This window comes from Mustelus asterias, chromosome 5, assembly GCF_964213995.1.
Source record: "Mustelus asterias chromosome 5, sMusAst1.hap1.1, whole genome shotgun sequence".
NCBI lineage: Eukaryota > Metazoa > Chordata > Chondrichthyes > Carcharhiniformes > Triakidae > Mustelus > Mustelus asterias.
In genome coordinates, this window is record NC_135805.1 from 42,658,083 (window position 1) to 42,802,261 (window position 144,179).

Here is a 144,179-nt window from a genome sequence, read left to right on the forward strand (position 1 = left end):
TTCTACTTTATCAGAGGACAATATTTTCTGTAACATGTATGTAGGATATTTCCTCTTTTTGATATAGTTTAATTCATACCCAAACTGGGGTTATGAGGATAGAGCAGGGGTTGGGGGTGGGCCTGGGTAAGATGCTCTTTCGGAGGAGCAGTGCAGACCCAATGGGCTGAACGGTCTCCTGCACTGTAGGGATTTTATCTGCGGTTCTACAAAAAGCAATGTAATAGTTTTCCACTAGAGGGTGCTTCAAAATGGATCCAAAGGGAAATTTTCTTAATCTCATAATGTGGCATTTTGAGTGTTGTGTTCTTTGTCATTTTAGATCATTTTAAGAAATAAAAATACCTAAAGAACTTGATTCAAAATTTTAGAGAGGTGATATTTTTCATAAGTTACATTAACTTGGTAAGGCTTATTTGTCATCTAGTTAATATCAATATGTAACTGTTTCAAACCTGTACCCTAGTCCGTAACATAGAGCTGATTGTTTTGTTGACCAGTTTTTCTGAAAAGATTTGTCAATAAACCTGGATAAAGGCATACTTTCTTTTAAAAATGTTTTAATGTATTTATTGGGCTGAAACTACTGGGTGAGTTTTAAAAGACTAGCAAAATTATGCAGCAAAATTTAATGTGACATCTTATTGAATACTTTTTGAAAATCTAAATATGGTTTCCTTTTATCTACCCCATTTCCCAAACACAATTTCCTCATCATAAAATCATGTTGATTCCGCATATTCATATTATGATTTTTGAAATGATGTGTTACCACTTCCTTAATAATGGATTCCAGTATATTCCTCAAATGATATCAGATTAATTATTTGTTGTTTTCTGTCTCTCTCTCTCTCTCTCTCTTCCTCCTTTTGTGAGCAAGAGTTATGATTTAAGATATAATTAAAACCCAGTTACACTTAATTAACAAAGTACAACTTTTCAGTATTTTTAATAGCCATATTAAAGCATAAAAGGGAATCTTCTCATCAGATCAGTGCTTTCTATTTATTTGTAGTCTGTGGGATTTCAACAGCATACACTGTGCAGAAGCATAGAACAATTGACGGTAACTTCTGAGTCTCCACATTCAACCGTGCACGTGTCGGCTGCAGCAGTTGCTTGTCAGTTCATAGAAGTGTATATGAGTGCTGGTGTACAGTAACACTACCACAAAATCTGGGCCAACAACATCTAAACTTGCAGTAAAGCCTCTGAGATCTGCTGCTTGAACTTAAATACTGATAAAGAACCATCCAGAGGCTAGCATACAGAACTGCACAAAGTCTCAACCACCAGATTAGCACTAGCTTTCAATCTATTATCTAACATGAAAATGGCCCATCACAGCACTGCCTACAGGCATCTAAAGATTAACACTTCTAAATTGGATTTGACACCACTTGAGCATGAGTTGGATTTTCAATGCATTTTGGAACAAAATGTTGCAGCCCACTCAGAATAATATAAAATTAGTATACCTTTGCTGTTATTTAAAGAGAAGTGCAAAGGATACATTTTGGTACGAGTTGGTACAAAGTTATTTAAAGAGAATGCAGGAAAAGAAAAAGGTGGAAGCATACCTTCACAAATCTTTGTAGATGACAAATTGAGAAGGCTGTTAAAATGATGGGATCCTTAATATAGGAAGACTGTATAAAGTAGGGATGTTAAGCCGAACTTTGATTAAACACTGGTTAGACCTCAGCTTGAGTACTATGTTTAATTCTGGGCACCACACTTGAGAAAGGACCAAGGTCAAGTCCTTGGAAAGGGTGCAGAAGAGATTTATTAAAATTATACCAGGACTTTGGGGAGACAGCGGCATATAATGTCACTGAACTAGTAATCCAGAGGCACAGGATGATGTCCTGGGCACAAGGGTTCAAATCTCAGCTTGGCAGCTGGTGGAATTCAAATTCAATTGATAATCTGGAATTTAAAGATAATGTCAGTAATGGTGACCATGAAACCATTGTCGATTGTCATAAAAACCTATCAGGTTAACTCATCCTTGAAGGAAGGAAATCTGCCGCCTGCCCTACATGTGACTCCAGACACACAGCAGTGCTGTTGACTCAGAAATGGTACAGCAAGCCACTCAGTTCAAGGGTAATTAGGGATGGTCAGCAAATGCTGTCCTTGTCAGAAAAGGTTTTGTAGAGAGATTGGAGAAGCTGGAGTTGCCCTCCTTGAAGCAGAGAAAGGTAAGAAGTGGTCTGAAAGAGGTGTTCAAATAGAGTGAATAAGAAGAAACTATTTCCAGTGATTAGAGGGTTGCTAACTAGAAGATACAGATTTAAGGCAATCGGGGGTAAATGTTCTTCTTCTGAGTCAGTCCTTCATGATCAAGGATAACTTATTCCACATTGTTTCGATAGGTTTTATGATGGCTGTTAAGTCCAATGTGCCATCTGCAGACTCTGCCACATGTGGGACAGGTGGTGCTTGACGGGTTGGGTAGATGGGTTGTATGAAGGTCTGTGCACGCCCTCTGACACCTTGACATTCCTGATAAAGTCTCTCCGTGTGTTTGGTGCCTTCATGTGTGAGCCTTCTCCATTTTGGTTGATCACAACCCAGGGTGTCCCATGAGTCAATGGATATGCTTGACCTCTTCAGGAATGCTTTGAGGACAAAGAATTATAGAATCCCTACAGTGCAGAAGGAGGACATTCGGTCCATCAAGTCTGCACTGACAACAATCCCACCCAGGCCCTATCCCGTAACCTCACATATTTACTTTGATAATCCTCCTGACACTAAGGGCCAATCAACCTAATCTGCAAATCTTTGGACTGTGGGAGGAAACCAGAGCACCCAGAGGAAACCCACGCAGACACAGGGAGAACGTGCAAACTCCGCACAGACAGTGACTCACGCCGGAACTGAACCCGGGCCCTTGGCGCTGTGAGGCAGCAGTGCTAACCATTGTGCCACTGTGCTGCCCATAAAACATTTCCACCATCCTCCTGGAAATGTCTTGGTGTCACCAAATTCCAAATAGATCAGTTGCTTTTGGGGGGTATGGTATCAGGCATATGAACAACATGTCCTAACCCATGCTGCCTCTAACAAATCCTTGACAACAGGTGGTAGGACCACATCTCCAACACAGAAGGTAGCTAATGTTCCCAGCATGTACACCATACTGAGCCAGTGGCACTTGAGATGGCTTGGACATGTGAGCCGCATGGAGAATGACAGGATCCCCAAGGATATATTGTACAGCCAGCTCACCATTGACACCAGACCCACTTGGCACCCGTCCCTTCACTTCAAAGATGTCTGCAAACATGACATTAAGTCTTGTGACATGGACGACATACTTTTGGAACAAATTGCAAGAGCTGGTGGACAGCAGTGAAGGAGGGAGTGAAAAGAAGCGATGCAGCAGCTGGCAAGGCATTAGATGGCACCACAAAGAGAGCTAGATGCTGCCAAACCTATCAGTGACCTATTGGTGCGCACCCGTCGTCTCTTCAGACAGGGAGGCCTAGAAGATCCAGCGACAGCCGTTTTTGGGTGATTTGTGCCTCGATGCTGGACAAGTTGGCTTGGGGGAGGATTCTACTGTTGGACCAGCTTTCTTGCCACTGGATTTTGAGGATCTTGCACCACTGGTGGTACTCTTCCAGTGCTTTGAGATTCCTGTAGTAGGTGTCCAAGTCTACAAAGCGTACAGGAGTTTTGGGATTACTGCTGCTTGGCAAACCATGACTTTAGTCTCTAGTTTGAGATCCTGGTACCCAAATATTATTTTCCTCAGTTGGCCAAAGGCTGAGTTGGCACATTGGAAGCAATGATGAATTTCATCCTCTGTGTCTGCCTTCATCAAGAGGAAGCTCTAAAGACATAGAAAATAATTTACATTTACCAGGATTTTGCCTTTGATCTTAATTGGCTGGGGGGTGGTGGGGGGAGGGGATGTTTTACTGTCAGAGCTGGTTGGAAGAGGACCTTAGTTTTCTGATGTGAAGCGAGATGAGGAAACAGTGATTTGTTGTGATCTGCCTGAATGTGCTGCCTGGAAGGGTGGTGGAAGCTGATTCATTAATAACTATTGAAGGGAAGGAATAAGTACCTAAAGGAAATGGAATTGCAGGGCTGTTGGAAAGAGCACGGAAATGAGATTCATTGGGTATCTTAGCCAAAGAGCCAGCTTTCTGTATCATTCTATAATCTTAGAATAATCTTTCCCTGATCTGTGTCTCTTTTTTTTTATACTTTTCCAATTCAATCAAATCAAATCCAATTTAGAGTCTCAACAAGTTGAGACATTTCAGATCCAGGCTGACAAGACAGGGCAAGCGACCAAACCACCCTGTCCTGGGCCTGATCTACATGAGCCAAGCTGATTGGAGAAGGGGGAGGTTCCTCCTCCAAGACTTGAGCTCATTTGCATCCCAGCCAAAAGGCCGAGATGCCGCTTTTAAAAATTGCTTCACATGAAACATATGAAGCTTCAGTGTAACCTAATGACCTCAACCAAGTGCAGCCGACCATACTACACTTGATCTTAGCCAAAAGGCTGAGAAGCGTCTCTTCTGCTACAAATAATTAAAGATTATGGAAAATCTCAGGTGGATGTCAAAAAATCCAAAGGCACCATTGGAAGAGCAGGAAAGTTCTCTTTAATGTCCTTGTCAAAATGTATCCCTCAGCCAATATCACTAAAACATTATCTGGTCATCATCTCATCATTGTCTGTGATTTTGCTGTGCATAAATTGTCTGCTGCATTTCCTATATCACGACAGTATCACATTTCAAAAAGTACTTAATTGGTTGTGAAACAGTTTTGAGGCCATGAAGGATGTAAAATAAAGGCAATTTTTTTGTGTCTTTAATAAACGTATGTGTCTGTATTGGGCCAAACCGGTGTTCATCTAGACTCCAGCCCAAGTCAAGGTGATGAAAACCTTGCCTCTGCTCAATGGTCCCACTCGGAGAAATTACTTTGATTTTTTTTGTGGGTTGACAGCAGATCCTGCCAGTAATTCCACCCAGACTAAAAACTAAACTGATAACCTCAGATGCCTTCCACACGTAAAGAGTGATATATAAAAATGTATGTTTGTCTCACTCTAAAAGGTCACAATAATGTGGGAAATGAATAAGTTAACACGACTTCAGGTTGCTCCCTTGAAGTTTGTTTTAAAGTACATTGTTGATGCTGAGAATGGGAAGTTTCACTTTATACAATATTTGACTCAGTGGCGCTTGATGCGGTTTCTGGTTGTTTTGAAACAAAGAAGTTTTCCAACAAAGAATCCTTCACCTAGATTAGTATAAAGATTTTTTTGATTAAAAGTAGACACATATACAGAGGAAAACCCAATAATGTGATTTGTAATATGAAGGGTGTTATCATTACTGCTACTAATGTTATTAAACTGTTACAACACTTCTAAAAGAATGAAAACATTTCTGCTGTAACAAACGTTTCATCTACTGAGGTGCAAACTCTCTACAGCAAAGCAATATGCTGGGGTGATCAGTAAGTTTGCGGACGTCACAAAATTGGCAGGACTTGCAGATAGTGAGGAGCATTGTCAGATGCTACAGAAGGATATAGATAGGCTGGAAATTTGGGCAAAGAAATGGCAGATGGAGTTCAATCCTGATAAATGCAAAGTGATGCATTTTGGTAGAAATAATGTAGGGAGGAGCTATACGATAAATGGCAGAACCATAAAGGATGTAGATACGCAGAGGGACCTGGGTGTGCAAGTCCACAGATCCTTGAAGGTGATGTCACAGGTGGAGAAGGTGGTGAAGAAGGCATATGGCATGCTTGCCTTTATAGGACGGGGCATAGAGTATAAAAGTTGGGGTCTGATGTTGCAGATGTATAGAACGTTGGTTCGGCCGCATTTGGAATACTACGTCCAGTTCTGGTCGCCACACTACCAGAATGACGTGGAGGCTTTGGAGAGAGTACAGAGGAGGTTTACCAGGATGTTGCCTGGTATGGAGGGGCTTAGTTATGAGGAGAGATTGGGTAAACTGGGGTTGTTCTCCCTGGAAAGACGGAGGATGAGGGGAGACTTAATAGAGGTGTATAAAATTATGAAAGGCATAGATAGGGTGGACGGTGGGAAGCTTTTCCCCAGGTCGGTGGTGACGTTCACGAGGGGTCATAGGTTCAAGGTGAAGGGGGGGAGGTTTAACACAGATATCAGAAGGACATATTTTACACAGAGGGTGGTGGGAGCCTGGAATGCGTTGCCGGGCAAGGTGGTGGAGGCGGACACACTGAGAACGTTTAAGACTTATCTAGATAACCATATGAACGGAGTGGGAATGGAGGGATACAAAAGAATGGTCTAGTTTGGACCAGGGAGCGGCACGGGCTTGGAGGGCCGAAGGGCCTGTTCCTGTGCTGTATTGTTCTTTGTTCTTTGTTCTTTCTTTGCTGATTGGTGTCGATCATTTTGGAATGTTCCAAGAGCTGGGCCTACTTGAGAACTTACTGTTCAGAGAGTGACACATCAAGAAGGCAAATGGTTAGTTGGCCTTCATAGCAAGAGGATTAGAGTATAGGAATAGGGATGTTTTGCTGCAATTGTATAGGGCGTTGGTGAGGCCACACCTGGAGTATTGTGTGTAGTTTCGGTGTCCTTATCTTAGGAAGGATGTCCTTGCTATAGAGGAAGTGCAGCAAAGGTTTACCAGGCTGATTCCTGGGATGGCAGGTCTGTCATGTGAGGAGAGATGGTTGGTTAGGATTATATTCATTGGAATTTAGAAGATTGAGAGGGGATCTCATAAAATGTTATAAAATTCTAACAGGATTAGACAGGGTAAATTCAGACAGAATGTTCCCGATGATGGGGGAGTTCAGAACTGGGGGTCATTGTTTGAGGATGAGGGGTAAACCTTTTAGGACTGAGGCGAGGAGAAATTCCTTCATCCAGAGAGTGGTGAATCTGTGGAATTCACTTCCACAGGAAGTAGTTGAGGCCAAAACGTGTGATTTCAAGAGGAAATTAAATGTAGCTCTTGGGGCTAAAGAGATCAAGAGATTTGGGGGGGAAGGCGGGATCAGGATATTGAATTTGATGATCAGCCACGATCAAAATAAATGGTGAAGCAGGCTCAAAGGGATGAATGGCCTATTCCTTCTACTTTCTATGTTTCTATGTTACTGTGGCTATCTACAATTATAAATCATCTAGGTATCAATATATCATCCAGTAAAATATTTAAATGCATCATGCACACCCTGTACATAACTGGCACATTTCTTGAGTAGCTTTTGCTATGGTAACATTTATAATGTATTAATAACTTGTGGCATTGCTAACTATTAGAATACTTAAATACCACATTTCTTTAAATTAAAAAATACAAGCTTCTAACACCAGGTGGGGGTGCTATCCCACTTGTCTGGTAGCTCTTCTTCTTTTGTTTCCCTCCCTCCTGGGCATGGGGGTGGAAGGTGCTTGGTAGGTTTGTTTTATGCATCCTGTACAGAAGTGAATACTGAGTCCAATCCGCCCCACAAGGCTGTGTCCTCAGCCCCTTACTATACTGCTTATACACCTATAACCATGCGGTCAAATTCCCCTCCAACTCGATTTTCAGGTTTGCTGATGACACCACTGTAGTGGGTCGGATCTCAAATAATGACGAGACAGAGTACAGGAATGAGATAGAGAATCTGATGAACTGGTGCAGCAACAATAATCTCTCCCTCAATGTCAGCAAAATGAAGGAGATTGTCATCGACTTCAGGAAGCATAGTGGAGAACATGCCCCTGTCTACATCAATGGGGACGAAATAGAAATAGTCAAGAGCTTCAAGTTTTTAGGTGTCCAGATTACCAACAACCTGCTGACACTATAGTTAAGAAAGCCCACCAACGCCTCCATTTTCTCAGAAGACTAAGGGAATTGGCATGTCAACAACGACTCTCACCAACTTTTACAGATGCACCATAAAAAGCATTCTTTCTGGTTGTATCACAGCTTGGTGTGGCTTGGGCCTGCTCTGGCCAAGACCATAAGAAACTACAAAAGGTCATGAATGCAGCCCCCCATCCATTAACTCTGTCTATACTTCCCACTGCCTCGATAAAGCAGCCAGCATAATTAAGGACGCCACACACCCCAGACATTCTCTCTTCCACCTTCTTCCGTCGGGAAAAAGATACAAAAGTCTGAGGTTACACACCAACCGACTTAAGAACAGCTTCTTCCCTGCTGCCATCAGATGTTTCAATGGACCTACCTCGCACTAAGTTGATCTTTCTCTACACTCTAGCTATGACTGTAACACTACATTCTGCACTCACTCCTTCTCTTTGAATGGTATACTTTGTCTATATAGCGCGCAAGAAATAATACTTTTCATTGTATACTAATACATGTGACAGTAATAAATCAAATCAAATCAAAATCAAGCAAATTACTCCATTTGGACACTTCTTGAGTGCTGTTCTAATCAAGTGATGAGTTTTGTAAATGGTAGAAAAGCTTTAAAGGGCAAGGAGATGAACCGCTCACTGCAGAATTCCCAACTTGTCTTGTAGCTATGATGTTGATATCCAGTTGAACTGGTCCAGCCTCTCAACAGCCGTGGTCCTTCAAGATGTTGAGGTCTTGGGAGAGACAGCAATGCTGGTGCCATTGAAGGTAAACGGGAGATGGCTGGGCTTTCCCTTTTTTTGGAGAAAGTCATTACCTGCCACTTATGTGGCATATGAATGTTACATGTCAATTTCAGCTTGTTTGGATATTATCCAGGTCCTGCTGTAGGCTTGCATGTGCTGCTTTATTATCAGATGAGTTATGAATGGAGCAGTGGATTCATCAGCTATTGGCCCAACTTCTGATTTTATGAATGGGGGTGGGGGTGGGGGTTGAAATTATAGATTAAGTAACTAAGAACATTTTCCTAGGAATACTTTCCTTATAATTCCAGAAAGTAGTCTCACAACACCAAGTTAAAGTCCAGCAGGTTTATTTGGTAGCACGAGCTTTCGGAGCATTGTCCCTTCATCAGGTGAGTGAAGAGTTCAGTTCACAAACAGGGCATATACAGACACAAACTCAATTACAAGATAATGGTTGGAATGCGAGTCTTAACAGGTAATCAAGTCTTTACAGGTACAGACAATGTGAGTGGAGAGAGGGTTAAGCACAGGTTAAAGAGCTGTGAATTGTCTCCAGCCAGGACAGTTAGTGAGATTTTGCAAACCCAGGCAAGTCGTGGGGGTGACAGGTAGTGTGACATGAACCCAAGATCCCGGTTGAGGCCATCCTCATCAGTGTGGAACTTGGCTATCAGTTTCTGCTCAGCGATTCTGCGTTGTCGTGTGTCGTGAAGGCTGCCTTGGAGGATGCTTACCCGAAGATCAGAAGCTGAATGCCATTGACTGCTGAAGCGTTCCCCGACAAGAAGGGAACACTCCTACCTGGTTATTGTTGAGCGGTGTCCATTCATCTGTTGCATGGCCATGCATTTCATCCTTCAACTATTGGAAAATCTGAACTGAATACAGACTGCTCAGCAGGTCTGGCAGCAGCTAGCCAATCCTCGGTGAATTTTATCCTGCTGAGGTGATAATTCTTATAATTCCAGCAGTGATGTCCTGGGGCTGTGATGAATTGACATTCAACATCTACAACCATTTTCCTTTGTGTCAGATTACTCCTCTGACCCCATTGCTATGGCTCCTTGGCACCGTATTTAATCAAATGTCTTTATCAGTGCTCTCTGCCCTGGCAGCCAGCTTTTGCATTCTCTGCATCAAAGCTGTGGTCAGATCAGAACTATGGTACAAAAATAGAGAATGCTAGAAAAACTCAGCAAATCTAGCAGCATCTGTAGGGAGAGAAAACAGAGTTAATGTTTTCTTCAGAACTAAAAGAGAAGGAAAATGTCTTGGATATTATATTGTACAAGAGGGGGTGGAACACTTATTAGTGAGAGCTGCGAGAGATTGCAACAAAGGCGTAGCAAACTTTAAAAACTTTTAAACTTTATTTATTGGTGTCACAAGTTGGCTTACATTAACACTGCAATGAAGTTAGAGAACAAGAGATAGATGGCCTGGAGGGGAAGAGGGGTGGTGGGGAGGGACGATTTTTGCATTGAGACAAAATATATATGAGATATTAAAAAAGGGATTAAGAGGGAGGAGAAAGGTCACAGTCTAAAACTTTTGAACTCAATATTGAATCCTGAGGGTTGTAATGTCCCGAATTGGAAGATAAGATGCTGCTCCTCCAGCCTGTGTTGGGCTTTACTGGAGCATTAGAACAGGCCAAGGACAGATGTATCGGCATGAGAGCAAAGTGCTGAGTTGAAATGGCAAGCAACAGGAGGTCACTTGCACCTCCTTCAGTTTGTTCTACTGTATTTGCTGTTCCCAATGCAACAGGGAGTTTAAGGCCATGCTTGCAGGCTGAGCAAAGGTGTTCCACACTTGAGTAAACTTCCATATTATGAGCCAGATGGCAAAATTATTGGATCGTTGGGCGGCACAGTGGTTAGCACTTTACCGCTTTACTGTGCCAGGGATCCAGGTTCAATTCCCAGCCTGGGCCACTGATTGTGCAGAGTTTGCACATTCTCCCCATGTCCACGTGTGTTTCCTCCGGGTGCTCCAGTTTCCTCCCACAGTCCAAAGATGTGTGGGTTAGGTGGATTGGCCATGCTAAATTGCCCCTTAGTGTCAGGGGGACTAGCTAGGGTAAAAGTATGGGATTATGGGAATAGGGTTCTGGGTGGGATTGTTGTCGGTGCAGACTGAATAGGCTGAATGGCCTCCTTCTGCACTGTAGGATTCTCTAATTCTCTATTGTTCTATGATCATTACTGCCAGTTCGAGCCACGAAATCCACAGGTTCTGGCACAAGGAAATCAAATAACCCAAAATGTCATTGTGATTTGTATTTCCTGAACCGTCTTTCCTTTTCTATAGGGATGGCCAACCTGGCAGCGTCTGTGGAGAGAGAAACAGAGTTAGCGTTTCAAGTCTATGAACTTTCGTCAGAACCTCCAGATTTCCAACACCTTTGGTATTAGGGCTTTATAAACTTTCTGGTTGGAAGCAGAGAAAGACTGCTGAAATGTAATAGTCTTGACTATAGGTGGCTCTTAGCTGCCCGCGCACCTTCGTAAGGAATTATTGAATGGGGCTAATCCCCCCTTGGATAGATTGACCCGTTCAACCTATGTCAGGTGCAGCCAGCCCTCCTGGTGAGTGCGTGGTACTACAGACAGACGATGGCCCGAGGTGAGCAGTGTGCGCCGCGCTGCCCGCCGGGAGATGTAGTCCGCCGCTCCCAACGCCCCCATTGTAAGGCGCGGGGGAAAGACTATATTACCCAGCGTCCCGCGCGGGGGCCAAGCTCGATCGCAGCAGCAGTGAATGGGCAAAGCGCTTGCAAATCCCAGGCGGGGTCCGCTTTGGCAATGAGATTGGGGAATGAGCGTTTATTTATTTACTACCTACCAGCATCGTGTCATGCATTCGTAGGCAGCATCCGGATAGCTCAGGCTGTCGGTTAGACTTCGGGCAGATTTTTATTCGCCTAATCCGCAGTTCTTTTCCCCCTCTCTCCCCGGCATTTGAGAAGATGGTTATTCGTGTGTTCATCGCCTCCTCTTCTGCCTCTGTTGCGGTAAGTAGGAAAGCAGCAGCAGGTTAGTGCTGCGGGAGGTTACCATCATGTTCGTGCTACATACAGCAGGACTTCGCTCCAGCAACCAGGATAAATTCAATAACCTTCCTTTTGACAGAGATCTGCAGACACAATTTATTTTAATGGAACTAGGGCTCAAACTTCAAACAAATATAACGTTTTCACGTTATCTTCTAATGCAAACGTTCAGCTGCGTGTGCAATATATATGGTGTGATATATAACATGATACATTTGACCCATTTCCTATAATAACCAACACAGATTTATGGATTTAGGATGAATTATTTTGTTTTTGCTGCTGTCACAGGTACAATGGAGTTCTGATTTGTTTTTCCCTACGTGACAAAACTTTGGAAATGCGTTGTCATCGGTGACATCTCCTAAAGTCTAGTCGATTTGCAGCTGTGTTCCTAGTAGGTTGAAGAATTTTCTTACTGACGGGAATTATTTGCTTTTTTCTAAAGGTGTACGGTGTGCTAATATAACATGCTTTCACCCCCTTCTTTTGATGCTACCTCCGTTAGCTGCGAAGGAGCTACACTGTGGGCACTGCACAGTTAACTCTGGCTTGCCACCGCAACCATGGGACGCATTGCCTCCGTTTGATACCTCCCAGTAGAGTTGGTGAAAAGAGTCTGTTTTTCTCCACTCCGCTCCATTCTATTTAACACAGGATGCTACTGAACCAATCCGTTATAATTTCACTCGAATCAAGCTAGGCTGAAGCAAAATTCTTATTCATGACTCAGATGATTTGTTCAATGTGCTTCTAGGATTTCAATATGTGCGGATTATTGATGCAGCGTTTAACTTCATTTAGGGAGGGCAGTACTCTCCCTTGCCTGAATTTCAAGATTTTGGGTTTAAGTCCCACCCCCAGAGTTTAGCACAAAGATCAAAGCTGATACTCCAGTCAGTGAGGGCTGCACTGTTGGGCAGGCACCATCTGCCTGCTCGGGGTGAATGTGAAAGATCCCATGGCACTATTTTATAGAAAAGCAGGATATCATCCCTGGTGTCCTGGCCAATTATTTCTCCCTCAATCAACGTCACCAGAAATACAGTTTTACCTGGTCATTATCACTGTGGGAGTCTGCTGTGCACAAATTGGCTGCCATGTTTCCAACATTACAACAGAGAGATAAAAGCAAAATACTCCGGATGCTGGAATCTGAAACAAAAACAGAAAATGCTAGAAAATCTCAGCGGGTCTGACCGCATCCGTGGGGAGAGAATAGAGCCACTGTTTCGAGTCAGAACTCTGACGAAGGGTCATTCAGACTCGCAACGTTGGCTCTATTCTCTCTCCTCAGATTCTGTCAGACCTGCTGAGATTTTCCAGCATGTTCTGTTATTACAACAGTGACCGCACTTCAAAAGTATTTAATTGGTTGTAAAGGGCTTTGAGATGTCTGGTGGTCATGAAAAGCGTTATATCAATGTAAGTCTTTTTTTTAAGTGAATGAAGCCATTAACTGTCTATCTCCTGGATAATTTATTTTTAATTTAAATGAATTTATCACTTGTTTGCATAATAGACAGTTTTTTTTATTCATTCGGGACATGTGTGTCGCTTGCTGGCCAGCATTGATTGCCCATCTCTAGTAAACATAATACTTGTAAGAATAAGCTCTATTTTATTAAAAGCCCTTCTGAACACTGCAACAGTTAGAGCTTAAAATATAAACGTACACTTCCTTTCAATGCCCTCATCAAAATCAATGATATACTGTCACTTTAGGGTCAGTCTAAATATGTCTGTGCAAGTTGATATGTGCTCAATAACTGCAGTTAGCTAACTCTGTGGGTTGAATGTTTTCTACAATCTCCTATTGCTTTTTGTATGCAGTAGTGACTTTGCTTTTCTAGGGAAGGAACTCCATGCACTTGAGAGACAAATAATGAAACATGTTTTCAAGTGCTGCCACCTTGCTTTATAATCTTGTTAAATTGCTACCTTTGTGTCAGATGCTTTCTGTATTTATTTTGTCACCCAGCTTTTTGGTCAAACTAGAAATACACTTTTTATAAATTAACATTAAAGGTATTTGTTTTAGGGAAAAATCAAAGTTTGCACCATTAATATCTGCTGTCATCAACAGTGCAAGGAAGTCAGGGCATGCTTTCTCAAACTTATCAGGTGCCTTTGGACTGTATCCTGGTAAACGCACCCAATGCTTATCAAAACAAAACAAAGATGTGCGGGTTAGGTTGATTGGTCATGGTAAATTGACCCTTCGTGTCAGGGGGATTAGCAGGGTAAATACGTGGGGCTATGGGGATAGGGGCTGGGTGGGATTGTGGTCGGTGCAGATTCAATGGGCCGAATGGCCCCCTTCTGCACTGTGGGGATTCTATGATTTAGTGTGGCCTGGTTAGAAATATAAGTGCTTTTCTTTAAGTATTTATATAAAAGCAATGTTCTTTGGATATTTCCAGGGTCACTGCATCCAACCCCTTACAATAGAGTCATAGAATCCCTGCAGTGCAGAAGGAGGCCATTTGGCCCATCGAGTCTGCACCAACTCTCTGACAGAGCATATTACCCACGTCCACCACCAGCCCGTAACTCCACAAATTTACCATGGCTAATCCATCTCAACTACACATCTTGGAAAACTAAGGGCCAATCCAGCACGGCCAATCCACCTAACCTGCACATCTTTGGACCGTGGGAGGAAACAGGAACATCTGGAGGAAACCCACGCAGACATGGGGAGAACATACAAAGTCCACAAACACTGTCACCCAAGGCTGTAATTGAACCCAGATCCCTGGCGCTGTGAGGCTGAAGTGCTAACCACTGTGTCACTGTGCTGCCCTATAGATGTCTATAATCTAATTTTTACTGAGATCAGGAGAAGTCTTGTTTTTGTACCAGGTTCAAAGCTAACAATATGCATGTATTGCTCTGGAACCATAGAAGATTGGTGAAGATAAGGAGGTATGATGTGGTATTTAGCTAAAGTGGAGCTTGGGAAGGCAGCCAAAAGAGAATTGGCGAAGTTGAGTTTGGAGATGAGTATATGGGTGAAGGTTTCAGCTTCAGTGAGGGTGAAGTAGGGACAAAGGTAAGTGGAGTTAGCTTTTTAATGAACCAGAAAACTGATCTTTCACCTTTTGACATGGTCTGTAATCAGAGAGAGAGAGAATCTTATTCCTTGGTTTTAAATCCTCTAAATTTAAACAATCTCTGGCTTGGTCTCAGTGTTTTCATGACCAAACGCCGGCAGTACAACACTGCCCCATAGCTTGACATCCATTGTAACTGCTTTGGCAATCTTATTCACAATACACAATGAGAACTGCTAATATAGCGGAACAATGGTTTTCAGATATTGGTTAAATTTAAGTTTGTCAAATAAAAAGGCAGAAGTGTATGATGTTTTCACTTCCTGCAAGAAAAGAAAATGTTTAATTACCCGGCTAAGTCATCCATTTGAGCACAAAATTCAGGTGCACATGTACAAAACAGAAAAAAAAATTAAAAGATGGTATAACCAATCTATAATTTGTCATTGCTGGGTAGGTGGTGGGTATAGCTTTCTCTGTAGTTATAGCTATGACTTCATGTCAACTTTACTGTTGCCATAGCATTCCTTTGATTAAAACAGCATGAACCTAACATAAAATTATTACCCGGAATACCATTCTTTTGTTTCAAATCTGTTTACTTTTTGCTTTGATGTAAGCACAGCTCCCTTGGCAGCTATATAACCAATGTGGAACTGAAATTGTAGTGTAAGTAATTACTGCAACAACATAGCTCCTCAAATGTAGGTGCATTTGACACTGAGCCACATAAGGAGACATTAGTATGTGTGACCAAAAGACTGGCTAAAGGAGTGACTTAAATAAGAAAAGAGGAGTGAAGTGGTTTAGAGAGGGAATGTCAGAGCAAAGGGCCCAGGCAACTGAAGGCACAGATGTCATTGATGGAGTGATTAAAACCAGGAGCTAAGCAGAAGAAGCAAGAATTGGAGGAGCACTGAAATCTTTGGCGCTGAAATGGTTGTAAGGCTGAAAAAGGGGTAGAGAATGACGAAGCCACGGTAGGATTGGAAAACCAGTGTGAGAATATTAATATCGCTGTTTTGTCTGACCAGAAGCCAGTGCAGGCCAGCGAGCATAGTGAGTGAACCACCAGACTTGGTGTGAGTTAGGATATGAGCGGCAGAGTTTTGGATGTCATGCCCATGGAGGGTAGAAGATAGGAGGTCGGCCAGGTCACAAGGGAACAAAAGCATGAGTGAGGGTTTCAGCAGCAGAGACAGACGACGTTATGGAGTTGGAAGTAAATGTTCTTGGTGATGGAGCAGATATAATACAAACCAAAGAAGAACGTACAGGGTAAATGGTAGGACTCTGAAGAGTGCAGTTGAACAGAGGGATCTGGGAATACAGGTACAGAATTCCCTAAAAGTGACGTCACAGGTGGATAGGGTCGTAAAGAGTGCCTTTGGTACATTGGCCTTTATAAATCGGAGTATCGAGTATAAAAGTTGGAGTGTTATGGTAAGGTTATATAAGGCATTGGTGAGGCCGAATTTGGAGTATTGTGTACAGTTTTGGTCACCTAGTTACAGGAAGGATGTAAATAAGATTGAAAGGGTGCAGAGAAGGTTCACAAGGATGTTGGCGGGACTTGAGAAGCTGAGTTACAGAGAGAGATTGAATAGGTTGGGACTTTATTCCCTGGAGCGTAGAAGATTGAGGGGAGATTTGACAGAGGTGTATAAGATTTTGATGGGTACAGATAGAGTGAATGCAAGCAGGCTTTTTCCGCTGAGGCTAGGGGAGAAAAAAACCAGAGGGCATGGGTTAAGGGTGAAAGGAGAAAAGTTTAAAGGGAATATTAGGGGGGGCTTCTTCACGCAGAGAGTGGTGGGAGTGTGGAATGAGCTGCCGGATAAAGTGGTAAATGCGGGGTCACTTTTAACATTTAAGAAAAACTTGGACGGGTTCATGGATGAGAGGGGTGTGGAGGGATATGGTCCAAGTGCAGGTCAGTGGGACTAGGCATAAAATGGTTCGGCACAGACAAGAAGGGCCAAAAGGCCTGTTTCTGAGCTGTAATTTTCTATGGTTCTACGTGGTCAGGAGTTTATTTTGGTGTTCAAAAGGATGCCAACATTGCAAACAATCTACGTAGCCTCAGACTGACTGGGGAAGGGATCGAATTGGTGACTAAGAAATTGAATTTTGTGGTGAGAACTGAGGACAGTGGCTTTGGTTTTCCCAATATTCAATTGGAGGAAATGTTTGCTCATCCAGGACTCGATATTGGATATGTGGCATGACAGTGGAGGGTTTGAGAGATGGCGGTGAAGTTGAGTTGGATGTCAGCAGCATTTATGCACAACTTGAGGTGTTTTGGATGATACTCAGCAACAGCATGTAGATGGGGTCCAAGGGTTGACCTTTGGTGGGGGATCCAGAGCTAACTGTCCAAGAGAGCCACGTGAGAGCCATTGCAGTTGATTTCCTGGCACTGCCTGGGAGGGTGGTGGAGGCAGGCTGCCTCACATCCTTCAAAAAGTACCCAAATGAGTACTTGGCATGCCATAACATTCAAGGCTATGGGCCAAGTGCTGACATTAGGTGGGCAGGTCAGGGCCTTTCATGCGTTGGTGCAGACCCAATGGGCCGAAGGGCCTCTTCTGCACTGAAGTATTCTGTAAAACTGGGTAAATAAAGATAATCAGAAGATGATAGTCCCACCCAATGAGGAGGCATTGGAGAAGGATAGTCAACACTGTCAATGGCTGTAGATAGATGGAGAAGGATAAGGAAATATAGTTTACTATGTGAAATAAGACAATTGTTTGTAATTTGAGTGGCATTCTGTTGTGCCAGGGTCATAAACCTGATTGGAGTGGTTCAAACATGGATTGCAGGAAAGATGGGCATGGATTTCAAAGGTTACAATATATTATAAGGCTTTGCAGAGAAAGGGGAAATTGAAGATGGGGCAGTTATTTGCGAGGATTGAGAGGTCAAGGGTAGGCCTTTTTGGTAAGGGGGCAATGACATATTTGAAGGAGGCTGTACCTGAGGAGAAGAACATTGTCATCAGCTAACATGGCTTTCTAGGAGGGGAAGTTGGATGGTCAGCAGTTTGGTAGAAAATTGGTTCAGAGAACAAGATGTATGTCTCATGGGCATAATTAACTTCCTTTATTCTTTCACGTGATATAGCTGTTGCGAGCAAGGCCAGCATTTGTTGCCCAACCCTATTGTCCTTGAACTGAGGGACTTGTTAGGCCATTTCAGAGGGCAGTCAGCTATGTTGCTGTGGGTCTGGAGTCATATGTAAGCCAGACCAGGTTAAGGTTGGCAGATTTCCTTCATAAAGGACGTTTGTGAGTCAGCTATTATTTTCAACAATCGATGATAGTCGGCATTGTCACCATTACCGAGACTAGCTTTCAATTCCATATTTATTGATTGAATTTAAATTCTACAAGCTGTTATGGTGAGTTGTAAACCCATGTCCCCAGAGCATTAGCCTGGGCTTTTGGATTACTAGTGCAGTGACATTACCACTACATACCATTTCTCTCAGAGAAGGCACAAGGTGAGATTGGAAATAAACTAGAGAAAGATATGTGTTCAAGAATAGGAGAGAGGGGGAGCTTAAGTTTAATGAATTAGTGTAACAGCTCCTCAGTGTTTAGATTAATAGGTGTATATAGACTTTTTGGTTTATCATAATTACCATTATTTGTACCTGTGGAGTTATGCAATTTAACTTGTGTCAGCTAGTCTTTATTACTCCACCATGAAGAAAACTTGCCTTCAACACTGAAACACAGTAAATTCATTAACCTTTTGTATTCTACTGATAATGTACTTTAAAGTATTGCCTTATAACAAATTCAAATGTTTGCATTTATTTTTGTTTACATTTTAGTTTTTGGCTCCCTGTCTACTCTATCAAAACCCCTCATAATTTTGAACATCTTAATTAAATCTCACATTAAACCTCCTGTACTAAGAATAACAAACCCATTTTATTTAATGTCTTACATAACTGAAGTCCCTCATCCATGGTACCATTCCAGCAAATCTTTTCAGCAGTCTCTCCTAGGCTACGTAGACTTGTCACATGCACACTCAAATTTTATTCACTTGCATGAAAAGGTACTTAATTTTGCGATCAGCTATGATTTTTGAAACAAAGGAAAAAATACCCTGGATACTGGCAATCTGAAATTTAAACATAAAATGCTGGAGATACTCAGAAGGTCAAGTTGCATCTGTGGAGAGAGAAACCACATGATTTCTGAAGTTTATAGCTCCTCTGTTGCTCCATTAAATGTGAGACTAAATGATTGTGTAAATTAAAATTCAGAGGGAGCTTTCCATGTACCATTTTATATGTACAGTAAGAAGTCTCTCAACACCAGGTTAAAGTCCAACAGGTTTATTTGGTAGCAAATACCATAAGCTTTCGGAGCAATGCTCCTTCGTCAGATGGAGTGGTCTCTGTTCTCAAACAGGGCACAGACACAGAAATCAAATTACAGAATACTGATTAGAATGCAAATCTCTACAGCCAGCCAGGTCTTAAATGTACAGACAATGTGGGTGGAGGGAGCATTCAACACAGGTTAAAGAGATGTGTATTGTCTCCAGACAGTACAGCTTGTGAAATTGTGCAAGTCCAGGAGGCAAGCTGTGGGGGTTACTGATAATGTGACATAAATCCAACATCCCGGTTTAGACCGTCCTCATGTGTGCGGAACTTGGCTATCAGTTTCTGCTCAGTGACTCTGCGCTGTCGTGTGTCGTGAAGGCCGCCTTGGAGAACGCTTACCTGAAGATCCAAGGCTGAATGCCCGTGACTGCTGAAGTGCTCCCCCACAGGAAGAGAACAGTCTTGCCTGGTGATTGTCGAGCGGTGTTCATTCATCCGTTGTCGTAGCGTCTGCATGGTTTCCCCAATGTACCATGCCTCGGGACAAAAGGATTGCTCCGAAAGCTTATGGTATTTGCTACCAAATAAACCTGTTGGACTTTAACCTGGTGTTGTGAGACTTCTTACTGTGCTTACCCCAGTCCAACGCCGGCATCTCCACATCATGACCATTTTATATGTCCCAGCTTTCATCCATATGCAAAGATTGAGCGCATTATCTTACAATGGATCCATTTTAATATGTGGGAAAAGTGAATTACAGTAATTAAATAAACACTCAATTGCTTCATTTTTTAAATAATCTGGCATTAGGACCAGGAATGCATTAGCACTATGTTTAGTAATGTATAATGGTGAGCATATGAAATTATTATTATTATTCAGTAAAGTGACTTTTTATGTCATATTTACTTGATCTATTGATGCACTGCAAAATGTTTTATCTCATATACTTGTCATCATCCTGAGCTCGAGTTGCATTTGGAAAGAGCGTTGTAATTTAGAGTGCAACCTTGATGTATCAAATGCTAATATATTGACAATCATGATGGATTGAAGCATTTCAAGTCCCTAGATGTGAAATGGGTGAAAATTAATAAGCGTACCAGAATGAATTTTCAATACTTTAATATGTCTCTCATCAGCTCCAACCCTTGTTTCACACCATACAATTGTTATTTCTGTGCATCGGTCACATTGTTGGGTGTGGAACTTTAGGAGCGTGGGTTTTTCAGTTAACAACACCAGTGGACATATTAGCATCAACCAATTCAAATTTCTCAGCCTGTAAGGTTTCATCCCATCAATCACAAAGTTCTCATTACCATCTTATGGGAAATGTGGAATCATCTGAGCGCACAATATTGATGATAGCTTCTTTTCTGGAATAGGACTCTTCAATAGGGCTGAACAATTTTGACTTGGATTCTATTGAACAATAGATAATTAAGGAACATTGACACACAGTGATGTCTTTAAGATTCTTTCTACAGCACTGGAAACATTCAGGTTAGACAGCATTTGTGGAAGGCGACTTAACATTTCAGGTTGGTCATTGTCACTGAACTTCTCTATATACATTGACGCATTTCATTTTTGTATACCTAAATTGGAATATAGAATATAAATTGCATTAAGTATGATAAGAAAATTGATAGTATTAATCTTAAAATAGTGCAAGTTGGTGAACTATGGGCTTGTTAAGAAACAAAGTAAGCAGTTCTATTTATATGGAATTTTTATGACTGTAGAATGCTCCACGGTTCTTCAAGTCAATGCTCGTCAAATCGTGCCATGAAATTTGTTTTTACATCTCAATTATCTATCTAAAAGTATGACTTGTATGTAATCACAACCTTAGGATCTGCTAAAGCACTCCATACTCTATTAGTACTTGAAGAGATATTATGATAAGATCATAAGATATAGGAGCAGAATTTGGCCATTCGGCCCATTAAGTCTGCTCTGCCATTCAATCATGGCTGATAGGTTTCTCAACCCCATTCTCTCGCCTTTTCCACGTAACCATTGATCCTCTTGCCAATCAAGAACCTATCTATCTCTGTCTTAAATACACTCAATGACCTGGCCTCCACAGCCTTCTGTGGCAATGAATTCCATACATTCACCACCCTCTGGCTGAAGAAATTTCTCCTCATCTTGGTTCGAAAGGGTCATCCTTTTACTCTGAGGCTGTGACCTTCGATCCCAGTCTTTCTTACTAACGGAAATATCTTCCCCACGTCCACTCTATCCAGGCCTTTCAGTATTCTGTAAATTTCAATGAGATTCCCCCCTCATCCTTCTAAACTCCATTGAGTTCAGACCCAGTGTCCTCAAACGCTCCTCGTACGTCAAACTTTTCATTTCTGGGATCATTCTCGTGAAACCCCTTAGATACGGGCCTCTCATGGGCAAGATGATAAGATGATTGAAAAGAACGGAGACGATTCTCCCAAAAAAATTCTAAGTGTCAAATGTGTGGGTAAACTGGAGTAATTCATGCTGGTTTTTTCAGTGGGAGTTCACGCTAGACTCTCCCACACTCTGTGCACTGCAGAGGCCATCAGCTTGAATCTCATTAGATTTCAGGGCTGGGGCCTATTCCTACCCGGCAGGCTAAAATCAGCGGGCCTCTATGCATGCTCAGTGGCCCCGAACTGACAGCCTCACTCTTTGCTGGCCAACTTGATCACTGGCCAGCCCCGATCGCTGACCTCCCTCCTACCCTTATCGATCCCCATGCAGAGTGACAGCAGAATCCCCCCCACCTCCACTGATTGCCCCCAATAGGCCCCACCTTTTGGCACTGCCCCCTGCTCGATGCACAGTGCCAAGGTGCCCCCGGGGCTGGACACTTTGCCCCTTGGGCAGTGCCAGGGCACAGGCTGGCACTGCCAGGGTGCCCATGCCCAGGGGGCACCTCCCCCCACCGCTTGACCTTCTGGGGGGCCCCAGTTGCCCCCCCTTCATTCCAGCGGCGTCGTCCCGATAGTTCCCCGAAAGTGGGGAGCTACTGTAAACCCCGTTAGAAACTGAAACTGAGTGAGAGAGAAGCTAGCAGGCCTGGAAAATTCAGTCCCGGGCCCACTAATCACATTGAAATAACATTAAAATTAGTTGCAAATAACTTACCTGGTCTTCCTGCTGGTTTCCAGCACGGAAAACTAGTGCAGCGTGGTGGGAGAATTGCCCCCAATGATCTTGCAGGTTATTTTGAAAGACGCAGAGATGCAGCAAGGCAAAGTGGTTTAGCAAGAGTTCAAAACTCAGGGAAAATGACAGGATATTCAAGTTAATTTTCTGAGACATACGGAGCTAATGGGGTTGGATGAGCATGAGGATATTGCACGGGATAGATTATGCTCAATTTTGATTTTGCTGAACTTGGTGAAGGGCGGAGGTGAGGAAGCCAATAAATGAAATGAGGATGAATATTGCAGGTCGAGGAAGAGGTGGGGTTAATAAGTAAGGAATGTTCTAGAGGTGGAAGGAAGTGATCTTGTTGATCTATTGGATATTCTGTGCCTCCATGACTTCTCAAGCATTTGATCCAGTTGACCATGCCACGCTGTTTGGATATCACTTAACTTGTCATCCAGCTCCTTGAGACTGCCCTTGTACAGTTTCATCCAACCTTGGTAAAATTATCCAGTGTAATCCAGCAACGATTTTTCCTGCCTCCCCCACAGAGTTACCCAGAGGATCCTTGAATGTCTCTCCATGGCCTGCTATTCGTCTCTAACTCTATGCTGTCCTGCCATGAAATTTGCAAGCATGGAGTCAGTTTCTACATATATGCTGATTCCACAATCAATTTAAAGATTTGCTCTAAGTCCTACTCTCTCAAATATTTTGTCACGTGCATGTCTATTATTTCCAGTGCAAGGAAAATTTTCAACTTGTCTCGAAAATGATGCCTCTTGCCATTGATTCCCTTTGTCAACCATTCTCTCAGATGAACCAGAATCTCCATTGTCTCAGCTTTCTGATTGACCTGAAGTTGAGCTTTAAACTCATCATTCAATCTTTCACCAAGGTCACTAACTCTGCAATATTGCCCACCTCCTGCCCCTACATTAGATGAGATCCTTATCCATGTCTTTTTCACCTCCAAAACTCTCCTTGTCTCCATCCTCCAATCCTTCTCAAAGTGCATCTTGGACAAAACGCTACTTCCTGTGTTCTATCCTGCTTGTCCACCATTCCCAATTTCACTCTCACTGATCTACATTGGCTCCTGTTGATCCATTATCGCATAAAATCTGTTAAAGATTTTTATTTGATTAAACTAAATTCTGGTTTAAAAGGCAGAATTAGTGCTTGACCGTTAATAATCAGGCTAGATGCAAATTGTTTCTGAAGTTTTGGGATTTAATGTATCAAAAATGCAATAAAAATCTTTATTGGATGCTGCTGAGGCCTCCATGGGTAGTTCTGTATCATGCAGAACAAAGATATCCAAGTGTCTTGTCTCTACTGAATTGGAGTATTGGGGAAGCTACTGGTGGTCTCAGGTTCTCGAACAAGGAAGGGGAACGATCATTTCAGTGTTGTTGCTGCTGACTGCTAATCACTGCTTAAGTTTGCTTGTGTGGATACTGATGAGGACAGCATCAGCTATGATGCTGACTGTGATTGAATAACATATTATTATCTCCCTGTAAGCTCACACATGAAGAATGATCTCTTGGGCATGGTATTGGAATGCTGACAGTGCTTGTGGAATATTCTCCAGTATGAATCACTGGTGTGAAATTCACTCATACTGTGCCTGTTTTTCTGTGGGCTTGCCTGTTTTCTGTGGGCTAGATGGCATGAAGGAAGTGTGTGCTCATTACAAGCCAGAAACCCATCACCCGACATTTGGCAAAGGCCAGAAAATTGTTCTGACATGACCAAATAACGGGCCTATGTAGATACAAGGCACTGGAGCCTGTTTGAGGCCCGCACCTCAAGACTGGCTTGTCCTGAGGCAGCTAGCACCCGATGGTTTCCAGAAAACATGCAGCCTTGAAAGGCCCATTCCACTCATTTAATTGCCATTGCTACCTCCCTCCTGGTCAATGCCAATCCATTCTCACACCCACCTACCCCATTCACTTATCTGTGGGTGTTGCCTGATCTTCAATCATGCTTCACTGATCTCCTTATTGCTACCTGCAGCTCACTAGCTTGAGGAGAGGCCTGGATAGAGTGGCTATGAAGAAGGTGGGGTTTCCATTAGTAGGAGAGACCAGGATCCAAGGGCACAGCCTCATAGCACCAAGATGAGGAGGAATTTTTTCAGCCAGAGGGTGGTGAACCTGTGGAATTCGTTGCCACAGAAGGCTGTGGAGGCCAGGTCATTGAGTTTATTTAAGACAGAAATAGATAGGCTCTTGATTGGTAAGTGGATCAATGGTTACGGGGAAAAGATGGGAGAATGGGGTTGAGAAACGTATCAACTATGATCGAATGGTGGATTAGACTCGATGGGCCGAATGATCAAATTCTACTCCTTCCTCTGATGGTCTAAATGAAGGCCAATATCAACTTCATCTCTGGAATTGTTCCCTGCAGCTGAATTGCTAGGCCATAGTCTGCAGGAAAGCTGAAATAAGGAGAGCAGTCTGCATAACATAATTCACAATATTTCGAGGTTATTTTCATTCTATTAATGATTCATAAAGTTGAAGATATATTTATCTTTTTATTTCTACTCTGGCTGCAGTTCAGCCTTGTTAGGAAAATATGAATCAGTTGGCATTCGATTCTTTCACATTGTTTCTGCAAAGTGCGCAGAGGTCAGGAATACACTTCAGTGTAAAATGTAGACTGATGGAAAATTAATTGAACTCAAAACTAACTTGTTAAAATTTTCACAATTTTATGCCCTGCTTCATGATTGAAGTCATGGTTTAATCAGTCAATGGTCTGCTGATTTCCGTTATTTTGGGATTGTGCTAGCAAAGTTGTCTTAATTTCATTTGGCTGCCCTTTTGGTTAATGGCGTATATAGAAGACATATTACTGCATAAATGAGAGTATCTTCCATTACCTCGAACTACCCTCCCACCCTTTGGCTCTGTTGCAAGATGAAAGACCGCAGTTCAGTCATTGCCAGGAAATTAAGTGTAAAATTACATGCATGATGAAACTCGTAACGAATGACAACTGTTAAGGATAAAGTACACATTTCTACTCTTTGGAATAGACGAGGTATAAAGAATGTTTTATTGGCAGTATGGATGCTGTGATCCACATCATGAATATCATCCAGGCAATTGTGATTAAGCAGTGTCGTTAAAAAATATTTTTCAAGAGAGTTGTGATATTTTTAACAACACCGTGTCTTCTGACTATTAACTGTGAAATTCTTTCCATCCACTGCAAATATCCCAGTCATTCTCATGCAAGATGACCAGTGCAGGTGATTTTATCCAGTGAATATCTAAGTCATACAAACCAGGGAGGAAGATTTCTCAATCTTCTGCAAGGTCAGCCCGTGCGGCAGTGTTCAAACTTGCCTGAGGACTCTGAGCTCGGAAGGAAAAAGGTCAGTTGGTGCTCCTGTTCATTCACTGAAGGCATTTGCCGAACAAAGAACAGTACAGCACAGGAAACAGGCCCTTCGGCCCTCCAAGCCTGTGCCGCTCCTTGGTCCAAGTAGACCAATCGTTTGTATCCCTCCATTCCCAGGCTGCTCATGTGACTATCCAGGTAAGTCTTAAACGATGTCAGCGTGCCTGCCTCCACCACCCTACTTGGCAGCGCATTCCAGGCCCCCACCACCCTCTGTGTAAAAAAACATCCCTCTGATATCTGAGTTATACTTCGCCCCTCTCACCTTGAGCCCGTGACCCCTCGTGATCGTCACCTCGGACCTGGGAAAAAGCTTCCCACTGTTCACCCTATCTATCCCCTTCATAATCTTGTACACCTCTATTAGATCTCCCCTCATTCTCCGTCTTTCCAGGGAGAACAACCCCAGTCTACCCAATCTCTCCTCATAGCTAAGACCCTCCATACCAGGCAACATCCTGGTAAACCTTCTCTGCACTCTCTCTAACGCCTCCACGTCCTTCTGGTAGTGGGGCGACCAGAACTGGACGCAGTACTCCAAATGTGGCCTAACCAGCGTTCTATACAGCTGCATCATCAGACTCCAGCTTTTATACTCTATACCCCGTCCTATAAAGGCAAGCATACCATATGCCTTCTTCACCACCTTCTCCACCTGTGTTGCCACCTTCAAGGATTTGTGGACTTGCACACCTAGGTCCCTCTGTGTTTCTATACTCTTGATGGCTCTGCCATTTATTGTACAACTCCTCCCTACATTATTTCTTCCAAAATGCATCACTTTGCATTTATCCGGATTAAACTCCATCTGCCACCTCTCCGCCCAATTTTCCAGCCTATCTATATCCTGCTGTATTGCCCGACAATGCTCTTTGCTATCCGCAAGTCCAGCCATCTTCGTGTCATCCGCAAACTTGCTGATTACACCAGTTACACCTTCTTCCAAATCATTTATATATATCACAAATAGCAGAGGTCCCAGTACAGAGCCCTGCGGAACACCACTGGTCACAGACCTCCAGCCGGAATAAGACCCTTCGACCACTACCCTCTGTCTCCTATGGCCAAGCCAGTTCTCCTTGTATCCCATGAGCCTTAACCTTCTTAACCAACCTGCCATGTGGGACTTTGTCAAATGCCTTACTGAAATCCATATAGACGACATCCACGGCCCTTTCTTCATCAACCGTTTTTGTCACTTCCTCAAAAAACTCCACCAAATTTCATAGAAACCCTACAGTGCAGAAGGAGGCCATTCGGCCCATCGAGTCTGCACCGACCACAATCCCACCCAGGCCCTACCCCCACATATTTACCCACTAATCCCTCCAACCTACACATCCCAGGACTCTAAGGGGCAATTTTTAACCTGGCCAATCAACCTAACCCGCACATCTTTGGACTGTGGGAGGAAACCGGAGCACCCGGAGGAAACCCACGCAGACACGAGGAGAATGTGCAAACTCCACACAGACAGTGACCTGAGCCGGGAATCAAACCCGGGACCCTGGAGCTGTGAAGCAGCAGTGCTAACCACTGTGCTACCGTGCCAAATTTGTAAGGCACGACCTCCCTCTTACAAAACCATGCTGTCTGTCACTAATGAGATTGTTCCGTTCTAAATGCACATACATCCTGTCTCTAAGAATCCTCTCCAACAACTTCCCTACCACGGACGTCAAGCTCACCGGCCTATAATTTCCTGGGTTATCCCTGCTACCCTTCTTAAACAACGGGACCACATTCGCTATCCTCCAATCCTCAGGGACCTCACCCGTGTCCAAAGAAGCGACAAAGATTTCCGTCAGAGGCCCAGCAATTTCATCTCTCGTCTCCCTGAGCAGTCGAGGATAGATGCCATCAGGCCCTGGGGCTTTGTCAGTTTTAATGTTCCCTAAAAAACCTAACACTTCCTCTCTTGTAATGGAGATTTTCTCTAACGGGTCAACACCTCCCTCCGAGACACTCCCGGTTAACACGCCCCTCTCCTTCGTGAATACCGATGCAAAGTATTCATTTAGGATCTCCCCTATTCCCTTGGGTTCTAAGCATAATTCCCCTCCTTTGTCCCTGAGAGGTCCGATTTTCTCCCTGACAACTCTTTTGTTCCTAACGTATGAATAGAATGCCTTAGGATTCTCCTTAATCCTGCCTGCCAAGAATATCTCGTGACCTCTTTTTGCCCTTCTAACTCCCCGATGGAGTTCTTTCCTACTCTCTCTGTATTCCTCCAGAGCTCCATCTGTTTTCAGTTGCCTGGACTTAACGTACGCCTCCCTTTTCATTTTAATCAGATCCTCAATTTCCCTGGTTATCCACGGCTCTCGAATCTTACCTTTCCTATCTTTCCTTTTTACAGGCACATGCCTATCCTGCAGCCTTATCAATAGTTCCTTAAAAGACTCCCACATGCCAGACGCGGACTTACCCTCGAACATCCTCTCCCAATCAACATCCACCAATTCCTGCCTAATCCGGCTATAGTCAGCCTTCCCCCAATTTAGCACCCTGCCCGTAGGACAGCACTCATCCTTGTCCATTACTATCCTAAAGTTAACAGAGTTGTGGTCACTATTTGCCACATGTTCCCCTACCGAAACTTTGACGACCTGACCAGGCTCATTTCCCAGAACTAGGTCCAGTATAGCCCCCTCTCTAGTCGGGCTATCTACAGACTGTTCCAAAGAACCTTCCAGTACGCATTTTACAAATTCCTCCCCGTCCGGACCCCCAGCTCTAAGCACTTTCCAGTCTGTGCCAGGGAAATTAAGGTCCCCCACTACAACAACCCTATTTTTTCTGCACCTATCCAGAATCTCCTGACATATCCTTTCCTCCACTTCCCGTGGGCTGTTGGGTGGTCTGTAGTACACCCCCAGCATAGTGACTGCACCCTTCCTGTTTCTGAGTTCCACCCACAGCGACTCAGTACATGACCCCTCTAAGTTGTCTACCCTCTGCACCGCGGTAATATGCTCCTTAACTAATATCGCTACTCCCCCACCTTTTTTAGCCCCTCCTCTGTCTCGCCTAAAACACTTATACCCCGGAATATTCAGCTGCCAGTCCTGTCCTTTTAACCAAGTTTCCGTCACTGCAACCACATCCAAATTCCACATAAGCATTAAGGCCCTAAGTTCGTCTGTTTTACCCGTTACGCTCCTCGCATTGAAGCAGATGCACTCCAGACCTCCAGGCCCACTCGGGTCATCCTCCTCCAGAGTGCTCCAACAGTCTTATGATTGCCCTGTTAAGGCTGATTCCAGGTATCTCCTTTATTAGTCATCCTCCAGGACATGGCATGTCTCTGTGACCTTAATCCAGCAAAGAATCATCATTTCAGCAGAGGAGGAGAGAAACTGGAGCGGAAAAAGCAATAAACTGGATCATTTATACAATTGATATGATTAAACTAATCAGTTGCGACGTCCAAAACCGAGAGAAAAATAAGTCTGTACATGATCTCCGGAATCCTGAAATTGTTATACCCTTCCTTCAACTCGCCAGTTATTGATGGTTAGAACATAGAACATAGAACAGTACAGCACAGAACAGGCCCTTCGGCCCACGATGTTGTGCCGAGCTTTATCTGAAACCAAGATCAAGCTATCCCACTCCCTATCATCCTGGTGTGCTCCATGTGCCTATCCAATAACCGCTTAAATGTTTCTAAAGTGTCTGACTCCACTATCACTGCAGGCAGTCCATTCCACACCCCAACCACTCTCTGCGTAAAGAACCTACCTCTGATATCCGTCCTGTATCTCCCACCACGAACCCTATAGTTATGCCCCCTTGTAATAGCTCCATCCACCCGAGGAAATAGTCTTTGAACGTTCACTCTATCTATCCCCTTCATCATTTTATACACCTCTATTAAGTCTCCCCTCAGCCTCCTCCGCTCCAGAGAGAACAGCCCTAGCTCCCTCAACCTTTCCTCATATGACCTACCCTCCAAACCAGGCAGCATCCTGGTAAATCTCCTCTGCACTCTTTCCAGCGCTTCCACATCCTTCTTATAGTGAGGTGACCAGAACTGCACACAATATTCCAAATGTGGTCTCACCAAGGTCCTGTACAGTTGCAGCATAACCCCACGGCTCTTAAACTCCAACCCCCTGTTAATAAAAGCTAACACACTATAGGCCTTCTTCACAGCTCTATCCACTTGACTGGCAACCTTTAGAGATCTGTGGATATGGACCCCAAGATCTCTCTGTTCCTCCACAGTCTTCAGAACCCTACCTTTGACCCTGTAATCCACATTTAAATTAGTCCTACCAAAATGAATCACCTCACATTTATCAGGGTTAAACTCCATTTGCCATTTTTCAGCCCAGCTTTGCATCCTATCTATGTCTCTTTGCAGCCTACAACAGCCCTCCACCTCATCCACTACTCCACCAATCTTGGTGTCATCAGCAAATTTACTGATCCACCCTTCAGCCCCCTCCTCTAAGTCATTAATAAAAATCACAAAGAGCAGAGGACCAAGCACTGATCCCTGCGGCACACCGCTAGCAACCTGCCTCCAATCCAAAAATTTTCCATCGACCACCACCCTCTGTCTTCGGTCAGACAGCCAGTTACCTATCCAATCGGCCAACTTTCCCTCTATCCCACACCTCCTCACTTTCATCATAAGCCGACCATGGGGGACCTTATCAAACGCCTTACTAAAATCCATGTATATGACATCAACTGCCCTACCTTCATCAACACACTTGGTTACCTCCTCAAAAAATTCTATCAAATTTGTGAGGCACGACTTGCCCTTCACGAATCCGTGCTGACTATCTCGGATTAATCCGCATCTTTCTAAATGGTCGTAAATCCCATCCCTAAGGACCCTTTCCATCAATTTACCAACCACCGAAGTAAGACTAACCGGTCTATAATTACCAGGGTCATTTCTATTCCCTTTCTTAAACAGAGGAACAACATTCGCCATTCTCCAGTCCTCTGGCACCATCCCCGTGGACAGCGAGGACCCAAAGATCAACGCCAAAGGCTCTGCAATCTCATCCCTTGCCTCCCACAGAATCCTAGGATACATTTCATCAGGCCCAGGGGACTTATCGACCTTCAGTTTATTCAAAACTGCCAAGACATCCTCCCTCCGAACATCTATTTCCTCCAGAGTATTAGCCTGTAACACCTTCTCTTCCTCAAAAACATGGCCCCTCTCCTTGGTGAACACTGAAGAAAAGTATTCATTCATCACCTCGCCTATCTCTACTGACTTCATACACAAGTTCCCACTACTGTCCTTGACCGGCCCTAACCTCACCCTGGTCATTCTTTTATTCCTCACATAAGAGTAAAAAGCCTTGGGGTTTTCCTTGATCCGACCCGCCAAGGACTTCTCATGTCCCCTCCTAGCTCTCCTAAGCCCCTTTTTCAGCTCATTCCTTGCTAACTTGTAACCCTCAATCGAGCCATCTGAACCTTGTTTCCTCATCCCTACATAAGCTTCCCTCTTCCTTTTCACAAGACATTCCACCTCTTTTGTGAACCATGGTTCCCTCACTCGGCCATTTCCTCCCTGCCTGACAGGAACATACCTATCAAGGACATCCAGTATTTGTTCCTTGAAAAAGTTCCACTTTTCATTAGTTCCTTTCTCTGACAGTTTCTGTTCCCAACTTATGCCCCCTAATTCTTGCCTAATCGCATCATAATTACCCCTCCCCCAATTGTAAACCTTGCCCTGCCGTACGGCCCTATCCCTCTCCATTGCAATTACAAAAGACACCGAATTGTGGTCACTATCTCCAAATTGCTCTCCCACAACCAAATCTAACACTTGGCCCGGTTCATTTCCCAGTACCAAATCCAATGTGGCCTCACCTCTAGTCGGCCCATCCACATATTGTGTCAGGAAACCCTCCCGCACACACTGCACAAAAACTGCCCCATCCAAACTATTTGACCTACAAAGGTTCCAATCAATATTTGGAAAGTTAAAGTCCCCCATGACAACTACCCTGTGACCCCCACACATATCCATAATCTGCTTAGCAATTTCTTCCTCCACATCTCTATTACTATTTGGGGGCCTATAGTAAACTCCTAGCAACGTGACCGCTCCTTTCCTATTTCTAACTTCAGCCCATATTACCTCAGTGTGCAGATCCCCCACGAAGTGCCTTTCCGCAGCCGTTAAACTATCCTTGATTAACAATGCCACTCCTCCACCTCTTTTACCAGCTTCCCTACACTTAGTGAAACATCTATACCCCGGAACGTCCAACAACCATTCCTGTCCTTGTTCTACCCACGTCTCCGTAATGGCCACAACATCGTAGTCCCAAGTACCAATCCACGCCCCAAGTTCATCTACCTTGTTCCGGATGCTCCTTGCATTGAAGTAGACACACTTCACCCCACCTTCCTGTCTACCAGTACCCACCCTTGACCCTGATACCTTCCCCAATACCTCACCACCCTCACTGACTTCTGGACTACAACTCCCTTTCCCACTCCCCTGACAAATTAGTTTAAACCCCCCTGAAGAGCCGTAACAAATTTCCCTCCGAGGATATTGGTGCCCCTCTGGTTCAGGTGCACCCCGTCCTGTCTGTACAGGTCCCACCTTCCCCAGAACGTGTTCCAATTATCCACGTATCTGAAACCCTCCCTCCTACACCATCCCTGCAACCACATATTTAACTGCACTCTCTCCCTGTTCCTCAACTCGCTATCACGTGGCACCGGCAACGTACCAGAGATGACCACATGTTTCGTCTTGGCTCTCAGCTTCCAGCCCAGCTCCAGAAATTCCTGCTTTAAATCCCCGTCCCTTCTCTTACCTATGTCATTGGTACCAATGTGCACCACGACTTGTGACTGTTTCCCCTCCCCCTTCAGAATCTGGAAAACACGGTCTGAGACATCACGGACCTTGGCATCCGGTAGGCAACATACCATCCGTGAGTCTCTTTTGCTGCCACAGAACCTCCTATCTATCCCTCTAACTAACGAGTCCCCAATAACTATCGCCCTCCCGCTCTCCCCCTTTCCCTCCCGAGCCACAGAGACGGACACAGTGCTGGAGATCCTCTCACTGCGGCTCCCCACTGGTATGTCATCCCCCTCAACCGTATCCAAAGCGGAATACTTGTTGCTAAGGGGAACGACCACCGGGGATCCCTGCACGGACTGCTTCCTCCCAGCCCCTCTCACCGTCACCCATCTGTTTTCAATCCTCGGAGTAACTGTATTCCTCAAGCTTGTGTCTATGGCCATCTCTGCGTCCCTGATGATCCTAAGTTCATCCAACTCCAGCTCCAGTTCCCTAACACGGTTTTGGAGGAGCTGCAGATGGGTGCACTTCCCACAGGTGTAATCAGTAGGGACACTGTCGTCGTCCCTCACCTCAAACATAGTGCAAGAGGAACATAGCACTGCCTGCACACCCATCCCCTCTAGATACCTTGCCAGTACCAGGTAGAAAGTGCAAAAATGAATTCAACTCACCCCTGCTCGCCCTTTCAGCCTAAGCCCTGTGAGCCAAAGTCTTATCGCTCACACTCTGCTTCCCACACACTCCACTGCCCGCTCCCGACGCTGCCCGCTGTATACTGCAGCTTTGTTTTGTATTTCACAAGGATATTGTGGCTAATATCAGAAGATATGTAGGCCTAAGTCCTCTGATTGTGATTCCAAAAATAAGCCAATTATTTGAGTATTAGAATCAGAACATTAGGCTATAAAGTGATGGGTGAGCGGTACAACAGCAGTTATGGTGTACAAACATTGCTGCCACTGTGTGCTGGTGATGGAAGAAATGGATGTTTAACATGGTGGAATAGGTATCAGGCAGGCAGGCTGTACCTTTCTGGATTGTGACAAGCTTTTTAAGTGTTGGATCTGTGCTCCCCTCGACAAGTGGAGGGTACTCAATTACGTTTCTGACCTGGGCTTACAGATGACAAGACAGGCTTTGAAGAGTCAGGAGGTGAGTCCCTTGCCAGACAATACACAGTCCCTTACCTGTTCATAGAATTCTGTTCGTCTGCCACACTGTTTTATGTGGCTGGTTTAGTCAGGTTTCTGGTCAATAGTGACCCCCTCCACCCCGCCCCGGAGTGTTGATGCAGCAATAGCAATGCCATTGAATGCTAAATTGTTTCACACTCTCTCGTTGAAGAATATCATGACCTGGTAATTGTGTGGCACTAATTTTATTAGCCATTTATCAACTCAAGCCTAACTGTTGTCCAGGTCTTGTGTACGGACATGGGCTGCTTTAGTATCTGAGAAGTTGCAAGTGAAACAGAACACTATGCAATCATCAGAGAATATCCCCACTTCTGACCTTATGATGGAGGGAAGGTCATTGATGAAGCAGCTGAAGATGGTTGGGCCTAGGACACCAACCTGAGAAACTACTGCAATGATATCCTGGGACTGAGATGATTGACCTCCAACAACCACAACTATCTTTCTTTGTCTAAGGTATGACTGAACCAGTGAAGCATTTCCCTTGATTCTCCTTGGGCTGAATCTTTCAGTTTTCAGCATGGCCCCACCACAGACCCCGTCTCCCCCACCACAGACCCCGTCTCCCCCACCACAGAACCCTCCATCACCACAGAACCCCTCCCACTACAGATTCCACCCCCATTCCCACCATCACAGAATCTTCTCCGCCCCATCCCCCAACACCACAGACGCCCCCGCCCCCCCTCTACAGATCTGTGCGTAAGCCCTGACACCTCCCCCACAGACCACCATGGCATGGCCCCAAGGCACTGTCAGAGTACTGCCCAGTCATGGTTCCCCCCTTCATCCCCTCCCCAACGTTGTACTTAGCTGTGCGTCCCTGAATGGCTCAGTTCACCAATTCCCTGTTTTTAAAAACCTGTAGTAAACCACGCTGGGATGGGGTGACCTCCTCAGAAGACAAACACGGGACACGGTGGACAGAGTACCCTTCATCGTCCAGTACTTCCCCGGAGCGGAGAAGCTACGGCATCTCCTCCGGAGCCTTCAACATGTCATTGATGAAGACGAACATCTCGCCAAGGCCATCCCCACATCCCCACTTCTTGCCTTCAAACAACCACGCAACCTCAAACAGACCATTGTCTGCAGCAAACTACCTAGCCTTCAGGAGAACAGTGACCACGACACCACACAACCCTGCCACAGCAACCTCTGCAAGACGTGCCGGATCATCGACACGGATGCCATCATCTCGCGTGAGAACACCATCTACCAGGTACACGGTACCTACTCTTGCAACTCGGCCAACGTTGTCTACCTGATACGCTGCAAGAAAGGATGTCCCGAGGCATGGTACATTGGGGAAACCGTGCAGACGCTACGACAACGGATGAATGAACACCGCTTGACAATCACCAGGCAAGACTGTTCTCTTCCTGTGGGGGAGCACTTCAGCAGTCACGGGCATTCAGCCTTGGATCTTCAGGTAAGCGTTCTCCAAGGCGGCCTTCACGACACACGACAGCGCAGAGTCACTGAGCAGAAACTGATAGCCAAGTTCCGCACACATGAGGACGGCCTAAACCGGGATGTTGGATTTATGTCACATTATCAGTAACCCCCACAGCTTGCTTCCTGGGCTTGCAGAATTTCACTAGCTGTTCTGTCTGGAGACAATACACATCTCTTTAACCTGTGTTGAATGCTCCCTCCACCCACATTGTCTGTACATTTAAGACCTGGCTGGCTGTAGAGATTTGCATTCTAATCAGTATTCTGTAATTTGATTTCTGTGTCTGTTTGCACTGTTTGAGACCAGATAACCACTCCATCTGACTAAGGAGCTGTGCTCCGAAAGCTTATGGTATTTGCTACCAAATAAACCTGTTGGACTTTAACCTGGTGTTGTGAGACTTCTTACTGTGCTTACCCCAGTCCAACGCCAGCATCTCCACATCATTATAAAACAGTACATCCTTCATCTTGCCATGAACAACCCCGCAGAAGATTTGCTAATTGTGTCGTTTTTTTTCTTCCCATTACTTACCCCACTGGGGCATCCTTTGATTTGATTTATTATTGTCACATGTATTAGTATACAGTGAAAAGTATTGTTTCTTGTGTGCTCTGCAGACAAAGCATACCGTTCATAGAGAAGGAAAGGAGAGGGTGCAGAATGTAGTGTTACAGTCATAGCTGGGGTGTAGAGAAAGATCAACTTAATGCAAGGTAGGTCCATTTAAAAGTCTGACAGCAGCAGGGAAGAAGCTGTTCTTGAGTCGGTTGATACGTGACCTCAGACTTTTGTATCTATTTCCCGACGGAAGAAGGTGGAAGAGAGAATGTCCGAGGTGCGTGGGATCCTTAATTATGCTGGCTGCTTTGCCGAGGCGGCCAGCGTCCGGTGGCAAAGCGATGAAGAGAGAAAGGAAGGGACATCTTGGCCAAGCTTGCCTTGTTTCTACCATTCATTTCCCAGCAGGAATCGTGGAATAATAATTAGGAGAAGGAATTGTGGCTGACTTGCCTCCACTCCCTGTCCTGGAACATTGAGGTCGACCTGTTGCAGCACCGTGCAGCTGCTCTGACAGCACAAACCTGGAGGGCAGTTAATATCACCCAAGCGTCAAAGCCAGCAGGGTACTGTTTGTTTGTGAACAAATGTATGTCAAGTCCCAATTCTTTTATGTAAGCACAATTTCAATTTTAAATAGGCTTACTGAGGTGAGAAGCAGCAGTAAGTTTCCCGGAAGGCCAATCCAGCGTGATGGGAGATCAGGGAAGGAAAGGTACATTTGCAAACTTAAAGTGCAGGAGAGCTCTTCTGAGTCTGGCAAGGAAAGCTGAAGCTTCCCTGATGCAAATTTGCTCCCCACCTTCCCCTGCATTGAGGGACCCCTCTGCTGGATGGCCCAGCAGCCAATCCCTCCATTTACTGACTGCTTACGTTTACCTGAACAGCTGGGAAGTCAGTCAGCAAGATTTAACTTTTAAGATTGACCACGTCTAAAACTGCATCTGTGGCAGAGCATCCACCCACTAAGGCAATGGGATTAAGACAATATTGGATTGCTATCTTGTATCACTATCTCTTCACAAGCCAATGGGATTTATTTTTATATAGCATTTCGAGGTAGTTCCTCACTTTCTGTTCTCTCTCTCTCTACAACTGCATTTCATTTTGAGCAAGGGGTGAGGCCAAGCTCCAGAATACTTTATTTTAAAATATTCTCAGTGCAGTGTTGCAGCTTCTTTTGTCTGACATGCATTTTTGAGCAATAACATGACAAATTGTTTCATTTACTGACAGCAATGCGCTCTCATCAACACTGGACCATATCATATCAGAGTTAATGACTCAATTTCTATTGCACTGATTAGATTTTCATCTGGGGAGTGAAACTAGCTGAAAGCTTCATCCTCCTTTGGGAAATGTTTAATTACCTTGTTTTCCTTGCAGCAGCATCGTGTCATCATTCGTTCTATCTTGAAATTTAAAAAAAGTTTTCCTTACTGATTTTCAGGAGTGACAACATAGAATTCCTTTCACGCCTGTTGAGATAGTTTGCAATCAAATTCATTCAAACCACTATTTATTTATTTTTTTAATGATAGGGTTTAGATATTTTTCAAGTTCTATTTCTTATTTTGGATTAGGTTTTAAAAAAAATCTGCTTGCCTCTGCCCCTCCAAAGAAATCTGGATAGATTGGATGGAAAATCTGTTTTTATTTAAAATAGTGATAAAAGTCAAGAAGGCAAACAATAGGATTAATGGATTTGATGATCACCAACAGTTCTGGCTAAAGTATGAAGACAAAATCAGGGTGAAACAATCTTAGTAAATCAGTTCCGAATGAAATTGTGGTCACAAGATCGGATTAGGGGCTGGGAATTCTGCAGTAAGTAACTCACCTCCTGACTCCCCAAAGCCTATCCGCTGTCTAAAAGGCACAAATCGGGGGCGAGATTGCCTGAATGAATGCAGCTCCAAGAATAGTCAAGAAACTCAACACCATCCAAAGCAAAGCAGTACATTTGGTCGGCATCCCATCCAACATTTTAAATGTTGAATCATAGAATCCCTACAGTGCAGAAGGAGGCCATTCAGCCCATCGAGTCTGCACTGACAACAATCCCACCCAGGCTCTATCCCTACAACCCCATGTATTTACCCTGCTAGTCCATCTGACACTATGGGGGAATTTAGCATGGCCAATCACACCTTTAGAGAGTGGGAAGAAACTGGAGCACCTAGAAGAAACCCACACAGACGCAAAAATTCACTTCCACCACCACCAGTGGCAGCCATATGTACAATGCTCCTTCGACAGCATCTACCAATTCCACAATCTCAACAAACTAGGACAAGGACAGCAGATACGTGGGAACTCCATCATCTGCAAGCTTCCCTTGAATCACTCACCATTCTAACTTGGAACTACATTCCCAATCCTCCATTGTCACTCTGCCAAAATCTTGATACTCCCTTCTTAAAAGCTTCGTGGTATGAAGGAATCTGTGTAAATAAACCCAGCCATAATAAGATTAAATGAGTCATATGAATTTAAATTAAAAAATTTTTTTTTTTGTAAAACAGGAAGCAATACAGTCTACACTGCATATACCCCTGAAGGGACATGCCTTTACCATAAGGAAGAGGGAATTCACACTCCCTGTCATTATTTTTCAGTCAGTAAAGCTAGCACAATGTAACATTTGATAAGATGAATTTATGCTGATAGTCCTCAATCATAATCAGCAGATTCTTTTGTGTAGCTAACCTGATCCAAGATTGCATAATAATCTTGAAACACCATAAGATGAGTAATAAAAAAAAATGACTATCATAAACCCTCACAATCTTCCTTGAAGTCAGACTTATTGAAGATTACTGGTTACATAACCCTTATTACAATTGACATATCACCGCTATACATAAGAAATTAGTTAAACAACCTCAAGAAACAAGAAAAATATTGGAAGCACACATTGGAATTTTATATTTGCTGAATTTACAATGGCATCTCTCATGGTAAAGATATAAATATTAGAGCTCAGTGAAGATACTTCTCCTACTTAGGACAAGTGTCATCTCACTAGCTCTAGTCTTCAGTCGGGGAATTCAAATAACTGATCGATGTCCTATGTAAATATTTGACTGTGATAATACTTGAATTTAAAATCTGGATTCTCCAACAAAAATCAGATTTTATTTTCTCTCTCTTTCTAAAAGTTGTAACATTGCGATTTAATGTCTCACCAAGCTATAAATTGCATGGTACGATTCTTTAATAAACTTCTACAATGTGGGATGATATAAATTCAAACTTAGTTCTGTATCACTAACCCATGAACTTGACTCTACACTTTTTGGAATGGAGATTAATTACTGAGGAAAGATTTCTGGATCCTCATAACATTCAAAATACCATAACATTTTTGGCTGAAACGTGTTTGAAAGTCGATCTGGAGGATGGTAATATTCTTAATAAAAGTAAGTTACTGCGGATACTGGAATCTGAAACCAAAAGAGAGAATGCTGGAAAATCTCAGCAAGTCTGGCAGCATCTGTAAAGAGAGAAAAGAGCTGAAGTTTCGAGTCCAGATGACCCTTTGTCAAAGCTAAAAGGCACAGAAATTAGGAGATATTTATACCGCAGGGTGAGGGGATGAAAGATGAATCATAGCCACAGAAAGTGTCTTCGCTTTGACAAAGGGTCATCTAGACTCGAAACGTCAGCTCCTTTCTCTCATTACAGATGCTGCCAGAACTGCTGAGATTTTCCAGCATTCTCCCTTTTGGTTATAGTAATGTTCTTAATGGCCTATCCTTTGGGGACAGGTAGATCAGTCTTTCAGATCTATTTGGCATCTTTTGCATCTGTTTTTTTCAACCTAAAATTAAGGGGGATCAGACGCACGGGGACTCCACCACCTGCAAGTTTCCCTCGAAGTCACTCACCATCCTAACTTGGAACTACATTGACATTCCTTCATTGTCACTATCTCAAAATCTTGATACTCCCTTCTTAAAAGCATTGTGATGTGGAGGAATCTGTGTAAATAAACCCATATTTATTTGACTTTAAATCCAAATAAACCCAAGCCTGATCAGGGAGTGTCCTAAAAAGGACAAAGGATTATAATCCACCACATTAGGTGTACCTACTCAAGATCCACATTAGGTGTACCTACTCAAGATGGCCAGTTCATAAAACTGAGGTGAAAACAGAAGCATAAATGGCTTTGGGCATAGCTCACGGTTAAAATTCTCCAATCTTTTGTCAGTTCATCCAATTCTGCCTGGATTACTTTCACAGCAGAATCTCGACACTGGCTTTCTCTTCTGGAAGCAAACAATACCAGTGACGTGCATTTTTATTTGCATCCGTAAGATCTCAGCACTACACGAAATGCGAATGCTGCAAATCGGATACTTCCACATCACTAGACCTGGCTTCAGGATGGAAAATAACTGAGGTTTTTAGATGATTTTTAAAAGCAAATTTTGGGAAGAAGTAACTTTACTGATCCATGGCCTTCTCCCAAATATAATAGAAATTACAGTGGAAATCGGTACAAAAAATTTGAGTGACCCTTCCGTATAAACAGCTGGAAGCCTGATTAATGGTTGCTGATATGACCACATAATTAAATTCTGTTGGACTGATTTGTTTTAGCTTCTGGCATACAGTTCCATATATAGCTATAATGTGAATTAAACCAGCTCATTGTATTACAGGAGTGTGACCAAGTTATAAATATGCCTCATACCACTTTGATAGTTTTAACATGGGATTTCACAATTGAATAACATATAACAATTTGTGTGTTTGTGCACTCATTTGTTAGTTTGGTGATTTGGTGGTCCACAGGGCTTCCTGGTTATCCAGTGAGTATCCAAGACATACAGGCTATGGGTGGACTTTTCCAGCCTTCTGCAGTGTGTTTTCTGGTGGTGGAGACGACTTGTCATTGGTTGCTAGCAGGATCTTCTGGTCCTGCTGATGTCTACTGCATTTTGCGTGGTTTGTCCATTACCGGGGGACCCACCACGGCAGGGTGAGTGGGATGGGTTCCCCCTGAAGTGGGACCAGAAGATCCCACTAGCGGGATGGACTGGAAAATCCCACCCATACATATTCAGTGTGAATCTCTTAACTGCACTGAGCTAGTTGACCTAGCTGTGGCAACAGTAGATTGACTGCAATACTGAACTTGGTCAAGGACATGTCCGAGGGACTTGGAGATTTTGTTACTAAAATTGACACCATCCCTTTCAGCTGCCTGTGCTGATTCTCTTCTTTCCCCTAGTTCACTGGGCCAAACTTCCTGTAAGATTCCCGCCTTGCCTTAGCATTGAATTCACCTCTGTTTCTAGTTTCTTTCTTATCTCCCTCTTGCCCCCCTCTCCAAGCCTTTTTTGTCCACGTGAGCAACGTCATGCTCCTGCTAACGACACAACTTCTCTTCTGGTGGCCTCAAATCTGCTGCTGATAAAAAGATTGGTAGGAAAGCAAATTGTGAGCAGGACACAAGTGTCTGCAGAGGGGTTAAGTGAGTGGGCAAAAAATTGGCAAATAGTCATACAGCGCAAAAAGGTCCCTTCGGCCCATCGATTCTGCGCCAACAATAACTACCACTAAAGTTACACTAATCCTATTTTCTGCAACTTCTCCCATATCCTTGAATGTTATGATGTTTCGAGTGCTCATCCAAATACTTTTTCAAGGTTGTAAGATTCCTGATTTCCACCATCTTCCCAGGCATGACATTCCAGATTCCCACCACCCTCTGGGTACAAAAATGTTTTCTCAAACCCCCTCTGAATCTCCTAATCCTTGGAGTACCATGTGGGAAAAGGTAAGGTTATCACTTTGTCAGGAAGAATAGAAGAGCAGAATGTTATTTAAACAGACGGAGAATGCTGCGTTACAGAGGGATCTGGGTGTCCTTGTAATCATAGAAACCCTACAGTACAGAAAGAGGCCATTCGACCCATCGAGTCTGCACCGACCACAATCCCACCCAGGCCCTACCCCCATATCCCTACATATTTTACCCACTAATCCCTGTAATTTACGCATCCCAGGACACTAAGGGGCAATTTTAGCATGGCCAATCAACATAACCCGCACATCTTTGGACTGTGGGAGGAAACCGGAGCACCCGGAGGAAACCCACGCAGACACGAGGAGAATGTGCAAACTCCACACAGACAGTGACCCAAGCCGGGAATCGAACCCAGGTCCCTGGAGCTGTGAAGCTGCAGTGCTAACCACTGTGCTACCGTGTCGCCTAATGTATCACAAGAAGTTAGTAAGTAATTAGGAAGGCAAATGGAATGTTGATCTTTATTGAAAGGGGAATTGAGTATAAAAGCAAGGATGCCTTGCTGCAATTGCAAGGAATTAGCCAGACCGCATCAACAGTTTTGGTTTCCATACTTAAGAAGGGATATACTTACATTGGAGGCAGTTCAGAGAAAGCTCACTTATCTGATTCCCAGGAAGGACGGGTTATTTCATGAGGAAAGATTTGGCTTGTAGTCATTGAAGTTTCGAAGAATGAGGGGTAATCTCATTGAAATGTACATAATTCTGGACTCTTTGACAGGATAAATGCTGGAAGGATTTTCCCCTCAAGGAGGGAATCTAGAACTAGGTGGGACTGTTTTAAAAAATAAGGGCTCTCCCATTTAAGTTAGAAATTAATTGGAATTTTTTTCTCTGAGATCATTAATTTGGAATTTTCGTCTCCAGAGGCAGTGGTGGCCGTATGGAGTTAGACAGATCTTTGACCTACAAGGGTTATGAGGGGAGGGAGGGCACAGTTAAGTGGAGTTAAGGCCATATTCATATCAGCTATGTCTTATTGAATGACAGAGCAGGCTTGAGGGGCCAAATGGCTTATTTCTACTCCTTTTTCTTATGTTCCTATGTGCACATGATTGGGTCTGCACTTAATTTGGTTCCATGCTTATCTGTTTAAACATAGCCAGAAAATCATCTGCTTCTTTTGCACTCTTGCACCATAATTCTGGATCTATTATTGCCCCTCCCTCTCTTATTTCTAATCAATGTGCTAAGTTCCTCATTCATGCTGATTACACACTCAAAATTGTCCCATTGCTTGTGTCCATCTATCCAGTAATACAGTCCCAACCACAAACTGGCCTTTGAGTTCATCCCTCTTTCTGGTAACGGTCTGAGGTTCAGCCAGACCTTTCACAACCTTGGAGTCATTATTGACTCAGAGATGACCTTTCAGACACACAATCTATCTGCCCTGCCTCAACCCGTCTGCTACTGAAACTGAGGTGACCAACTTTTGCGGAGAAAATTATGGGATCTCTGGCATAGAGGTACATTAGATTGGGGTTGGCCGGTGGTACCAATGGTGGGGGGAGGGCGTGGGGAGGCAGAGTTGTGAAGGGGGGTCTGGGGTGCAACCTGTGCTGTGAGAGGGGAAGAATCTGCAGGACAGGGGGTGTGGGCAGGCGTGAAATTTAAATGTCTGAATTACGGGCAAAACTGCACCTGGAGTGAATGCAACACAAGACATGGGATGGTGGACTCAAATACGGGACAGTCCTGTAAAATAAGGGATGATTGGTCACCCTCGCTGACCTTTGTCCTGCCCCTGTTGCTCCTAAACTTGACTATTCCAACATTCTGCTGGTCAGTCTCTCAACTTTCACCCTCCATAAACCTGAAGCCATCCAGAACTCTGCTACTTGTGTCCGAACTTGCCACAAGTCCAGTTCAATGATCACTCCTTTTCTGAGCCGCACTAAAAATTCTAATCCTTGTTTCCAAATCCTCCATGGCCTTGCCCCATCCTATCTCTAAAATGTCCTCTAACTCTACAACCCTCCGAGATGTCTGTGCTACTCCAATTCAAGCCTCGTGAGCATCTCCTATTTGAATTGGTTTAACATTGGCGGTTGTGTTTTCAGCTTCCCGGACCTATTTTCTGGCATTTTCTCCCTCTTTTTTGAAGTATCCCTTAAATCTTTGAACGTTGATCAAAATGTTGCTTGTCCACCCTAATATCTCCTTATGGGTACAGCAGGAATATCACCCACAGTAACACGGTCAGCAACTAAACCACATTCTAAATTAACCTCACACAAAGGAACGGGTATACAATTTCCATCAAGATCCCAAATCAATACCTATTTATTCAATGAACATTTCGGAGAGAGTGCCATGGCCCTGCCAACATCAGTAACTGCTGATCCTGTATCTTTTGAAGATAATTCATTTTCCTTCCCCACCAGATGAACATGGAGGGAATTTATCCTTGAGCAAAAAACCTCCATAGCTTTCCATTCTTCGATTCACCTTTGCAGTGAGTGTAGGGGAGATTCCCTGTTTGTCATGATGTTTACAGGTTAGGACGTAGGGAACACATTTTGACTGGGTAAAAGTGACACGCTTCGTTTTTATCTTCCAGCTTTCAATCTTCATGTACCTTTTCTTGTGATGATAGTAGCATGTTGGTCTCCTTAAACTAAACCTGTCCTCCAAACCTTCACTTCTGCTAACCTGAGAAGGGCCAAGGCCTTTACACTTCTTCCCTTTTATCAGGAGTACCTGACTGCTTCTCATCATTGCCCTTCCTCTTATTCCATTTTTTTCTGGAAAGTTCCTCAGTGAGACTTGTTACTAATCATTTTAGAACATAGAACATTACAGCGCAGTACAGGCCCTTCGGCCCTCGATGTTGCGCTGACCAGTGAAACCAATCTAAAGCCCATCTAACCTACACTATTCCAAATCATCCATATGTTTATCCAATAACCATTTGAATGCTCTTAATGTTGACGAGTCCACTACTGCTGCAGGCAGGGCATTCCACGCCCTTACTACTCTCTGAGTAAAGAACCTACCTCTAACATCTGTCTTATATCTATCACCCCTCAATTTAAAGCTATGTCCCCTCGTGTTAGCCATCACCATCCGAGGAAAAAGGCTCTCACTATCCACCCTATCTAATCCTCTGATCATTTTGTATGAGTCAATTCATAATCATGTGCAATTACCGAGGCTTCCATTATCTTACAAACTTTGTGATCCTCCAGGTGAGGAGTCTTTAGCCCAAAGGGACACTATTTTTGAATTCCTCCACTATCCTCATCATCCTAAGATTATCAAACTTCTTTTCCACTTCATTGACCTACACCACCTATGGAATGCCATTTCCCTTTCCCTGGCAAACTCTACATGGCTCTTTCTCAAATTTCTGCCTGGAGGCCTTTGGCATCAACTCTTAAGCATTGAGGACAGCAGTCCTTACCTCCTTATCCTTATAATACTGTACTGAAAGAGATGAGTACACCACTGAAGCCTTCCATTAGCAACAGCAGAGCCCACTGTCCTATTGGCCAATTCAGATTCGTGGTAGTTTTCTTGAAGGACTCAAAGGACACCTCCGCTCCCTCCTCACTAGGTTTAGGCACTAAATGAAAATTCCTCACCAAATTAAAATTAAGAGGAATTCTTTCTGAGTCACTCTCATTTCTCCTCATTGACTCAAGTTCACATAATCAGAACTCGCGCTTCATTTTGAGCTTTTTCACCTCGTTATCTCTTTCCTCTCTTTATCGCTTTCCCTCCCTCCTCCTCCTGTCGCTATTTTCTCTCTTTCTAAGTCGATCTTTCTTTGTTCTATTTATTTTTAAATTCTGGTCAGCTGTACTCAATCACTAATGGAACTGTCCTTTCATCCTTGAATCCCAGGTGCCTAGCCAATTCTTCAAGGAGACTGTCCCTCTTAGCTCCTGTCCAGTGAAATACAGAGCATAGGATGACAGTCTTGCTTTACTTGAACTCAAACCTCTATCAGTGGATAAATGGTTTGATTAATAACTTTGTATGTGCCACTGAGACAGAGGCAGTCCAGATCTGCAGTAGTTATGTTGTAACTGGTTTCTTGCTGAGATTGTGTTCCATCGACATTAGCACTTGTGACATGAAAAGGTTCTCTGAAATTTTTGATCATCATTTGAGTCCAGGTAACTGCAGACCATTTTCCTCCTTTACTGCCTGCTTTACCTGCACACTTACTTTGTGACTTGCGCATGAGGACCCCAAGGTCTTGTTGAAAAACAGAAAACCACTTGTATTAAAATTTAGGAATAAAAGACCACAAGTAAGCATTTCACAAACAATTTAATGGCAAAATTTAAGAAGCACTGGTGATATGGTGAACACTATCCAAATGTTACTTTTCATGATTAATAATGAGAAAATTTACAGCAGGCAATAAAGAAGGCAAACGGTAAGTTGGCCTTCATAGCGAGAGGATGTGAGTATAGGGATGTTGTGCTGCAATTGTATAGGGCGTTGATGAGGTCACACCTGTAGTATCGTGTGCAGTTCAGGTGTCTTTATCTGAGGAAGCGTGTCCTTGCTATCAAGGGAATATAGCAAAGGTTTACCAGGATTCCTGGGATGGCAGGTCTGTGATATGAGGAGAGACTAAGCCGGTTAGGATTATATTCATTGGAGTTTAGAAGAGTGAGGGGGGAATCACATCAACCTCTCTCAAATTATATCCATTCAAGTAATAATCTGTCTTCCTATTATTGCTACCAAAGTGCATAACCTCACATTGATCCACATTATACTACATCTGTCATGCAGATGCCCACACACTCAGTCTGTCCAAATCACGCTGAAGCATCTCTGCATCCTTCTCGCAGCTCACCCTCCCACCCAACTTTGTATCATCTGCAAATTTGGAAATAACACTTTCAGTTCCCTCTTCCAAATCATTAATAGATAATGTGAACAGTTGGGGTCCTAGCATAGATCCCACTAGTCACTGACTGCCAATCAGAAAAAGACCCATTTATGCCAACTCTTTGCTTCCTATCTGCTCACCAGCTTTCTATCCATCTCAGGACATTACCTGTAATCCCATGTGCTTTAATTTTACATAGCAGTCTGTTATGTGAGATCTTGTCGAAAGCCTTCTGAAAGTCTAAATAAACCACATCCATTGGTTCTCCTCAGTCAACTCTACTAGTTACATCCTCAGAAAATTCCAATAGATTCGTCAAGCATAATTTCCCTTTTGTAAATCCACGCTGATTTTGTCTGATTATATCACTGCCTTCCAAATGCCGAGTTATTTTGATAATAGACTCGAGCAACTTCCCCAGTCCACGTTAGGCTGACTGGTCTATAGTTCCCTGTTTTCTCTCTACCTCCCTCTTTGAATAGTGGGCTTACATTAACTACCCTCCAATCTGTAGGAACTATTCCAGAGTCCAAAGAATTTTGGAAAATAACCACCAATAGATCTACTATTTCCAGGGCCATTTCCTTAAGTACTCTGGGATGAAGATTATCAGGATCTGGAGATTTATCCACCTTCAATCCCGTCAATTTCCCCAAAACCATTTTTCTACTAATGCGGATTTCCTTCAGCTCCTCACTAAAACATGTTTCACTCAGCACTTCTGGTACATTATTCACATCTTCCTTTGTGAAGACTGAAGCAAAGTATGAATTTAATTCCTCAGCCATTTCTTTATTCCCTGTTATGAAGGTTTGTTTTCCTCTTTTTTTTAAACCACACTGTTTAGAAAACACTTGAGATGCATTAAACAGTGAAGGGAAACAAAAGCAAACAAAGCTCATGGGTAATTGATCCAACCTGCCAATCAAAGCACTTGAAAGGGACCAAACACCAGATGCTACACTTTGCATGTGAAAAGGTAAACTCCCCAGTGAAACTCAATCCATGCTGTCAATCAAAGCACTTCAAAGGGGCCAGGCATACAACTCTTTGTGTTAACAGAGGATCTCCCCAATGAATCTGACAGCCTGCTGCCAATCAAAGCACTTTAACGTGGTTTCAGAGCAACTGGGCCTTATGAGAGAAAGCAAGGGGATCTCCCTGGTAAAAGTGACAGGTCCTTCCTCTGAAAACACTTTCAAGAGATAATTTAACACCTGGAGCTCCTAACATTAACCAGGACCAATCCCTACTGTGGAATGGAGTGCTGTGGTGATTTTGAAGGCTTCCAGGTATTCAGGGGTCATGGTTTTTAATGTGACCAGCGCACTTCAAGAGTTTTAAAGAACAGAGACAATAATGAATAACGAAAATGTTTGAATCACCATCCTGAGAGAATGAAGAGTGTTTTTTTCCAGGCAACAAGGACAAATGCAGCCATTAGACCACCATCCTGGAGGAGATCCTCAAGGTCCAGCATCCCCCCCCCCCCTCAACCCCCATGTCCCTTTACCAACCAAAACCCGTCCTCCAACCTGGCAGAAACAGAGGAACACGGGCACAGTTGGAGGCTGCAGTTTCCTCCTTGTATCCCATAGGAGTCCACGGCATCAGGCCCACACTTCCATGGACCAGGAATAATTGGTGCCTGCAGAACCTCGGCTGGGGTGAGGGATGGGGGGGTGGAGGAGAAATGTGGGAGCCCGTTGAATCAGGCTCCAAGCCCACTGGTGTCATTAAAATTAATTTAAATGACCTGTGATCAGGTTCTTGCCTGCTTTGGGTGAGAACCTGATTTTTGGTGGCGAGGGTGCGGGGGGGGGGGGGGGGGGGGCGGGCGGAGAGAGAGAATGAGAGAGAAGAGATTCAGGACAGGATTTGGTCGTCTTGGTTGGGGTGTACGGACCCAGACAATCCTGGCCACAGTCTGCGATCAAATTGGAAGTCAATTGAATCAATGGGAGTGTTCATTCCTTGGTTGTTGCCCTCATTGTAAAAGCACTTGGAAAAGGTTCCACATTGCTGAATGAGGTGTAACTGGAATTTTCACAGCATACTAACTTCACAATTACTGAGCACTTTCACTTGCCCTGAAAAGTTAATTTCATATTTGTGGGATGTGAAATTTTTCCTCATTATAAATCCCACATTTTAAAAAAATTACATATATATTTTTCAAGTTTAAGCTTATTTTAACATATCTCGTAATCCAATCATAATCATTTATTTTGCCACCTGAAAAAGTAAATTAGAAGTGAAGAATGTTAGGTGTGCTAATTTTCTGGATGGAGTGTGCGTGAATACTTCATTCTTAATGGTTGCTTACCCATCTGCTGTACGTCAAAACAATCCATTGACTTGATGCAAGATTTAAAAACCCCACACCATCAAGATCTCTAGCTTAGGGCCATTAAGCTGTCTGCTCTTTCTAGCAGGGTAAATATGTGGGGTTACAGGGATAGGGCCTGGGTGAGATTGTTGTTGGTGCAGGCTTGATGGGCCGAATAGCCTCCTTCTGCACTAGGATTTTAAAAAGATGGTATTAAAGGTGAGCTTGTGTCCTGGCTAACATTTATTCCTCAAAACATCACTGAAACCAATTGAATTAGCTATTCGTTTCATCATTGTTTATCAGATCTTGTATGGTATTTGGGTGCTATGTTTCTCAATATTACATTTCAAGGGTACATCATCGACAGTGAAGTGACTTTTGGATATCTTGAGATGATGGAAGTGACATGCAAATGCAAGTCTATCTGCTGATATGCTTATAGCTTTGGCTGTTATTTTATAAAATCATTAGATTGGGGTGGCACAGTGGCACTGCTGCCTCACAGCACCAGGGACCCAGGTTCGATTCCCGGTTTGGGTCACTATCTGTGTGAAGTTTGCACATTCTCCCCGTGTCTGCGCGGGTTTTCTCTGGGCGCTCCGGTTTTCTCCCACAGTCCAAAGATGTGCGGGTTAGGTGGATTGACCATGCTAAATTGCTCCTTCGTGTCAGGGGGACTGTCTAGGGTAGATGCATGGGGTTGTGGGGATAGGGTCTGGGTGGGATTGTGGTCAGTGCAGACCCGATGGGCCGAATGGCCTCCTTCTGTACTGTTGGATTCTATGTAAGGAACAGGAGGAAGCCATTTGAGTCATTGACCCTGTTTCACTATTAAATAAAACCATGACTGATCTGACAGTGGCCTTAACGACACTTTCCTGCCTGCCGCCACAGCGCTTGATGCCCTTATTAATCAAAAGTCTGTCTAATTCAGCCTTGAATGTATTCAATGAACCAGACTCCACGCTTTTTTGTGGAAGAGAATTACCTTTTGAGAGAAGAAATTCCTCTTATCTCCATCTTAAATGGAATATCATTTATCTTTAAACGACGTCCCTTAGTTCTAGATTCACTCACAAGAGGGAACATCCCCATAGCATCTAATTTGTCACGCCCTTCAGAATCTTGGGTGTTTCAATAAGATCACCTCTCGTTCTTCTAAATTCCAATGATTATTTATTTATTAGTGGCACAAGTAGGCTTGTGTTAACACCACAAAGAATTTTACTGTGAAAATCCCCAGTGCCACACTGCAGCACCTATTCAGGAGAATTTTAGCATGGCACGTTTTTCGGACTGTGGGAGGAAACCGGAGCACCCGACAGGAACCCACACAGACTCAGAGAGAACATGCAGACTCCACACAACCAGTGACCCAAGCTGGGAATCGAACTCGGATCCCTGGCACTGTGAGCCAGCAGTGCTAACCACTGTGCCACAGTGTCACCCATAAGAGGCCCAAGCTGCTCAACCTTTCCTCTTAAGCCAGGAATCAACTCAGCGAACCTTCTCTGAACAGCTTCCAATGCAAATATATCTTTCCTTATGTAAGCAGACTAAAACTATACACTGCACTTCAGGTGCGGTCTCCTCTACAGTTGTAGCAATGCCCTGTACATTTCTAGCAAGACTTCCCTATTTTTCTCCTCCATCCCCCAATAAAGGCAATAAAGGCCAACATTTAATTTACCTTCCTAATTATTTGCTGTACCTGCATTCTGACTTCTTGTGATTCACGTACAAGGACACCCAGATTCTTCTGGCAGTAGCATTCTGCAATCCTTCTCAATTTAAATAATAGTTTGCTTTTCTGATCTTCCTGTCAAAGTGGATAAACTCATATTCACTCCATCTGCCAAATTAACCTAATTATATTCCTTCGCAGACTTAGTGTCCTCATAATTTGCTTTCCTACCCATCTTTGTATCATCTGCAAATTTTGTCACAATATAGAGGGTCCCTTCATCCAAATCATTAACATAGATCGTAAACAGTTGATTTAAGAGCCGGCAGCTGTGTTTAAATTTAATTCTTTTATCACCTGTATCAATCATTTATGTATTGAACAATAAAAGCAAGTAATTTGCACAACAGCTGCGTCACATAACCATAAATCCCGAGAAGCCATCCTGCCAGCTTGAAGATTACTTTTTTCCCCAGGAATAGCGGTAATACATTTCAGCTACAACACTACCTGTCATTCAGTTCATTTTTATTTATTCATGGGATGTGGCTATTGCTGCCAAGGCCAGCATTTATTACAGGTTCCTAATTGCCTTTAAGAAGGCAGTGGTGAGCAGCCTTCTTGACTATTAGTGAACGGCTAACTGGGCCATTTCAGAGAGCAAGAGTAAAACACATTGCAGTGGGTCTGGGTCACACATGGATATGGTAGGATTTGAACTCCTATCTCTGTATTAATAGTCCAGTAACATGACCACTATGCTACCATACAACTGCAGGAATTACATTTTATTATATTGCTTATTGATTGTTGTTTCAAAGTCTTGTATTGATTTCTCACTGTGCACGTCCTTTTCGAGTATAAGCTTATAATGTTTATCTTTCATTCTGTATACCGATAGCTTTGATGTAGGTTAAGTTGAAAGCCTTCATGTATTATTCAGAACAAAATGTCAGCAGCAGCCAAGGTCAATATGTTGTTTCATTTAAGATAACTGCAGAATGAAGCAGATGCAAATAAAGATAAAAATAGCTGACTTTTTTAATCCAACGGCCAATGAGCCTTTACTCCAGTCCTCCTGATGTTTAGTGGGATCTGCTTCACTGCACCAATAGATAAGGACTGAAAGAATTTGACTTCACAGCTGCATTGAGGGAATAGCTAAAGTATTATTATAAAGTCTGTGTTGGGCACTGACATTTAAGCAAATATGACTTTTTAAAAATAGGCATGTTTTCAGTAAACTAAATGAAACTGGTGTGGGGGTGGGGGTATGTGTTTGGCAATATATGCTTTAATAAAGTAGTTAAGTGAAGAATGGGATTTGGGTATCACTGGCAGGGTCATCATTTGTTGCCCATCCCTTGAATTGAGTGGTTTGCTCGGCCATTTCTGAGGATAGTTCAGAATCCACCTCATTGCTGTTGGGTGGGATTTTCTGGCCGTGCTCACCCCGAAACTGGAAAATCCTGCCCAAGGTCAACGGACCTTTCCATGGTCCGCCCCTCGCCCATTATGATTCCCGTGGCGGGCGGAATGGGAAAATTCGCCCTGTGGATCTAGAGTCACTAATAGGCCAAACCAGGTAAGGTTAGCAGATTTCCGTCACGAAAAGCCATTAGTTGACCTGATGGGTTTTTACAACAATGGTTTCATGGTCATCATTAGTGAGATTCGGGCCGAACATTTCCCATCCCACCTGCCGTGGGAATCATAGCGGGCGTGACAGAACATTCAGAGGGACCATTTAAGGGTCCGTTGAACTTGGGCAGGAATTTCCAGTCTTGGGGTGCCACATCCGGAAAATCCCTCCCTAGATTTATATTCCAGATTTATTAATTGAATTCAAATTCTACCAGCTGCCATGTGGGATTGAACCCATGGCTCCAAAGCATTAGCTTGGACCTCTGGATTACTAGTGCAGTGATGTACGTACAGAGTTAACAAGAAAAAACTAGAATAATTGCCCAGAAAAGAGCTGTTGCTGTTAAGTTTAAAAAAAGTGTTAAAACACGGTCCATGATTGCAGGGATCCCAAAAGAAAGCACGCCCACCAAAGCTCCCAAAACACAAACTCCAAGGTGGAGGTAAAAGGAAAGAGATCGCTGCCGGGGCTTTTCTCTTCATTAGAAAGGGCAAAGTTTAAAGGTTTTAAAACCTATTTTTTTAGAAAAAGAAAGTGGCCGATTGCCAAAGAGCGCCCCCCAAAACCTGAGAGAGAGTGGGAAAATCAAGGCCAAGAAACGGCCAGCCGCAGAGAGTGTGTGTGTGTGTGTTACTGCACTGACAGTCTCAAAAGGGCAACACTATTTAAAGCTGTGACTACAAAAAAAACAAATGGCCATGGACATAAAACTAGAAGTACCCCAAAGAGAGGCCAAGTCCCACTAAAACGCTCAGGGCAACAACAGACACCAGAGAAGGGGCACCTTCCAATAAAGCAGGGAGGGAAACAAGAGGTCCCATAGCGAGAGAGATAATATTTAAGCAAACCACAGGATGGTTGCCAGTGCAATGAAATGCATGAGCCAAAGTTTTTCAGCGCACAAGAAAGAAACGGCTGAGAAGCAACCACCTGGCTCAAAAACAGAGCTTCTTGAAAATGCTGACACAATACCCAAACTGCAACAGCAGATGGCAGTGCAGAGTGCGCAGGTGGCTGTGAATGAAGGAAAGCTATCAAATGAAGCAAAATGTGCACAAAGTAATTGTTATGTCATGGCACTTTAGTGTCATCAATATATTTCAGGCTTTGTTTAGAACAAAAGGTATTTATTGATAAGAGAAATTAGGTCCAGGAGTCGCAGATCTAGGCTGCCCTGGAGTAGCAGCTCTAGGCCTACTACTTGGCTGCTCGACGATTCGGCCCAAGTGAAGACAACACCCTTTGGGGTGATCACTCACTCTTGGATCCCATTGGTTCCTCAAGTCAGGTGACTCTCTTCTGCTGTGCTGTCTTAAAGAGACAGACACCACATATGCAACAGTAATGATTTGATTTGATTAATTATTATCACGTATTAATATACAGTGAAAAGTATTGTTTCTTGTGCGCTATACAGACAAAACATTTCATAGAGAAGGAAACGAGAGAGTGCAGCTGGTCTACAGGAAAATGTTCGTATCAGAGCTGCGCTGGAAGATTTGAAGTGCAAGATACAAGCTGAGTCAGTGAGATGAGGCACCAAAACTTTGGAGTGATAAGAGGTCAACAAAATGAACGGTTGATTGTCATTCAAGATCAAATGCTCAGGGGATGCATGACCATTCAGCAACACAAAATGTTTGAAGATAATTATGAGATGATTAAGCATATGCAGAAAAAGCAGAGGAATGGCATTAGTCACAATGATCATTTAGTGCATTGGTACAGACACAACGGCTGGAATAACTCCCTTCTGCGCCGTAACAATTCTGTGATTTTGTGAAGTCATGACAACTGTCATTAACAACAGAATAGCAGCACAGCAGAAGAAACTCCAGGAGACTTTGCTGAATTGCAGGCAAGCTCGTGATAAAGCAAGCAAGCTTCACAGTGAAAGCAAAAGCCGGTGAAAAATCTTCACACGCTACAAGAATCCCTCGGGTTCCATCAGGAAATTACAGGGAAAGCAAAATGAATTTAACATCACTGAAGAACCAGTTGGCAGAGAAGACGCAGCAATGTTCAATATTCCAGGAGGAAGCTGAAAGCTACAAGAAACTGAAGAGTTCAAGAAGCAGCCGAATGAAAATGAAGAGGCATTGAAAGGAAAAACTGTAACACTTTCCAAGCTGCAAGCAGATAACGAAGCCATGAGTAGCACAATTACAGAACGGAAACAAGACTTCATTAAAGACTGACCTGGCCAACAGGGAATCCAAAATACAGGACAAGGACAAAGTTCTATTGCGGACAGAGAAAGCACAGACAGGAATGAGATCGGAAAATGTAAATCTGGCACTTCAGAACAAGGAACTAGAAGAAGGAAAAGCTGAGTGAACGATTAGGATTCATAAGCTTGCAAAATGATTTGAAAATAAAACCACAAACAAATGTTTGGCTGAAATTGTGAATCATGTAGAAACGAAGGTTCCATTTGCAAAATGTATACGCCCAGCAAGAACATGGTGGACATCACAGAAAAAGAAAATTCGAATCCACTCTAGGAATGCACATTCCTCTCAGAATGGGATAAACCCCAGTGTCTGAAGAAGGAGACAAGTTATTAAGAAAGAGAAACGCAACTCAAATGGGGCCAAAAATTGAACCAAATGGAGTTGACCAAGTACCAGAAACACCAAGTACTACTACCATTCCACCAAACATGGTGGATTATGATGTGGAAGCGCTGTCAAGCCTCAAGACTGTCTGAATTCATAAAATCAGAAACTTGAGATGTGGAGAGAAGGGACAGCAGGTAAAGATTGTATTGTAATACTCTGTTGGAAGGAAGAAAAATTTTCTATAGAGCAGAAATGTCATTGCATGTCATTGTATTAAAAAGGTGCTCACCTAGGATGCGTTAAGTGGAGCTGAAATAGCACCACCCATTGTATGATATATAGAGCTCCAAGATAAGAGACTCAGAGAGAGAACACTCTGGTATCCTAGCTGCATGGAGAAGCAGCTCCACGCATGCCAGCAACTGGAAACCTATAAATAGTTGAAGACTGAACAGTTCATATTTACAAATACAAGTCTCAAGATCTCATCATTGAGATATCTAAAGAGTCCATATTACAACAACTATAACTTCATTCAAGGTAGAGATGTATTTTTATTTAAGATACATATTCCCCCCCTCTTTTTTATGCACACAACAAACTTGAGACGAGGGAATCGTGGCATCTGAACGCAACATGGTAGAATTTCCATGGGTTTTTCTTGATTTCTCGTCGTAACTTTGCTGGGAGATTGTGGAAAGGCTGGTCGGAATTTTACCGGCACGCCCGCCCCAGTTCCGGGGATTGGCGAGGCTCGCAAAACGGCATTCTCCGTTGGCCTCGTGCGGGATCGTACGAACCTCGGGTGGGCGTACTGGTAAAATTCCGCCTGCTGCTTCCATAGGGATTCCTCTGATCTGATCTTCCACCAATGTTATAGTGTGAGATTTGAAGAAGCAACTTGGATATTCCAGCTGAAAGTGGATATAATCGGATCAAATTAATTCAGTTTCAGTCAATCTTGTTTGGGTTGCTAATGGGGAAACTCCATAAAGCTGCAGCAGAGCAAAGGTGGTTCTAACGTTGAGGCTTTGAATTTCAAGTCGCGTTTTTTTTCCCTCCCCTCTTCCATCTCGCAAAGGCAGATGGTTCATTGTAGCAAACAAACCCTCCATCACAGTTCAGGTGAGTTATTGGCAACATTTCATAATTGAAGACAAATGAGCTCATGCTTTTGATATAAATCTTTTTGTTGATTTAGCTCATTACTGCAGTTCTGAGCCGTCAGATGAACAAACTTTAAACAAGGAATGAAAACAAAAACTACACCAATGTATGAAAAATGTCAGAAAGGGGTCAATTGAATTCTTTTGACTGAGGTTTGATTTAATTACAGATCAAGAAACGACAACAAGAGGTGGTGGGTTTCTTAGAGTCCAACAAGATTGAATTTGAAGAGATTGACATAACAATGTTGGAAGATCAGAGAAGGTGGATGTATCATAACATCCCACAGGAGAAGCAGCCTGCCCAAGGAAACCCCCTTCCACCCCAGATATTCAACAATGATGCATACTGTGGAGTAAGTTGACAGCTTTGCTCCTACCTCCTTGTCTTTTAGATAATACTACATAATCGCAGTTTTCAAAGTTGCAGACTCAGCAGTATTTTGCACAAACGTGTTGGCGAGGGCTGGGGGTTTCAAATTTGTCTTGCTCTCTTTTCACAAATTCTGAATGCTGTGGATTTGAGTGAATTGGAAATGAGAGTTTACTGTCCCACAGTATACTCTGACCATATTAACACTCGCAGAAGTAATTAAGCCCACTACCCTTAATTTTCATTGTCAGATCATTCAGCATTATGTTCCTTGGGGTACCGATTGGAAATTTGCAATTTGCTATCCACAATTGTCTGTCCTAGGGTAGCACGGTGGCACAGTGGTTAGCACTGCTGCCTCTCAGCACCAGCGACCTGGGTTCAATTCCGGCCTCAGGTCACTGTCTGTGTAGAGTTTGCACGTTCTCCTCGTGTCTGTGTGGGTTTCCTCCGGGTGCTCCGGTTTCCTCCCACACTCCAAAGATGTGTGTATTAGGCGCATTGGCCACACTAATATTCCCCCTTAGCGTCAGAGGGATTAGCAGGGTAAATACGTGGGGTTACAGGGATAGGGCCTGTGTGGGATTGTTGTTGATGCAGGCTTGATAGGCCGAATGGCCTCCTTCTCCACTATAGGGATTCTATGATTCTTTCAAGTTTTATTTATTATTAGTGCCACAAGTAGGCTCATATTAACACTGCAATTAAGTTACTGTGAAAATCCCTAGTTAGTAGATGAAGAAGCTGAGTAACAATGTCTGAAATTTGTTGGGTGTTCCTGGTGTTAAAAAAAGAACCTTCCACACAAAGATGCAAATGCAGTAGTGGTAATTTACCAAAATTCGCTGGGCTCTGGGATGGTTCCCGCAGATTGGAAAACAGCAAATGTGACGCCACTGTTTAAAAAAGGAGGTAGACAAAAGGCGGGTAACTATAGGCCGGTTAGCTTAACTTCTGTAGTAGGGAAAATGCTTGAATCGATCATCAAGGAAGAAATAGCAAGACATCTGGATATAAATTGTCCCATTGGTAAGACGCAGCATGGGTTCATGAAGGGCAGGTCATGTTTGACTAATTTGGTGGAATTCTTTGAGAACATTACATGTGCAGTGGACAATGGGGAACCTGTGGATGTGGTGTATTTGGATTTCCAGAAGGCATTTGACAAGGTGCCGCACCAAAGACTGCTACATAAGATAAAGGTGCATGGTGTTAAAAGTAATGTATTAGCATGGGTAGAGGATTGGTTAACTAACAGAAAGCAAAGAGTGGGGGTAAATGGATGTTTTTCTAGTTGGCGATCAGTGACTAGTGGTGTGCCTCAGGGATCAGTGTTGGGACCGCAATTGTTTACAATTTACATAGATGATTTGGAGTTGGAGACCAAGTGTAGTGTGTCAAAATTCGCAGATGACACTAAGATGGGTGGCAGAGCAAAGTGTGCAGAGGACGCTGAAAGTCTGCAAAGGGATATAGATAGTCTGAGTGGGCAAGGGTCTGGCAGATGGAGTAAATGTTGATAAATGTGAGGTGATCCATTTTGTTAGGAATAACAGCAAAATGGACTATTATTTAAGTGGTTAAAAAATTGCAGCATGCTGCTGTGCAGAGAGACCTGGGTGTCCTTGTGCAAGAATCACAAGGAGTTGATTTGCAGGTGCAGCAGATAATTAAGAAGGCAAATGGAATTTTGTTCCTCATTGCTAGAGGGATGGAATTTTAAAAACAGTGAGGCTATGTTGCAGGTATATAAGGTGCTGGTGAGGCCACACCTGGAGTACTGTGTACAGTTTTGGTCTCCTTACTTGAGAAAGGATATACTGGCACTGGAGGGGGTGCAGAGGAGATTCACTAGGTTGATTCCGGAGTTGAGAGGCTTATGAGGAGAGACTGAGTAGACTGGGGCTATATTCATTGGAATTCAGAAGAATGAAGGGAGATCTTATAGAAACATATAAGATTATGAAGGGAATAGATAAGAAGCAGGGAAGTTGTTTCCACTGGCAGGTGAAACTAGAACTAGGGAGCATGGCCTCAAAATAAGGGGGAGCAGATTTAGGACTGAGTTGAGGAGGAACTTCTTCACACAAGGGGTTGTGAATCTGTGGAATTCCCTGCCCAGTGAAGCAGTTGAGGCTACTCATTGCATGTTTTCAAGGCAAGGATAGATACATTTTTGAACAATAAAGAAATTAAGGGTTATGGTGAGTGGGCGGGTAAGTGGAGCTGAGTCCACAAAAAGATCAGCCATGATCTTATTGAATTGCGGAGCAGGCTCGAGGGCCAGATGGCCTACTCCTGCTCCTAGTTCTTATGGTCTTATGCTGAAGACAAAATTCATGACAATGTGCTTGAATAAATGTATCCTTTAAATAGTGTCTATTAATTGAGCTTCTTCTGTAGTGTAAGGAAATACAATTATTAGCCCTGAATAAATGGTTATATTATTTTGCTCATAAATTAACATAATCTTAAATTTGTATCCTGGAAAATTGATCAAGAGCCATGTTGCAACTGTGGTAAATTTATGTTTGTAGTTGCACAGAAGTGAAGTAATCTAAAATTGATCTTTGGCTTGATGTAGACACTTTGCTAACTCCCACACTTTCCTCAGACGCTAAAAGCAGATAATGCCTTTTAATAAGTCATAGTTTGATTGTTCAATGAGAAGGAGATTCACAATGTACATGACTCTTGTCCAATATTAGTGCTGGCTTCAGAGTTTAGCTCCCTAACAGCAATAACACTTACTTGAATGAATACCATAAGTTCCCAAATATAAAATAAATTCTAAAAATGGGAAATGGCTAAAAGAAAACCCCATGATGGGATTTGTGACCGTCTTATTCCTGAAGACTTTGAAGAATGTATATCAAACTAAATTTTAATGGGTTGCATTTTAAAAGAAACTAAATCTGCAAATATTCCGCTGTCTTAAAGGCTCAGCCTTAGGACATGGTTGTTCTGCTGATTTCACACAACTCCATACATGCAGCAAACTCTGGAAAGTGTGTGGAGCTGATGTCAGACAAAGAAATGTTACATTTCAGCACATTTACACATGATGACTAATCCAGTTAGGGTAGCTCCACTGTAAGTGTTTTTCTTTAAGATTCAGTAAAAATGTAAACATATACTCTATTTTCTTGACTACTGCGGATAAGATTATTGTAGCACGTTATCCTGAAATATTCTTTCTGACGTTAGCCTCCAGGTCAACAATTATCTATTTTGAAAAACAGAGGAAAAAAAAAATTTAAAATAGTTCAGCTGACCAAGATATATTTATATATTTCCCTGTCACAAAATCCAAAAACGTGAACACCATATCTTGGAACTCGAAGAGCTGTTGGTGTCACCAAGGCGCATTCGAAGGGTTGAGGGCTACTTGGATAGCATGTTTCAAGAGATGGTCAACCCTCAGCTTAATAATATGCATGCAGAGAGGGACTGGGTGGCTGCCAGACTGATGAGAAAGACAAGGCAGGGAGTAAAGTTTATTTATTAGTGCTAGAACTAGTTACTTGAATGAGGGGGCATGGCCTCAAAATAAGGGGGAGCAGATTTAGGACTGAGTTGAGGAGGAACTTCTTCACCCAAAGCGTTGTGAATCTGTGGAATTCCCTGCCCAGTGAAGCATTTGAGGCTACCTCGTTGAATGAGTTTGATGCAAGGATAGATAAATTTTTGAACAATAAAGGAATTAAGGGTTATGGTGAGTGGGCGGGTAAGTGGAGCTGAGTCCACGAAAAGATCAGCCATGATCTTATTGAATGGCAGAGCGGGGCCAGATGACCTACTCCTGCTCCTAGTTCTTACGTTCTTAGTGTCACAAGGAGGCTTACATTAACACTGCAATGAAGTTACTGTGAAAATCCCCTACTCGCCACACTCCAGCGCCTGTTCGGATACACTGAGGGAGAATTTTGCATGGCCAATGCATCTAACCAGCACGTAATTCGGTCTGTGGGAGGAAAGCAGAGAACCCAGAGGAAACCCACACAGACCCAGGGAGAACGTGCAGACTCTGCACAGACAGTGACCCAAGCCAGGAATCGAACCCAGGTCCCTGGCGCTGTGAGGCATCAGTGCTAACCACTGTGCCACCATGTCGAGAACATCCCACTTTTTAATTGGTAGTCAATTCTAAGTGCCAAGTAACCGAGATTGGCAGGGGAATGGAAACCTGCGGACAGATTCAGATAGGACAAATCCAGAGCAGAGTGGGAGACACAAAATTAGTGACTGACTCTGCAAGATAGAAAAAATGGAGTTTCCAAGACCTTTGAGACAAAATGTTAAAACAAGAGAGCCTGCATATACCTTCATACAATCTCTCAGTATGTGTGTTACATTGTAATCACATCATTTGCATGGGAGCAGGCTACGCAACTGATAGCTGTCTTGTTGTTGGCTTTCAATATTTTGGGCCGGTATGTAAATTCTGACATGAAAAATATTCCAGAAACATGTTTGATATTCACCTGGATTAACCGAAGAGACTGTGGTTAAATAGAGCATTCCCTGACTGAGTAAAGAAGGAGCTGATTTTTTGAAGAATGGCATGCCAATACAAAGCATAACCTACCTTTCATAATTCACAATAATGAACTTTAAATAATTGGTGGTTAAAAGAAAATGTAATTATTAATGACTCCACATTTTACTGGGGTTACAATTCCATAAGAATTCAGCTGACTGCTGCTGGAGTGGGGCAGGAGACTAGGAGAACCGAATACAAAGTTATCCTCAGTGGAACGCTGAACATGTCCTTTCCATATATTATACTTTGTGCAGTGTATTTTTAACATTCGTTTTTATGTACACCTCACGTATAGGGTTGTAGTGTTGTTTGCTACAATGGAAGGAAATATTGATAGTTGTACTCATATATAAAGGAATTTCAAAAGGGATAAGCTAGAAGAATATGTCAAAGATGAGCATTTTACAGGGGAAACAGAACAGGCATCTGAACTATCCCACGTCAATGTGACTGTTGCAAGCTAGTCCAGAGCACCATTGATAACAGTTGTGGAGATGTCCACAGCCCAGCTTTACTTGCCTAACGAAGAGGTAGGAGGCAATCAAAGGCAGGGTTCTATGGGCACACTGTAGACATGCCCCTACAAATAAGAAAATTTGTAGTGCCAAATCTAGAGCCCCCCCCCCCCCCCCCCCCAGCCAGGATAAGATAAAAAGAAATTTCATGACAATCACAAACAAATGATTACATTAGAGAACCTGGAGGAGTATAGAAAATACAATTTCTCTTCCCACACCTAATTGTGCACAAGGCAGACTTTCTTCTGACTCCACAGCTGTTTTTTTCTGGAACAGGTCCCTAGCCTATGGCCAGAGGCCTATAGCTTAAGGGATGCCACTCCCATCAAGCATGGCTGACCAGAAGTCTCTCCTGCTCTTACCGCTAGCCATTGGCATGTGTTGGGAGGATTTTACATGTTCATACTGTTAGCTTTAATTTAAACACCTTCCAAGCATTCCAGTTTAATGAGACAAACAAGGACAATAATTCAATTATTTCTTTATTTAACACTTCTAGTACCAACTCAAACATAAACAGTTGCAACTCATTAACTCTTTGCTGAACTTTAACTCTAACTGAACATCAACTTTCCACTGAACTTTAACTCTTAAACTGCACTTTAACTTTAACTGAACATTAACTTTAACTATTTAACTGAAAATAGATACTACCGGGTTTAGGAAAACTTTGGCCAAGAAATATCCTCGATGTAGAATCTATCTTCTCCTTCTCTGAAGCATCCCTCAGGGCACAAGTCTTCTTGTGATGGTTCTCCACTTGCTTCCAGAAGATTCTCTGTCATCCAGCCAACTATGTAACCAGAAACCAATCACATGGCTTGAGCATCCAATGAAATTACTTTTGAACGATGTCAGTTCATTTGACATGTCCCATACAAAGCAGCCATATAAATCAGAGACCACAGTCTCGGTTAATGTAAACAACTTCCCTTATCTGGGAAGCTTCAGATCACAGCTCCCAGACCAGAGGAACTTTACATCTGGTTTTAATTTATAAGTTGACCAAAAATCCCAGCATACTTGGCTCTCAGCCAGAAAGCCATTTTAAAGCCACTATTGCCATTACTGTTGGTACATTATTGTTGCAGCCATTCTTTCTCCGTACACAATAATCAACCAATTTGGCTGCATGAGGAAGGTACCTTCTTTGGCCATTAAGCTAATGGGGAGGAGTGTGAAATATTAGATATAATGGACAGGATTTTCCAGCCGGGCTCGCCTCAAAACCGGAAAATCCCGCCTGAGGTCAACGGACCTTGGCATGGTCCATGCCCCGGCCGCTACGATTCCCGTGGTGGGCGGGATGCAAAAATTCCCCCCAATAAGCATAACAAGAGAGGAAATGCTGGAGGGACTGACATCTTTGAAGGTGGATAAATCACTCAGGCGGACGGATTGGATCCCAGGCTGTTGAAGAATGGCAGGGAGGAAATAGTGGATGCTCTGAGGGCCATTTTTCAATCTTCACTAGATACAGACATGGTACCAGAGGACTAGAGGTCTGTGGACATTGTGCCATTGTTTAAAAAGGGTGCGAGGAATAGGCAAACTACTTATAGACCAGTCAGTCTGAATTCGATGGTGGGCAAAATATGCGCGTCAATTCTGAAAACCGGGATAAATTGTCACTTAGGCACGGATTGATCAGGGATTGTCAGCATGGGAATGTCATGTCTTAGAATTTTTTGAGCAAGTAATAAGTAGGATTGATAAGGCTAGTGCAATGCATGTAATCTCCATGGATTTCAGTAAGGCATTTCACAAAGTCCCATATGGCAGACTGGTCAGCAAAGTGAGATCTCATGGGATACAGGGGAAGGTGGCAGATTGGATCCAAAATTGGCTCAGTGACAGGAAACAAAGGGTAATAGTCACTAGACGTTTTTGCGAATGAAAAGCAGTTTCCGGTGGCGTTCCACAGGGCTCGGTGTTGAGGCCTTTGCTGTTTGTTGTATATATTAATGATTTGGACTTAAATGTGGGTAACATGAATGGGAAATTTGCAGATGACACAAAAATCAGCCATGTAGATAGTGAAAAAGATATCTGTGGACTCCACAATGATATCAATGTTTTGGTTGAGTGGCAGATAAGAGGCAAATGGAATTCAATCTGGAAAAGTGTGAAATTAGGCATTTTGGGAGGGCCATACTTTTATCACCACTTGGTCAAAATCCTGGAACTCCCTCCCAATGTGGATGTACACACACCACATGCACTGCAGGGGTTCAAGAAGGCAGCTAAGGACAGTTAGGAATGGGCAATAAGTGTTGCCCTTGCCTGCGATGCTCACATCCCCTGATTGAATAAATTAAACCGACTTAACTGGGAATAGAACGTGGAGCCCTGTGGTCGGGGTGTCTTATTAGGTGGTTGGATGGTGTTTTTGCCCAGTTGACTATCTGAGGAGCCAATATTTGTCTGTCCGTCCTATCTATTCAAATCACTGTTAATACTCAGGCTCATGCACACCTTGTGATCTCGGGTTTTTACCCCATTTTTCTTAGCAGTGAAAACAGCCCAGATTGACTGTCCTTATTGTTTTTATTCCCTTTACGATACTTGATGCTTTCCCGTAACAGAATCTAAAATTGAGAATTAATTGGTATGATAGTACCTTTGTTCACGGCTCCCCCACATATTAAGTGTGTTGTGCCACAGTGTAAACCAGTTTTCTCATTAATACTTGCACAGTGAGACGTCGTCTTTAAGAAATCTTTGCACCTCCTTGCTTCTCTCACATTAGCACACTCAGGATCTTGGCAAGTTCTGAAATGTGTTGCCACAAAATCACCAATTTTTGTTGCATTTGTTACCGCACGTCATTTTGTCAATAGATTAGTTTTGCAACTTTGGTAACGAGCAAATTGATTCCCTTGTACTGTTAAAATTGAACGTTCTGTTCAAAGAAGGGGAAGACATTCCCGACGTTACATTTTAACTACTTTTCCTATCTTGTATGTTGTGAAATTCCCTGGCAAAGCCTGTAATGGATTCCTAGTAGGATTAGCTGTGAACCAGCTAATAGTATTGTTTCAGGATAGCCCATGCATTATAACCAAAGCAATGTCACAAAGGTTGGCAGACTAATGGAGAAATATGTCCTCCCTTTTGCTCTAGTTGGTAGATCACTCAGCTGATCAGCAAAGTAATTGAACTCCATGTTGATGGATAAAATATTCATTTCTTTAACATTGTCAATGTGATGTACCTCCCAGGTCATGGTACAACCTGGTAGCGATGTTTTATGATGGGCCAATATTGCTGCTGATCATCAAAAATATCTGGAGATTCAGAAATGTATCCTGATTTTCTGATAGGAGAAACTTTTCCTATCATTAACTCTGCTGCCTCACTGCACCAGGGACCCAGGTTCAATTCTACCTTGGGTGACTGTGTGGACTTTGCACGTTCTCCCTGCCTCTGGGTGGATTTCCTCTGGGTGCTCCGGTTCCCTCCCACACTCCAAAGATGTGCAAGTTAGGTGGATTGGCCATGCTAAAGTGTCCCAAGATGTGCAGGCTAGGGGGATTAGCGGGGTAAATACGTGAGGTTACTGGAATAGGGTCTGGGTAAAATGTTCTGTCGGTGAGTCGGTGCAGACTCGATGGGCCAAATGGCCTCCTTCTGCACTGTGTTCTATGATATCTGTAGTGATGTGAAATGGGTAACCTCTGTAGTACAGTGAAGAAACAGACGGTATTTAGCTTCAAGTCTACTAATGGGGATTCTGCTTGGCGACCCTATGAAGTGATCTGGATTTTAACTATGATAATTAGGGTAGGGAATCTCCACCGTACAGTACTCCCTCAATTCAGAAAGATAATCCTTCTTTAGAATTTTAATCACGAGTCTCTACTGTAAGTTTGAAGGGAAACATAGCCCTGCTTAGCCACTCACCACTCCTATTCCAAGAGTACCCTAGCCCAGAAGTCAAGGTTGGAAGTTTCCTCCTAACTTGGCGATCTCCATGCACACCCACCTCCCTGGCTGACAGATGACCCATGTTTGGGATGAGCAGATGATCTGTCCCAACCCCACACGACTGGCAGTGAAGGTAGGAATTAGTGGTGTCTGAATCTCCAATAATTTCTCACTGGATCTGATGGTGAGAGTGTGCAGCAAAGCTTATGTAAATTTGGGGCAATTCTGTGCAGCCGCTCTAAAACAGCAGGTAGAAATTCTTAAATAAAAACAGAAAATGCTGGATAGACCCAGGAGGTCTGGCAGCATCTATGGACAAAAACAGAGTTAGCGTTTTGGATCTTAAATGATCCTTCCACAGAACTGAAATTCTGATTGGTTAAAGGTACTCATTCGCTATTCTTGCCTGTCCCCTTTTTACACACCTGTTTGGTTAATATCTTCCCTGAATTCTTTTTTTAACTCACAGCTTTGGTGAGTTAACTGAATCTGTTATTGGAGTCAAGCAATTACGTAAAAAGGGAAACCAAAATGGGTCCCTACTTTCCTTGAGGTCCATTGGTTTTGGTTTTCACTTTCAGATTTACATATGCTTTCTCTCCCATGTCCCATTTTGCTCTGTTCTCTGGTTCAAAAAGGAACCAAATTAAACAGCAAAACTGTTCATGTGTTAAAATACCTGTGACCAGCTAGTGTCACAGGAGATAGTCCAGGCTCTTGCAGAAAATAAATCACAACCGTAGATAGAAATATTTTAAAGGCAAAATACCGCGGATGCTGGAATCTGAAACAAAATAGAACATGCTGGAAAATCTCATCAGGTCTGGCAGCATCTGCGGAGAGAGGATAGAGCCAATGTTTGGGAGCTGTGAGGGGTAGACCTCGTACTGGTGATGTTTAATTGCATTTTGGATGAGATGGAGACCATGTATCATCAGGATTATTTTCTGGACAGGGATACAACATAAATGTAATTGCGAAGGAACGCCTGGCCGGATTGTACATTTCAGCAAAATTGCTGCTCCCTGTTGCCAAGGAAAATGGGTGACAATGTTCATTGTTACCTGATTTTTAGTATGAAAATTTGAACTACTTTATTTTCAGAGCTGACGAAGGATCATCCAGACTGGAAACGCTGGCTCTATTCTCTCTCTGCAGATGCTGTCAGACCTGCTGAGATTTTCCAGCTTTTTCTGTTTTTGATAAAACTATTGAGTTTATTTTGTGGTGCTGGTAAAGCTTACTACTTACAAAATTAATTTGATCCACCCGTGTCAAAAAGCCTAAGCATATATTAGCTGAAATATAGTTAAACCGTGTAATGCTTGTGTTGCAACGGAGTTTTACTTTGGTAGGTATTCTGTTTCTGCACCTGGTGGCTGGTTCTCTCTTTGTCATTTGTGAGTTTACCTGGCTGAAGGACATAATAAATTATTTTCCAGTCGGATGCTGTTGGACGTAAATTATAATTATTTGCTCTGGAAATAGAGAACCAGATACCATCCACTCCGAACTGATGACAATTCTGATTAAGAATCACAACCCCTGTGGCCTCTGCCCCTGCCAGATGTGTGGGGCAGACCTTGTACTGGTGATGTTTAATTGCATTTTGGATGAGATGGAGACCATGTATCATCAGGATTATTTTCTGGACAGGGATACAACATAAATGTAATTGCTAAGGAATGCCTGGCCGGATTGCACATTTCAGCAAAATTGCTGCTCCCTCTTGCCAAGGAAAACAAGTCTTGTCTGCTTTTTTTATTTTGAAAATTTGAACTACTTTATTATTTGTGAAATCTTTTCATGACATGTACAGTAAATTTATTTTACTTTGCCACCTTGGTATGCTTACATTTGAGTCATCTTGTAAGCACCAATGGTCTATGATGTTTTATGCAACTTTTTTCATCCGAAGCCTTTTATCATCGAGACTGCTGTGAATTATGGATGCCAACAAGTCACAATACTTGATGGGGCACTGACCATTGACACAGCATTGCCTCAGTCTAATTCAAACAGGAGGTCGGGAAGGGAGGATCGCCAGCCCATAATGGAGCTCCACTCGCTTTTCCTTTCCTTTAGGCTCTGTATATTGCCCATGTTAAAAAGACCATTTGGGGGTTGAAATTCCATAGGGTTTTTCCTGCTTGTCCAACAAACAATCAGTGGGAAAAAATGCATGGAAACCTCAGGAAAACCATGTTCCTGCTGCTCGACAAAGAACGAAGAATAGTACAACACAGGAACAGGCCTTTCGGCCCACCAAGCCTGTGCCGACACATGACGCTTTTTTAAACTAAAGACATTTTGTCTCTACACAGGGTCCATATCACTCTATTCCCTGCCTATTCATGTATCTGTCAAGATGCCTCTTAAACGTTGCTATTGTATCTGCTTTTGCCGCCACCTGTGGAGGTGCATTCCAGGCATGTACCACCCTGTGTGTAAAAAAAAAAACTTGTCTCTCACATCTTTAAACATTCCCCCTTTTACCTTTAGACCTATGTCCCCTAATAATTGGCGTTTCTAACCTGGCAAAAAGACTACAACTCGCCATTCTATCCATGTCTCTCGTAATTTTGTAAACTTCCACCAGTTACTCCTCAGCCTCGAACGTTCAAGTGAAAATGAACCAAGTTTGTCCAATCTCTCCTCAGCTAATACCCTTTCTGGATTTTCTGCAGCTCTTCCCACAAACCTATTAGACAAGCAGGTGTTAGTTTAGAGAAATTCACCCCGTCAGATTTGGTTTTTTAAAAAAAAAATCAAAGCTCCTTTGTAGGTCCTACCTTACTCTCTGGCACAGTTGAGTGACAACACCAGGTTAAAGTCCAACAGGTTTATTTGGCAGCACTAGCTTTCGGAGCCCCAAGCCCCAGAAGGGGCTTGGGGCTCCGAAAGCTAGTGCTGCCAAATAAACCTGTTTGACTTTAACCTGGTGTTGTGAGACTTCTTACTGTGCCCACCCCAGTCCAACGCCGGCATCTCCACATCACAGTTGACTGCCCAATGGAGCCAACCCCAACATGATCAAGGGAACCTCCAACAATAGTGGCTAGGAGCAACACACACAGATGGAAGGGGCAGATATTCTGAAGTGAGTCGGAAATAGCAGGACAGTTACAGACAGATGGAGACAGATGCTATTACTCTTCTCTTTGTCTGCGAGTGAAGTCACAGAGATCTATTGGAGTTGTACCAGTTGTTGTTTCCTCCGATTCTCTCTTTATTGTGCTCTTTGTGGTGCGCTAGAACTGCCAAAGGGGTGAGCATAGACATTTCTTGCAGAGCTGTCTCTGATGTGATGATATAAATGAGAGCAGTTTGCTATGGGCAACAATTTCCATTCATACCCAGCTTTAAATGTGCTTTTTTAAAAAAAAAACAGAATCCCAAGGCGCCTCAGAGAAGGTCATCGGAATTGGCTGATGAGCCAGAAAGGAGAGTTTAGACAATACTGTCAGTTTGTGGTGTCACAGCATGTCAGGATCTATATCTAACCAGCAGTTTGGAAGCATAGAAAGGGATAACTAAGATGTATTGATAAACTCTTGGATGTCTCTGGTGTATTATATTTTCGGATTGTAAAAGAATTCAATCATATACGCTTTTCCTTTTAAGGTTAAGAGTAAACCTAATATGCACTGCGATTCTGTCGAAATTGCAGAAATTGAGGGGAAGTGTTGGCAAGAAAGCACTTGGCTTCTCTGTATCATTATCGGGCTCTTTTTTTTAAAATGCAACTTGGATGATATTTTTAATTTATTCTAAACCAGCACTAAAATGACCTGGCAGATTCTGCAGCAGTGTCCACACAACATTAAGATAGGAGCGATTAGCTGCTCGAACGTCATTTCTTTTCAACCACAGTGAATCTGGAATCATTTCAAATTTCAATGACTGAGCTTAAAGCTCGCTATAAATCTGGTCCTAAACCTCTCACTCTGAATTAATTCAGATCCACAATAGGCTGACGTTAGCAGAGTAATTTTCCAAATTTGTGCATCTGGTGGTGGATATTGCAAATGCCAGAATGTTGTACATGAGTTTCATAGAAACATAGAAGATAGGAGCAGGAGGAGGCCATTTGGCCCATCGAGCCTGCTCCGCCATTCATCACGATCATGGCTGATCGTCCAACTCAATAGCCTATCCTGCTTTTTCCCCATAACCTTTGATCCCATTTGCCCCAAGTGTTATATCTGGCCGCCTCTTGAATACATTCAATGTTTTGGCATCAACTACTTCCTGTGGTAACGAATTCCACAGGCTCACCACTCTTTGGGTGAAGAAATGTCTCCTCACCTCCGTGCTAAATGGTTTACCCTGAATTCTCAGACTCTGACCCCTGGTTTTGGACTCCCCCATCGGGAACATCCTCCCTGCATCTACCCTGTCTAGTCCTGTTAGAATTTTATAAGTCTCTATGAGATCCCCCTCATTCATCTGAACTCCAGCAAAAACAATCCTAACCTAGTCAATCTCTCTTCCTACATCAGTCCCGCCATCCCCGGAATCAGCCTGGTAAACCTTCACTGCACTCCCTCAAAAGCAAGAACATCCTTCCTCAGAAAAGGAGACCAAAACTGCACACAATATTCTAGGTGTGGCCTCAACAAGGCCCTGTATAATTGCAACAACACATCCCTGCTCCTGTACTCGAAACCTCTCGCAATGAAGGCCAACGTACAATTTGCCGCCTTTATCACCTGCATGCTTACCTTCAGTGACTGGTGCACAAGGACACCCAGGTCCCGCTGCACACTCCCCTCTCCCAATTTACAGCCATTCGGGTAGTAATTTTCCACCTTGTCTTTGCTTCCAAAGTGAATAACTTCACATTTATCCAAATTATACTCTATCTGCCATTGATTTGCCCACTCATCCAACATGTCCAGATCATTCTGAAGGAATGCCCACCCCAGTCCAGCGCCAGCATCTCCACAAATTAGGTGGTGCAACTGGTATAGATAGAGTGAATGCAAGCAGGCTTTTTCCGCTGAGGCTAGGGGAGAAAAAAACCAGAGGGCATGGGTTAAGGGTGAAAGGAGAAAAGTTTAAAGGGAATATTAGGGGGGGCTTCTTCACGCAGAGAGTGGTGGGAGTGTGGAATGAGCTGCCGGATAAAGTGGTAAATGCGGGGTCACTTTTAACATTTAAGAAAAACTTGGACGGGTTCATGGATGAGAGGGGTGTGGAGGGATATGGTCCAAGTGCAGGTCAGTGGGACTAGGCAAAAAATGGTTCGGCACAGACAAGAAGGGCCAAAAGGCCTGTTTCTGAGTTGTAATTTTCTATGGTTCTATGGATTTTGAGAGAATCCTATCATCATCCTCGTCACAGTTCACCCTCCACCCAACTTGTTATCATCTGCAAACTGGAGATGTTACATTTTGTTCCCTCATCTTAATCATTAATATATACTGTGAATAGTTGGGGTCCCAGCACCGACCCCTGTGATACTCCACTCATTACTACCTGCCAATTTGAAAAGCACCCATTAATTCCTACTCTTTGTTTCCTCTCTGCCAACCTGTTTTCTATCCATCTTAATACACTTCCCCCAAACCAATGCGCTTTAATCTTGCATGATAATCTCTTATGCGGGACTTTGTCAAATGCTTTCTGAAAGTCCAAATATACCACATCGACTGGGTCCCCCTTGTCAACTCTACTAGTTATATCTTCAAAGAATTCCAACAGATTTGTCAAGCATGATTTCCCCTTCATAAATCCATGTTGACTCTGTCTGACCCTGCCACTGCTTTCTAAATGCTCTGCTATAAAGTCCTTGATAATGGATTTGAGAATTTTCCCCACTACCGAGGTTAAGCTTACTGGTCTATAATTCCCTGTTTTTTCTCTACTTCCCTTTTTGAATATTGGAGTGATATTAGCTACCCTCCAATCTGCAGGGACTGTTCCAAGGTCTATAGAATCCTGGAAGATGACCACCAATGCATCCACTAGAGCCACTTCCTTAAGTACTCTGGGATGTAGATTATTAGGCCCTGGGGTTTTATCCACCTTCAATGCCATTAACTTTCCCAGCACCATTTCTCTACTAATATTAATCTCCCTCAGTTTTTCCCTCTCACTAAATCTTGCATTCTCCAACATTTCTGATATCTGATTTGTGTCCTCTTTTGTGCAGACAGACCCAAGCATGTATTCAGTTGCTCAGTCATTTCTTTGTCCTGATAAAGGAGCAGCACTCTGAAAGCTCGTGATTACAAATAAAAACCTGTTGGATTTTAACCTGGTTCATAGATTCCCTACAGTGCAGAAGGAGGCCATTCAGCCCATCGAGTCTGCACCGAACACAATCCCACCCAAGCCCTATTCCCGTAACCCCACATATTTACCTTGCTAATCCCTCTGACACTAGGTCAACTTATCATGGCCAATCAACCTAACCTGCACATCTTTGGACTGTGGGAGGAAACCGGAGCACCTGGAGGAAACCCACGCAGACACGAAGAGAATGTACAAACTCCACGCAGACAGTGACCCAAGGCCGGAATTGAACCAGGGTCCCTGGCGTTATGACCCAGGGAGGCATCAGTGCTAACCAATGTTGTGAGACTTCTTACCGTGCCCACCCCAGTCCAACGCCAGCATCTCCACAAATTAGGTGGTGCAACTGGATTTTGAGAGAATCCTATCATCATCATCTTCAGTCCAAAGACAGGTCCAGCTCTCAACACCACGACCCCCGTTATGGATAGGGCAAGGAGACAGGTCCTGAATTCACCCCAGCCAGAATGGAGTGATGGTGGATGGGGTGCCAATCAAGCAGCTGCTTCGTTCTGGATGGTGTTGAGCTTCTTGAGTATTATTGCAGCTCCATTGCTCCAGGTAAGTGGTGAACATTCCATCACACTTGTGCCTTGTAAATGACGGACAGGCTTTAAGGCGGTGGAGGTGAGTTACTCATTGCACAATTCCCAGCCTCTGACTTGCTCTTGTAGCCACAGTATGCATTTAACTTCTCCAGTTAAGTTTCTTGTCAGTGGCAAGCATGAGGATGTTGATGGTGGGGGATTGGATGATGGTAATGCCATTGAACGTCAAGAGGGGATGGACTCTCTCTTGTTAGAGATGGCCATTGCCTGGAACCTATGTGGAGCAAATATTACATGCCACTTATCAGCCGAAGACGGAATACTTTTCAGGTCTTGCTGCATGTGTGCACAGACTGTTTCAGTATTTTGGGGGTTATGAATGGGATTAAACATTATGCATTCATCAGCGAAGGTCCCCTCTTCTGGCCTTGTGATGAATGGAAGGTAATTGATTAGCAGATTAAAATAGTTGGGCCGAGGACACTACCCTGAGTCCCAGTGATGTCCTGGGATGAAGATGATTAACCTCAACAACCACAGCCATCTTTCCTCGTGCTAAGTATGAGTTAGAGATCCCCCCTGTTTTCTGTTGACTTCAATTTTGTTAGAGCTCCTTAATGCCGTACTCAGTTAAATCCTGCCTTGAGGTCAAGGACAGTCACCCTTGCATCAGCTCACATCTGTAATGTTTCTAATATGTTGCGGAGCATATTAATCAATTACATAATAACCTAAGTTAATTGAAAAAAAAATTCATAATGTAGTTACTGCAATTCAGTCTTTTGAATACATCCTCTGTATTAAAGCAAACATTGTTCTCTGTATGTGGACAGCACCATCAAGGCCACATTCATTCCCCATTTTTAGTTGCCCAAAGATGGTACAAAGTGTTTTTTTCTGATTGGGGCACTTCAGAGGGCATTGCGTCATTTACATAACATGGGCTAGAGAAAATACATGACTGCACCAGTTTGGTTTTTAACAGCAGTTTGGCAGCTTTCATGTCTGAAATCCGAATCCCCATTCCTGACACCAGTGCATACTCGGGGGCGGCAGCAACACCAGTGCCACCTGAAAGTCGGCCGGGTCCCCCCCCCAGGTCCAAACCCTCGAGAGGATGCCTGCCAAGGGCACTGCCAGCTACAGGGCATGCAGAAGGCAGCAGGCCACCTCCATTTCTGCTGTGCATCCTCAGGAGACACCGAGATGTAGCAGTTGGCCGCACAAGATTAAGAAGTTTTAGGAGCACAGAGAGGGCATGGATGAAGGTAGACAATGTCAGTAGGGGATTTGATAACGTAGCACAGTAACGATTCGCCATATTAAAGAATTTCACATCTCAAAGTCACAACACCCCTGTCTTAACCCCTCCCTGTGGGATAGGGGTCAGTCTCCCCATCTGAACTCCTATCTTCTTTCAGGCCCTTCAAGCAATCCAATAGTGACAGCTTCAGTGACAGATATCCTGGAATGACTGCTTCATCACTCACTGAATCCTTGTGATCTCTTGATCTTGCCCCTTTTTTCATTCATTTGTGGGACATGGGCGTCGCTGGCTGGCCAGCATTTATCGCCCATCCTTGGTTGCCCGAGGGCAGTTGAGAGTCAAACACATTGCTGTGGCTCTGGAGTCACATGTAGGCCAGACCAGGTAAGGACGGCAGATTTCCTTCCTTAAAGGACATTAGTGAACCAAATGGGTTTTTTCGACAATGGTTGCACAGTCATCGGTAGATTCTTCATTCCAGACATTTATTTTTTATTGAATTCAAATTCCACCAGAACATTAGCTGAGTCTCTGAATTAACAGTCTAGTGACAATACCACTAGGCCATGGCTCCCCCCTTGAAACAGTAAGACAAAGGAATGTGCCCCCAACCCTCATTCAGAGCCCGGGAGTCAGTGTGCAATCAGGAGACAGATCGGAGTCAGACATAAGCAGAAGCTGAGGGGCATCACAGTTTTCCTCAGTGAGTCATCATCACCTTCCTGTCTAAGCAACCAACCCAGGCCCATCACCTTGGTGAGATGTCAAAGAGAGGGATTGTGGGGGTGGGGAGTGGTTAAAGGTTGGGGGGAGTACCAGACACCAAGCCTCCCAATCCATGAATCTGAATGCTATCAGGTGCTCCCTGGTCTTGGCCTGGTGCACCCTGGCCACCGTCTGTCCTCCATCCTACGGGTCCTCCTCAGGCTCATTCCCCATTATCTCCTAGCCTTGCTCTTCTTCTTCCTCCTCCAGCATGTTGCCCTGTTGCTGTACCAGATTGTGAAGGGCACAGCAGACGACAGCAATGTGGGACACGCACTGGGGGCTGTACTGAAGAGCATTGGTGGAGCGGTCAAGGCAACAGAAACACATCTTCAGCAGGCCCTATGCACCGTTTGATTACTGTCCAGGTAGCACTATGAGCCTCATTATAATGGGACTCCATCTCGGCACTGGCATCATCACCCATGACTTCAAAAGGTAGCCCATGTCTGTCTCCAACCAATCCAGCAGCCTGGATGAGTGTCTTTGAAGACCCTGGGATCGTGAGTTCCCCAAGATGTAGCTATCATGTATGCTTCCTGGGAGGCATGTACACACGATGTTTAGGCTGTAGTCACCCATGAAGTGCACGTTCAAAGAGTGGAAGCCCTTTTGGTTGATGAAAGGCACTCGCTGATGCCACGGTGCACTCGAGACAACATGTGCTCTGTTGATGGCCCCCTGGATCTGAGGCATCCCAGCAATGGCAGCAAATTCTGCAGCCCAGGTATTTTGGTGGGCCTAGTCTAGGTCGAAGTGGATGTACTCAGAGCCCTGAGCATATGGAGCATCCCTCACTTCTCGGACGCACTTGTGCACTGATGATTGAGAGATGCCACGCAAGTCGCCGGTCGAGCTCTGGAATTACCTGGTTGCGTAAAAGTTCAGAGCTGTCTTCAGCTTCACAGTCACCGGGAGAGGGTGTCTTCCTCCTCCACAAGGGGCCAGGTCCATAAGGAACACTGCCCCGTCATTCAGAGAGAGTCTTCGGCAGCACATGGTGTCTGATAGCTCATTGAAGGACATGCGGGTCCTGTACCAGAGGTCTCCTTCTATGGTGTCTTCTGCAAGTCCAGGAGGCAAGCTGTGGGGGTTGCTGATAGTGCGACATAAACCCAACATCCTGGTTTAGGCCGTCCTCATGTGTGCGGAACTTGGCTATCTGTAGCCAACTTGGATAGCCAAGTTCCGCACACATGAGGACGGTCTAAACCGGGATGTTGGGTTTATGTCACACTATCAGTAACCCCCACAGCTTGCCTCCTGGACTTGCATAATCTCACTGGTTGTCCTGTCTGGAGACAATACACATCTCTTTAACCTGTGCTTAATGCTCCCTCCACTCACATTGTCTGTATCTTTAAGACCTGGTTGGCTGTAGAGATTCGCATTCTAATCAGTATTCTGTAACTTGATATTGTGTCTCTGCCTGTTTGAGAGCAGATTTCCACTCCATCTGACGAAGGAGCAGTGCTCCGAAAGCTCGTGGCGTTTGCTACCAAATAAACCTGTTGGACTTCAACCTGGTGTTGTTAGACTCCTTACTGAACTTCCCTGTAGCCAGTGAGGATACAAAGATTTCTCTCAAGGCCCCAGCAATTTCCTACCTTGCCTCTCTCGGTATTCTGGGGTATATCCCATCAGGCCCTTAATGTTTCTCAAGAACCTCAATACCACCTCCTTTTTGACCTCAACATGACTCAAACTATCTACACTCCCTCATCCTCATGCAACCAATTGCCTTCACCAATCGCAACTGCCCTCATTTTCCAAGTCGGGGATAGGGATTGAATCCTTAAGTGTCAAGGGTTGAAGGTTGGGTGCCGGGCATCAGGAAGGCTAGACTAGCGACTCTCAGCAATGACCACCTGACTGTACTGGGGGGTACAGGAGACCTCAAAGTTCACATGGATATCCATGTGCCCAAAGTGGTGACTGGCCTGTGATCTGTTTTAAATTTATATGTTAAATAAAATGGAAGACGAATATCTCCATTAGGAATAGCTCTCTCCCTTACTTATCTTCCATCGCAGCCCGCTGCCCATTTCAAGCTAGAAGGACTCTGGCTCTTCAGTTTCGGAGGCCCACCCACCGATCTTAATCGGATGGTGGGCACACGCCCTCTGGCCATTAATTGTCCCCCCTTCTAAAAATCAAGGCCTGTGTTTGCTGTCATATCTGCACTGACCTCTGTTTCCGGCCCCAAGGGAAAATCCTTCCTTGTTTGTTTTGGTGCAAGCTCAAGAGTTTATCTGACAAACACTAGTTGTCAATATTTAATTTTAATCCAGGTTAAAGCCTTTATCCTAATGAAAAAGCTGTCTGCACACGTGGCTGTGTGTATAATATATACACACAACTTCTCATTAAGGATTAGATAGGGTGGACAGTGAGAGCCTTTTTCCTCGGATGGTGATGGCTAGCACGAGGGGACATAGCTTTAAATTGAGGGGTGATAGATATAGGACAGATGTCAGAGGTAGGTTCTTTACTCAGAGAGTAGTAAGGACGTGGAATGCCCTGCCTGCAACAGTAGTGGACTCGCCAACATTAAGGGCATTTAAATGGTTATTGGATAAACATATGGATGATATTGGAATAGTGAAGGTGAGATGGGCTTTAGATTGGTTTCACAGGTTGGCGCAACATCGAGGGCCGAAGGGCCTGTACTGCGCTGTAATGTTCTAATCCGTGACATACTTATTGCAACCGTTAATACATCTCCTTTCATTATAATCCAACTGTTGTTCACACATAGTTAATGTGTATAATTGTGTGACATCTTCTCACTATTGCAACAACATTTGACACTCAGTTCTCAAATGACTTTCATTTGACGTATTGTTTTCTAAACGCTTAACATAGTTCTTGTGAGATAAAAGAAATGGTGATGTGTTGGATGCTTTCTGCAGTAACTAGATCTGTCTGAATTGAGGAATTTCACACCATTGCAGCAATGGCCTGAATCGGGAAGTTTAGAACAGTGTGCAACATTCACAAACATTGGAAACTCAAAGGTGAATTAGCAAATGTGAAAATGGCCATGTTGCCAGAGGTGGGAAGCATTGAATGCAGACTGTGTAGAACAAAGAACAGCACAGGAACAGGCCCTTCGGCCCACCAAGCCTGTGCCCGCCGATATCCCTGTATTCCCTGCCTGTTCATGTATCTACCCAGGGAAGTCTTAAACGTCGCTAATGTGTCTGCCACCTCACTTGGCAGTGCATTCCAGGCCCCCACCACCCTCTGTGTAAAAAGACTTCCACCGCACTTCTCTGCTGAACCTTTCCCCCCTTACCTTGAACTTGTGCCCCCTTGTAATTGTCATTTCTGCCCTGGGAAAAAGCTTCCAACTGTTCACCTTATCTATATCCCTCATAATTTTAGAAACATCTATCAGGTCGCCTCTCAGCCTCTGTCTTTCCGGGGAGAACAATCCCAGTTTATTCAATCTCTCCTCATAGCCAATACCCTCCATACCCCAACATTAGGATTGAAGTCCAAAATTGGATAATCGTGGACTGATCTTCCTCACAAGTCTGGAAACATGAGGGAGTGCTGCACTGTTAGAGGTGCCGCCACTCAGATGGGATGTTGAACCAAGGCCCTTTCTGCCCTCTGATGGATCCGTGGCACAATTTTGCAGAAGAGCAGTGGAGCTATCTGCGATGTCCTGTTCAAAATATTTTCCTCAATCCTACAGCACTAGGGAGGTCATCTGCTGTTCCGTGGAGTTTGTTCTGAATCGATGGGCAGGCATGTCCCCGACATTGCAACAGTGAGCACACTTCAGCAGTACTTAACAGTACAGGGATCTGGGTGTACAGGTACACAGGTCACTGAAAGTGGCAATGCAGGTGGAGAAGGTAGTCAAGAAGGCATACAGCATGCTTGCCTTCAACGGCCCGGGCATTGAGTTTAAAAACTGGCAAGTCATGTTGCAGCTTTATAGAACCTTAGCTAGGCTGCACTTGGAATATCGTGTTCAATTCTGGTCGCCACACTACCAAAAGGATGTGGAGGCTTTGGAGAGGGTACTGAAAGGATGTTGCCTGGTATGGAGGGCATTAGCTATGAGGAGAGGTTGGAGAAACTTGTTTTGTTCTCACTGGGACAACGGAGGTTGAGGGGCAACCTGATAGAAGTCTACAAGATTATGAGAGGCATGGACAGAGTGGATCGTCAGAAGCTTTTTCCCAGGGTGGAAGAGTCAATTACTAGGGGGCATAGGTTTAAGATGCAAGGGGCAAGGTTTAAAGGAGATGTACGAGGCAGATGTTTTACACAGAGGGTGGTGGATGCCTGGAACTCGCTGCCGGGGGAGGTAGTGGAAGCAAATATTGTAGTGAGTTTTAAGGGGCGTCTTGACAAATACATGAATAGGATGGGATTAGAGGGATATGGTCCCCGGAAGGGTAGGGGGTTTTAGTTAAGTCGGGCAGCATGGTCGGTGGAGGCTTGGAGGGCTGAAGGGCCTGTTCCTGTGCTGTAATTTTCTTTGTTCTTTGTTCTTATTGGCTGCAACAAGCTTTGAAATGCCCAGAGATTATGATACATTCCATATAAATGCAAGTCTATTTTTTCTAACCCCTGAAAGGTAAACCTCCCCAGCAATTGGATCCACCATCCCCAGCAATCATCAACTCTTCCCTGACCCAACATCACTCCCTCCAATCTTTTTATGAATCTCTGCAATCACAAACTCTGCCCCACCTCCTGACAATGATCTTTACCCCAAGCACAGCTTGAAACCTATCTAGTCTTCAACTGCAACCTCTTCTGAAACATTCCTCCCACTACCTGAAGGGATGCCAAGCCAGTCAACCGGGCTGGCTTCTGGGTGGAGAATCTGTTTTAAAATAAAAATAAAATATATAGGCTATAGGATTGAAACTGCACCAAGTTCAGAACAAGCCCTCTCCTCCTCCACACCCCAGGCTTGGAAATCCAGTCCCAGTAAGTATCTGGAACCTGGTGTCCGGAAAGGCTGTTGGGAACTGAAATGAGACAAGATATTAAAATGTTACGGCAAGAGACTGAGTCTGTGGGGAAGTAAAAGAACCATCGCAACACATGAATAGTTGCTTTGTACCTAAACCGAAGTTCTCGGGGGCTGCTTGGCACTTCAGGGCACTTTCCCCAGAGGGCCGTCAGCAAGCTTTTCAAGAGGTGGCAGCTGGGCTCCTTTGCAGCAGTGGCATTGAAATGGCACGTTCAGCTAAGTTTCTGACCTTTGGTAACTCCGAGGATGGTGATGGTGAGGGACTTGGCGACGGTGGTAAAGTTTAAGGTCAAGGGTTTGAATGCATCTGACAGCGCACTTGCTGATACTGCAAATGCTGCCTGTGCAGACATGCTGTAGATCGAGAAGCAAAAGCTGAGGAAGGAGGTGACCTTGGCTGCTACTGACGAACTGCCCTTATAATGCAAGTTGGCGGCCGGTACCTTTTAAGCAGATGGCACAACTCTGTAACTGGCTCCTTGCTGCTCAGGAATCTGGGAAGGTTTTTGTCATTGATCGTTGCCAGGTAGGTTTTAACTTGATCCTCATCATATATCCGTCCACCTTTTGGATATTGCGGTTTCTTTTAAATGTAACTTTCAGATTCTGAAATTTATAGGAGCAATTGTACATTAACTGGCTGCCTGTGATGTCAGTTACATCAAACCATAAAAGACGTGGGAGCAGAAGTAGACCATTTGGCCCAATGAGTCTGCTCTGCAATTCAATGAGATCATGTTTGATCTGGTTTGATAATGTTCAACTCCCCTTCCCCACTTCATCTCCATAACCCCTGATTCCCTCACTGAACATATTTAACAACTCAGCCATTACAGCTTCTCTGCAGTAAAGAATTCCACTGATTCACTACCCTCTGAAAGAAGACCCTCGTCAGACCCCACTTGGAGTACTGTGCTCAGTTCTGGTCGCCTCATTACAGGAGGGATGTGGAAATGATTGAAAGGGTGCAGAGAAGATTTACAAGGATGTTGCCTGGATTGGTTGGCATGCCTTATGAGGATAGGCTCGGTCTTTTCTCCTTGGAGAGGCGAAGGATGAGAGGTGACCTGACAGAGGTGTACAAGATGTTGAGAGGTATAGATCGGGTGGATTCTCGGAGGCTTTTTCCCAGGGCTGAAATGGCTGCTACAAGAGGACACAGGTTTAAAGTGCTGGGGAGTAGGTACAGAGGAGATGTCAGGGGTAAGTTTTTCACTCAGAGGGTGGTGGGTGAGTGGAATCGGCTGCCGTCAGTGGTAATGGAGGCAAACTGGATAGGGTCTTTTAAGAGACTTCTGGATGAGTACATGGGACTTAATAGGATTGAGGGTTATAGGTAAGCCTATATATAAGCCTAGGTAGGTAGGGACATGACCGGCGCAACTTGTGGGCCGAAGGGCCTGTTTGTGCTGTAGTTTTTCTATGTTCTATGTCCTAAGAAATTCCTCATCGTCTTTGTCTCAAATGGGTGACCGCTTACTCTGAAATGATGCCTTCTGCTCAGAGTCTCTCCCACAAGGGGAAACAACTTTTCAGTATCTCAGCTGCAGTCTGCCATCGATACCAGATTTCTGGAGACAGAAAACCCAACAGCTGCCCAGAGACAACAGCAGGGGGGCCTTTCGTGAGGCTTCCAACCAGTCGCGAGTCTCCCAGGTGCATTTTTTCAGTGCAATCAGCTCTGTGCCAGATTAGTGTGGAACGTTTATCATATGGAAATGTCATGGAAATTAATATTTCCATATGATTAGCGGGCCCAGGCTGGTATTCCCTGGCTCTCTAGCATCTCCACCCCCACCCACGTCGGGAGTGGTTCCCGCCAATGGGGTTTACAACTGCTCCCCAATAATAGAGAACTGGCATCCTCACCCCACTGGTGGGACAGAGGCCACTGAGGCATCCCCCCCTCCCCTTGGGAGGTGGTGACCCTTGGGCACTGCCAGCCTGGTACCTTGGCACTGCCCACTGGGCACAGGGCAGTGCCAAGGAGACAGGGGCAGGGCATACTGAGAGCAGGGCTTATTTGGGAGGGCGATCGGAGAGAACTTCTGCCACTCTGCATTGGGGTCAGTGGGAGAGGGAGGGAGGAGGGTGATTGGGACTGGTCATCGGGGAGAGAATTCGAGCCTGGTCATCGGGGTGGGGGAATTGTCGGGGCAGGTCGTGTGGTTGTCGGGGCTGGCCATTGGAGGGTGGGGGGGTCGAGGCTGGCCATCGGATGGGGGTACATCAGGGGGGGGTTCCAGTAGACCAGCAATCGGGGAGGAGGGTCGAGAAGGCCAAAGATGGAGGGGTGTCAGCAGGCTAGCAATCGGGGGGTTGCGGGGCTGGCCAGTGATCGGAGGCCAGCGATGGGTGCACTCAAAACTGGGCGGCAACTTCTCCCGTTTTCCCACCCATTGGGCGCTTAGTTTTGTTTTGGGAGAATCCCAGCCCTATTGCATTCGGGTGTTCGGGATTGTAAAGGTTAATGTGTGACTGGGAAAATAGCACCACCGACATTATGATATAGAGAGTCAGTTGTGAGTGTATATATATTTTATATAGTTGTATGTTATTAATAAACAGTTATTGTTCAACCATACAAGCTGCTAGACCTCTTCATGAGGCAACAACCATATAACAACACCTTTCTGCTGCCAAGGGATATTGTGAAAGGCAGGAATGGCAGCAGCTTGGTCATCCACTCACCGGAGGTGAGCAACCAATTAATCCAATTGATTGGTCTTTAACATCCATTTTATGCTGCCTTCGGCATTTTACCAGCACGGAACAGCCTTCCATCATCTACAAGACCACCAGATCCCATCCCATCCTAAGTTTCCCCCCTCATCACTGCAGCCTGCCTATCAGGACCAGGTACAAAAATCACAGAATTCCCCATACCCTTGCACGTTGTTTTTATTCAAGTAATCATCTAATGCCCACTTGTAATCTTTGATTTTATCTGCCTCCACCACACTTCCAGGCAGCCCATTCCAGACCTGAACCACTCATTGTGTGAAAGAGATTTTTCTCAGATGGCATTTGTATCTTTTGCAAATAATTTTAAATCTGTGCCCTCTCGTTCTTGATCCTTATTCAAGGGAAACTGTTTTTCCCTGTCTACTCTGTCCAAATTAAATCTCCTCTTACTTTTTATTCTCCAAGGAGGACTGTCCCAAGCTCTCCAATTTGCCCTCATAACTGAAGTTTCTCATCACTGGAACCATCCTTGAAAACCTCTTCTGCGCTCTCTTCAATGTGTTCACATCCTTCCTATAGTATAGTACCTAGAACTGTCCACAATATTCCAGCTGAGGTCTAACTACTGTCTTGTTTAATGGCACCTATCCTCCCTGCAGCCTCAATAGTAGGCACCTCCTAGCAGTGGTGCTGCACAGGAGGGGCAGGTTGCCATCCTTAATTGGACAGCAGTCCCAGTGGCAACTTCTCAACTGGCCGCCACTGGTAAAACCTGCTGTTCGCCAGTGTGGGCTCAGGACCTGTATTTAGTCCCAGTGACCAACTGACCTGCCGTGAAAATTCTCATAGAATCTTAGAATCCCTACAGTACAGGAGGAGGAGGCTGTTTGGCCCATCGAGTCTGCACTGACAACAATCTCACCCAGGCCCTATCTCCGTAACCCCACTTATCTACCCTGCTAATCAAGGGTCAATTTAGCATGGCCAATCCACTTAACCAGCACATCTTTCGGACTGTGGGAGGAAACCGGAGCACCCGGAGGAAATCCACACAGACGCGGGGAGAATGCGCAAACTCCACACACAGTGACCTGAGGCTGGAATCGAACCCGGGTCCCTGGCGCTGTGAGGCAGCAGTGCTAACCGCTGTGAGGCAGCAGTGCTAACCGCTGTGAGGCAGCAGTGCTAACCGCTGTGCCACTGTGCCGCCCATGTGTCTGATGTGCTCTATTTGCTCAACGCTGATTTATATGAAATCCTTCCCGTAATTAGTTACAGGATATTTGCACTTAATTTTATCATTTAGAATTATGTTCTCTCTGCATTTCATCCCAAATCCATTTGAGGCACAACATTGCAAAGTGTTTTCTTTAATTAAAAACTATTTAGGAAGCATCTTTTCATGGAGCAATGCATATTCAATAGGCATAAATTTAGTCAGTACACATTACACCACCTGCCACCTTTTCCACCTTTCCCTCCATATACTCCAGCCTATTAAAGATACTAGGCTATTATATTAATGAGTTTATTCTTTTGGTTCTAGGATTATGATGCTTTCTTTGAATCAAAGGAAAACAACACAGTTTCCACATTTTTTGGTTTAAAACCAAAATCAACATCACGGGTAAGTATAACTTTTTATTTTATGGCCAGATGGCTCTATTTTCATTCATGGTGAGGTCTTGGTGTTTTATTCGGTGTTGGCATTGATAGTGCATCTCAGCAACTGATGAAGTGGAGCAGGGTTCTAAACATTGGTACATTGCAATGATAACTTATCAGCATACGGAGTGGCACGGTGGTACAATGATTAGCACTGCTGCCTCACAGCGCCAGGGACCTGGGTTCGATTCTCTGCTTGGGTCACTGTCTGTGTGGAGTTTGCACATTCTCCCCGTGTCTGCGTGGGTTTCCTCCTGGTGCTCCGGTCTCCTCCCACAGTCCAAAGATGTGCAAGTTAGGTGGATTAGTCATGCTCAATTGCCCCTTAGTGTCAGGGGGACTAGCTAGGGTAAATGTATGGGGTTATGGGGATAGGGCCTGGCAGGAATTGTGGTTGGTGCAGACTTGATGAGCCAAATGACTTCCTTCTGTACCGTAGGGATTCTATGATTCATACAGAATTGACGTGCAAGAACACAGGCCAGAACATCCTTACTAGACAGTTGAATAGCATTTGGAAAATCATGGGCTAATAAATGAAATAAGCCCAGATTTGTTAAAGGGAAATTGTGCTCGACTAACTTGAATGGAGATTTTTGATAGTGTAATGGAAGGGATTGGTGAGGGTAACACAGTTGTTGTTCCATATATGGGCATCTGAAAGGTATTTGACAAAGGGCCACGTAACAGACTGGTCAACAAAATTAAACGCCACAGGATTAAAGGGACAGTTGCAGCATGGATTCAAAATTGGCTAAAGGACAGAAAGCAGAGGATAGGGGTGAAGAGTTATTTTTCAGACTGGAAAGAAGTATACAATAGTTTTTCACATGGGTTGTTTATTAAGACTATAAGTATTTTAATAACCTGGACTTGGATATATAGCACATAATTTCAAAGCTGATATGATAATCTAGAACTTCAAAGGGACATAGCCAAGTTGTTGGATTGGGCGGACAGGTGGCAGATGAAGTTCAATGCAAAGAAGTGATTCATTTTGGTGGGAAGAATATGGAGAAACAATATCAAGTAAAGGATTCAACTCTAAAGGGGATGCAGGAGCAGAGTGACCAGGGTGTGTATGTACATAAAACATTGAAGGCTGGACAAGTTGAGATAGTAGTTAATAAAGCACATAGTATCCTGGGCTTTATTTATAGGAAGAAGTTTAACAACACCAGATTAAAGTCCAACAGGTTTATTTGGTAGCAAAAGCCACACAAGCTTTCGGAGCTGCAAGCCCCTTCTTCAGGTGAATGTGACCAAGGAATCGGATAGAATAGTAATGATATAAAGGCCATTAGATAAATACTTGCAAGGAAAATACAGAGGTACTGGGGGAAAAACAAAGTTAAAGTTTATTTATTAGTCACAAGTAAGGCTTACATTAACACTGCAATGAAGTTACTGTGAAATTCCCCTAGTCGCCACATTATGGCACCTGTTCGGGTCAATGCACCTAACCAGCTTGTCTTTCAGACTGTGGGAGGGAACCGGAGCACCTGGAGGAAACCCATGCAGACACGGGGAGAATGTGCAAACTTCACACAGACAGTGACCCAAGCTGGGAATGGAACCTGGGTCCCTGATGCTGTGAGCTATAAGTCAATAGATGTACATAGAAACATAGAAAATAGAGGCAGGAGTAGGTCATTTGATCCGTCGAGCCTGCGCTGCCATTCAATGTGATCATGGCTGATCCTCTATCTCCTTACTCCCACTCTCTCCCCATACCCCTTGAACCCTTTAGTGTCTAGAAATCTATTTATTTCCACAAGGATGTTGGGCCAGGAGGCCTTTTAAAAATGTGTTCATGAGATGTGGGTATCGCTTGCAAGGACAGCATTTGTTGCCCGCCTCTAATTCCCTTGAGACCAGTGAAGAGTAATAGAATCCCTACAATGCAAAAGAGGCCATTTGGCCCATCAAGTATGCATCAATTCTCTGAAAGAGTATCTTACCCAGGCTCCCCTCCGCCCTATCCCTGTAACCCCACACATTTTAGCATGGCTAACCCCCCTAACCTACACATCTTGGGATACTAAGGGGCAATTTACCATGGCCAATCGACGCAACCTGCACATCTTTGGACAGAGGGAGGAAACCGGAGCACCCGGGGGAAACCCATGCAGACATGAGAAGAATGTGCAAACTCCACATAGACAGTCATCCAAGGCCAGAATTGAACATGCGTCTCTGGAGCTTGAGGCAGCAGTGCTAACCACTGTGCCACCATGCTGCCCCTATTGTAGGTTAGGCCAGGTAAGGACAGAAGATTACCTTTCCTGAGGGGCTTTAATGAGTCTCACAACACAGGTGTTGTGACACTTCTTGCTGTGTTCACCCTAGTCCAACGCCGGTATCTCCACATCAGGGCTTTAATGAACCAGATGGGTTTGTACAATTAATAGCTTCATGGCACCATTATTGAGACTTAAATTTCACCAGCTGCCGTGGTGAGATTTGAACCCATGTCCCCTGAGCAATAGCCTGGGCCTCTAGATTACTAGCCCAGTGACATTACCACGATGCCACCATCTCCCCATTCTATGGTGTAAAGTCTATAATTCTATGATTCTACACCCTTGGTTTAAATTCATGCCCACTGACCCTCCCCAAGTAATCAAAATGGACCTGTCTTATCAATAGGGATGCTATCTGGCCCTTTCATTATTTCACAGACCTATATCAGGTCACCCGTATATCTGTGCTACTCTAAAGCAAATAGACCAATAGCCTTGAGCCTATCTGAGTCATTGAGTTCTAATAGATTTTCTCTATATCTTTTCCGGGGCTGCTATATCGCCACCATGTGGAGGAACCAAAACAGTGCAAGACTCGAGATGCAGTTTGATCAGCGACACGAATAGTGTCAAAATGATGTCCTTTGATACTGAATGATTCTATTAATATAGCTCAATACCTTTACCTCTGGCTACAATTTTTCAACAGTGGTCATGAACTTTATGATCTGTATACAGTAACAGCATGATCTTTTTGTCTTTCAACCTCTTTCAATATTATTACCTGCAAGTGAAACATGCATTCTGGATTAACCTTACTGACATGCATAATATCACATTTATCCAAATTAAACACCGTTTTTCATTGTGTAGCTCATTCTCCTAATGTATCTAAATATTTTAAAATTTGACTGCACTCCTCTACCATCTTAACCCTTGCATGGATTTTGGTATCATCTGTAAACTTGCAAACTCTCAACACGACAGTTCAGTTGATAAATAAGAACATAAGAACTAGAAGCAGGAGGAGGCCATCTGGCCCCTCGAGCCTGCTCTGCCATTCAATAAGATCATGGCTGATCGTTTCATGGACTCAGCTCCACTTACCCGCCCGCTCACCATAACCCTTAATTCCTTTACTGTGCAAAAATAGTTTGACTCCAGAAATTGGGGCAGAGGCGTTGGGGGAGATGAGATGGAGGGGCTGAGTCGGAGGGATGGAGAGGATGGGATGGATGAATAGAGGGGATGGGGAGAATTGTGGTGGATGAGATTGTGAAGACATTGTGAAGCCAACACTGGTAATATGTCTCCGAGCTGGACCACATCCCTATCCCTTAACTAAACTGTTTGAGTGCAAGAGGGGAGCAAAATCCTAATTCAACATTTCAAATTGCGCTGATTTGTGAGGTATCTTACCAAAGATGTTTTGCAAGTCTAGGTTGCCAAATGTCTGCAAGATTTCCCTCATCCACTACCCTAAGTACTTCCTCAAAAAAACTCCATCAAATATGTTAGGCACAAACTATTTGTGCAGAGCCATGTTATGAATTTTTAACGACCCCCTTTTCATGACCATTGATCATAAAGGGGTTTCAGGCTGACAGAGTTGTCATTACCTGATTCTGATTTGTGCCTTTTTTGAAAATTGGAAGTGCATTAGTTTGCTTCTAATCTAAGGGGACTATCCCTTGACTCTATTGAACTATTAAAGATACACCCTGTTATAAATCCAGTTTGAGCTGGGTGTAAAACCTCACTTATTATTCTATTTACTCTATGAGGTAGTATTGATGTTAGAACGTTCAACTCACAATTAAGTAATGACCGAGGGTGATATGATGCACACTCTGTTGGGTCCCTCCTCTCCTTACGAATGACACTTATGATTACATCTCTCCACGAAGGAGCTAATAATCTAGTTTCTAGTAGGCCTATTGAAGTAAAGGTCTAAATATGTCTTTAAAGATTTTGTAAAATTCATTTATATAACAGTTAGGGCCGGGACTTCTATTATATTTAAGTGCATCGCTGGTTTTATCATTTTCCAAATCAATGATTGATTTATCTAATTCCTTAGTGCTACTTTCTGACAGCTTTGTCACATTGATGTTTGTAGACAATCATTAAGTTTCCCCCCTCACAATCCCTACAGGTATCAGATTCCTGGTACCATTTCCTATAGAAATCAGCAAAAGCAGAAGAGATTTGCTCTCGTTTGGACAAGAAGTGATGGGGTGTCTGTGACTTAAGTTTTGGAATGATATTGCTTGATTGCTGCTTTCTTAATTGAAATGCCAACAAACAGCTTGTTCTATTGCTATGTTCACATGTTCATATCTCTGTTTTGCAAATCATAAACGCCCTTCAGTTCTTTCTGAAAGCAAAGTATCAAGAGCTCTGTGAACCTTTGTGAGGCCGTTATCAAAGCTGATGAGTGCTGCTATTTGTATTGCTGTTCTAAATGTTCAATTTCCTGTTCTAATCCAATCCGTTTTAATTCATTTTTCTTTTTTTTGGCACAACCAAATGAAATGATGTAACTTTTCAAATGCTCAGTCCCATAGGGTCAGGGGTGAGGGATCGGGTGCTGTGTTGAGTTCTACACATAGAGTCATAGAGGTTTACAGCATGGAAACAGGCCTTTCAGCCCAACTTGTCCATGCCGCCCTTTTTCTTAAACCCCTCAGCTAGTCTCAATAGCCCGCATTTGGCCCATATCCCTCTATACCCATCTTACCCATGTAACTGACTAAACGCCTTTTAAAAGACAAAATTGTACCCGCCTCTACTACTACCTCTGGCAGCTTATTCCAGACACTCACCGCCCTCTGTGTGAAAAAATTGCCCCTCTGGTCCCTTTTGTATCTCTCCCCTCACAGAGTTGTAATTCTTACCTCACACATTCAACAACCTCTTTATCATTTGAGAGAGATGTTTTCAAGTGTCACCTCTTTGAATTAGATTTGTCTTGGATACTAAGTCACAGTTAGAGGCCCATGATCAGAGAGATATTGGTAGGAAGTCACTGTTAATTATCTCTGTCTTTGTTGTAAAGAAATTGTCAATGTGGGAGTAAGAGCAGTGCCTGTTGGAACAAAATGTAAACATTTTGCTACTCGGGTATTGGTGCCGCCATGTATCTACTAGCTCAACTTCCATAGCACAACTTCTCAATGGTTTGCCCATCTTAGAGTTGGGGTTTGACAAATTTGAGAGTCTTTCTGCCATTTGGGATGTAAATAATTAAAATCCACCCACTAAGAGCAATCCTGTGCCCTTATCTAAGATAAGACTGAAGATCTTTTCAATAAGTTGAGGGCCATCCTCATTGTGGGCATATGCTTTTAACAATGAGACCTCTGTCCCATTAAGCAATATGAACCTGTCTTCATTGTCCTTATGTTGTGAGTGGACACTGATCTGTGGAATAAGATTGCTACACCCCCCTTTCTCTCTCTGATGCATGAGAGGAAAAGAACACCTGGTTTGCCCAAAATCTACCCATCTTACTATGTTCTATGTCTGGCAGGTATGTTTCTTGTAGAAATGCAATTTTGCAGTTCAGATGTTTCAATTGACAGAGTATCTTTTTCCTCTTAATAGGGCTATGTAATCCTTTCACATTATAGGCAATTACTTGACACTCCTCTGTTGCAATGTTTTTTCAGGGACTGAGTATTTGCCAAAACTTCAGTTAATACAAAGACTCGCAAAGTCAGTATCCTTGTTAAAGACGTATCTTTATTTGACCAACGATGGCTGGGAAAGATAACATTGGGCTGTCCAACACCTCTTTGACGGGAAGGCCCTGAGGATTCCAATACCACTCTGAAGTTACAATACATCAGACGGGACAATTATACATTTTCATGTTTGCTTTACCCGCCTTCCTTTAGTTATGAACCAGTCATCGTTAGTACAAATCAATCATTGTTAACAGTTGTCCTACACCTTAGCCAATTCCATGCTACCCGTTGACATCATGGGATTTCAGATTTCATAGAATCCAGATGCTTCTTCCCCCTGTCGCTTTGCAACCTCTGACACTGAGCTATAGAGTTCAAAGGTACTGTTCTCACCAACTCTCAATTATATCAATGGTCAAGTCAGACAGTTGATATTCCCATATCTGAGAAGCATTGTCTCATCAGTTCAAATTGAACAGCTCTATTCATACTATGGCTTTGGGAACCCATACTTTCCATAACCTATGCTGATAAAAATATACACATTCTGTGGCTTAATTGTTCCAAAGTGATTTTCCTTTATTTGATTTATTATTGTCACGTGTATTAGTATACAGTGAAAAGTATGCTCTGCATACTTGCTCTGCCCAAGACCACAAGGAACTACAAAAGTTCGTTAATTTAGCCCAATCCATCACGCAAACTGGCCTCCCATCCATTGACTCTGTCTACACTTTCCGCTGCCTCGGCAAAGCAGCCAGCATAATTAAGGATCCCACACACCCCGGACATTCTCTCTTCCACCTTCTTCCATCAGGAAAAAGATACAAAAGTCTGAGGTCACGTATCAACCGACTCAAGAACAGCTTCTTCCCTGCTGCTGTCAGACTTTTGAATGGACCTACCTTGCGCTAAGTTGATCTTTCTCTACACCCGAGCTATGACTGTAACACTACATTCTGCACTCTCTCGTTTCCTTCTCTATGAATGGTATGTTTTGTCTGTATGGCGCGCAAGAAACAATACTTTTCACTGTATGTTAATACATGTGACAATAATAAATCAAATCAGCATTGTTCCTTGCACGCTATACAGATAAAGCGTACCCTTGAAGATGCTGTGAGATAAAAACTATGTACAGGAGAGATTAACCGCAAACTTGACCCACCTCCAGGTGGAGCTAGGTTGAAGACAAAGTCGTTTGAAACAACAAAACTGAGACTTAACATTACACTACTCTGTTAAAAGTTTTGTATAATAACAAGGAATCACCAGAGCAATCCTTCCGGTTCTCCGGCCTTCAGCTGTATTGGTGCTATGGCAGCTGAGCAAACTCGCCTGTCAACCTGGGCACAATCATCTGCGCTTAGCTACTGTCCCCTAAGACTGCTCCCCATCCCTGCCAACTACCCATTGCAGGAACTGACTAAAATTTTCTTGAACATTTCTGAATCATAGAATCCATAGAATCCCGACAGTGCAGAAGGAAGCCATTTGGTCCATTGAGTCTGCACCGACCACAATCCCACCCAGGTCCTATCCCCATAACACCACTTATTTACCCTTTTAATCCCCCTGACACTGAGGCAAAATTTACTATGGCCAATCCACCTAATCTGCACATCTTTGGACTGTGGGAGGAAACCAGAGTACCCGACGGAAACCCACGTAGACACGGGGAGAACATGCAAATTACGCACAGACAGTGACCCGGGGCCGGAATTGAACCCGGGTCCTGGCGCTATGAGGCAGCAGTGCTAACCACTGTGCCACCGTGCCATGAATTATTTTTTATTTTATTTTCCTTTCACTGCCATCTCTCCTTTTTCTTTTTTATCCACTTGCAAAATAATATCCCCAAAGATCAATCATTGGATTACTTGAGTCTTTTTTCCCTCCTCCCTCTCTCTCTCAGTGCTCTCATCCGTGATGTTAGACTATTTACCAGGCTGGGTACACCAGCCATGTCAATTGAATACAGATTATTATGGATGTGTTAAAGGTAATTAGCTATAATGTGAAAGGATTACATAGCCCTATTAAGAGGATATCTGTCAGGGGTGAAACCATGCTCAGGCAGGGGACGAGGCTAGCCCATTGCACTAGGGGTGTCCTGGCGCCTGCGATCATGGTTAAGCCAGGGTAACGAATCAGGGTGGCCAATGAGGTAAAACCAAGGCTTTACCTGCTGCAATTTTTCAAAGCTATCTCAGCCTTTTGGCTAATATGAAGCGTTGGAGCAAGCCCGAGAGGGGCAGCCTTGAAACATTGGCTCTATTCTCTCTCCACAGATGCTGTCAGACCTGCTGAGATTTTCCAGCATTTTCAGTTTTTGTTTCAGATTCCAGCATCTGCAGTGTTTTACTTTTATCTTGATGTCTATTCTGCAGAATCACTAGCTTTCCCAGACTCCAGTAAGTGATTTACTGCACCCCTGTTGCCATTTGAGCTCCTGGCACAATGCCACATTTTATATTACCCAAGAAGGACTTTCCTTAATCTCGTTGTGGATATGGTCTATGACCAGCAGCTCAGCAATGTTCAGGTCAATGCCTGAATCCTGGCTTCGTTTTAGCATGACTATCTATGCCATCCTTACTGGGAGGGTAATGAGTGCAGTCATGGCTTATGAAGATATCAAAATGAACCTGTGTGACCAAGGTTCACGACACTCACGTGCCAACAATGGATAGAAGCATAGAACTTATTTTCTCATTCTAATTGTAGCATATCACTGGAATCTTAAAGCAGGCTTTCATATGTCTGAACAAACTGGGACAGGCTTCTGCTACCCCCTTCACTTTTTTCAGAATAATTGTTGTATGCTCCGTAAGTCTTTGATCAAAAAGGCAAGGGAATGCTAATAAGGAATTAGTGATGGTGCCAACAATACATTGAAAAAGATTGAGCCAGGCACTAATGTCAAGGAGAGTGGAAGCAACCCCAGTTTTAACATCTGCAAAGTGACAATGGCCAAATTGCCCTATTCCACACTTTACTCCTTGAATATCATCTTGTACTGAACTCCTGATTATTTGGAAAACCTCAGCAGGTCTGGCAGCATCTGTAATGAGAGGAAAGAGCTGATGTTTCGAGTCCAGATGATCCTTTGTCAAAGCATCTGGACTTGAAATGTCAACTCTTTTCTCTCCTTAAAGATGCTGCCAGACCCACTGAGATTTTCCAGCATTTTCTCTTTTGGTTTCAGTTTCCAGCATCCACAATAATTTGCTTTTATCCTGATTATTTGGAACTGGTGGCAAAATAAATATTCAGCATAATACCACAAATAAGATAAACATTTATATAGTTTTCTTTTCATCACTAAGAGAAGATAAAATACAAATAACAAAGGAACATGTAGTTTGACTTCTCATGCTCAGCTTTGCTGTAATATGATAGGAAAGGTTGTGGTTACATGATAGATAACTCAATAGCAGGATTACATTGGGGAAAGAATTTTGGTCTCTGGCTCTGCAGATTGTTTGCTGACACAATCCATATATGAAACCTTAAATGAATTAAGCTATAATAATAAAACTTACAGCCGACTTAGCTGAGGAATTGGACCTTGTAGCTTTGTTATTTTTCCATTAAATGAGCATTAATGATGCAAGAAGATGGATTAAACTGTTTCAGAAATAGATCAGGCGAGGCTGATGTCTAACTAATGTTACGATCCCAGCTGATGTTAGAACTGGATGGGAAGATTCTAGAATGGAACCCTGGCTCAAAACACCGTAACTTTTATTTTTTTAAAAATAGCACATGGGGGAACAAAGTCACAAGACCGCTAGTTAGTTTATTACTAAGAAAAAACATTTACTAAACATGAAAAAAGTGGATTATAATACAATACTCCTTTTACTCCCCATAACAAACATATACAGATTTTAAGATTAACACGGATTAACACAAAGTCCCTTTTAAACACCCAGATTGACTGTGGTCAAATACACACACTCTGCTCCAAACCCAAGTTAGTGTCTGTGGTTTTCTGCTCAGAATCCCTCCCAGATGATTCTTATATCATGAGCCACCTTGTTTCACTGAACTCTGACTTCCACAAAAGTGATTTCAAATTCCACTTTCAAAAATGATTTCTTTCCATGGTTTTAAAAAGTCACACTTTCAAATGTTCTTTAAAATTATGCTTTTCCTCCACTGCTTCCATCAAGATTTCACTTTCAGATTTTACACCTCTCCCTCCAGATTTCCTTTGTCTTAAAGGCTTTTTCACAAACCAGCAATTTCCAATTATTTCAAACAATGTCTCCCAAACTTTCTCACAAACCTTAGCACCACTACAGATATCATATTGGCCTCTCATGATCCAAATTTTTTTCAACTTTCTGTGACCAGTAACCTGTTCTGGTTCCCAGTTTCGTTTGTTCCATTAACTCAAGACGTCTTGGAAACTTCTCTTCATTTCTCTAGTTTCCTTAACTAACAGGACTTTAGCATGTTTTCATAACCATTACTCCATTTTCTTCTAGCAAGGCTGAGAGAGATGTTCCCTCCTTAGCTTTCTAAAAACAACTGCTTCTAGCAGAGCTGTGGGAGAGAGCTGCCTTCTCTCACACAGCCAATCTCCAAATACAATCAAATTAGTTAATCTAAAGTTTCTAAACTTCTCTAATTTATAAGGCTGCAGTTGCTAAGCAACCATGCCTGGTTTATTTACTCCTCACGCTGTAACCCCCTCTAAGCACAGTAGAATTACAGTTGGAATTGAAGCCAACCCCCAGACATACAAACACCTTTGTCCAGCATGAATCTAACTACAGGTATTACCCTTCCAGGCACAGAAAAAATAAAATAAACCCACCTAAAACTATCCCTTATTTCTAATGTTTACCAATACAAATATAAAAAATGATCTCTTAAAACTATCTTTATTTTCCTAACACTGAGTCATCTGATGACTGAGAGGGGATTAGTTGCTTCACTGCACAGTTACATGAGTCAGTCCTCTCCCAATGAATAGTAGCAGAATTCTTATCTTTAAGGGCTTAAACTTTAATTTATGCAATGATAGATTTAAGTACTAAAAATAGTCTAACTTTAAAATTTTATATTATATTTTGTTTCTCCCCTGTATTTTGTTTTCCAGAAAACAATGAAATGTTTCTTGGCAAAGGCAAAATACTGTCGGTGCTGGAAATCTGAAATTAAAACCGAAAATGCAGGAAATATTCAATAGGTTAGGTGGCCTCTGGAGAGAGAAACAGAGTTAACAATTCAGGATGACCTTCCACCAGAACCCATTGTAAATCCTGGGTTTTGATGAAAGGTCAATGACCTGGAACTTTAATTGTGTTTCTCTCCAGAGATGTTGACCTCCTGAGCATCTTCAGCACTTGTTACTTTTGTGCTTCTTGGGGCTGTGTTGTGTTCACAGGGAAGATGCAGAACCTGTTAGACTGTTAGTTAATGTGTGTGTGATGCGAGCAAGCACATGGTTAATTTCAGATTCAGGGACTGGAAGTCTCTGGTCTTGTACACCCCACTGCCGCTGCCAGTGAGAACGATGAATTTGGTGCTCAGCCAAATCGCCACTCACTGCAGCGGGACCGGAAAATCCCAGCTGCAGGTGAGGTTGGAGAATACCGGCCAGGGTCTCTACAATTCAGGGATGCAGTTCTCCTAAAAGATTTCTCAGTATGGGAAACGCAGTGTGATGCCCGCCAGGTAGGTCAACGCAATCCCAATCACCGTGCACTTAAATACACTTAAGCAAGGTCAGCTTTTCAGAGATCGAGCTGCCTTTAAAAGGGTCTCCGAATAATGCTCCAGCCCTCCCCTTCTCACCGACAAAGACCCCTGTCTCCCAGTCGCCAGCATCAGGCACCCTCGGGGCACCCTCACACCCCTTCTCTCCCCCCCCCCCCCCCCCCCCCCCCCCCCCCCCCCCCCCCCCCCCCCCCCCCACCCCCCCCCCCCCACCACACCAACTCTGGAGTTGTCAAAGACTACACCCCTTCCGGCCTCCCCTTTAGAGCCCCCAGCATCGTCTCATGTGTGGTCTCAGATTTTGGAGACCTATAGTGATTCCACCAGCTTCACATTGCATCGGCAAGTGGGAGAATTACAGGGGCCAGCGGAATTTGGCTTAAAGCCGATTCTGAATATTTAAATTAGAATTTATATATGCTAATCTGGTTCACGTCCAGCCCTGTTCCCCCCCTCCCCATCTCCCCGATCTCCTAAACTGAAGTCACAACTAAAGGTCAGTCAGTAAGTGAGATGTTTTTATAGTTAGGCTTATCCATTTTCCCCAGAACTCCGATTACTCTGGTTTGCAGCAAAGCAAGGCAGCTGCTCGTTAGTATACCCACCTGTCACGCGGGAGACCGGGGTTCGGTTCCCTGACGGCACGTCGATATGGTGTCTTTGGGTGGCACGGTGGCACAGTGGTTAGCACTGCTGCCTCACAGTGCCAGGGACCCGGGTTCAAATCTGGCTGTCTGTCTGTATGGAGTTTGCACGTTCTCCTCATGTCTGCGTGGGTTTCTTCCGAGTGGTCCGGTTTTCTCCCACAGTCCAAAGATGTGAGGGTAAGGTTAATTGGACATATTAAATTGCCCCTTCATGTCGGGGGATTAGCAGGGTAAATATGTGGGGTTAAGGGGATAGGGCCTGGTTGTGATTGTTGTTGGTGCAGGCACGATGGGCCAAATGGCCTCCTTGTGCACTGTAGGGATTCTATGATTCTATCTATTTCCCCATTCTAGATTCACATTAGTGGTATTTAGAACATTTGTGACATTTCCAGCTATTTGGATCCCCCATCGATATACCACTATAGTAACAGCACAATATCTTCGAGAAAGAGGTGCTATTGCTCCCCAGTGATTCAGACACAATCAGCTCCATTTTGGTAATTCAATAATTACAGGAAATTCTGAATCCAGAAAGTCAGAACTAACCAATATGAGATTTCCCTGAACAAATCAAGATTAATGCAATTTTGGCTCTGAGTTTAGTGCCTATTTCTAGTGGCCATTCTGGAATTCGTAACAATAGCTCAAAATTAAAACATTTAAAGTTGAGTTTAATGTGCATTGCAATGGATAGTTCACTTTTTTTTAATCCCTGTTCTTAAATTTCCTTTTGGTCCAATGCTTGTTAAGATGGAGACAAGATGAGAATCATTCTCTGGCTAATTAAGTTAGCTAATGGTGAAGAAGCAACATGACTCATCCTTGCTTTCCAAGCCCCTGTGATAACATCTACCCTGATGACAGAAAGCCTTAAGATTCACTAATATTTTGGTTGTCCTTTTTCTGAACCTTCTCCATGGCCTTGATGTTAAATGCCTTGTCAGTGGACCAAAATTGACACGGTGGGCGGAACTTACTGCAGCCTGCCCCCCTCACTCCCCACTGGCAAGTTCAGAGGTGTATCATCAGATGATGCCACCGGCATCTCACCTCCATTTGTTTAAGAAGTCCGGATCATGAAGGCTTCTGGGCAGCCGGTCCACCGGAGGATAATCGAGGTTCTTAAATGATCACTTAAGAACCACTTAAAGGCCTCATCCCACCACTGCGGGTATTCAATCACTGGGGCTGGGAGACACATCATGTGGTGAGACTGTCCAGCAAGCATTGCTGGGTTTGGCACAGCATACCAGTGGGAATTGTGCGGGGTGGGGGGTTTGGTGTTCCCTTGGCCACAAGCATTCTGTGCTTGATTGAGGAACCCAGCTTCAGGGAGTCGGTGGATGGTGAGTTAGTTTCCTTCCCGAGTCAATTGACACCCATTATCCGTGGGCCATTGCAACTTAACGGTGCCTCAGGGATTCAACAAGAGGCACACACTTTCCCCATACCTTCAGAAGGTTGCCCTCAGGGTGGAAGGCAGCCTTGTTATCACAGGCCCTGGCATCAGGAAAGGGAGGTACATGCTGCTTAAGCCACACCCTCCAATACCCATCCCAGCCCCTCAAACCCCCATCCCACCCTCACTCACCTTCGGTCCGGGGTCCTACACCATTCCTGCACTCTGGTGGGTACACTTGGCGATGGCAAGCACTTTCCAGCCTCGGGCTGGCGGGCAGGTCTTCCACTGTTTCGGGACCTTAATCGCGGGGAAAGCCCGTCTGTAGTCACTTAAGTGCCTGAGGGACACTTGGTTCTGTTGGCCACCTGCACATAACTGATGGTGATGGTTTCCTGACATCAACCCCATAAACTCCAGCCCAGGAGTTCAAATTCCAGCATAGCAGCTGACTGCAATTAATTAATTAAATCTGGAATAAAAAGTTATTCTGAGTAATGGTGACCATGAAACTACCAGATTGTCGTTAAAAACACATCTGGTTCACCCATTTAGGGAAAGGAATCTTTACTTGATCTGGTCTGTATTGCTGGACCAGAGTCACAGCAATATAGTTAACTGCTAACTGCTCTCTGAAATGGCCAGGCAAGCCACTTCATGGTTTACAAGAGGGTGGTTCACCACCTCCTGAAGGTAGTTAGGCTTGGAAAATAAATGTTGGACTACTTAGCAACCTCCACACCCTGTAACTCGGGGGTGTCTAAGATAGGCCGGGTAATGTTGCTATGCTGCCCACCAAACAAATGTGAGGTAATGCATTTTGGAAGGTCTAATACAGATGGAAAATACAGTAAATGGCAGAACCTTAAGAGTATTGATAGAACATAGAACATAGAACATTACAGCGCAGAACAGGCCCTTCGGCCCACGATGTTGCACCGACCAGTTAAAAAAAAAAACTGTGACCCTCCAACCTAAACCAATTTCTTTTCGTCCATGAACCTATCTACGGATCTCTTAAACGCCCCCAAACTAGGCGCATTTACTACTGATGCTGGCAGGGCATTCCAATCCCTCACCACCCTCTGGGTAAAGAACCTACCCCTGACATCGGTTCTATAACTACCCCCCCTCAATTTAAAGCCATGCCCCCTCGTGCTGGATTTCTCCATCAGAGGAAAAAGGCTATCACTATCCACCCTATCTAAACCTCTAATCATCTTATATGTTTCAATAAGATCCCCTCTTAGCCGCCGCCTTTCCAGCGAAAACAATCCCAAATCCCTCAGCCTCAGGCAGAGGGATCTAGATATACAGGTCCATAGGTCACTGGAAGTGGCAATGCAGTTAGTCAAGAAGGCATACGGCATGTTTGCCTTCATCAGCCAGGGCATTGAGTTTAAAAATTGGCAAGTCATGTTGTAGCTTTTTAGAACCTTAGTTAGGCCGCACTTGGAATATAGTGTTTAATTCTGGTTGCCACACTACCAGATGGATGTGGAGGCTTTGGAGAGGGTACAGAAAAGATTTACCAGGATGTTGCCTGATCTGGAGGGCGTTAGCTATGAGGAGAGCTTGGACAAACCTGGTTTGTTCTCATTAGAACAACGGCGGTTGAGGGGCGACCTGATAGAAGCTTTTTCCCAGGTTGGAAGAGTTAATTACTAGAGGGCATAAGTTTAAGGTGCGAGGGGCAAGGTTTAAAGGAGATGTACGAGGCAAGTTTCTTTTACACAGAGGGTGGTGGGTGCCTGGAACTCGCTGCCGGGGGAGGTAGTGGAAGCAGATACGATAGTGACTTTTAAGGGGCATCTTGACAAATACAGCACGGCTGGTGCAGGCTTGGAGGGCCAAAGGGCCTGTTCCCGTGTTGTAATTTTCTTTGTTCAAACATTTCTAAAATTGCACCAAATTTTTCAGTTAAAAAAATATAAAGGTTGGGGAGAGCTTAATGGTGGCGAGGCAGCATGTGGGACATCGACAAGTACACTAACTGCGTAGGTGCACACACACCTGGGTTGCATTGCCACGACATATTGTGAGCAGAAGCCAACAGTTTCTCTTGGGTGCGCAATTTAGGCCTATCTCGCTTCTAACTGGTAATTATTCAACAAGTGTATTTGTGCACATGCTGTTAGCAGCAAAATTACTTGTAATAAAAAAATACTTAACCATGTCTATGAAGAGAAAAGTAGATAAAGAATGCTGTGCATTTTTAAGCAAATGGAAACATTTGTACGTTTTACCGAAGTGGAAAGTCTTTATGCTTAATTTGTTTGCAAACAGTATCAGTTGCCAGAGAATGCAACATTAAAAGACATGATGAGACATGCCACGTTGATGCATACGGCAAGTAGACAGGCAAGCTATGAGGACAAGTTGGCAAAATTGGAACAGTCATTGAAAAAGCAACAATGTGCATCTACAAACGTGCATAATAGAAGTGACAATGCATTAAAAGCAAGTTTTGTAATCGCTCAAGAAATTGGAGCTTTCTCAAAGCCATCTTCGGAAGGAAAGTTTGTTTTTAAAAAAATGCATGATGTAAACTGTGAACATTGTACATCCAGACAAGCAACAGTGTTATCAAAATATTAGTCTTTTGAGAAACACAATTGTCGACAGAATTTATGAATTATCAGAAAATTTGACAGGTCGGCTCCAGGATAAGGTGAAAGCTTTCACAGCTTTTTCAGTGATTGGTGAGAGCACAGACACATGTGACGTAGCACAGTTAGCTGCGTTTATTCACAGTGCTGATGGAAATATAAATGTGACGGACGACTCCCTCCCCGATCATTCCTGGCTTCTCCATCGGCCTCAGTGTATGTTCCCCCACCTTCCCCCCCACAACCCAACCATGTGAGGCTCCCTCGGGGATCATTGCCAGGGGGCATTGTCACGCCACTTCCTGCCGATGTTGCTGTACCCCCGGTGGCTATACTGACCTTTGCAGCCCCTGAGAGACCCCCTTGCCTGGGTAAACCTGTTGATAACTTTGCCGACGCGACATCATAACGGCAAGCTATGAAAATCTTATTTGATTTGATTTATTATTGTCACATGTATTAACATACAGTGAAAAGTATTGTTTCTTGCGCGCTATGCAGACAAAGCATACCGTTCATAGAGAAGGAAAGGGGAGAATGCAGAATGTAGTGTTACAGTCATAGCTAGGGTGTAGCGAAAGCTCAACTTAATACGAGGTAGGTCCATTCAAAAGTTTGATGGCAGCAGGGAAGAAGCTGTTCTTGAGTCAGACTTTTGTATCTTTTTCCCGACGGAAGAAAGTGGAAGGGAGAATGTCCAGGGTGCGTGGGGTCCTTAATTATGCTGGTTGCTTTGCCGAGGCAGCGGGAAGTGTAGACAGAGTCAATGGATGGGAGGCTGGTTTGCGTGATGGATATGTGGGGGCAATATCTGACAGGGGTGGTGTTTAATTATATTTAACTTTATTAAAATATATTGAACTCCGGTTTACCCCTCGATTACGTTGCTAGCGAGGATCGGTGAAAATCGGATATCACTATCTCGCTGGCAAGACTTGCTTTTTCCAGGTTTTGCCAGATTTTGAGACCCCTCCAGTGATCTCGTGCATGGAGAGCGTTGGCTCAGGATCTCGCCCTAAGGGAAGGATTTTATGGCCTCGCTCGGGTGAGATGGTAAAATCCTGTCCAAGGCCACTGGAGATTTCCATTCTCGGAACCTCGCCCCGCCCCAGAATCGAGGCAGGTGAGATGGTAGAGTTTTGGCCTAAGGATCTGGCGCAACCAGATCAACTTAATACGTCATATGTTACATTTATCATCGATTCTTTCTTTGATGATTAAATATTTCTTTAATTTTACTTGCTATTGAAATGCGCAGCTCTTTAAAGTTCTTATAACTGGAATATCTGGATCTTGTTAGGTACATCTTTAAGGATATATCTTTCGGAAAACAAGATTGGTCTGGCCTGCCACTATTTACATAAGGAGAAATTTGACCTTTTGAAACATTTGAGTTTACCACCCCTGCTGCAACTGAATAAACAATGTGTACGTAACCTGCTGTGTTGCAGCCTGTTCCTCTTGTACTGAATGTAATGATGTGTTACTTTTCTATTGCATTACTCATTGGAATTGAGGGTTGTTGAAGAACTCTGATTATAACATACCTTATCTTGCTGGAGACTAAGGGGGCGGGCGATCTTACCATTGCGCCAGCCAATGGGTGGGGCTAGCTGGTAAGATTGCGCGAGAGCTGAGAAATCAGGTTAGCGCCCAATTTTACGCCTCTTACCGGCACCGGTTATCTGGCGAGATCAGCCTCGTGCCCATTTCTGGCGCGAGGCTGAATGAATTATTGAAATCTGAATTTAATATAATTTAAATGAAATTAGCATGCCTGGGACATCATCGTCCGGGCTCACTTGCCTCTGTGGCCTCACCAGGAGAGGTTTTCTCTTGCAAAAATCACAGCTGGTCTCCAGCAACAGAAACCAGACATGGTGGCCTCACCGGTAGAACCGAAAGCTATTTGAGCCCCCCCTCCCGCCCACCGGGAGATCAAGGCAAGAGAAGATGTCCTTTGGGTGACACTGCCAGCCTGGCACCCTGACACTGCCCCTGGGCACTGGGCATTGCCATGGGGGCAGCAACTGAGGGGAAAGGGCCTACTGGGTACACAGGGCCAGACTATAGTGGGTGGGGGTCAATTGGTCCTTGGGAGTTGCAGGGGTTGGTCAGTCCGGGTGGGTGGGAGGGGATCGCAGGGTTTAATCGCTCTGGCCGGGATGGGAAGGTCGTGATAGGCTGCAGGCCCCCGCAGTAGCTAGGGGATGAGGCCTGCTTTGGACCATGGAGGCCTGGTGAAAGCAGCAGAGGCTGCTGTCAGAGCTGAGGGACCTGTGCATGTGTAATTGTGCTCTGTGCTGCTCTCAGTCAGCGTTCAGGAGGTTTAAGCCCTACCCCCTCCCCCTACAGGCGAGAAACGGTTTTATGCTTTCGTGCACTGGCTGCATAAGATTGCCGATTTGGACTCGCCCAAAAACTCTCCTGTTTTCACTCTTGTCTTGGACTTGGGGGGCGATCTTACGAAAAAATTCTAAGACAATCCTATCTTTGTGCCAAGAATAACCTGCATGGGGCTACTGTCTTTGCAGGGGTATCTCAGTTACTTATCCAGAGGCAGATGGACGTTAGAACTTGATGGCAGCAATCTTTTTCCTGTGCCACTATTGCAGCTGAATCTTTTCACTGACTACTGACTTGCTCAAACACATTCATTGCATTGAGGTCTCCAAATCTTTACATAAGAACATAAGAAATAGAAGCAGGAGTAGGCCATCTGGCCCTTCAAGCCTGCTCCGCCATTCAATAAGATCATGGCTGATCTGATAGTGGGTTCAGTTCCACCTACCCGCCCGCTCCCCATAACCCTTAATTCCCTTATTGGCTAAAAACCTATCTATCTGTGACTTAAACACATTTAATGAGGTAGCCTCTACCGCTTCATTGGGCAGAGAATTCCAAAGATTCACTACCCTCTGGGAGAAGAAGTTCCTCCTCAACTCTGTTCTAAATTGACTCCCCTGTATTTTGAGGCTATGCCCCCTAGTTCTTGTTTCCAATGTAAGTGGAAACAATCTCGATGTTTCTACCCTGTCTAGCCCCTTCATTATCTTATATGTCTCTATAAGATCTCCCCTCAACCTTCTAAACTCCAAAGAGTACAGGCCCAGTCTGCTCAATCTCTCCTCATAAGCCAACCCCCTCATCTCCGGAATCAACCTAGTGAACCTTCTCTGCACCCCTCCCAAAGCCAATATATCCTTTCTTAAATAAGGGGACCAAAATTGTACACAGTACTCTAGGTGCGGCCTCACCAGCACCTTGTACAGTTGCAGCATGACCTCCCTGCTTCTCGCGCGATCCCTCTCGCGATAAAGGCCAACATTCCATTTGCCTTCTTGATTACCTGCTGCACCTGCAAACTGTGTTTTTGTGATTCATGCACAAGGACCCCCAGGTCCCTCGGCACAGTAGCATGTTGTAATTTTTCATCGTTTAAATAATAGTTCCTTTTCCTATTATTCCTTCCAAAGTGGATAACCTCACACTTAACAACATTATACTCCATCTGCCAGATCCTCGCCCACTCACTTAACCTATCCAAATCTCTCTGCAGACTCTGTGTCTTCCACGCAATTTGCTTTCCCACCCATCTTAGTGTCATCCGCAAACTTTGTTACCCTACACTCGGTCCCCTCCTCCAAATCATTTATGTATATGGTAAATAGTTGAGGCCCCAGCACAGATCCCTGCGGCACGCCACTAGTCACGGATTGCCAACTAGAAAAGCACCCATTTATACCTACTCTCTGTTTTCTGTTAGATAGCCAATCTTTAATCCATGCTTCTATTTCTTATGTTCTTATGTAAAGATTTGGAGACCTCAATGCAATGATTTAACTCCGTGCACCTTTATCTTTTGCAGTAACCTTTTGTGAGGCACCTTATCGAAAGCCTTCTGGAAATCCAAATACAATACATCCACCGGTTCCCTCCTGTCAACCGCACTCGTCACCTCCTCAAAAAACGCCAGTAAATTAGTCAAACATGACTTTCCCTTCCTGAATCCATGCTGCGTCTGCTTGATTGAACCATTCTTATCCTGGTGTCCTGCTATTTCTTCCTTTATGATAGATTCCAGCATTTTCCCAACTACAGATGTTAAGCTAACCGGCCTGTGATTACCTGCCTTTTATCTGCCTCCTTTTTTAAACAGTGGCGTTACATTAGCTGTTTTCCAATCCGCTGGCACCTCCCCAGAGTCCAGTGAATTTTGATAGATTACAACTAATGCATTTGCTATTGCCTCTGCCATTTCTTTTAGTACCCTGGGATGCATTCCATCCGGACCAGGGGACTTGTCTACCTTTAGTCCCATTAGCCTACCCAGCACTATCCCTTTAGTAATAGTGATCATTTTAAGGTCCTCACCCCCTACAGTCCCATGACCGTCTATTTTTGGTATGCTATTTGTGTCCTCCACTGTGAAGACCGACACAAAAAACTTGTTTAAGGCCTCAGCCATTTCCTCGTTTCCCATTATTAAATCCCCCTTCTCATCTTCTAAGGGACCAACATTTACTTTAGCCAATCTTTTCCTTTTTATATATTTGTAAAAACTCTTACTATCAGTTTTTATATTTTGTGCTAATTTACTTTCATACTCTATCTTTCCTTTCTTTATTGCTTTCTTAGTAGTTCTTTGTTGCTTTTTAAAGCCTTCCCAATCCTCTAATTCCCCACTAATCTTGGCTACTCTGTATGCATTGGTTTTTAATTTGATACTCTCCTTTATCTCCTTAGTTATCCATGGCTGGTTATCCCTTTTCTTACATCCCTTCTTTTTCACTGGAATATATTTTTCCTGAGTACTGAGAAAAATCTCCTTAAAAATCCTCCACTGTTCCTCAACTGTCCCACCAATTAGTCGGTGTTCCCAGTCTACATTAGCTAACTCCGCCCTCATCCTATTGTAATCCCCCTTGTTCAAGCGGAGGACACTGGTTTGGGATCCTACTTTCTCACCCTCCATCTGTATTAGAAATTCAACCATATTGTGATCACTCATTCCAAGAGGATCCCTCACAAGGAGATCATTTATTTTACCTGCCTCATTACACAGGACCAGATCCAGGATAGCTTGCTCCCCCTCGTAGGTTCTGTAACATACTGTTCGAGGAAACTATCGCAACAGCATTCTAAGAACTCTTCCTCAAGTGCACCGTGTCCGACTTGAGTTGACCAATCAATGTGGAGGTTAAAATCCCCCATGATTATTGCTGTTCCATTTCTACATGCATCTGTTATTTGTTTGTTTATGGCCCGCCCCACCTCAAAGTTATTATTTGGGGGCCGATAGACTACGTCCACCAGTGACTTTTTCCCCTTACTATTCCTTATCTCCACCCACATTGATTCCACATTTTGCTCCTTCGAGCCTATATCGTCTCTCACTACCGCCCTTTATGCACTAGAATACCTCACCAATCTTCAGTTAATATTCTCAAGAAATGTTGCAACTGTGCCCACCACCCTACTGAAACCGCTCAAGCTAGTAATGTTTTGTTGCACTTGACAGAGTTTCGTAACAATGCACAACTCTTTGGTGGAGTAGCTAATCTAGTTTGACCTTTGGTCTGTACCTGTGCAAATGACTCTAATGCAACCATTGGACCATGTCATGCTGAAGCGGTAAGCAAGGTTGCCCGCTAAATTTTATTGAACGGCACACACTGAAAGCTCATGCCACTGGTGAGACTTCAGAAAGTCAGGGCTATTGTGCCTGGTTTAAAAGCAAATGTAATTTTGCACAGAAATAAATATTCTGAAGACTGCATCAGTTCTTGGTTCACTTGGTCAATATTTAAAATCCAACAGGTATTGGCTTCGGAACATAGGACTTGGAGCAGGAGTAGACGACCATTCTGCCCTTCAAACTTGTCCTGCTATTCAATAAGATCATGGCTGATCTGGCATGCACTCTATTCAGTCCTTTGCTGGGCAAACAAACTCCCCCACCCTCCGCTGGGAGCTTATGCAATTTCATAAGAAATGAATGAAGATCAGATTGGCTAAATACTGACACACTGGGTGATTAGTCGTACCTGTTCAATTTGTTGCAGATAGCATATCAGCTTCACTAACTGTGCTGTTCATCGGCTGGGTGCATCAGCAACGGGGCCCCAAAATCGTAACTTGCTAGCACCGCTTAAAGCTAACCTGCACTGCTTAAATTTAGCCAACATCTCTTAAAGGGGAGGGGCACTGTGACTGGAACTGGTGCTGCCAATTGTGCTGCAGGAGAATCTGACCAAGGAAACAGTGAAAAAAGGCGCTGCTCGGCCTTTTGGCTAAGATCAAGTGTAGTATGGATTGGATGCTGCACTTGGTTGAGGTCATTAGGTTACATTGAAGCTTCATATGTTTCATATGAAGCAATTTTTAAAAGCGGCATCTCGGCCTTTTGGCTAAGATGCAAATGAGCCCAAGTCTTGGAGGAGGAACCTCCCCCTTCTCCAATCAGCTTGGCTCATGTAGATCAGGCCCAGGACAGGGTGGTTTGGTCGCTCGCCCTGTCTTGTCAGCCTGGATCTGAAATGTCTCAACTTGTTGAGACTCTGAATTGGATTTGATTTGATTGAATTGGAAAAGTATTTTAAAAAAACTTCTCGGCCTTTTGGCTAAGATCAAGTGTAGTATGGATTGGATGCTGTGCTTGGTCGAGGTCATTCGGTTACATTTAAGCTTCATATTCATATGAAGCAATTTTTAAAAGTGGCATCTTGACCTTTTGGCTAAGATGCAAATGAGATCAAGCCTTGGAGGAGGGAACCTCCCCCTCCTCCAATCAGCTTGGCTCATGTAGAACAGGCCCAAGACAGGTGTGAAGGGTCGCATACTCTGTCTTGTCAGCTTGGATCGGAAATGCCTCAACTTGTTGAGACTCTGAATTGGACTTGATTTGATTGAATTGGAAAAGTATAAAAAAAAGGTAGAGGGTGCGCTCCAAGGTTTGCAGATGCTCCACTGCAGTAGAGGAGCAGTTGGAAAGTAGGGAGGAATCCTGACACATGTTCAAGATCCAGACACATGTTCAAAAGTTAGGGGGAGCAGATAGCCGTGGAGGTCAGTGTCAGGGGTCGAACCCTGAGCACACGGATTCAGTGCTGCAGAAATGTACTGACCTCACAAGTAAATGCATCTTCAAATACCAGATCCGACCAATTCTACTACTAACCTCCTACGCTGCTCAATTCACCACACCCTCATCACTCACCTACTAACACTCTCTATCAATCAGGACTCATTACTGACAATTATTTGTTTCATCCCACTCTCACACACTTTGCAATGCTGCAAGCCTCATACCTAACCTTGTATACACTACCAGCTATTCAAACATGATAGCCACATCAGCCAAACAGATCTCACCCACACTCACTGACACACCTTCCTCTGTCTTGCAGGGTGTACAATAGGAAGCAGAAGGAGTTGACTGATGGGACAGGTGGGACCTGCATGTCCCAGTCCGCCTGGAGTAGATAGTACTGGCTGTTATTGAGGGGGGAAGGGGAGGGGGCTAGGGGCATTGCTGAAGGCATGATCAGCAGTGAGGCTAACAGCATCAAACATACTCTCCTTGTTCTTAATCTCCCTCACATTGCCGCTCCCCCTCATTCCACATGCTCTTCTGATTTACACACTGCAGGTTTTGTAGGCATTCACCCCTGAGGTCGCTGAACGAGTAAGCCACAAAGCTGGAGCAATGCTCTGGAATTCCAGCTTCAAATCCCACCACGGTAGATGGTTTCAATAAAAATCATCTCTTATTCTCCCCCTCCCCACATTACAACCTGAACTTTGTACCGTTTTCCATTCAGATCCCTAAGAGATGCAACAATGGAGGAACACCAAGTAGATAGTGATGAAAACACATCACTGATTTCACACTCACAAGGAACTGTCCAAGTTGCCTCCTCCGTTCCTCCTCCTCTGCCATTCACCATATTGCTCGAGGCAAGGCCTATGCCTCTGTGATGACAATGTTGTAAAAAAACTACCATGAAACCTGATGCCTGCTCTGCCAAGTGGTGCAGGACAACTGCAGAGTGGTCCAGGCCTTGGAAGTATTGTTTCAGCATGCCAATGGTTTGCTCTAACCTTTTGTGTGGCAGCATGGTTTTCGCTGTATGCATGCTGCACACATGTGCATGAGTCCTGCATCAGAGTCATAAACCACGTGGTCAGCAGACAGCCCAAGGCATCCAGTTGCCACGTTTTGGTTTGCCAAGGTGGGTCAGATGCAGCCAGTGGATGGTGGATTCTGGCAGAATGAAGATATCATAATTGCTGCAGGGTTTGCTGCCTATAGCCACACAGCAGCTGGATGTCGAGGGAGTGGAATCCATTTCAGTTCAGGTTTGGGGCAAAGTTGAGATGGAGGAGCTGCAGAGTGACGTGTGTTCAGTCACTGGCACCTTGCAGCCTGCAATCCTAGTGAAGTTATGTGCTTTCCCTGCCTGCTTCCCTCTGACAAAGGGGAATTAAATGTTGCTCACTGAACAGAGAATCTCAGGGATTAACCTTATGCAGCAATAGACGGCCATCTGCTAAATATATCACAAATAACTTCAGCTGCAGCCTGGATCGAGGCAGAACATCACCACTGCCATCTTCGCAGTCACTGGTAAAGCCCTGAGCTTGTCATTGTTGCTACAACTTTTCTGTGAGGATCTTTTTATTGAAGTGCAAATGTCTTTCCAATTATGGGTATAACTATCACTGAGAACCCATCGCCCCCCCCTCATTATCCTGCTCAGTATGGCCTCTGTTCATTCCCCAAGTTCGGTTGTATTCCAAGGAGAATGCCAACTGATGTCACACAACTGGCTACAACTGATTCTGGCCAACTTTGCTTCAAGTTAGCAAGAGGTTCTTCAGTATCTGCGCCATCCATTCTTTAGATACTTTGGCAACTTTTAACTACTAGGTGATGGCCTTGTGGTATTATCGCTAAATTATTAATCCAGAAACTCACCTAATATTCTGAGGACCTAAGTTCAAATCCCACCACGGCAGAATTTGAATTCAATAAAAAGTATTGGGAATTAAGAATCTACTGATGACCATGAAACCATTGTCGATTGTCAGAAAAACCCATCTGATTCACTAATGTCCTTTAGGGAAGGAAATCTGCCATCCTTACCTGGTCTGGCCTACATGTGACTCCAGAGCCACAGCAATGTGGTTGACTCTCAACTGCCCTCAGGCAACCAGGATGGGCAATAAATGCTGGCCAACCAGCGACACTCATGTCCCACAAATGAATTAAAAAGGAAGGAGAATGAACGCTTCTCTGGACCCCATAGCAAAACCTTGCTCTTCTCCTAAAAGCAGTTGCATTATAAAATTGTAGAATCCCTACAGTGCAGAAGGAGGCCATTTGGCCCATTGAGTCTGCACCGACCACAATCCCATCCATGCCCTATCTCCGTAACACCACATATTTACCCCGCTAATCCCCCTGACACAATTTAGAATGGCCAATCAACCTAACCCGCACATCTTTGGACTGTGGGAGGAAATCTGAGCACCCGGAGGAAACCCACACAGACACGGGGAGAAGGTGCAAACTCCACACAGACAGTGACCCGAGGCCGGAATTGAACCCGGGTCCCTGGCGCTGTGAGGCAGCAGTGCTAACCACCGTGCTGCCCAGATTAGATACCTGCCCCCTCCCTGATTCACTTACCTAACTGCCTGGAATGGTTCCCACATGCCATCAGCTGCAGTCTACAGCCTGCTGACTTTCGTGTCATTCCTGCTGGGGATTAGGTGGGGGAATGCGCCTGTTTTGCTGGTCATAATGGGGGTTATAGTGGCTCACGGCAGTGAATCGAGAATAGTTAGCGTCGCCATCCCATGCTGACCTCTCACCCCAAACTACAGTCATCATCAATGCTATTTTTTAATATTATATGTATTGATTCAGGCACAATTCAGATCACAAAACTTCTGTTTTGCGAATAAAATTGTTTCGATTAAACCATTCAGTATAATTTGCAGCTGAACTAGGCTTTTCGTTGAAGAAAAATTTTGGGAACGCCAGCACTATTTTTATTTTACGGTGCCAATTTGAAGGAGAAAATTGAGGCGTTCCTACCAAACTCATTAAAACATTTCAAATCGACCACATGCTGAATCTTGTAGTTTAGGTGAGGCTCTTATTGACAGCCGCACTATGCCTGGAAATAATTGATGCATGGGTCCACCATGTCTTAACATGCTCAAGTAAGCTCTTAGAGAAGCGCTTTTCAGAACCTGGAACACATGTGAAATTCAAACTTGGGGATTTTGTTTTGTAACAAAGTCACTGACTCTGCTGTAAATTAACTAATGGACATTGTCAGCATTATATTAGTTTGTTCAAAAAAAATGAAATGTAAATAGATGAAGCTGTACTATGAAGCTTTGGCTTGTGTAAGGCTTTGCTATGTGATAATTGGATATTGAATTACAGGAGGGTGGAGCTTCCATTGTAATCACTTTTTAAAGTTACTATTTAAGAAAAACTGCTGTTAATCTTGTGCTCTGTTTTCTTTATCGTAGGACTCTGAGCCATAGTTCCTTGAAGACCCATCTGTAACCTGAACCATTTGCCTCGTGCGGAGCTGGCTCTAAGCTTGGCTGTTCGTTATTGAAAATCTTCGTAGATTCAGCACAATCAAAGCCTCTCGTTATGTCGCCAAACATTGCTTTATATCCTGGTTCACCACAATAGATCATTTTTGCTGGGATGTATTGAAAGGAAAGTAATCAATGGTCATATCAACTAGACTTGGAATAATCACGTTTTGGGATCGCTGGGATGGTTCTTGTTTGCTGCTTGCCGCCTTGCCTTATTGTAGTGCAGTTCACTTGAATGGTGTTTTGCCTGTATGCTATCCTCGCTGACATTGGAAGTGCTACACTAATTAAATAAACATTCCCCAGGCCAGTATTAGTGCAATGCTATGATATGAGGAAGTATAGCATGTGTACTTTGGTTGGGTGTTACAGATACCTAGGTAAGAGTTGCATGGTTATAGCCTGCTTGAAAAGTTGTGATGCTTAAAAAATAACACAAGCAGGCCGTTATATGTATAGGCAATAAGGTTTTGAGAATTTGCCTGTAATAGTCCCATTCCCTATTTATAAAATTTGCGGAGAATATTGTGGAGTGATGCTAGTTAATGTCCGCTGCAAAGGCGTGATATTAAATCACAAGACTAGTACAAACGTATTACAGGGCTTATTTGGAACTTTTCTTTTAATTAAGATATAGATCTGCCAATTATTTTCAATTCTTGTCCTTGTCCTTTAAAGGTCTGTATCATTTATAATTAATTGTGCTGCCCAGAATATTGTTGATTGCAGACGGGAAAGAGTAGCACATCGAGAGATGTGATTATTTTTCACGAGCCGCACCCATCCTGTCAGCTTGTTCATTACAGTTTATTTGCTTGCGCTATTCATGTGGGAATCACAAATATTGTTGACATAAGGGCTAGGAAAGCACATTGGGGGCAGAATTTTCCATTCTGGAGACTAGGTCCGGTGACGGGCAGGAATGTCAGCGTGGTTTCCGCTGGGCAGTGGGACGGGTAAAAATCTCACATAGATAGTTTTCTGATTGTCTCCACTGCCATCAAAACTCTACGGAGAGACTGTTGCCTTGGTAGCACAGAAAGACTAACCACATGACCAGTTACCCATGGGGATGGAGGTTTTGAGTCATGAGTTGGCTGCCATCCTCCACTTTCCATTAATTACGCATCAGCGAGGAGCTTAGTGAATCTCGTGGTGGGATTGGGCAGGAAGTTGCCCTTCCCGTGCTTACCTCGTGGAGTCAAATGTCCAGGCGTCATTTTTAGAGGACACCCGGGCAGACCATTCACTCGTTGCAGGCCAGAAGCTCTGACATTCCTCCTACGGAGAACTTGTGCTCACAGGTTGTACAGGAGAAGCTTGCAGATGTGAAAAGCCCACATCCCAGGATACGTAGAGGCTCCCGCAGCATTGCCTTTTGTCATTTCTGAATAGGAATACAACTTCCGTTGCAGTGCTCCCTGTTTGGCAGCTTCTTGACCTTCTAGAGACATCAATGTCTCTTGCTGTTCAGGCCCTGTGTCAACGAGCGATTGAGCCCTCCATCTCCTCAACTGGATGACAGCCATTACGAGGCAGGACTGCCTACAGCCAGTATCATTGACACCTCTGGATGTGTGAATGATTGGAAAAATTGGATAAATTGAGTGAGCATGCCCTTTACAGGTTTCCCTCCATCTCAAAGCCAGCAAGCCAGTGCTTTACCTGACCTCCAGTGAGACATGATATCCCCATCCAACTCTTCCAGGTATAGGACATCCTGGAGGGTTAGACATGGATGTTCCTCCTGATCATAAATGAATATGTATAGAGACATTGCTCTTTGGCCAAGGTAATGAGAATCATGCGCAAAAAATCTCACATAGATAGTTTTCTGATTGTCTCCACTGCCCTCAAAATTCTACGGAGAGACTGTTGCCTTGGTAGCACAGAAAGACTAACCACATGACCAGTTACCCATGGGGATGGAGGTTTTGAGTCATGAGTTGGCTGCCCTCCACCAGCCTCTCTCCCGTTCCATATCTCTCCCTGCCTCCAACTGCAGCTCATGGCACAGAATGAACTGCATTTTGGAAAAATGGTGCACATCACCTCTAAACCTCACTCCACCACTTTCTACCTGCCCATGTCACCCATCACCATAAGCCCAACCAGTATCATCATTCCTCTTCCTTTGTCACTCTTGAACCTCCACCCATTACCCTGGACCCTATCACGATCCATCTCCACAAGCCTTTTCTTCCCTCTGGGCCGACACTCATTGCTGTTACAATGCCCACCCTGACCATGCCCTCTCCTGTTATCTGAGCCACCAGTCTAGCTTCCCACCTCTGTGAACTCTCCCAATGAGACCTCAACCTACCAGACTCTCACTTTGGACCTGAACCTTACCGTCTTTTCCCCCTTCTGAGTGTGATTATTCCTTTTTATTACCTGTACCTCCCGAGTTCTCCCCTGGACTTCATCAACAAAACCAGTGACCACAGCCTCTAAGTCACACTCCCCACCCCTTTTCTGGACATGCTTTTCCCCTTCCCCGGAGGTCTCTCCACCCCTCCTCTGTAAACCTGCCTCCCTTCAGCCTTCATTCCACCGTTTCACTATAACCGCCCTTCCCCCACCCCCTCCCTCTCAGTAGTGCAGTTAACTTGTGTTTGGCTTGTTTGCTGTTAAACCTTCTCACAGTGGCCCAGGAAAGAATTGTCCAACGGATAGCGTTCCACCTGAAACCATCATCACTTCGTTCATGAAAAGAACGTTTCACCAATACTTAAAGTGCAATACCGCTCGAAGAGTCACATGGACTCAAAACGTTAACTCTGTTTCTCTCTCCACAGATGCTGTCAGACCTGCTGAGTTTATCCAGCATTTTCTGTTTTTATTTCACAAACACTTGTTTCTGAAATCCATGATGTAGTGCATTTGATCTCATCAAACTCCATCACTGGCACTCAATATAATTTGATGTAATAAGGCACAAAATAATGGTTTAAACAATTTTTCATGAAGACATCGACTGATTAACTCCTGCACACCTATTCTGAAGCCTATTTGGAATTCACCCCACCTCATTAATATAATCTACACACTGCCTTTCTTTCTCATTTATCGCCATTGAGTACTGACCAGTCCATACAAAGAACAAAGAAAATTACAGCACAGGAACAGGCCCTTCAGCCCTCCAAGCCTGCACCGACCATGCTGCCCGTGTGAACTAAAATCCCCTACCCTTCCGGGGACCATATCCCTCTATTCCCATCCTATTCATGTATTTGTCTAGACCTCTTAAAAGTCACTATCGTATCTGGTTCCACTACCTCCCCTGGCAGCGAGTTCCAAGCACCCACCACCCTCTGTGTAAAAAAAGTTGCCTCCTACATCTTTAAACCTTGCCCCTCTCACCTTAAACCCATGCCTCCGAATAATTGATTCTTCCACCCTGGGAAAAAGCTTCTGACTATCCACTCTGTCCATGCCCCTCATAAACTTGTAGACTTCTACCATGTTTTTCTAATCACTACCTGTTGGCAGTCCAACTGTCATAATTTATCTTGAATTACAAGAACGAGATGCAGTTGCATTTGCTTTTATGCTGCAGTTTAAATTGCAACATGTCCCATAATAAGCAATTCTCCATTGCATCCTACAACTCAAAACTAGTGCAATTTATTTGTGAAATCCTAATGTCTATTAGCCCGACATTTCCACAGGGGTTCTCCAAATGTCCTACTGTAGCTTTTATGGGAGATGAGCAGATTCCCTGGAGGTGGGGTAAATGACTGAAAAATGGGTGTTTCGCTGATTTCTAACCAAAGTAATGATGGGCTGCAGACTTCCTTGGCAATTTCAGGACCACTGTGTCTCAATGCATCGCTGATCTTTATCTCAGTATGGGATATATGGCATATGCTTCCTATGTGAAAACTATGTTTTTGCATTTCAGTGCCAAATGCAAAGAATGATACTTTATATGTAATCTAACTAATGTCTCATTAAATATTACTTTTAAGTTATATCGAGTATAATTTTTAGCATCTGCTGATCACTGTCTCCCCATATCCATTGTCTCAATCTTGTGGCTGATTCAATCTCCTATGCTGTGGTTTCCTCAATGTACAGTGGCTGTTGTGCAAAAACCAAGGCCGGAATCTTATCCCTGTTCACGCTGGCGGGATTTTCCCATCCCGCTGCAGTGAACAGAGACTTGGCTGGCCGCCAAATTCTGCGACCTCGCTGCAGTGGGAGCGTGGCGTGAACGTAATTCTACCACCCCACCCGCCATGGAGTTGGAGCAGGTGAGGGGCAGAAAACGGAAATGCCCGGGCGGGAATTTCTGGTCTCGCTTGAGCGAGGCTGTAAAATCCCGCCCAATATCTCTGAAAGCACAGTAGGCATGGAGGAGCACAGTCGCACTCCATAACTGTAACTGTGGTGGATCAGGATCTCTGTGGTGCACTTTAGTGAAGTGCCTCATAGTTAGCAAAGCCTGTAGGATCTCACAAAAGCAGAAAGTTATGCTGAGCTTCATTGAAAGCTCCATTTAGACCAGAACTAGAGTATTGTATCCATTTCTGGTCAACACACTTTAGGAAGAGGTGAGGCACATTATACCTTTGCCATTTGTGCTTTGGGTGTATTCTAATGCATCACATACATGTCTGAACACTAACATAGAATCTCTACAGTGCAGAAGAGGCCATTTGGCCTATCGAGTGTGCACCAACTCTCTGAGAGTGTCTTACCCATTTCCTCTACCCCGCCCTATCCCAGTAACCCAACACACATTTTCCCTGGCTAATCCATCTAACCTACACATCTTGGGGCACTAAGGGGCAATTTATCATGGCCAATCAACCTAAACTGCACACCTTTGGCCTCTAGGAGGTAACCGGAGCACCCGGAGAAAACCCACGCAGGCACAGAGAGAACGTGCAAACTCCACACAGACAGTCACCCGAGGCCAGCATTGAACCTGGGTTCTTGGTGCTGTGAGGCAGCAGTGCTGACCACCGTGCCACATGGCTGTTTGAATATTGAAGAAACGCGAGGGTTTGACTTTTCAGAGAGGGTTCTCCTGTTTGTCTCTTTTGTATGTCAGCAGAGGAGCTGGGGAAGGCCGGGATATCTATTTTCAGTTTCTGCAGTTCTTCCACTAAAGCTAGCAGCAGATGAGCCAAAACATCCCCCCCAGAAAATTCATCCTGTTGGAGTGCCTCGTCTGTATGAGAGTGAATTTACTGTGATTTCATTTATCAGTCAAACGGTCTTGCTGCTTGTATAAGAGAGTTCCGATATGATAAAAGGCATTTGGTGCTGGGATTGTTAGAATGGAGCTGATACAGTACTATCGTTCCTAACCATACACCCAGTACAGCAGGTCTCATTTCAGAGGATGCTTCGGAATTTGGTTGCGAGTTCTGTGAAAATTGTAGTTAACCTGGCAGTAGACTTTCTGGTAGCCTTTGTAGTGTGTTTTATTGTAAGCTGTTTAGCTTTCTGGATGTTAAAGGTCATCCACTTAATGTTACTTTGGTATATTTGACTTGTCATTCACAAATTAACTATTATTTGCACAGTATAAATTAATTGATTTGGTATTTCATATCAAATATGGTACATTTGGAAGATGAATTGTTTCATATTGATATGTATTATCACTTAAACAGTACACTTACCAATTTAGAGCAGTTCATATAATTCATGAGGCAAACAAATAGAGCACAGCCATTTTATAAACAGGGAAGCCTCCACTTCTCCCGAGACCCTCCACTCAGGGCGGCACGGTGGCACAGTGGTTAGCACTGCTGTCTCACAGCGCCAGGGACCTGGTTCAATTCCTGGCTTGGGCCACTGTCTGTGCGGAGTCTGCACGTTCTCCCTGTATCTGCATGGGTTTCCTCCGGGTGCTCCGGTTTCCTCCCATAGTCCGAAAGACGTGCTGGTTAGATGCATTGCCATGCTAAAATTCTCCCTCAATGTACCCGCACAGGCGCTGGAGTGTGGCGGCTAGGGGATTTTCCACAATGACTTCATTGAAGTGTTAATGTAAGCCTACTTGTGACGCTATTAAATAAACTTAAAACAAACCATCCACTGTGATTAAAGGAACCAAATATATATTTATTTCAGCACTCAAATCATGATTAATATAATAAGAACCACCTCAGGTGAACCAATTCTTTGTGAAACATGTTGGTTTACGTATTGCTGAAGCCATGGATGAATCACTTATGGAATGCAACTAGTCAGAATTGCAAGAGGGCTGATATCCAGAATTTGTTGTTTATTTCATTCTATCTCTGAACTGCATGATCTTGTTTCATATTTGATCATCTGTGTTGTTAATGTTCACAACTTTACATTTGTATTTAGAACTGCTTTCACTTTTTAGTGGGTCCTTTAAGGATGAACATTTCTCCTTATTTGAGGCTTTTATACAAACACATGAACATTCACATTATACTTCACTGAGATATTTTGAAATTGTGATATATTTACGTGCACAATCATTCATATTTATCCAGATAGCCATTGAAATCAGCAATGTTTTCCTGTTAAAGAAATGGCTGCGTCTCTCGGGTTATGAAGACAGATCCTGCAATGCTGGTCCTGAGTTGCAAGTCAGGTGGATCAGCATTAGGGAAGCTAAGTGGCTTTAGAATCTGTTCAAGTGATCCAGGTGAATCACTTGCTCCAGTTCCACCTTCTGAAGCAGTTGCCCTTTAGTGGATCAAGTATAGCTAATTTTTGGTCTAATGGCCTGAATAAATCAATTGCTTACGGACACAAATTATCCAACTAAAGTGAATATTAACATTTGTTGCAAACACTATTATTCCAGATGGCAGAGAAGAGGTGCTTTGTCCATCAGCAGCTTGTTACTCGGGGTGAAATCTGTTTCTACTGGAATTCTGCTACATGCAAGGAGCACTGGAAATTCGGGTAGAGAGATGGTAGGGTGGGACTTTTGCAACTCATCAGCCCCTCACATCAGGGGCATGTGGTGGAGGTGTTCTGATCCATTGCACCATTGTACAGCCAAGTGGAACACTGTCTAATTGATTGTTGGCATGAGTTCTGTTGAAGGCCTCACTCAGACCACAAAATTGCCCAGGGTAAAAGCAGTCAGCCCTGGAGGAAAGCAAGGTCCTGCTTGCTCCCTTGCAGACTAGACCATCGAACACAAGTAGTTAAGCGACTCCTATTTCCACAGTTCAGAACAGAGTCTATGCAAGTCATGGACTCTCACAACCTATGGGTTTAATTTGAGTCTTTTGCAAGCGGTTATCCCAAATGTTTTACCTCCGAGTCTAGACCGACACTTCATTGTGATACCAAGTTGCACTGTTAAAGCTGTCAACCTTCAAATGGGATATTGAAGCCAGGTCCTGTCTAACTACTCAGGTGGCTATAAAAAGTCCCTCAAACTACATATTAAACCAGATTATCTGTTTGTTGTGCACAGACTACACTACAACAGTGATTACGTTTTAAAATTATTTTATTGGCAATGATGTGTGTTGGGATACTTTGGAAACTCTTGACGGAATGCTAATCAAGCTCATGCTTGATGTGTGGGTTAGGTTGATTGGCCATGCTAAATTGCCTCTTAGTCAAGGGGATACCTGGGGTAACAGGGACAGGGCTTGGGTGGGATTGTTGTCGGTGCAGGCTCAATGGGCCAAATGGCCTCCTCCTGCACTGTAGGGATTCTATGATCTATGATTTTATGATCTAAGCTTATGACAGGTGTCAGGTGGATAATACAACCAAGAACTGGGCTTAATACGATTCTATGGACTCAGCCTAATAATTGAACCCTTTAAACCCTAAGGCTAGTTAACTTTTTCTGAGGCTTATAAAGCCGTATATGTGACTTTCCTGCAATTGTGACAGCGCAGAGGCTCTCTCCAAATTATCACCAGGTTTTTCAGACACAGGAGGAAACAAGTCATATTTTGGTGTGTTATTGTAATTTCTTTTGAGTGCTTCTTTAAACAAAAGTCACTGAAAGCATCAGACTTGGGTTCAAATCCCACCTCGGCAGATGGTGTAATTTGAATTCAGTAAATATCTATAATTAAAAGTCTAATGAACCCATTGTCGATTGTCATAAAAAACCCATCTGGTCCCCCAATGTCCTTTAGGGAAGGGAATCTGCCATCCTTACCTGGTCTGGTTTACACGTGACTTCAGACGCACAGCAATGTGGTTGACTAATTTGTCCTCTGAAAGCGAAAACAATCAGGGGCAATTAGGGATTGGTAACAAATGCTACTGACACCCACATCCCCTGAAAGAATTAAAAAAAAAATTATATGGCACCAATATCAGTAAAATGAAAAATTTGAAAAGCCTACCCGATTGCAGCTTCTGAAATGTGCTTTGCTGACTAAACATGGATGATGACAATGAGTTAAAACTTTGTTTTTCATGCATAAAGAGGGAATATACTGTGTGGATTCAGTGCTATCTTTAGGGCATTAATGTTAATGCAGATTTCTGTTGATTTACGCCGATATATACCCATTCCAACATCTGGGCTTCTACGGAATGAGATTGTCAGGAAATGTGAGTGTAATGTGACACTGGCAGAATGGGGAAGTGAATGGACAGGATTTCAGGTGTGTTCCCTCAGGAGTTCATAGGCTAACCTGTGAGCATCCACTTACTCGGCCTTTTGGCTATACCCTAAGATGTGTGGGTTAGGTTGATTGGCCAAGCTAAATTGACCCTGGTGTCAGGGGATTGACATAAACATTAACGCTAGCAGGGTAAATATGTGGGGTTACTGGAATAGGGCCTGGGTGAGATTGTGGTCGGTACAGACTCGACGGGCTGAATGGCCTCCTTCTGCACTGTAGGAATTCTATGATCAAACCTCAGATCAAGCCCAAGATGGGGTGCGATGTCTTATCTTGTCAACTTGGGTCTTGGGATTTCAGTCTGCCCAGTTGACTCTGAACATCGGCTTTGTAACTTTACAAATGGAGTAAAACGTTTTTTTAAAAATCCACTTGTGTTTTAAACCAAATTCAGAGTTTCTCCATTGGTTTCAGAGCTGTGCTCTAAATCAAAAAGAAACAGATAAAGAAAAAGCTGGAAAGAATGAATCTATTTGTGTGAAATTTATCTTGCTGAAACTAAGGCCTGAATTTTAAGGTCATAGTGGGGGGTGCAGTTGGTGTACCTGGGATTGGCTCCGGAGAGCGACAATGCATTGGTTGGCCAGCCTGAAACTGGCCCTGAGAGAGGCTCAGCGCTGTCGGGAGTGGGGCAGGGTGGGCGCTGGAATGAATGGAGCTGCAGCCATGGTTTTTACAGGAGCTCCCTCGAGGCTGCTTTGCTTTCAGGAGCTGCTTCTGAGACTTGTTGTAATTTTTGAAGGGGCAGACAGCTTTATTGATGCGTAACTGGCCTCCTCTCCTTTCTTGCCCTCCTCTCTTCTGAGGAGGTTCTCCTGCAGAGTACATTGTATCTATATCAGACCTTAGGCTTGCATAATGAGGAGACCTGCTTGCAGAAAAATTCTGCAAAAGATTTGATTGGAGAATTGTCTAGATGAACAATAATATTCCAGAAGTAAACAATGACCCAAACACACACTCTCAACTCACTTCAATACCCCTAATCCTTCACCTATCCAAAATGGACTATTATTTAGATGGTAAAAAATTGCAGCATGCTGCTGTGCAGAGGGACCTGGGTGTCCTTGTGCAAGAATCACAAGGAGTTGGTTTGCAGGTGCAGCAGGTAATTAAGAAGACAAATGGAATTTTGTCCTTGATTGCTAGAGGGATGGAGTTTAAAAACAGCGAGGTTATATTGCAGCTGTATAAGGTGCTGGTGAGGCCACACCTGGAGTACTGTGTATAGTTTTGGTCTCCTTGAGAAAGGATATACTGGCACTGGAGGGGGTGCAGAGGAGATTCACTAGGTTGATTCCGGAGTTGAGAGGCTTGGTTTATGAGGAGAGACTGAGTAGACTGGGCTATACTCATTGGAATTCAGAAATATGAGGGGAGATCTTATAGAAACATGCAAGCTTATGAAGGGAATAGATAAGATAGAAGCAGGGAAGTTGTTTCCACTGGCGGGTGAAATTAGAACTAGGGGACATGGCCTCAAAATAAGGGGAAGCAGATTTAGGACTGAGTTGAGGAGGAACTTCTTCACACAAAGGGTTGTGAATCTGTGGAATTCCCTGCCCAGTAGGCAGTTCAGGCTACCTCATTGAATGTTTTTAAGGCAAGGAAAGATAAATTTTTGAACAGTAAAGGAATTAAGGGTTATGGTGAGCAGGCGAGTAAGTGGAGCTGAGTCCATGAAAAGATTAGCCATGATCTTATTGAATGGCGGAGCAGGCTCGAGGGGCCAGATGGCCTACTCTTATGTTCTTATGTTCTTATTTATCCATCTATCCTGCCCTGGATGTAGAATGAATGAAAAACGTGAAGGCTGTCTGGCCAATTGGCCCCTGAGCTAAGGTAAAAGTGTACGGGTCACTCAAAATCACTGTGTGTTGCTGATCGAATGGCCTTAATTGGTGGCGGGCGCGTTGCTGGCTTTTGCATGTGCCCACTGACTGAAATATTGTGAGGTGCGTGAGCGGCACGGTGGCACAGTGGTTAGCGCTGTTGCCTCACACCACCAGGGACCTGGGTTCGATTCCTGGCTTGGGTCACTGTCTGTGCAAAGTCTGCACGTTCTCCCCATGTTTGCGTGGGTTTCCCCCGGGTGCTCCGGTTTCCTCCCACAGTCCAAAAGATGTGCAGGTTAGGTGCATTGGCCATGCTAAATTCTCCCTCAATGTACCCGAATGTGGCAACTAAGGGATTTTCACAGTAACTTCATTGCAGTGTTAATGTAAAACTACTTCTGACAATAAACTTTATTATTTTATTCATGAGGTAGGGAATCCCTCAATACATCATCGCACCCCATTTCGAGATGTGTCGTGACTGCCACGCGCCTGCACGGCAGATACAAAATTCAGGCCTAAAATTCTGGTGCTACAAATTATGTTTGATTATTTCATATTTTTTGTCACTGAGGCTCTGGTAAAGTAACTAATCCACATTCCTGCTGAGACAAGGATACTGGAAATATATTATTAGTATGTTAAGTAAGGTTCAAATCGGTTTCTGTTTGTGTTCAAGTGTCCTGCTGATGTGTTTGTGAAGTTTCTTGTTACAGATGTGAAATAGTTACATGTGATCTTTCCATTGTCTTTGCATTTCAATAACACTGCTCTGAGAACTAATATAATGTGATGATGAAACTATTGCCACAGTCCTTGTGTAACGTACTGTTAAAATAAACATGTATTGCTCTGTAAAACATTAAATGCTTTGATGATGGAACTTCTAAATGGGTCAGATGTTTGGGTATGGGTTAGGAGTGGGAAATCAAAGCTGTACAAACTCAGTAATCAAACTGAAGTGCTCAAAATACTTTATCTGGAGTGCTCGTACCATCTGTAAGGAGTGAAAAACTGACGTTTTGAATCAAATATGTCTCTCAGGCTGGGATTTTCCAGTCCCTCCTGTTAATGGGATCAATCAGTCTTCCAGTACCACTGAAAGCTGCTCCCCCTCACGGCAGGTTCCCCCAGCGGTGGGGTGGGCGAGCCACACAATAGCCAATCGCTCGCCATATCCACCGAGGTAAAACCCGCCGTGTGGGGGGGAGGGGGGGATGGAAAATCCCGACCTCAATGTTCACTTTTGGGTGCCCAAGTGTGGAGAACAGTACTCCCAAGTCAGATATATCACGTAGAACTCCCTCTACATTGCTGGAAAAAAACAGCCTCACTCAAACCTCAGAAGGGCAGCAGTTATGTTGCAATTCAAATATTTCCACTAGTTGCAATAGCTGAGTGCGGTTTTAAATTTGGTGTTGAAATATAAACAGTCTTGAACTGCGACCTTATGCGCAGTAAGAGCAGTAACAGTAAGATTCAAGTAATTTTGGCTCTTTCTGAACCAGATAGTGGGTAATTATGATGTACACACTCCACTCATTAGAAAAGCTTTGATCGCCAGTCAATGACTTAGTCACTTGTGTGTTATTTTCATATCGCTCCATAATTCCAGTTCAAGAGAGCATTTGCGTGTTGAGTATTCGTTGTGGCTTTGGTCCAGAGGGAGAGAAGAGAAATCCCAATCAACTCAACCCAGAATATTGGCCGCATTGGGAATACTGTGATGCGTTATTTAATAATGATAATACCGTGATATGAGCATCCCAGGCTGATATCCGAACATCGTCAATAACTTGGATCAGGATGAGAAGATGGGCAGCCTGGCCCAGTCGGCTGAATGGCACCAGCAAGGGCATTGTCAGAGTGAGTGATAGGAGAGCAGGCGCGCTGTTCTTCTGAGAGAAGACTGCATGTGTCACTCCCATTGGCAATTGTCCCCAATCACACAGAAGTTACCTTGGGGGCATCTCAATATGAAAGACGGCTTGTGGTGGTGTATTGTTTTTGGAAATGATGTGAGGAGTCTCATGAAACTCACAATGAAAAGAATCAGCTCAGGCCTCTGTATTGCACAGAGTGCCATAAGTTACCACCACTTACTTCACCGGAAAAACAGGCGGGAAAACTTCCCGTTTTCTCGCCCGTTCAACACTTAGAACTTTTCTGAGAAACTTCCGCCCAGCGCCTCTGACAAGTGCAGCACCAACTTAGCCACAGTTACAAATCCCAATGTACTTTCACAGTCTTTCTGTCTTAACAACTCTAGTTAAGTTATTGCTTTTTTCAATCATTATAGCCATGTTTTTGGGGCAATGTCCTTGATATTGACATCCTCAGCAATCTCTTCCCACCACTTCTGGAATAGAAGCCTGGAGGGCAAGGGTTGCTCTTCTCAGCTCAACTGCTTGAACCCAGGCCTCCAGTGCAGCATTAGAGAACCTTGGGGTGCCCCCTTCAACCATTTCTTCCAGAACACATTGCACACTGTTTGCAGCCTTTAAGGGGTGTTGGCTGCCTCAATGTGATGACTGCACTCCCGATCATTATGCATGCATGCATTGAATCAATAGCACAGGTGGTGCTGGCTGCATGCATGACTCTTGCAAGCAACACAAATATTGCACACTGCCTGCATTAGTAACAGCTGGCACAGGTCATTCACATCTTGCCCCCAGTTTCCATGCATGCTTTCCAGTCCAGTCCAATTTCAAAGGCCATGTTTCACTCTTGCCCGTTGCAATCTGTTATTCAGTGACTCCCAAAGCACTGATTTTTAAAAGTATGACTGTTTTAAAATAGACAAAATGCTTCAATGCAAAGCAGAGAGTTTTCTTAAAACAAGTCACATAACTATGGTTGCAGCTACAGTAAGCTTTCTTTAAAATTGAACGGGGGGATCAGTCATCCAGAGACCCAGGGTAATGCACTGGGAAGTTCGAATCCCACCACAGCATATGATGAAATTAGAATTCAATAAAAATCTGGAATTAAAAGTCTAATAAAGAACAAAGAAAACTACAGCACAGGAACAGGCCCTTCGGCCCTCCAAGCCCGCACCAAAAACCATGACCATGAAACCATTGTTGATTGTAGGAAAACCCTTCTGGTTCACTAATGTCCTTTAGCGAAGGAAATCTGCTGTCTTTACCTGGTCTGGCCTACATGTGACTCGAGATCCACAGCAAAGTGTTGACTCTTAAATGCCCTCAGTCGTAAATCGTTGAGACCCCTGAACTGAGCTGATCTCTATGGTACTCCACTCGTTACACCTCACCAAATCAAAAATGACCAATTTATGCCCCCTCTCTCATTGTGTCATTGAGGTATACAGCACAGAAAAAGGCCCTTCGGCCAACATGTCTGTGCCACCCAACTATTTTAATCCCATTTTCCAGCACTTGGCCCATAGACTTGTATAACTTGGCATCACCAGTACACAATTTATGCCCTCTCTCTCATTGTGTCATTGAGGTATACAGCACAGAAAAAGGCCCTTCGGCCAACATGTCTGTGCCACCCAACTATTTTAATCCCATTTTCCAGCACTTGGCCCATAGACTTGTATAACTTGGCATCACCAGTACACATCCACACATATATGTTATGAGGGTCTCTGGCTTCATCACCCTTTCAGACAGTGAGTTCCAGACTCCCACCACTCTTACCTTAAAGCATATGCATGGCAGATGCAGCATAATGTGGATAAATGTGAGGTTATCCACCTCGGTAACAATAATAGGAAGATTATTATTTCAAAGGGTGTAAATTGAGAGAAGTGGATACTCAGTGAGATCTTAGTGTCCTTGTGCAACAGTTGCTGAAAGTAAGCACGCAGGTACAGCTGGCAGTAAAGAAGGCAAATGGTATAAAGGCAAAATACTGCAGATGTTGGAATATGAAACAAAAACAGAAAATGCTGGAAAATCTCGGCAGGTCTGACAGTATCTGTGGAGAGAGAATAGAGCCAATTTTTCGAATCTGAATGAGCCTTCATCAGAACTGAAGAGATGGAAAATTGGGCAAGATTTATACTATGAGGGTGTGGGGGCGGGGCAGGGTTTGGGGTGACTGTAATTGATAATACTGACATAGATAAAAAAACAAAGGGAATGTAAATAGTGATGATAAAGTCTGAGAATGGTGCTAAGAGCATCTATGAAGAGATCGGAATATGTAAAGCGACAGTGGACCATAGCCGTAAATTACTTACAGATACATTGAACTTTTAAGTAAGATATGTGGAGTGGAATTTTCCCAAAATTGCACAGAGTGCTGGAGCAGGTGAGAGAAGCTGTGTGAAACTCATGGCAAACCTGGGATTCAGAGATTGGGGCGCCGTAATTAAAGGGTTCCCCGATCTCAAAATTAATTTGAAGCCCCCCCCCACCCCCGCCAGGCGTGAACCTGAACGCGTCATCAGAGAAGGTCCAGGAACATCGGGCTTGGAAATCCCACCAGCGCAAATCCCACTCGCAAGATTTTGCGGCTGTAATGGGATTATGTGCGTGCGAACAGGCCCGGAAAATCCTATTCGTGTTTTTAAACAAGGTGACGCCAAAAACGCAGGTTCAATTCCCTTACCAGCTGAGGTTATTCATGAAGGGCCCACCTTCTCAATCTTGCCCCTTGCCTGAGGTGTGGTGATCCTCAGGTTAAATCACCAGCAGTCAGTGCCTATAGACATCTGGAACTAATTTGACAAAAAAAATCTAAAGCTCTCTACCACTAAATGTCTACTCTCCGCTGTTGGATACATCGTAACTTTATAAGGTTCACTTGCCTTACCTGCCGAACAGGTTTTTCCAGAATCGTATGACAGTCAGTCTCTTTCCCACCCCACGTCTAAACATTACATTTCTGGTGAGTGAAATATTTAAACAAATCAGTTCAGAAACTTTCCAGAGCAACCAGTACATTTAATTTAAGTTAGAGTGCAGGCTGAAACTAACTGCATTGTGAATGAATGTGACACATTGCATTTGGTGCACTGGTACATGACAAAATGGCAACATCTTCACTGCACAGGAAGAATGCAGGGATTTGACTTTGGAAGGTGAAATTTGTGTGGACCATTTACACAGCTTCCCCTGAAGTTTCCACCCCCTTTTTTACCCATTCTGCCATCTGCACACTGAGTCCCTGCTAGCCTTATTCGTAAATATTGGGACGGCACGGTGGCACAGTGGGTAGCACTCTTTCCTCTTGCACATTTCTTTTTCCCTGCCAAATCTACACTTGATTCTGATTCCTCTCACACGGTGAGCCCACCAGAAAGATTTTTTATCACCGTGCCCCCCCACCCCAACCCCTCCTTCAGATGTCCCATACTTTACCTATAACACCACTCTTTGCTGAGAAGGAGAGGAGAATTCATGATGGAGGAAAAGCAAATGCAACCCAGAACATATTAACGCTCCAACTCTCACAAAGAGGATTGAGGTGCCACAGGTAATCTGAACATCCCCCAGAGGAGAACACACTTCATCAAAGATGTAAGGATTTTCTGCCTGTTTCCGCCAGTGGGATTTTCCAGGACAATGGGAAACCTCCACTGACAGGGGCGGGACTGGAAGATCCCGCCACCAGCCAATGATGGGCCAGCTCCGCTGTCGTAAATCACGCCGCGAAGAGGGGTGGAAAACTTACTAGAAACAGCCATTCTCATCTGTCTTCCCTTCTCTGTTAACGGCTGCAAGGCCTCTCAGCTAAACTGGAAGGGATTCTGTGCCAATTATCCCTGAAGTTTAGAAAATGATTCCGAGAGGGCTTGACAGGGTAGATGCTGAGAGGATGTTTCCCCTGGTTGGAGAATCTAGAACTTGGGTACATAGTCTCGGGATAAAGGATTGGCTGTTGAAGGCTGATTTAGGGAGAAATGTCTTCACTCAAACCACTGTCATTCTTTGGAATTCTCTACCCCAGAATTGGGGTAGAGAATTCAGTTGTTGAATGTAATCTGTTGTTGAATATAATCAAGACAGAGGGTAATAGATTTCACCTTCTGTATCAGCCTTCCATGAGGAACCTTAGCGAAGGCTTTACTCAAGTCCATGTATACAACATCCACTGTCCTGCCCTGGTCAATTTTTCTTGTCACTTCCTCAAAGAACTCAATCAAGTTTGTGAGACGCAACCTCCCCTTCATGGAACCATGCTACCTATCGCTAATAGGCCTATTCTCTTCCAGATGTGAATACATCCTGTTATACCCCTATGCACCCATTATACTCCTATGTATCTCTGCAGCCACCTAATTAAAATTCTAGGGTGTAACAGACCAGGAGATTTGTTGGCTTTCAGTGTCATTAGCTTTCCAGTCCTTTGCCTTTTCTAATATTAGTTATTTAATATCCTCAGTTTTGTTAGTCTATTTGTTCCCTACTATTTCTGGTATGTTTGTGTGCCCTCTGTTGTGCAGAAAGATATATAAGATATTTGTTTAACACCCTTGTTGTTCCCTTATATCCTAATATAATTTCTCTTGGCTTGGCCTTCAAAGGATTGACATTTACTTTCACTATCTTCTTTTTTAGAATCTGTTTTTATATTCCTTGATAGATTACTCTCATTCTATATTCTTCCTCTTCATTTTTTGATTATCATAACAAGGGTTTACTACACTTCTTGGCAACATCATAAGCCTCTTATTTCAATTTAATACTGTCCTGAACCTCTTAATTGTAGCCGCTTTGCCAGGACAGTGGATTTGCCATGATGCATGGAACCATTGAGTGCACCCACATGGCTTTAGGGGTACCACATCTCAAAGGGGAGTTGGATAGAAGTCACAAGTGGTACCACTCCCACAACATTAAGCCCCGAATACCCAAGATTCTGACAGTGGTCACAATGTTTTCACCCTGCACTAATCTGCTGCTCCAGCCATCTTCAAGCCAACCTGTCACATCTGAGAGTGGCTGCCCAGCAATGAAGTCTATCCATTGTATACGTGGCTAATTATGCCCCACAACACATGACCAGCATTCATGTGCAATAAGGTATGTGAAGGAGCAAACCTTCAGGATGTTGAAGCTAAGGTACTGCTACTTGGACCTCCCGGAGATAACATAGGTACATAGGAATTAGGAGCAGAGGTAGGCAAATTCAGCCCTTCGAGCCTTCTCTGCCATTCAATCAGATCATGGCTGATCTCTTCCTGTACTCACTGGAGCAGGTGTCCTGATTCGCGACGGTCTGTTGTGACTTCCACAACTTGACCATTATCACGACACAGCACTTGCCACCAGGGCTTCAGTGACCACCTCAGGAGGAGGAGGAGGAAGAAGGGAGGAGGCAGCTGACTCATCCACATTCCAGATGAGCTGTCCATGAGTGCATCCTCAGACTCTGGTCCTGCTGAATGAAACCCAATGTTCAACGCTCCCTCGCATTAACCAACCCTCTGTTACGGACCACGACAGTTTCCTTTTGACTACAATCCTGAAATAAATGACACAACAAAACAACCATTCAATACCAACTTCATCCAGGAACATACCCAATGCTCCATGTAATATTTAATCACCCTTAACCTAACCTGCCTTGTAGGTGTATTTGCCTATCCTAATGCTCCTCCACAGTGTTATCTCAGTGGCAGTGCAGCATGGCTGGTGGAAGGCTCCTTTAAATGGGGGAGGCTGCAAGATGTGATGTTTTCTGTTCATTGTTATCTCCACCCATAATTTTGCATAAATATAATTAAAATATTGGTAATACAGGCAGTAAAGTATCATAATGAAGTGAAAAATCCAAGCAACCCCGTTCCCACTCTGTAGTTGTATGGTGCAGGCTGGATTGTGCTTGGGAGGGCGTTCCAGGATTTTGAACCAGTGACAGTGAAGGAACAATGCTTTATTTGCAAGTCGCAGTGGTGTCTGGCTTTGAGGGGCACTGGCACTCCCATGTGTCTGCTGCCTTTGTTCTTCTAAATGGTACAGGTCACGGGAATGGGAGGTGCTGCTGAAGAAGCCTTTGAAAGATTTCCAGTGCATCTCGTAGATGGTGCAGACTGCTGCCAAGGAGTGGCAGCGGTGAGGGGAGAGAATGCTTAATGTGGTGTATCGGGAGCCAATCTAATGGTTTGCTTTGCCCTGGATGGTGTTGAGCTCCTTGAACATTGTTGGAGCTGCATTCATCCAATCAATCAATAATAATATTCCATATTACACTGACTTGTGTCTTGTAAATGGTGAAAGGCTTTGGGGAGGCAGGAGGTGAGTTACTTGCCACAGAAAATAGTTTCTGACCTGATCTTTTAGCCAAAACATTTATGTGGCTGGTCCAGTTAGGTTTCAGGTCGGTCATGCACTAGATGTTGCTAGTGGACAATTCAGCAATGGTAATGCCATTGGAGATGGTTAAATTCTTTCTCCTTGGAGATGGTCATTGCTTTGGCACCAGTGTGGCACAAGTGTTACTTGCCACTTATCAACCCAAGCCTGGATTTTTTACCGAGTCTTTCTGCTTTTGGTCCATTTTGTTATCTGAAGAGTTGAAAGTCATATTAGAAACATAGAAAAACTACAGCACAAACAGGCCCTTCGGCCCCACAAGTTGTGCTGAACATATCCCTACCTTTTAGGCCTACCTATAACCCTCCATCCTATTAAGTCCCATGTACTCATCCAGGAGTCTCTTAAAAGTCCCTATTGAGTTTGCCTCTACCACCACTGACGGTAACCGATTCCACTCGCCCACCACCCTCTGTGTGAAAAACTTCCCCCTAACATTTCCCCTGTACCTATCCCCCAGCCCTTAAACCTGTGTCCTCTCATAGCAGCCATTTCCACCCTGGGAAAAAGCCTCTGAGAGTCCACCCGATCTATGCCTCTCAGCATCTTATATACCTCTATTAGGTCTCCTCTCATCCTACGTCTCTCCAAGGAGAAAAGATTGAGCTCCCTCAGCCTATCCTCATAAGGCATGCCACTCAATCCAGGCAACATCCTTGTAAATCTCCTCTGCACCCTTTCAATCATTTCCACATCCTTCCTGTAATGAGGCGACCAGAACTGAGCACAGTACTCCAAGTGGGGTCTGACAAGGGTCTTATATAGCTGCATCATTATCCCCGGACTCCTAAACTCAATCCCTCAATTGATAAAGGCCAGCACACCATACGCCTTCTTAACCACCTCCTCCACCTGCGGGGCCAATTTTAGAGTCCTATGGACCCGGACCCCAAGGGCTTTCTGATCCTCTACAGTACTGAGAGTCTTTCCCTTTATATTGTACTCCTTCATCCCATTTGACCTGCCAAAACGGACCACTACGCATTTATCTGGGTTGAAGTCCATCTGCCACTTCTCCGCCCAGTCTTGCATCCTATCTACGTCCCTCTGTAACTTCTGACATCTCTCCAGACTATCCACAACCCCACCAACCTTCATGTCGTCGGCAAACTTACCAACCCATCCCTCCACTTCCTCCTCCAGGTCATTTATGAAAATGACAAACAGCAAGAGTCCCAGAACAGATCCCTGGGGCACACCACTGACCTCCATTTAGAAAAAGACCCATCTATACCCACTCTCTGCCTCCTTTGGGCAAGCCAGTTCTGGATCCACAGGGCAGCAGCACCTTGGATCCCATGCCCTCTCACTTTTTCTAGAAGCCTTGCATGGGGGACCTTATCGAACGCCTTGTTAAAATCCATATAAACCACATCTACCGCTTTCCTTTCGTCAATGTGTTTAGTCACATTTTCGAAGAACTCCACCAGGCTCGTAAGGCACGATCTGCCTTTGACAAAGCCATGCTGAGTATTCTTGAGCATACTAAACCTCTCTAAATGCTCATAAAACCTGTCCCTCAGGATCTTCTCCATCAGCTTACCAACCACTGAGGTTAGACTCACTGGTCGGTAATTTCCTAGGCTATCCCTATTCCCCTTCTTGAAAATAGGAACCACATCCGCAATCCTCCAATCCTCCGGCACCTCTCCCATCTCCATCGACGACGTAAAGATCATCGCCAGAGGCTCTGCAATCTCTTCCCTTGCCTCCCACAGTAACCTGGGGTACATCCCATCTGGACCCAGCAACTTATCTATCTTGATGCCATTCAAAGATTCCAGCACAACCTCTTTCTTAAAGTCCACATACTCAATCTTTTCAGTCCACCGCAAGCTCGCAGTACATCCACCCAGGTCCTTTTCCTCTGTGAAAACCGAGGTAAAATACTCATTAAGCACCTCTTCCATTTCTACTGGTTCCATACAGTCTTTCCCGCCTTCACCTTTTATAGGCCCTATTCATTCACGTCTCATCCTTTTACTTTTCACATATTTATAGAACGCCTTAGGGTTTTCCTTAATCCTACCTGCCAAGGCCTTCTCGTGACCCCTTCTGGCTCTCCTAATTTCCTTCTTTAGTCCCTTCCTACAAGCCGTCTACTCCTCTCGATCCCTATCTTCGCCAAGCTCTCTGAACCTTTTGTACGCTTTCCTTTTCTTCGCGACTAGGTCCCGCACAGCTTTCGTGCACCACGGTTCCTTTAACCTACCAACACCTCCCTGTCTGCTCAGAACGTTGTCCTGTGGAACTCTAGACAGACATTCCTTGAAAAACTGCCACCTCTCTTCAGTACATTTCCCCGAGAATACCTCCTTCCAATTTACTCCTCTAATTTGCTGCATATGTCTTCATATTTCCCCTTACTCCATATGAATGCTTTCCTAGCTTGCCTGATCCTCTCTTTTTCCAATGCAAGCATAAAGGAGATAGAGTTATGATCGCTATCCCCAAGATGCTCTCCCACTGAGAGATCTGACACCTGTCCAGGTTCATTGGTCAGTATCAGATCAAGTACAGCCTCTCCTCTTGTAGGCTTGTCCACATGCTGTGTCAGGAAACCCTCCTGAACACACCTAATGAACTCCTCCCCATCCAATCCCCTTACCCTAGGGATATTCCAATCTATGTTTGAGAAATTAAAGTCTCCCATCACAACAACTCTGCTATTACTGCATCTCCCCAGGATCTGTTTCCCTATCTGTTCCTCCACCTCCCTGTTACCATTGGGCAATATTGGACACTGTGCAATCATCAATGAACATCCTGACTTCTGACATTATGATGAAGAAAGATAAATGATGAAACTGCTGAAAGTGGTTGGGTTGAGGACGCCCTATGGGCGGCACGTTGGCACAGTGGTTAGCACTGCTGCCTCACAGCTCCAGGGACCTGGGTTCAATTCCTGGCTTGTGTCACAGCCTGTGTGGTGTTTGCATATTTTTCCTGTGTCTGCGTGGGTTTCCTCCAGGTGCTTCGGTTTCCTCCCACAATCCAAAGATGTGCAGGTTAGGCGCATTGGCCATGATAAATTGCCCCTTAGTGCCCCAGGATACGTAGGTTAGTGGGAATAGCGGGGTAAATATGTGGGGTTAAGGGAATAAGGTGGGATTGTTGTCGGTGCAGACTCGATAGGCTGAATGGCCTCCTTCTGCACTATAGAATTTCTATGCTTTCTATGAATCCTGCAATGATGTCCTATGCCTGAAATGATTAACCTCCAACAACTACACCATCTTTCTTTGCGCTAGGTATGGCTCCTGTCAGTGGAGAGTTTTCCCCCTGGTTCCCATTGACTTCAATTTTACCTGAGCTCCTTGATGCCACACTCGGTCAAAGGCTGCCCAAAGGTCATCACTTTCACCTGACGTTTAGAATTCCACTCTTTTGTCCAAGTTTGGATCAACACTGTAATGAGATCAGGAGCTGAGTGACCCTGGCGGAATCCAAACTGAGCGTCGATGAGCAGGTTATTGCTGAGTAAGTGCCACTGGATAGCAATGTCAATGACACTTTCCATTGCTTTGCTAATGACGTTTGCTGGGACGTTATTGGCTGGATTGCTTTTGCCCTGCTTTTTGTGGACAGGTCACACCAGGGTAATTTTCCTCTTCGTTGTGTCGTTGTGTCGATGATGCCTTCTGGCCTGCCCGCCTTGGTCAGCCTCCCCACTCTGCCCTCCAGGACTGGTGGGCCCAACTTCTAATCCAGCCTCTACTCCTCCCTCTGGACTGGAACTTCTGAGCCTTTTCAACTTCTAAGCCTGTTTTTCTCCAGTTGGGTTCGTGGAGCAGGGGAATGTCCTGACTCTGCGCAGCTGACATGGGAGCAAAAACCCAGGAATTGGATTTGGAGGAGAAACACCAACATGGGGTTCCTGCATCACAATTTCTGTGTCATTTTTGTAATCCCATGTCATTGATTTTGATGCCCCCTGGGATGTTTTACTACATTAAAGGTGCTATATGAATGCAAGTTGTTGTTGAAAGTGGTGTTAAGCTGTCTGTGCATACAAGACCTTGCTTCCACAGTTTGCAGGAATCATCCCATGACAGCCTCACTATGTTCTCATTTTATTCAGTAAGAAGTCTACCAACACCAGGTTAAAGTCCAACAGGTTTATTTGGTAGCAAAAGCCTTTCGGAACAGGCTGTCCCTTCGTCAGGTGGGTGGGAGATCCCTGAGGTGGGTGGGAGTAAACCTGTTGGACTTTAACCTGGTGTTGTTAGACTTCTTACTGTGTTTACCCCAGTCAAACGCCGGCATTTTATTCTCCATAGAATCCCTACAAAGCAGGCGGCCATTGGGCCCATCAAGTCTGTACTGACCACAATCCCACCCAGGCCCTACTCCCCTAATCCAACACATTTACCCTGCTAATCCGCCTGACACTAGGGTCAATTTAGCATGGCCAATCTACCTAACCCACACATCTTTGGACTGTGGGAGGAAACCGGAGCACCCGGAGGAAACCCACGCAGACACAGGGAGAACATGCAAACTCCACACAGACAGTGACCCGAGGCCAGAATTGAACGTGGGACCCTGGCGCTGTGAGGCAGCAGTGCTAACCACTGTGCCACCGTGCTGCCCATTTTAATATGTCTGGGCTTGTAACAATTTGATCATTAGAAAACTGCAAAATATGCAAACATTTATTAAAAATAAACTGTTAAGCAGGCTCCAGAAATTTTTGACTTGTAACAACGGAGTTTGCACAGTCAGTGGGTATAATTAGTTTATTATATACTGTCTAATTAGCTCTGTGGTGAGGTGAGAACAGGAATTACCTCCCCTAGAACTCTGAGTGCATCAACAGCTCAAACTAGATATGCTCAGACACAATGGAGCCTCACCTATACAATCCCTCACTGCTGTGAGGAGACTCAGACGGTTCAGTCTGCAAGTTGAGTGTTCACAGGGACAAGGATATAAAGCAAACATTCCAAAGACTGGGGGAAAAAAATAATTGTCTCGAAATCCGATCACACCCAAAAACCGGCCGCAGCAGCAGGGTGTGGTGCATACCGTAACAGTTCATATCAATGAAGGTAACACACAATATTCATGCCACCTACTGATTGTAATCACCCAAATGAACAACCAACACTGGCTGTACTACTCACTGGCTGCACCTCTACCTTTCAACATTCTGTGTCGTATTCCTGGACTTGCCTCCCCAACACTGGCAGCATCAGCCTAAGTATTGCAGGAGTCCAAGGAGAAGGGCCAGTCCGACCTTGCTCCTGAAGATGAGCAGAGAAACGAGAGTGCTTCATTCAGGCTGATGCCCGCAAACATATTGTTGATGTGAAGGAAGCTGTGCCTTTGTGAATGCAGCACCTGGACACAGTATATGCCAACCCAAATGGTTCATAAACTGGTAATCTCTTCAAAGTTAAGAGATTTGGAATAACATTTTTAAAAGTTGTTATTTCTTTCAAAAATAAACCAATATAGAACGAAATTAAAACAGAAAGTGCTGGAAAAACTCAGCATGTCTGGCAACATCTGTGGAGAGAGCAACAGAGTTAACGTTTCGAGTCCGTGTGACTTCTCCTCAGCGTTAAAGGGAGGCAAACATGCGATGGATTTTTTGTAATGTTTATTAGCGTCATGAGTAGGCTTACATTAACACTGCAATGAAGTTGCCCTGTGAAACTGCCCTAGTCGCCACATTCCGGCGCCTGTTCGGGTCACTGGGGAAGAATTTAGCATAGCCAATGAAGATTTTACACTGTTTAAGAGGGGGTGGAGCAGGAGAAGCAAAGTGGAAGGTCAGTGATAGGTGGAAGCTAAGTGAGATCAGACAAAAATGTTATGGGCACTGGACAAAGGGAGTGCTAATGATAGTGTTAAAGACTAAAGAAGGTGCTTCTAGTGGCATAAAGGTAAGATAGCAAAATGTGTTAATAGCAGAGCTTTAACCTGACTTTCTACTTTGGTAATGCATTGGAGATAGTTTTATGTTCTTTTTGTTTTGCCATCGCAGCTATCCCAATGGCTCCTTGATATGCCGTACAACCATCTGGAAATGTATGGGTAATTAGCACACTTTATTTAGTTTGAACATTGAGTTCAACAACTTAAGAGCATGAACTCTTTTCTCCACCTTCATCCCATTTCCATTTATTTTATTTCAATTCTTATTTTCATCTTATTCATCTATCTTTATTAGTTTATATTCTTATTTTTATTTTTCCACTTCTAAAATCTTGCTTCCAATCTTGCTTTACCACCCACCCCTCCCCCCCACCACCCCACCACTGCACTAGGCCAACTGCCACAATCCTCAGGTTGTCCTTTCACACTCTGCATCTTTGTTCTGCCATTTACACATTCCAATCTCTTAATGGATGCTCTTAGCATAATTCTTAGCCTTTATCATCACCATTTACATTCTCTGTGTCTTTCTCTCTATGTGGAGATGCCGGCGTTGGACTGGGGTAAACACAGTAAGAAGTCTAACAACACCAGGTTAAAGTCCAACAGGTTTATTTGGTAGCAAAAGCCTGTAATGGCTTTTGCTACCAAATAAACCTGTTGGACTTTAACCTGGTGTTGTTAGACTTCTTTACTGTCTTTCTCTCTATGCCATTCTTATCAATTACAGTTCTCCCCCCCTCTCCCCCCCAGTAGTCTAAATCTTGTCCTATTTTCTTTGTCTTCAGATGTGACGAAGGGTCATCCAGACTTGAAACATTGGCTCTATTCTCTCTCCACAGATCTGTCAGACCTGCTGAGATTTTCCAGCATTTTCTGTCTTTGTTTCAGATTCCAACATCCGCAGTATTTTGCTTTTGCATTTTATTTATTACCAGATTGACATCATTTCTAAGCAATGCTGAACTGAACTTAAACAGAAAGAAACAAATCAAGACTAGGAACTATCTGATTAGCTCTCAGTCATGGACAACAAATACTGTGATGCGAGTGTTTCCCATTTGTCGTAGAGTCATAGATAGAGTTAATGGGCGGGATTTTACATCCTCGCCTGACCCAATGCCGGAAAATTCTGCCTGAGGTCAACGGACATTTCCATTGTCCACTCCTCGCCCGCTCTGATTCCGTGGTGGGCAGGGCAATAGAATTCCGGCAATAGAGTTTTACTGCACAGAAAGAGGCCCTTCGGCCCATCATGTTCACACTGGCCATCAAGCAGCTATCTATTCTAATCCCTTTTTCTTGGTCTGTAGCCTTGTATGCTATGGTATTTCAAGTGCTCATCTAAATGCTTCTTAAATGTTGTGAGGGTTCTCGCCTCTATCACTCTTTCAGGCAGTGAGTCCCAGATTCCCACCATCCTCTGGGTGAGAACATTTTCCCCACATGTCTTATAAACTCCTACCCCTTAACTTAAATCTATGCCCCCTGATTATTGACCACTCTGCTAAGGGGAAAAGTTCCTTCCTATCCACCCTATCAATGCCCCTCATAATGTTATACACCTCAATCGGGTCCCCCCTCAACCTTCTCTGCTCCAAGGAAAACAACCCCAGTTTATCCAGCCTCTCTTGATAGCTGAAACGCTCCAACCCAGGCAACACCCTGGTGAATCTCCTCTGTATCTTCTCTAGTGCAACAACTTCCTTCCTTTAGTGTGGCGACCAAAACTGCACACAGTACTTTCCCTGAAGAAATCTGCTGCCTCAGGATGTGGACTTTCCGAAGTCACGTTATTAAGCTGGTCAAAGATAAAGATTTACAAAGTTTTCTCTTGCTTTTTGGTAGCAAGGGAAAAGGTACCCAATATATCAAACCCCTAACTTCAGAAAAATGTCTCCAGCTGCACCAGTATAATCCTTTTCCTTTTTCACACACCAGTTATCCTTTAGTGTGTTAGCGTGAGTGGGCGAATACGACCACTACGGACCCAGAGTCAGGTTCAACAATGGCACAGCTTTATTGCTTTACGTCGACAGAGGTACAATCAGGACATACATACAATAACAGTCCCAAAGGTACTCTGAAGGCCCGCCAAAACGGGTTATAGTTATAGTGGTATTCTGTAGTTGATGTGTAAATGGTTTGTTTATGGTTTTCTGCTATGGTCATCCTGTTTAATGGGTTTTTAGGTGCGGAGTTGATGTGTTAAGTCTGGTGATTGCCCAGTCTAGGGAGGTGAGAATTGTCTGAGATCTCCGGAGTTTCTTATACAATAGGTGTTTAATTGGATATCAGGAAGTCTTCCAGGTCTAGGAGACCTTCTGAAGTGTTTGATAAGGGCTTCCTGATATCCTTGGAGCCAATTTAATTAAATGGAAGGGTATGCTAATGTGAGTTCCTGAGTCCTTTTGTCAGCCTTGTTTCTGCGTTTTAAAAGACCTGCTTGTCTGTTCACACTTTGTGCCTGGGTGCTGCTTTGTCCTGTTTCATTTATTTGATTTTATTCTAAGAAATATTTAATCTAAGCAATCACAGAAATTTGTGTCCGCTTACAAGTGTAACAATCAATATCATAAATAAAATTGAGAAAAAGAGAAGACTGAAACAAACTTATTTTCATTTGGGTTTTATACATTTTGTAAACTCTTCAAATGATGCACTTCTGCACAATAAGGAATATAATGAGGAAACTTACAACAAAATTAATACCAATTTGAGCAGGATGATTTTACTTTTGATATAAGTTCCTCTGAAAAATGAGGCATTACTGAAACAATCGTAATATTGGTTTAAAAAGCCTGTATGTGCAGGGATTAATACATTAGGTGTGCGTGCATCTTGTATTCTGTCGATTATTTCTTTTGCTGCCTTTCTGCCTTGAAGAACTCTTCCACCTTCTCAGATTCCATAGCATCATCAAAGGCAGCATAATCCTGGAAATAATTTCAAAATGTCAACATTTTAACTGATGCTCATCATTTTCTTCCCCATATTCTTTCCTTTCCTTCTGCCTAGTGTCTGGCATCCTTCCTTACTTCACACAGATCTACAATATCCACATTGTCAGCACGTCTGGACATGTTACTGACTCACCCAAGAAATGCTGGGTGACTGAGGGCGGGAATGTTACTCAAAGGGAAGTGGCACATTGGATAATCACAGTGCTGCCCTTGCGCAACATTTCAGCTGGGGCTCAGTTGGAAGCACATCTGTCTGAGTCACACGGTCCGGGATTCAAAATCCAGGGCTTGAACACAAAGATCAAACCTACAGTGCGGTCCTGGGGGAGCATTGTACAGATGTTAAACCAAGTCTCCACCTGCCTGCTTGTGGAGATGGAATAGTGTGAAGGAGAGCAGGGGAGTTATTCCTCATGTCCTGGTCAATATTTATCCCTCAATAAACACCACACAAGAAAACAACACAGATTATCTGTTCATTACCCATTGCTGTTTGTGAAAGTTTGCTAAATACAACTTTTAGAGTGCAACTTTCCAGCCCCGTTGTGGTGGCAGCAGGACTGGAAAATGCAGCGAGCCATTCAAAACATCCATTTACTTCAGCGAGAAAATTCTGGCTTTCACGACTCTATTTTGTACATTACAGCAGGGATTCAAAATGTACTTCATTGGCTGTAAAGTACTTTGACACGTCAGGTGATCATGAATTATGCTATCTCAATACATGCCTTTTTTTGTTCCCAAACATTTACTCAGCGGCACTCCAACATGGGGAGGAGTCGATGGCCAAGGAAGGTATGTTCATAATGTAGCCAACAGGTTGACTGTCAACCTGCGAAATCCTTCCAACATGCACCAATGCAGTATCAGCGGGAGAGATAAAAGCAAATTACTGCAGATGCTGAGCGGGATTCCTGTTCAGCCATGCGTGATGTGAAGTGTCGGCCCTCAAACTTTAGAATTCTGGCAACATTCCCGCGATCTGTTCAAGGAAAGTCCTCACTAAGGACACAGATGAAAGTCTGCCTTGTGCACCACCAGGTGTAGGAAGAGAAGCAAACAACTCCAACAGGGGTCACTCCTTTTGATCAGCATTGCTGGCTAATTTCCATCTATAATATGTAGCATTCAAGTTTTCATAGAATCATTGAATCCCTACAGTGCAGAAGAGGCCATTTGCACCGACTGTCCAACAGAGTATCTTATCCGGGCTCTCTCCCCAGCCCTATCCCCAGAACCCCACACATTTACCATGGCTAATCCATCTAACCTACGCATATAGGGACACTAAGGGGCAATTTAGCAGTGCAATTTCACCTAACTTGCACATCTTTGGATTATTGTGGGAGGAAACCGGAGCACCCGGAGGAATCATAGAATCCCCACAGTGCAGAAGAAGGCCATTTGGCCCATCGAGTCTGCACCGATCACACTCCTACCCAGGCCCTATTCCCGTAACCCCACATATTTACCCTGCTAATCCCCTTCCTACACCTGGTGGTGCACAAGGCAGACTTTCATCTGTTCCCTTAGTGAGGACTTTCCTTGAACAGATCACGAGAATGTTGCCATAATCTCAATTTAGCATGGCCAGTCAACCTAACCCGTACATCTTTGGACTGTGGGAGGAAACCGGAGCACCCGGAGAAAGCCCACGCAGACATGGGGAGAACATGCAAACTCCACACAGACAATGACCCAAGGCCAAAATGAACCCGGGTCCCTGGAGCTGTGAGGCATCAGTGCTAATCACTGTGCCACCGTGCTGCCCCTGGTTCTCTACTAGTTCTTGAGGCAGCATTATTTTTCATCTTTGGCTTGGCTAGTTCAGAAAGTTTAATTTTATACGATTAACAGGCATTTCCCCCATCAACACGCCTGCTAACTGGTAGATTATCGAGCTTAAAAATTATGTCAAACTTTGTCCTCCAAAGGGAAGAATAGGAGTTGCCTACTGTTAAAATGATAAACAAAAACTGACAGATGACAGGCAACTCTGAAACAAAATACCCTTTTGATTGAGAAGTATGTATTGCCTATATTTAATCTGTTGAACAGCAGGATATTAAGAGAGAGATCGTTTCTTTAATTCCTCTAAGTCAAAGTGAGTTCCAACTTACCCCACAATATTGGTCACCATAAAACACTTGTGGCGGCAATGCTTCGGGATTCCCAGTCTTCTTTCTCATTTCCCCTAACAAAGTTTCGTCTTGCGATAGATCCACTAATTTGTGGGGTATTTTCAATGACGTCAACATGTCCCTGATGCTGCTCTGCCTCTTTTCCAGCTATAACACATTTTTTTTTAAAAGGTTATATAAACAATAATTGGTCACTTTAGAGGCAGAATTGTAAAAGACTTCAGACCATCGCGACCATTTTGATTCCAGATTATCCACTATTTATTTACAACTTATATGACAGGAGAACCACACAAAGAAGGGCATTATTGTAAACATTGTAGATGAGAGTGATATCAATAGATTTAAATGGATTGGCAAAACTGTGGTAAATAGATTGTAACCAAATGCGAGATCATCCAAAAAAGTACAGAAGAGAGTAATTTCGAAATGGAGAAATGCTGGATACAGTGGAGGCTCAAAGAGACTTGGGGCTTCACGCACAAAGATCATTCTGCTTCTGAGCTGAGGTCAAAACGTTTCCATGTACGTTTTTTTACTCATTCATGGAAGTGGACCTCACTGGCTAGGCCAGCATTTATTGCACATCTTTAGAAGTCCTTGAGAGGGTGGTGTTGAGCTGCCATCTTGAACCGCTACAGTCCTGGTTGTGTTGGTACACCCACAGTGCTGTTAGGGAAGGAGTTCTAGAAATTTGGCCCAATGACAGTGAAGCAATGGTAACATATTTCCAAGTCAGTGATGGTGAGTGACTTGGAGGGCAACTTCCAGATGGTAGGGTCCCCATGTGCCTGCTGCCCTTGTCCTTCACAATCATGCTTTTCCAACACTCAGCCTGCAGGCCACAACCTGACCCCCCCCAAGCCTCTTTATTTGGCCAGTGGACCTGTGTTCAAAATGTTGCTCAGTGACTTTGAAGATTATTCAGATAACTGCTACTCCAATCAACGGCCATTTCTCTGCCGTGCTTGCTATTGTGAGCCAATCAGCAGCAAATGTGGGAAAGAACCAGTCTCTGTTTGAAGGGGCAACTTTCTTCAGCCCAAGGCCTTATGGTATGACAGCAGTGGTGAATCTGTTGGGGATGGAGGGAGGTTTTCAGGGTGGGAAGAAAAGTCAGAGAGGTTGCCAGATGTGGGAGGGAGTGGGAGAGGCTGCTGACGAGGTGTTGTGGGGGGTAAGAGGCTGCTGGGCCCAAGCGAGTGGGGGGGTCGGGGGGTTGCGGGGGGGGTGGGGGGAAGGAGATAGAGGCTGCCGAGTTGGGGAGGAAGAGACTGCCAGGCAGGGTCCTGGTAAGAGGCTGCCGGGCCCGAGGGGGTGGGGGGGGGCAGGGGGTGGGGGTGCGGGTGGGGGAGGGTGGGGGGGGAGGAAAGAGACTGCCAGGTTGGGGGGGTGGGGTAAGGGGCTGCCAGGCCAGAGGGGGGTGGTGGTTATGAGGCTGCCAGGCGGGGGTAAGAGGCTGCCAGGCTGCGGCGGGGGTAACGGGCTGCCAGGAGGGGGGTGGTTATGAGACTGGGGTAAGAGCATACCGGCTTGTGGGGGTGAGTGAGCGACAAGGTTGGACAAGCCAGTTCTAGATGGTCGTGCTCGTGAGTTTGGAAGGTCCTAACTGAGTAGCCTTGGTGAGTTCCTGCAGTGTATCTTGTAGACAGTACGTACTGCTGCCACTGTTTGTTGGTGATGGAGGGATTGAATGTTTGTGGAAAGGGGGCTGCTTTGTCCTGAATGGTGTCGTGTCTCTTGAATGTTGTTAGAGTTGCTCATCCAGGCAAAGGGAGAGTACTCCATTACACTTCTGTGATGCGCCTTGTGGATGATGGACAAGTTTTGGGGAGTCAGGAGGTGAGTTACATGCCTCAGGATTCCTAGCCTTTGACCTGCTCTGGTAGCCACAGTATTTATACGGCTAATCCAGTTCAGTTTCTGGTCAATGGTATGTTGATAGTGGGGATTCAGTGATAGTGATGCCATTGAATGTCAAGGGGAGATGGTTAGATCCTCCGTGGCTGGAGATGGTCATTGCCTGACACTTGTGTGGTGCAAATGTTACTTGCCACTCGTCAGCCCAAGCCAGGATATTGTTGAGGTCTTGTTGCATTTATACATGGATTGCTTCTGTATCTAAGGAGTCACAAATGGTGATAAACATTGTGCAGTCATCGGCGAACATCCCCACCTTTGACCTTATGATGGAAGGAAGGTCATTGATGCAGATGGTTGGGCCTAAGACACCAACCTGAGGAACTCCAGGTAGTCATTATCCAGACTGAGAATTACAATGCCACAGACAGGTAAAGAAAATCAGTAGAAATTCTAATGGAATGTTAGCCTTTATATCTAGACGGCCAAAAGGCAAAGGGATAGAAGTTGTACTACAGATGTGCAAGGGCCATGATTAGACTGCAGCTGGGGTACTGTGTTCAGTTCCAGGCACCTCACCTTAGGAAGGACGTTTTGGACTTGCAAAGTGTGCAGCACAGATTTAATAGAATAACAACCTCAGCTAGAATTCCCTGATGTTGTACGCTGCCAGTGAGAACGGAGAATTTGGCACTCAGCCAAATCTCCATTCACGAGAGCAGAACCAGAGAATTCTAGCCCGTGTCTCCAAGAATTGAATAGAGATGATGCAATTTATATACTGGGATGTAGACAGTTAAAAGGTAATTTGACCAAATTTTTCAAGATACTAAGTGGAACAGATGGGGGAGATGAAAACTATTTCTGACCTCTAGGACAAGGGAGCACTATCTAAACCTTAGAGCCAGGCATTTCAGGAGTGAGGTTTGGAAGCATTTCTACATACTAAAGGTTGTAAAAGCTTGGAGTTCTCTTCTGCAAATGACAATTGATGCAAGATTAATAGCTCATTTAAAATCTGAGATTGGAAGCTTTTTGTTAACCTAAAGGCATGGGCTGGAATTTTACCACCCCACCCGCCATGGGAATCGGAACGGGCGAGGGGTGGACAATGAAAAGGTCCATTGACCTCAGCGAGATTTTAGGGTTTCAGGACAGGCAAGGCCATAAAATCCCATCCATTGAGTCACAGATTAGCCATTGAATGGTAGAACCGGCTTGAAGAGCTAAGTTTCCCACCTACAGTCAAATTCATAGAATCCCTACAGTGCAGAAGGAGGCCATTCGGTCCATTGAGTCTGCAACGACCACAAACTCACCCTGGCCCTATTCCCGTAACCCTACATATTTATCCTGCTCATCCCCTGACACTAGGGTCAATTTATCATGGCCAATCCACCTAACCCACACTTCTTTGGGGTGTGGGAGAAAACCGGAGCACTCGGAGGAAACCCACACAGACAAAGGGAGAACGTGCAAACCCCACACAGACAGTGACCCAAGGCTGGAATTGAACCCAAGTCCCTGGCGCTGTGAGGCAGCAGTGCTAACCACTGTGCCACCATGGTGGTACAGTGCCAAGCAAATTCAATTGCCAAGCTGATCAATCAATAAGTAATTGGCTTAATATCTCCTTAACAAATAATTTTTGGGAGAAAATATACAATCAGTAATTAGTGTATGATAATTCCATTTCTTCGGGTCACTTTAGTCCTCTTTATACATAACCATTTTATTGATATCCCTTTTATTTTCCTCATGATCATAGAATAGAATCATAGAATCCCTATAGTGCAGAAGGAGGCCATTCAGCCCATTGAATCTGCACCAACCACAATTCCACCCAGGCCCTATTCCCATAACCCCACATATTTATCCTGCTATTCCCTTGACACTAAGGGGCAATTTAGCATGGCCAATCAACCTAACCCGCACATCTTTGGACTATGGGAGGAAACTGAAGCACTCGGTGGAAACCCACGCAGACACAGGGAGAATGTGCAAACTCGGACAGTGACCCGAGGCCGGAATTGAACCCGGGTCCCTGGCGCTGTGAGGCAGCAGCGTTAACCAATGTGCCACTGTGCCACCCCGACTGTTCTGATGTATTTTCAGTTTATTGACTAAGGAAAGTATTTTAACACAGGAAAATATTCCAAGGCATTTGGCAGAAGCATAATCAGGCATCATGCCAAAGACAGTAGCACATGTAACCAGAAGCTTGTCTGAAGAGGGAGGGTTTAAGGAAGTGAGAGAGACAGATCAAGAGACAGAGACACTTAGGGAGGAAATTCTGGAATTTAGGGACTAAGAAACTGAAAA

At 44.1% G+C, this 144,179-nt stretch overlaps 2 protein-coding genes and 1 non-coding gene across 3 annotated transcripts in view; 2 read left to right on the forward strand and 1 right to left on the reverse strand.

Annotated features, from left to right (window-relative positions):
- The first annotated feature begins 11,426 nt into the window (after positions 1–11,426).
- On the forward strand, positions 11,427–110,868 carry sh3bgrl2 (SH3 domain binding glutamate-rich protein like 2). Its single transcript, XM_078212463.1, has 4 exons — positions 11,427–11,633; positions 55,901–56,086; positions 83,205–83,285; positions 110,198–110,868. The coding sequence occupies exons 1-4, from the start codon at positions 11,589–11,591 to the stop codon at positions 110,210–110,212; spliced, it is 327 nt and encodes a 108-aa protein (XP_078068589.1). The 5' UTR covers positions 11,427–11,588; the 3' UTR covers positions 110,213–110,868.
- Positions 106,250–106,443, forward strand: LOC144494507 (U2 spliceosomal RNA). Its single transcript, XR_013498077.1, has one exon. It is a non-coding gene; the product is annotated as a U2 spliceosomal RNA (small nuclear RNA).
- Positions 110,869–137,091: 26,223 nt separating the features above from the next.
- LOC144493478 (SH3 domain-binding glutamic acid-rich-like protein 3) overlaps positions 137,092–144,179 on the reverse strand; it is a 9,659-nt gene continuing 2,571 nt past the window's right edge. The window contains exons 2-3 of the mRNA XM_078212444.1: positions 139,977–140,144; positions 137,092–137,829 (exon numbers count right to left, since the gene is read on the reverse strand). Coding sequence (XP_078068570.1) covers positions 137,749–137,829; positions 139,977–140,144 — 249 coding nt within the window. The 3' untranslated portion in view covers positions 137,092–137,748. The remainder of the gene's footprint in view (positions 137,830–139,976; positions 140,145–144,179) is intronic.

What these genes read in the sequence shown, in the direction of transcription:
- sh3bgrl2 (XM_078212463.1), top strand. Translation starts at nt 11,589, where the DNA reads ATGGTTATTCGTGTGTTCATCGCCTCCTCTTCTGCCTCTGTTGCG. An exon ending in CCTCTTCTGCCTCTGTTGCG is followed by an intron (nt 11,634 to 55,900) that starts GTAAGTAGGAAA and finishes ATTTAATTACAG; the next exon opens with ATCAAGAAACGACAACAAGA. An exon ending in ACAATGATGCATACTGTGGA is followed by an intron (nt 56,087 to 83,204) that starts GTAAGTTGACAG and finishes TTTTGGTTCTAG; the next exon opens with GATTATGATGCTTTCTTTGA.